We start from the raw sequence: 144,179 nt of genomic DNA, 5'->3' as shown, positions 1-144,179 counted from the left end.
TAAATAGCTTTTATTATTTTGTGATATGTTCCATCAATACCTAGTTTATTGAGAGTTTTTAGCATAAAGGGCTGTTGAATTTTGTCGAAGGCCTTCTCTGCATCAATTGAGATAATCATGTGGTTTTTGTCTTTGGTTCTGTTTATGTGATGGATTACATTTATAGACTTAAGTATGTTGAACCAGCCTTACATCTTCTGGTTGAAGCCTACTTGATCATGATGAATAAGCTTTTTGGTATGCTGTTGCATTTGGTTTGTCAGTATTTTATCGAAGATTTTTGCATAAGTGTTCATCATGGATATGGGCATGAGCTTTTTAACATTAAATGTAAATGGCCTAAATGCCCCAATCAAAAGACACAGACTGACAAGCTAGATAAAAAGTCAAGACCTGTCAGTGTGCTGTATTCAGAAGACTCATTTTACATGCAAAGACACACATAGATTCAAATAAATGGATGGAAGAAGATTTACCAAGCAAATGGAGAGAAAAAAAAATCAGGGGTTGCAATCCTGGTCTCTGATAAAATAGACTTTAATCCAATAAAGCTCAAAAGAGACAAACAAGGGTATTACATAATGGTAAAGGGGTCAATGCAACAAGAAGAGCTAACTATCCTAAATATATATGCACCCAAAACAGAAGCACCCAGATACATAAAGCAAGTTCTTAATGACCTACAAAGAGACTTAGACTTCCATTCAATAATAGTGGGATGCTTTAGCATTCCACTGTAATGCTACACAGATCAATGAGACAGAAAATTAATAAAGATATCTAGGACTTGAACTCAGACCTGGACCAAGCGGACCTAATGGATATCATCTACAGAACTCTCCACCCCAAATCCACAGAATATACATTCTTCTCAGCACCACATTGCACTTACTCTAAAATTGATCACATAATCGGAAGTAAATCACTCCTCAACAAATGCAAAGGAACGGAATTAATAACAAACAGTCTCTCAGACCACAGTGAAATCATATTAGAACTCAGGATTAAGAAAATAACTAAAAACCACACAACTTAATGGAAATTGAACAACTGTTTTCTGAATGTTGACTGAATAAACAATGAAATGAAGGCAGAAATAAAGATGTTCTTCAAAACCAATGATACAACGTACCAGAATCACTGGGACACATTTAAAGTAGTGTCTAGAGGGAAATTTATAGCAATAAATGCCCACATGAAAGAAAGAAAATATCTAAAATCAACACCCTATTGTCAAAATTGAAAGACCTAGAGGAGCAAGATAAAAATATTCAAAAGCTAGCAGAAGACAAGAAATAACTAAGATCAGAACAGAACTGAAGGAGATAGAGACACAAAAAGCCCTCCAAAAAATCAATAAATCCAGGAGCTGTTTTTTTTTTTAAAGATCAACAAAATAGACAGACTGCTAGCCAGACTAATAAAAAAGAAACTTGAGAAGAATCAAATAGATGCAATAAAAAATGATAAAGGGGATAGCACTACTGACTCCAAAGAAATACAAACTACAACCAGAGATTACTACAAACAACTCTATGCAGGTAAACCAGTAAATCTGGGTGAAATGGATAAATTTCTGGACATTTGCTCCTTCCCAGGAAGAAGTTGAAACTCTGAATAGACCAATAACAAGGGCTGAAATTGAGGCACAATTAATAGCCTACCAACCAAAAAAAGTCCAGGTCTAGATGGGTTCACAGCCAAATTCTGCCGGATTTACAAAGAGGAGCTGCTACCGTTCCTTCTGAAACTATTCCAAACAATACAAAAAGAGGGAATCCTCCCTAACTCATTTTATGAGACCAACATCATCCTGATACCAAAACCCAGCAGGGAATTACTTTTAATCCCATATCATTATAAGTTAAAAATCAATTACAATGAAAATGATTACCTTGGCATAATTAAGAAAAGTGACAATACATATTGGAGTATGTGTGTGAGTGCTAGACTTCTCATATAATTCTTGGGAATGATAAACTAACAGCTGTTTTGAGGATCGCTTTGGTTAAATGTATAAAATATATTCAAAATGCAGAATTTTTGTCATAATATTGATATCTACTGAGAATTTATTCATAACAAATAATCACATGGGCAAACAGCAGTGATCTTATGTTTACAGCAATGTTAATTATACTGCCATAAAATAGAAATTATATTAATGCTCAATAATTTTTGTTTCTTTGTTTTAATAAATTCAGGTACACTTTATTTCTAATTTTAAAAGTTTTTTGAAGAGTTGGGGTCTCACCATGTTTCCCAGGCTAGTATCCAACTCCTGGCCTGAAACAATTCTGCCTTGGAGGCCCAAAGGGTTGGGATTATAGGCATGAGCCACCACACCCAGTCCAGGTACATTCTTAATGCAATACTATTAAATGAGATAGAATTGTTAAAATGAAAACATATTTATGAAATTTTATATTTTTATAATTTCATATACAAGTCACATGCTAACATATAAATAGGAGGAACATGGATCCCAGTTGGCCCTGGACAGTCCTGGTTTATGCTTGTTTTACTAGCATAATTAAAAGCACTCTCAAGTTACTCAATTTTACAATATAAATTTGATGGTAAATGTATGTTTACACTAAAAAATTCATAACACTTATGTCCAAATGGTGTCATTATTCATGATTACTTCCCTTTCAACCTTTTTTTTGCATTTTATCTTTATCCACAGTAAAACTTATTACCAGTATGAGAAGAATAATACATTTGTTTTGCCATATAAACTCTTCCCACTGTTAAATGTTAGTTCTCTGGGGTGAGTGCTCTCCTTTTTTTATTCTCTGTGAGGCATAGCCTAGTTTCACCCTTGTTAGATCAGCCTCCGAAGTAGAGAGGTTTCATGCAATTCAAAGTAAGACACTGGAGGGAAACAGGAAAACAAAGAAACCCTAAGTTCATAAATCTTTTTCCCCTACTTGTTGGGCATTTTTTATCTTAATTATAAGTTAAAAGAACGGGTGTAGGTGATTTAACATTATAAGTTTAACTTCTCTTTTGGAAAGTGTGCTGAGCAGCACGTATTCTCATGTAGGAAAAATAAAATAAAATTCTCCTCATCTTTGGATGTTTTTGTTTGTTTGATTTATGCTTATTCTTAATCTAAAGATTGCCTTTCAGATATACCCAATTTCCTCAGTTTCTATTCTGTTTATTATGAGGCTGGGTTTTATAGATTCATATGTAATATTACATGAGAAAACATTTACATGAATTGAGGAAACACCAAATAAAAAGCGGGTGGTGAAAATAAACAAGAAAAATACTTTATGAATGTACAAATTCCTTCTTTCATTCAAATACATATTTATAAATGCCTCAATGTGGATATTTGTGTTTTTTTTTTTTAATTCTCTAGGGTTCAAAAGATGCATGCAATAGAAGCTGTGCCTTCGAATGGCTCAAAATCCAGTACAGTACTTTGGGTCTCTATTATGGCATACATTATGTTCATGCAGGATTGCCTGGAGTACATTATGTATATGCAGGATTTAGAAACTGTACAACTTTGCTGAACATATTTATAGTAGATGAAATACTAGAAATAAGATAAGCTAGCTAACATCTCATATCCTCTAAGAAATTTAATCCAATAGAAATCTAAATTTCACCAAAGAAAAAAAAGAAAGGGCTTATGTGAGGCCCAAAAAGAAAATGTTCCCTTCACAGCCCAACCTACATAATTCGGCAAATGTTAATGACATCTAGTAATAAACACAATTTTGTGAGGGGTTGCTATGTACTTTCACCACTCCATATATTATTGTATTGACTTTCTAGACAATTCCAAATCCCCTTGTTAATTTCAGTGTTGAGATTGAATTAAACAACTCAAGTTAAATTTCTTGTGAAGTCACTAGAGAAAATTATTGTGAATCATTTTTCAAATGTTAAATAAAAATATAACTGAGTTGAATGAAAAATTACTAACATATAACTAATCTCTCTCCTATTGGCTAGCCTACAGTAACTGTGTTCCATGTTTTCTCATTATCTTGATATGGTTCTTATTATTTTACAAAATATGTGATTTTTAAAAATGAAACACCAGCTACTCATCAGGTTCTGATGATATACACAATAACATAGTTTCCAGCTGAAAATCATCCAACAATTCCTGATAGCTGCAGCATATTCTGCACTTTCCTGCTGAATACAATAATATATTTAATAGTAATACCATGTCTTGCAATTTTATAACATAAAAGAAGAAATTTAAAAGAAACTTTACATAGGATGTAGGCTATTTCTCTTTCACTTTGCTTTTGTTTTCAGCATCAATATAAGAAAACATTTAAAATTTTCAATTAAACATTATCAGTGAGGCTCTTAATTGAATGTAAAATTTGTTGGTTTAAATTTGTTGAAAGGAAAAACTACTAAAATTGTAACTCTAGAATTTTATATCAATTCAGTATAGTGACAATACTAACTTCTTTCACCACTGATCTGATTACCATTGTATAACAAAAACAACCAAAACCTTCTGTCACTTTTGTTTCTTCTTTGTTATGTCTAGAGCTTTAGCTGGCATTATATGAAATCTGAAACCGTCTGAGCTGAAATAACTTAAAGATTCAATTCAGCTAAAATTCTCCATCAGAACCTTTATACAAAACTTTTCCTTGTGGCTTGGGACCCTCATAAGATGTCAGTCTTAAGAGTCAAACATCTTACAGCTCGGGCTACAGCATGAACCCACAGATGAGGCAGGAGCTATACGGCTTTTTACGACTTAGACTTGGAAGTCTTGTAACTTCTATTATTCTCTATTGCTTGAAACAACTGTAGTCCACCCACACACAAGGGCAGGAGACATAGACAATGCCTCTCAATGATAGGCCAGTGTATTTGCAGCTAATTGTTTAAAAAGCCATAATTTTAAAACAATTATTTTCTATAGATTTTGCAGCCACATACTGAGGAAAAATTGTCAGAATTGGTAGAATAGGTAAAACCGATACAGAATTTCAGAGATGGTAAAATTCAACCAACCATGTTTACACGTGAGAAAGTTAGAGGAAAGAAGAAACATTACTCATCTTTGGGCCTAGCTAGCTAGATGCATTCATATACAGATAAACAGTTAATTTTAGGAATCAATTTGACTGGATTAGAGGATACTCAGAGAACTGGTAAAGTATTATTTCTGGTTATGTCTGTGAGGGTGTTTCTGAGAGAGGTTGACGTTTGAATCAGTAGACTGAGGAAAGAAGATTCGCCCTACCCAATGTGGGTGGCCACCACCCAATTTGGGTCCAAGCAGAACAAAAAAGCAGAGTGAAGGCAAATTCGTCCTCTCATTTTCTGGAATTAAGACATCCTTTTTCTGCCCTTGGACATTAGAGGTTTCTCAGCCTTGGGACTCCAGGAATTGCACTAGTGACTCTCAGATTCTCAGGCCTTTAGGCTCAAACTAATGGTTATATCATTGGTTTTCCCAGGTCTGAGGCCTTTGGAAATGAATTGATTCATGTTACCAGCTTCCTTGGCTCTCCAGTTTTCATATGGCCTATCATGAAACTTCTCAGTCTCCACAAATGTATGAACCAATTTCTCTAATAAACCCCTCTCATATCAATCTACGTGTGTATATATGACTTATACTCTAGATATATGTATATATGATACTATATATGAATCACGATATATATGATTCATCATATATACCCATATTTACGTATATATGAGACTATACAGTTGACATTTGAACAAGTTAGGTTTAAAATACACAGGTCCACTCATATATAAATTTTCTTACCTCTGAGATAGCAAAATTAACCCCTCCTCTTTCACCTCCTCCTCAACCTACTCAACATGAAGATGATGAGGATGAAGACTTTTATGATAATACACTTCCACTTAGTAAATAGTAAATATTTTTGTTGAAATTTTTAAACAGCATTTTCCATTTTCATTTTCTTACTTCATTGTAGAATACAGTATGTAATACATATAACATACAAAATATATGCTAATCAACTGTTATGTTATAGATTATGCTTCTGGTAAACAGCAGGCTGTCAGTAAATTTTTTGAGGATTCAAAAGTCATGCATTGATTTTTGACTGTGTGGCGGTTCAGGATCCCTACCCCTCTGTTGCTCGAGGGTCAGTTGTATATCCTACTGCTGTTCTTTCTCCAGACAATCATGACTAATGCAGATGAATGGATGGGTGAATAGACAGATGGATGGATGCATAGATAGTTAGATGATAGATAAGTTGGTAGAGCAAAGACTATAAACTAAATCTAATATTTTGAGAGTTATATCATATTTGGATTTCATATATTACATCCTTAATAATGTTTTTTCAATATCAGAATTGTCTTGAGTGAGGAAGCTGATCACATAATTGGCAAATTAGTGATATCTTTCCTTGTACCAAGCTCATTTTATCAAATCACCTAGTCAGCATTCCCATAAATAGATGATAACAATGTACTTATTTATTATTCATAAGACCTTTGTGTTTCTTTTTTAACAATTAAAGATACTTTAGTTCTTTAACATCATCTGGGCATCCAGCCCAGCTGGAATAATAGGAACCAAATACACTGTCCCACATGAACAAACAAAGAGAAAAATTAAATTTATCCGTGATATTCACATTCTGTAAGGGGTTTCCACCCAAGTTTTCATCACACTGGTGTTCAGAACATGGGTAGTAAAGAGGAAACTACCCATGGCTTGGGAAGAAACCATCCAAAAGGATTAGATGAAAAGTACTTGGAATTTGCTCAGGGCCAGGAATAGTGTCTGTTCTCGCCAATCACATTGGAAACCTAATAATTCAAGGGGCATTGAGAGGAATACACAGAAGAGTCTTATTTCCTAGTGGTGAATAATTAACCCTAGATTAATCATTGTTATCCTCTATAACAAATCTTAAAAACAAGACTAAGAATAATCAAAGGTTTGCAAGTAACTTTACTACATATCAAAACAAAGCTTCAGAGTATAGAAATCCAAAATTGTCTGACACATACCACACACAAAAGTCAAAACATGAAATCAGTACCCTATTGGCAATTACCAGGCATTTAAAGGTGCAGTAAAATTGACGTATAAGAAAAAAACTCAACTAATTAATCTCATCTCCTAACTGACACAGATGTACAGATGTTAGAATTAGCAGGCAAGAATATTAAAATGTGTTACATTGCATTTCATGTATTCAAAAGTTAAGTAGAGGTATATACAATAGTAAAAAAGATTCAGATTGGAATTTTCAACACAGTAGCTATAGTATCTGAGGTGAAAAATACACTGGATGGGGGTAAAAACAGATTCAATATTGTAGAAGAAAACATTAGTGAACTTGAAAAAAAAGCAATGGATGGTTATTACTGAGTATTAATTACATTTTTCTCTATTGTGAAATTAAAAATAAAAATATTAGACGGCTATAGCACCACAGAAGAAATGAGTCTAGCTCTGAAACATGAAGTAGAAGAAAGTTGTAACGTTCACACATACAATATAAATATATATTGTTTTAAACCACTAAAATATTAAAGTTCTTATTTCCAAAAGTTATAAGGATCCAAACTAACATAAGAACAATATTCATAATACTCTTTCCAATTTTTGGCCTTATTTTATAAAATTCAAACGAATTTAGGCAATTTACTTTGCAGATTTTACAGAGAAATATTAAATTATGCAATGCATTTTGTTTTAAATTTATGATTTTGGAAAGCTTCAATTAAAACACAAGAACTACCAAAACCTGTGTCAGATCATGCATATTGGTGAAAGACAAAATTATATATTCTAATTCTCTATAGTTTTAAAATTCTGAGTAAGAATACAAACAGATATATAGAAGCATACTGAAAATGTATTGAAATAGAGCACACAATTCTAGCGCCAAACTGTGATCTTACATAAATTTTCTAATGTCTCTAACCCAATGTTTTTCATCTCTACAATGATGAGATTGTATATACACATGTATAAATAAAACAATAAAGGTAGTTCATGCTAATAGCCATGTGATTTAAATGGAACCAAAATCTTAAATAATTCAGAGGTTGGAAACCAGTAGTAATGTTCATTTGTTCATTCAGTTTGTTTGATTGATTTTTTTTAACAAAAGAAAATTATATACTAAGAAATGTGATGTTTGTTAGAAAACAATAAAGAAGAAAATAGTTTCTATATCTACATAGTAAGTGACAAAGTAGAGCTAATTACAACACAACGTACACAGGCATAGAATGCTAGAATACCACCATGGGTAAGTATGTATCATGATCTAAGATTAGTCAATCTTAGAGACTAAAACGTAGAACTACAGAAACAAAAATTGTTTCCATCCATATAAATACCATCTACGGTAGGTTGAGCATAAGTCAACAGAATTTGAGTATCTCAAGCCATCTTTTAGAAATGCAATCAGAGTAGAGTTGGGAGAAAAGACAACTAGCTTGAAGAAGTAGGTAATGAGGATTTGTGAAACACTAAGCACAGACAACTTATACAAAAGACCTGAAATGTGATTATGTTGTGTTGAGACATAGAAAATTGTTTAGTGTAGTTAAGGCTTATAGGTAAAATGTCAGTGGAAGCTAAATAGACCTCATAATAGGCCTTTGTGTTAATCCCTGGTCTAGGGAAAAATGTAGACCTTTTCTTGTTAATCTTGTTGTGACACCATTACTTTGAGAAAATTTGGCTGTTTATATTTTGTGATCCACTAAAATCCATAAGTCATGTTGAGCACAGACAATGATTATTTATTTTCCCAAAGTTTCAGACTCCCAGTGAATGAAGGAATCTTCAAAACAGTTTCTGTTTCCCACTTCACTAAAATACAATTAACATGGATAATTTTATAACAATACTAAGAAACAAAAATTTCAACAAAAGAAGTGACTACACATTAGTACTGGAGACGCCATATACATATTACTCTCTAAATAACATTGTGACCAATCTACTTTTTAAATTCCAAAATAATACAAAAAGTAAACAACAAAAATTAATATAAGATTTTAAATTTACTTCTCATCTTTATTTCATACCAAGATATCCTAAGTAGGCAGAAATATATCTGTTAAATCTGTGTGTAAAATTACATTTAACTCTGATTTCATCTTTGAATTAGTCTTCATCTGTTATCAGCACTTTGAAATTTCAATGTTGCTTCTCTCTAGACTTTGGATAAAGATTGTATTATAAGAGCTACAAAATATGCTGTGAATAAAATAATTATGCTGCAAAATAATTATGCTGTCAACATATATGTTGATATAGGAAAATTATCTTATAGAAGGATAATGATGGCAGTGACTGGCCATTGCCCTGCATCCCCAAGGCAGCCAACTGCATCATCCCCACCATCACATGGCCGGATGGGATGGGAGACCTGCCCTAACCCCAAACCATCCTTGGTCTTGCCTGTCACAGCTGTGGGGAGGGCGTGGGGAGGAGGAAGAGCTGTGCTGATGGGCTCTATGGAGTCACTGGGAGCCAAAGACAAGCAAGAGCCCCTCTTAGAGTCCACTGCCCTGGTGGTCACCATGATGAGGCCAAGGGGAGCAGCACAGTTGGTCAGGGTAGGACGGGCAGAGAGGTGCCCAGCGAGGACCTGGAGTCCTCATCCCAGTCTGCCAGGAGGCATGGCCAGGGCCGCCTGCATGCTCCATGAAGCAGGCAGAAGTCTCACCCTCTCAGGCACAGGACCCTCCTAGGCCCAGGACCTCTCTGCTCTCTTTGCCCTGGGGGCCTGGGAAGGCCTCCCTGCCCCTGCAGGCTTGGGGATATCTGCTCCCACTACCTGGCCTCTCCCCACTCCTAATACTTGCTCTGAACTTGGAGCCAGGTTGGAGCCAAGCCCAGGGACTGTCACAGTCTGGCTAGGTTTGTGCATGACTGGGGCAGTGCTGACATGCCAGACATCTACCACCTCAGCTCCCTCTGGATGTTGAGCAACAATGAGCATGGGGAAGGGGAGAATCCAAAAGCTGGCTGAGGGCAGTTTAGTGCTGTTCTGCAGGTGTCCTTTGTCACAAGCAGCTTGTGTACGATGGATTGTGACAAGAGACAGATGGGCTCCGGGGAGGAAAGCGCAGGTCCCTGATGCGGCCCCACCTTCAGGCCACAGAGGGATTGAAGGCTGGGCCTGAGCTGACCATCCCGCTGACTGGAGTGGGAACTTATTGTGCCTTTTTTGGGCCTGCTTAGGGTTGTTCATGTACCAATGGACATGTGCATCCTCCTCTCTGAGACCCATAAAAGCCCAGGGCTCAGCCAGAGCAGAGCAAACAATGGGATGACTAACAGCAGAGAGGAGCTACTGTCTCGGCAAGTCCCCTCTGATCAGTTCTATCACTCAATAAAGCTCCTCTTCCTCTTGTTCATCCTCCACTTGTCTGTGTACCTCATTCTTCCTGGTCACAGGACAAGAACTCAAGACCCTGAAAATGGCAAAGCTAAAAGAGCTGTAACATAAACAGGGCTGTGACTCACCCCTTGCTCATCACACTGTTGGCAAAAAGGAGAGAAGAGCTGTGGCTCTTCAGGGATCCCAGACCTGGGAGCTCCCAGAGACAGAGCTGTGACTCCTTCATTGGGTCCCTGTGTCTCTTGGTGTCTCCAAGTTTCTGGGTACCACTGTGTTTCCCAGTGCTAGCTGTGGAAGCTGCTTGTAGTGCACCTCATCCAAGCAAGTCTCACAAACAGCTGGCACACATGTTGGCATCTGGAGCTATCCACCCCACTGCAGCTGTTGCATAGAGATTTCTAGCCAGAAAAGCAAGACCTCAAACATCTCATAACAACAATATCTAATTTAACCCAATAGAGTACATTAACGTATTGGAAAGTAACGTATCATGCACAAAGATTAGTCGGTCTAGGAGACAGAAATGTGAGCTTTATAAACAAAACTGTTACCATCTACACAAATATCATCTAGGTAAGTGGAGCCCATGTCAACAGAATTCTAGTTTATCAGTCCATCCTTGATGAATATATATCAGTCTTCACTAAAATGTTGATACATTTAGCTTCTCTTGTCTAATTCCAAAAATTAGAAGCAAACAATCTTCTAATTTTAAATTAATTATTATAAGGATCTGCCTACACAGAGAGAGATCTCATTAAGATATGCCTACAGAGGTAGAATGATTCGATTGTAAAGAAAAGGATATTTATTTCTCAGTTTGGTTGATCTGACTACATTCTTGTTACCATCTCTAGCCTTTATAAGCAAGGGAATATAATGATGCATTAAAAAACTTGAAGGAGAGATCATAGGACATTCTACATAGAAATTTAGCTGTGCAAATATAAAAATTTTCTGTGCTAGTAAATGCCATACTGTTACCAATATTCTTTAATTATTATTTTGGCCTACACAAACTGTTGTATAGACATTTACAAACAAGTATATAAAGTAATTTATAATACTGCTTACGATAGCAAAAGAAAGTTGTAAGTCTAAATGTCTATTTAAAAGAAATTTTCATATCATCACGCTATGTCAGGCATAGTGGCATGCAACTGTCATCCCAGCTACTTGGGAGACTGAGGCAGGAGAATGGATTGAGGCTACAGTGCACTATCAAGTCTGTCAATACGCACTGCACTCTAGCTAGGAAACATAGTGAGTCTCCGTCCCAAAAATAAATACAAAAATAAAAGTATAAAAAGAAAAAGAAAAAAAATTACACTCTAGGAAATAAGATATTTTAAAAACTAAGGTATGCCTAAAGGGAAAGATACGGGCATAGAAAAGATGCATGTATCAGTAAAAAATCATATTGTTAAGTAATATATTTATGATTTGTAAAAGAAAAATATTGGTCTATATATATAGGCATATATATGCATATGTCTTAGTAGAAACATATGGTGAAAAATAATACGATCATAATTATTCACTATTTTTTGTATTCATCTATACAGTAATGCCATTGCTAATAAAAATCCCTTATATTTGTTGTAAAATTTAATTCAAAATGTCCTTCACTTGCCATGAGAACTTTCCTCAAACTTATATTATAATTTTAAAATCCTAATCAAGCCTAAAAAATGTTCTGTTTGAAAAGAACAGTAGAAGAAAAGCAATAATATATATATCTTTTTACAATTTTTCTCAATGACAATTTCTTTTTGCCAGTCACCTGTATTCCAGTCAACTTACTATTAATGCAAGTTGATATGTAAAATTTGAGGTATTTAGAAGATTAAAACTCTATCAAACTATCGGTGTAGGCTATAAAGTGAAACTAATCAACTTTCAAAAAGTTGAAGTTTTTTGTCTAATAACTAAAGTCAACATAAAATAATGCCCTCATTCTTAGTGTTCAATGTCAAATAGCAACTGTCCTGAAATTTCATGTCTTCTATATTGTTTTTTAGGTTGCTACAAAAGTAATTGTGATTTTTGCTATTACTTTTAATGGGAAAAACCACAATTACTTTTGTACCAACCTAATAAAAGCCTTAATCTCCCAATATAAACTCTGTCTTTCTTCTAATTACTTTTCTTCAATATTCCATAGAGTTACAAAGAGAATACACTGATATCAATTATTAAACTTCCTATAATTGTGCTGAATATTTCACTATAATGATAATAAACTCAACATTTTCTAAATGTTAAAGCTATTTTGGAAAGTTTAATTACCATATTTAAAATTGGAAACATTGCTTCTTCATCTCCCAACATGATTATTAAATTTATTAGAGTATTTATCTAATAACATGTTTATTTGTTTAAACCCATAACATTTTATATAAAGTACTAAATAATAACATCTTGCATTTCAAATAGTCATTCAAGTGTTATTGAACCTAGAAACAAATTCAAAATATTTTTAATAGATTTGTTATCAATTTAAATGATAGTTTTTTTCTGGACAATTTCATAGGTGTTCAAACATGCCTGTTCTTGAGTATCTTCATAACCTGATATTTACGTAATTAAGAGTAGTCCCTGTACTCTTCAGAGTGTAAACAGAAATTTTCTAAATTAATAAACCTTACTAAGAGCCAATTTTGCATTTTTGGAAAGATTTGAATATTACGAAGAACTTGAAAGTAGTAAAAGTAATGCCATTATATTTAATATATTAATGATATAACAATAAATTCATAACTTTTATGATGACTAGATGTTGTTCCATTTCAGGTTTGTTCTGATATTTTTGAGAGGTCAACAAAAATTCATGGTGACACCAGAAAGTACAAGAAGTTAGGACATATATTAATACTTTTTTGATGGTACATCATCCTACTATCTAGATACATGTGCTTTCTTCTCTTACAAGCATTCTATGTCTTGGCTTATTTTCTCCCACTCTGTGGTTTGTGATTTGAAAAACTTACATTTTCTCAATCATTATGAAAAAAAATTATTCTATAAATACTCTACAGGTTGTACTAGTTAATTAACAAAGAACTTAATCATATACTTTTCATAACTCTTCAGCAGACTTGAAGGTATTTAATGGAAATATCTAAGTTTATTAAAGCTATAGTCCCTTCCTCTACTATACATTACATTGCACTCTGTTGAAACAATAATGAGTCAATAAATATACATGTATATTTAATTATGTAAATCTTCATTTTCTCAAGGTACATAATAGGAAAAAAAGTCTAAAGAGACAAAGCCAACTTCCCAACTTGCAGGATCATGGAAAACAATGTTTAAATAAAAGAATTAAAAATTTAAGGATACTATGATTGGCTATATTAAAATAACAAAAATAAAATAATTATTGTTTTTATTTACTGTTTATTAGAATGAATGTGTTAGGATATCTTTTAAAATTTGTTAATTTTATTTTTTTAGCAACTATATATAGACATTAGCTTTCTTGTTTTAGAAATGAGACACTAAAGAGTTAGATGACAATACCCAAGTTTTAAATTCCAGTAAGAGGTGCAACTGAGATTCTAATCCTGATAATTTTCTCTAAAGACTGAATAGCTTAAATGGAAATACATTTATTTTGCTGGGCCGAAGATGATAACTCTTTCCTGTGATCCTGGCTACTCGAGAGGCTGAGGCAGGAAAATTGCTTGAACCTCAGGGACTGGAGGTGGCAGTGAGCCAAGATCGCACCACTGCAGTCCAGCCTAGACAGCAGAATGAGTGAAACTCTGTCTCAAAAACAAATATGTACATACATATACATATATATAAATATATATATACACACAATGTTATGTATATGTCTATGTGTGTGTATATATATATATTTGCTTAACATTGTATTTATTCTTTTTGTATTCATTTTACATTTAGATGATTTGAAAATGTATATATATATATATAATTTTCTAATATTTAGGTGATTCAAAAACATATTCTGAAAAAAATATCTTTATTGTTAAGTGTTTTGATGCAATAAAATAGTATTTTTAAATAACAAATTATTTTAGAATTATTACTGTGCTTTGAATTGCCTACAAATTATCTTTCTTTTTTTTTGTTTTTTTTTGTTTGTTGTTGTTGTTGTTTGTTTGTTTGTTTTAGACAAGGTCTTACTCTGTTGCCCAGGCTGGAGAGCAGTGGCACGATCTTGGCTCACTGCAACCTCCATCTCCCGGGTTCAGGTGATTCTCCTGCCTCTGCTTCCCTAGTAGCTGGGATTACAGGTACCCGCCACCGCACCTACTACTGTGCCCTACTAAGTTTTATATTTTTAGTAGGTGCAGGGTTTCATCATTTTTGGCAGGGTGGTCTTGAACTCCGGACCTCAGGTGATCCACCTGCCTCAGCCTCCCAAAGTGCTAGAATTACAGGCTTCAGCCACTGTGCTCGGTCTATGCCTACAAATTTTAAAAGGTAGTTTATTTTGGTTTTAGAAAACATTTTTCAAAAACAAATTTACAAATTTATTGAGGTATGATAGGCATATTACACACTGCACACATTGCTTTTTGGTCTTTTGGCTAAAATAAAGTACAATAAACTGTACATATTTTATATGTATAATATTTTTACATAGCCTCACAATCAAAATAATAGATATTTTATTTACTTCCTAAAGATTACTCCTGCCTCATTGTAATTTCTCCACACTGGTCCTGACCTATCTCACAGTTCTCAGGTAAACACTAGTTTACTGTCTCTTTTGGTTTTTATAGAATGTTTGCATTTTCTAGAATTTTATATGAATGGAATCATTTAGTATGCACTCTGTTATTTTCCGGCTTCTTTCACTAAGATTATTGATTTGGGGATTCATTTATAATGTATGTGTATCAATACTTTATTATTGTTATTTCTGGATAGGGCTTCATTACATGGCGTGTACACTCAATCTCACGTTGAAATTTATTTGCCATTGTAATGGCAATCAGAAGTGTTTTATTTTTAATATTTTGAAACTTGCATAATATTTTTCAAAATATATTTTATATTTTTGACATAAATGTATGGGTTTCAGCACTGCAACACTTTTGCCAACATATGTTATGGTTAGTCTTTCTAATATTAGCTATTATAACAGGTGGACAGTGGTGTGTCACTGTAGCTTGATTTTCATTTCTGTTATGATTAGAAGGCTGAGCATTTTTCCTGTGCTTATTTTCCATTTTACGAGCTCTTGGCCCTAATAGAATCAAACATTCCTAATAAAAGAATTGACCTTAAAATTTAATATTACTGTTCTCAGGTATCCCCAGATACCATGAGATTAAGAAGGAGCTAAATGGAAGCTTGGAATCTTTCTTGTCCTTAAGACTGTGAAGATCAATGATATCTGAAGGCCAGGGCAATTCCTTCCTTCATGTGTCACAGCTGCAGAATGGCAATGTGCCTAAATTTCATTACCAAGTAATTATACCGACTGCTGAAGAGGTGAGATACACAAATACTTGTAGTGATATATTATTTTTATATAGCAAAAGTAAAAAAAAATTAAGCCCTTATTAACATGCATAAGTGAATATAGTATAATAGTAAGAATAGCAGTAATATTACACATATGTTATATAACTATAAAGTGAGCTTAAATAAATTATATAATTCTAAATATTGGCTTGTCAATATGGAATATCTTGAGAGATATAATATTAGGGGAAAAATTGCTGAACTTAAAAATATTTATCTCATTATACAAAATTATGTGTATATATAATTATATACAAAATTATATGTGCACACATTTATAGGGGCCAAGAGAAACTTCTGCTTTGCCCTCTGAAGGTTTGCTGAAAATCAACTGATAAACATCAAATTAATAAGAGAAAAAGCATGTAAATGTATTAGCGTGCATGAGGTAAGAATCACAGAGTGATTACAGCAACCCTCCAATGGGCTATTGAAGGTTACATACCATCTTGATATTACAGAAAGAATGGGGACTCAGAGCATGACCAAAAACAGACTATGTTGGTAAATTAGGCAAGACAGATTAGAAAGAAGAGGAGGATTAGCTAGAACAGGAGGTTTTGTAATGTACATAAAACTTCCAAGGCAGCAGTCCTCAGAAAAAACAGGTGGTGTTTTTTTTTAAGATCTTTAAAGATGTCAGACTCTTAAGTTAATAGTCCCCACATCTGTACGAGGGAGGGCCTCTGGGAAAGCCTGGCTGCATCAATGCAGATTTACTCTGCGCCTGCAAATATCCCACACAAACAAAGGTTTTACAGTTATTCTTGTACCTTCTGCCCTTTTTAATAGCAATCTCAAAATATCCCAAAAAATTATATTTTGGAGTGACATGTCTTGGTTTCCTGCACATTCATAAATAAATTTCAAAGTAGAGTAAACAAACAATGACTATCTCAATTAATCCGAAGCCAGAGAGTGCTAGAAACCCATTATCTACCCTCCTGATAGGATTGCTGAGCACTGAAGTATGGAGGTAGGTATCATACGAGCAGAAATATTCTATTAAATTAACTAAAATCAGCTTTCTTCAATTCATTTTGAGATCAATAGTTTTTTCTTGTATCTCTGAAAATCAATGCAAAATTATTTTTTTTAAATAACAAAGCGTGTTACCTTTTTTGCACTTTCAAAAGGTTACTTGTTCTTAATTATATCTAAACATGTTTATATTTCTCTTGAAATAACCACTTATTGGAGCTATTAAATTAACATGCAAATATTGTTTCTTCTAATAAGAAAAATTACTTAAATGTGTTTTATCAACATGTATCCAACATTAAACTAGCAAATGGAGTTTGATGATGGGACTTCATTATGTATGTTACTAATAATTTTTTGAAAAGATCACTTTCATACTTGTAACAATATTTTAATAATCTCAAGTTTAGCTCAAATATACTTTTAAATTTACAAGTTTTTAAAGACATGTCTTTTCTACTTTAATTCTATACATTTGGATTAACTAATCTAGTATGCATTAGCCTAATGAAAGACAAGTACTGAATCAAACCACCTTAATTTCAGTTCACTTATGTTCAGGCTCACTCATTTGTAAAATCTAATGAAACTCTGCAAGAATAAAAAATAAAAAAGACAGAGAGAATATAAAAATTACTAGGAAATATGAATTAATTTTTGAGACAATAACAAAAGATTTTAAGAAAGCACATGCTTTCTGTCAGAAAACTTTATATCAAGTAATTCTGCTAAATTCAATGCTTATTATTTCATAAAATTGAGTTCCATACTCAATCAATTTGATTGAATATGTTAAGGAAACAATGTTTCATTGTTATTAAAATTTGGAAGTACTTACCTTCATCTCTGCTTATGCTTAGAAAGTGGAAGTCTGTAGATTACCGTTCCTTTATGGAAACTCAGAGCTACAGAAGTTCTGCCACACGATGACTTTGTCCAAACATCTACACTAAGAGATTAGTAAACAAAGCGTGGCTTCTAGCAGCGTACATCTGTGTCTCTAGGATGAACCTTGTCTCCCCTTTAAAATATCTGTCTGAGAAAGCTCAATGGTGTGGGAGAACTCACTGATTGTTCTACCCAACACCTCACAAAGGCCCTTTACCTCACTTTCTTAGAGCATTTACTAAGAGTTTACAATTGCGAATTCTTCTTTCACCTCTTTGCGATATATGTGCATCTCCTACAACTCAGGAGTGTCTTTCTCAGGGACCTGAAAGCAATACTTTGAAATATAATCATGAGGAAGGTCAGGGCTTCTGCCTCCCAGTTTGTCTCTGTGGAAGGATAGAATCCTAACTTCCATAATTGCCAGACACCAGACACAGGTGGCCTAATCACACTCACACTGAACAATTCATCATTTCCCATTTCTCTGATTTTACTGAGCCTCTGCTCACACACTTCCCTCACTCTGTCTTACATTATACAATGATCTGGGCATAAATTAGAATGGAGCTCAGTTATTTTCCCTATGGTCAGTAGTTACTTGACTAAAATCTATTTTCACTACTTAGTATCTATCTGTGTCTTTCTTTGACAAAACAGATTTTAGTTCATCATTCACCTGGAAACCCATGAACAATTCTAGATCACTTAGTTAACCTCAAATATTACTGTAATTTACCCTTTTAAAAATATTCAATTACTTAAAAATATGAATGTGAAAAGGGGAAAAATAACATTTAATTATATGATAATTTCACAAAATTTGGTCACTGTAACTGGTTATAACTGGTTAATTGAGATTTTGAGTCTAATTCAGTCTTATTCCACTAGGACAAAAAGTAATGTATATAAACATACACGTTTATATATAAAATTCTCTCTCTCTCTCTCCCCCCACACAAACACACACACATACATATATATGCACCTTTGAAATAAATATACGTGTATATATATGTGCATGTATATATATATGTGTGTGTGTTTATATATGTGTGTGTGTGTGTATATATATATACATATATACACAGAGAGAGAGATCTTTCAGTTCTGGAAAATACTGATGAAATATATTTAGCAAATTCCAAATGTATAGATACAAATTTTGAAAGATATGCATTTAACAAACCAAGAACAAATCTATAAATAAGAGCTTGTTTGAAAATTTAGTAACATAAATACATCTAGTAATTCTCTAATTCTTTCTCCTTTTGCTATCGGTGTTAAATTTGTGAAAGCATGTGGCAAAATAATGTTTTATAAAATTTGATAATTATGTGAGCCAGAAAACCATTCCAGAATCACTTTTCTTACAAAACTCAATTGCCTATATAACAAAACACATATACAAACTTGTTTTGCATATTTAGAGTCCTGTTTATTCTTAAAAACAGAAGATCATACACATGCTTTTCTCTGACACTCGATTTATGTACATAAAAATGTGCATCTGGTACATATCTCCAAGTAAATAAAAATGTATATGATTTAATCCTTTTAAAGTTGCATATGAATTCAAAATATGGAAATTTAACAATAATTTTAGCCATTTTCTTTTTTATGGACATCTAGATTATTGCAAGGTTTTATTTATTCCTACAAACATGATGAAAAGAAACATGCTCATTTTGGTATTTTACTATGTGAGCTCTTACTTCTGTAAAATGCCCAGCCAAAAACTAAAAGTCTTGGCTCTAAAATTATTAGCATTTTAAGTATAATTGGTTTTGCTAGATAGCCTGCCAACAATATCAGGCAATTCATTTTTACAACAGTAATGAGAGTCTTCTCCACAATCCCTTTAATGCTGAAGGCTATTGTCATTTTAATATTTATTACTCTTAATGATTAAAAGTGGCAACTTTTTGTTGCTAATATTTATCTCCACCAAACATTCTACTTGCCTATGCTCTTTTGACCCATGCTTTTTCCCACTTTTTACAGTGGATCTTTAGAAAGTCTTTATTTCCCTAATTCAATCCCCTAATTCAAATCTGAAATTTTGTTGCATTAATAATCCTATTTCAGGTCATTATTATCTTGTCACTTATAGCATACATTTATAACATGACATATTTATTTAAATGGTAAATAATACTTTTATTAATATCTATTAAGGTATATAGGTTTCTGCAAAAATTAATTGGTCATAATAATGTTCTCTCTCCCTTTTCCATACCTTGATATTTCTGTCTTAGTTTAGTCATCAGTTGGCCAAATTCATTTTTCAACCATTTTCATCTGATAAAATATGCCAGGGATATACTCTCTAAAATAACTTCCTTTTCTTAAATATTTGTCTTCTACCCTAAAAAATATGTTTTCTATAAAGGACGGCAGCACAAGATAGAGTAGATCTCTGCAGCAATTGTATCCCTACAGAAACAATTTTTACAACCATCCATGAACAAAAACTACTCCACAAGAGCTAAGAAAATGAAGTAAGAAACCACAGTGTCTAGTTGTATCACAATAGTAAGAAAAGATACATTGAACAAGGTAGAAAGAACAGTTTTACATTGTCTATGTAAACCCACACTAAACCCCAGGCAGCACAGCACAAAGAAAAATACCATCTGCTTAGGTTAAAGAGAGGGAAGTCAGTACAAGACTTTGCCTTGGACCCCAACAGTGGGCCTAGTCCAGTAAAATCCAGCATCAGGCAGGCCATTGTGGACCCAGACTTCACACTACTACTCATTAACTGAGCCACCAGATATACATTGGCACCAGGCAGGATCATGTAGCCACAGGCTCCAGATTTTTGTGACAAAGTACAGAGAAGCAATTAAACTAAATGAGAAAAACAATAAGTAATTAGGAAAAGAAATTAAATAGACAGGTTGAAATAATAATTTAAAAATCAGACAGAAATACTGGAGCAGATTGTACTGCTGCTAGGTTGATGTCAGTGGCCCTGGACTTTGGACAGCCCTCAGCAACAGGCATGCCTTGGTGAATCTAGGCTTGACATACTCCAGCAGTGCATGCACACTGGTATATCCCAGCACCATGCAGACTGCAGTAGACTCTAGCTTAGGGATCATGTAGACAGCCTCCTCTGAACTGTCTGACTGTTGAAGGGGTTTCCAAGACAAAGGCAGTCTGGACAAACTAGAATAAAGACCTGCTTTATTTATTCAAAAGTTCAGACATAAATGTATGGTTGTAACAATCAAGAACAATAGGAGAAACATAACATTTCCAAAGGGACCAGTAACGTGACAGATATCAACCCTAAATAAATGGAGATGTACAAGTTGCTTGATAAATATTTAAAAATAACTATTGTAGGGAACTCGGCAAACTTCAAGAATTACGGAGAAGCAATTCAACTAAATGAGAAAAACAGTAATCAGGAAAAGAAATTAAATAGACGAGTTGAAATAATAATTAAAAAATCAGACAGAAATACTGAAGCTGAAAAACAAAGTGAATGGAATTAAGAATGCAATAGAGGACATCGACAGCAGAATTGATCAAGCAGGGAAAAATAATCTGTGACCTTGAAGACTGGATATTTGAAAATATATAGTCAGAGGCAACAAGAAAAAAATAAATAAAATGGAATGATGAAAGCTTAGGGAATTTATGAAGCAACATCAAAAGGGCAAATATTTGAGTCAAGAGCATTAAAGAAAGAGAATAGAAAGATAAATAAGTAGAAAGTTTATTTAAACAAATCATAGCAAAAACACTCTCCAAACCTTAAGAAAGATGCAAATATTCAGGTAAAGGAATGTCAAAGTTCATCAATTAAGATGGTATGGATTTGTTTTTCTGCCCAAATCTCATGCCCCAGTGTTGGAGAAATGGCTTGGTGGGAGGTGACTGGATCATGGGGTTGGACTTCCCCTTTGCTGTTCTCATGATAGTGAGTGAGATCATGAGATTTGGTTATGAAAAATGTGTATTGAACGTCCTTCTTTTGTCTCTTCCTCCTATTTCAGCCGTGTAAAATATGCCTCCTTCCTCTTCACCTTCCACCATAATTATACATTCCTTGAGGCTTCCTCAGCCATGCTTCCTGTACACCCTGTGGAAATGTGAGTCAAGTAAACCTCTTTTCTTTATAAATCACCCAGTTTCAGGTAGTTCTTTATATGAATATGAGAATGGACTAATTCAAATATTAGTACTGGGAGTGGGGCATTGCTATAAATATACCTGAAAAATGTGGAAGCAGCTTTGCAACTGGGTAAGAGGTAGAGGTTGGAACAGTTTGGAGAAATTAGAAGATAGGAAGATGTGGGAAAGTTTGGAACTTCCTAAAGACTTGCTAAATTGTTGTGACCAAAATGCTGATACTGATAATGCTGACAGCAAAGTCCTGTGAGGAGCTGTGAGAAGAGGGCCACAATCCTCCAGACTCCAGGCTGAGGTTGTCTCTAATGGCAAAGAGAAACCTATTGGGAACTGGGGCAAATAGCATTTTGTTACACATAAGCAAAGAGATGATCTAAAAGTGGAACCTATTTTTAAAAGCAAAGCAGAGTGTAAAAGCTTGAAAATTTGTAGCCTGGCCATGTGGTAAAAAAGAAAAAAAAAAAAAACAGCCTATTTTCTAGGAAGGAATTCAAGCCAATGGCAGAAATTTGCATCAGTAAAGAGGAGCCAAATGTTGATAGCCAAGATAATAGAGAAAATGCCACAAAAGCATTACAGAGGTTTTGTGGCAGCCCCACCCATGACAGGCCTGGAGGCCTAAAAGGAAAGAATGATGTCACGGCCCAGGCCCAGGGCCTCAGTTCTTTGTGCAGCCTCTGGACATGGCAACCTTCACTTTCACCACTTCAGGTCCAGCCATGACTAAATGTGCCCATGTACAGCTTGGCCTATTGCATCAGAAAGTGTAAGCTGTAAGCCTTGGTGGCTTCCACATGGTGTTAAGCCTGTGCGAGTGCAGAGTGTGACAGCTGACACTAGGAAGCCTCCACCTAGATTTCAGACAATGTAGGAAAACACTTGGAAGTCTGTTTTAGGCAGAAGTCTGCCACAGAGGCAGAGGTCTCATGGAGAAACTTTACTAGGGCAATGTGAAAGGGAAATGAGGGGTTGGAACCCCCAATGGGGTACTTCCTAGTGGAGCTGAGAGAAGAGCTCCACTATCCTCCAGACTCCAGAATGGTATATCCACCAACAGCTTGCACTATGCACCTGGAAAAGCTGCAGACACTTAACACCAATCTAACAGCCCCTGAAAGCAGCCACAGAGGCAGAGCTGCCCAGGGCCATGAAAGTCCACTCCTCGCATCAGTGTTGCCTGGATATGACACATGGAGTCAAAGATTATTTCTTTAAAATTTAATGACTGCCTTGCTGGGTTTCAGATTTGCATAAGGCCTGTTGTCCCTTTGTTTTGGCCAGTTTCTCTCTTTGGATTGGGTATATTTAGCCAATGCCTCTACCCTCACTATATCTTGGAAATAACTAAATTGTTTTTGAATTTATAGACTCATAGGTAAAAGGGACCTGCTTTGTCTCAAATGAGAATTTAGATTGTGGACTTGAGTTAATTCTGAAATGAGTTAAGACTGGGGACTGATGAGAAGAGATGACTGTATTTTACAACATGAGAAAAAGATATTTTGGGGTCCAGGGCAGAATGATACGGTTTGGATTTGTGTCCCCAAGCAAATCTCATGTCAAATTGTAATCCCCAATTTTGGAGGAGGGGTCTGGTGGGAGGTGATTGGATCATGGAGGCAGAAATCCCCCTGCTGTTCTTGTAATCGTGAGTGAGTTCTGATGAGATCTGGTTGTTTAAAAGTGTATAGCACCTCCCTCTTCTCTCTCTTCTTCCTGCTCTGATCATGTAAGACATGATTCCTTTCTCTTTGTTTTCCTCCTTGATTGTAAGTTTTCTGAAGCTTTCCCAGCCATGCTTTCTGTTCAGCCTGTGAAACTGAGAGTTAACTAAGCCTCTATCCTTTATAGATTACCCAGTCTCTAGTAGTTCTTTATAATAATGAGAGAATGAACTAATACACCAATCATATTTAATCTAAGTCTTCCTCAAGACAATTATAATAAAGTTGTTAAAAATGAAAGACAACAAAAGGATACTAAATTCAGCAAGAGAAAAGAAACAAGTCATATGTAAAAGAGTTTTGATATACCTAGCACCACACTTTTCATCAAAAACCACCAAAAGAGACTGGGATGAGCACCAAAGGGCTAAGGGAGAAAAAAAAATGTTAACCAAGAATACTGTATCATGGAAAACTGTTTGTGAAAAATGAAGGAGAGATAATAACTTTCCCAGACCAACAAAAGCTAAGGAGTCCATCATCATCATACCTGATTTGAAAGAAATACTAAACGAAGTTCTTCAAGCTAAAAGAAAAGAAAGCTAATAATTAAAATAAAAATATATGAAAGTATAAAACTTACTAGTAAATGTAAGTACATGTTCAAATTCAGAATACTCTAATATTGTAATTGTGGTATGTAAATCACTTATATATTTAGCATACAGGTTAAAATATATACTATTAAAAATAATAGTGGCCACAATAATTTGTTAAGATATATGAAATATAAAAAGATAAAAATTGAAATATAAAAAATTCAGAATGTGTAGGAGGCTGGAGTAAAAGTATAAACTTTTTATTTTTTTAAATCAAAGCTAAGTTATCAGCTTAAAATCACCTCTTATAACAATACAGTGTTTTTATAAGCTTCGTGGTAATCACAAAACCTATGGTACATACACAAAACTTAAAAGCGAGGATTTGTAACATACTATTATTGAAAAATCACTTAAACACAAGGTAATACAGCAACAGAGAAGGAAAGTGTTGGGACTCAGAAACTAATGCCCCAAAATATGGTATTTTGACATGTTGAACTGAAGAGGCTTCAAGGTCTCTCTGACCTTCCCCCTTCACCATGTCTCCTGAAGAAGCTAAAGTTTCTTTATCTGCCTAAGATCCAGATTCACCAGGGAGAACAGTTTTGTTTTTCTTCCTCTCCCCTTTATCTTATTATCTATCTCAGAAAAGGAGACCAAGATGTGACCACAAATGAGCATACCTTTTTGTGAGAATAATGACTCTCCAAGGATGATTTCAATTCTAAAGAAAACTATTTACAAGTTGTTCTTTGTTCCTTAATCCAATCATTGCCCCCAGCAATAATTGTCTCTCAATAGAATTCCTCCTCTACTCTCTCCATAACCTGTTTTACAAGAATCTAAGCCCCCACTCTTTTTGTAACCTCAAACCAGTATACGAGTTTCTATAATTCACTGGAAAATTAGGTCATCATTCTGAAGGCTCCTATGTATACATGCTAAATGAATTTGTATGTATTTTTTTTTCCTTTATTCAATCTGCCGTATGCTGTTAGAGTAGGTAGCCAGACAGACATGAGCAGTGCAGGAGAGTACCTTCCCTGAATAGGTTGTTATATATTGGTAAAGTAGTCAACTCAGCATGAGGACGTGACAATTGTAAATATATGTGCACCCAACATTGGAACACCTAAATATTTAAACCAAATATTTAATGATCTGAGAAATAACTGCAATAGAAAAAATGGTGGAGAAATTTAAAACCCCACTTTCAGCAGTGGATAGATCATACGAAGAGAAATCAATGAGAAAACATCAAATTTAAAGTACACTCTAAACCAAATGTATCTATTAGACATATACTGAACATTCCATCTAAAAACATTCCATCTAAAAAGTACAGATTTTGGTAGTAGATAAACATTATTCTTAAGAGCATATGAAACATTTTCCAGGATAGACGATATATTAGTCCACAAAATAAGTCTTAGAACAAATTTAAGAATATTGAAATTTTATCAAGCATCTTTTCTGACCATAAGGGTATAAAATTAGAAATCAACAATAGCAGAAACTTCAAAAAATGTACGAACATATAGAAATTAAACAACACGCTCCTAAAAAATCAATGGGTCAATGAAGGGTAATGAAAAGGAAAATCAAATAAAAAATTATTGTGATGATTAATACCGAGTATCAACTTAGTTAGATTAAAGGAGGCAAAATACTGATCCTGGGTGTGTCTGTGAGGATGTTGCCAAAGAAGATTAATATTTGAGTCAGTGGGCTGGGGAAGGTAGACTTGCCCTTAATCTGGTGGGCACCACCTAATCATCTGCCAGTGAATACAAACCAGTCAGAAAAATGTGAAAAGGCAAGACTGTGACATCTTTCCCCCATGCTGGATGCTTCCTGTCCTTGAACATCAGACTCCAAGTTCTTCAGTTTTGAGACTTGGACTGGCTCTCCTTCCTCCTCAAGCTTGCAGACAGACTATTGTGGGACATTGTGATTGTGTAAGTTAATACTTAATAATATATATTAAGTCAATACTAATAGGATATGTAATATCCTATGCTATATAAATATCCTATACTAATATGTATATCCTATTAGTTCTGTTCCTCTAGAGAACACTGACTAATACAATTATTAATACAAATGAAAGTAGAAACACAACATACCAAAATCCATGCATTACAGCAAAGCTGTTATGAGAAAGAAGTTTATAGCAATAAATGCCTACTTCAATAAAAACAGAGAGAGAAAGAAAAAGATCTCAAATAAGCAATGTAATGTTATACCTCATGGGATTAGAAGAACAAAAATAAAATAAGCCCAAAGTTAGTTAAGGGAGGATAACAAAAAACAGAGTAGAAACAAATAAAATAGAGGCCAGAAAAACAACAGAAAACGTGAGCAAAACTGAGTTAGTTTTTCAAAAGATAAAATGGATAGACCCTTAGCTAGAGTAAATAAAAGAAGATTCAAATTTTAAGAATCAAAAATGAAAAAGATAGCATTATAGTAATGCAACAGAAATACATAGGATAATATAATAGGATTATCAACAATTATACACAAACATATTGGATAACGTAAAACAAATGGACAAATTTCTTGACATATAAAAGAATTTTATATAAAGATTAACTTATGAAGAGATAGAAAACCTCAGCACACCATAAACAAGTGAGGAGACCGAATCACCAATTAAAAGTTTACCATCAAAGGAAAGCCTGAGTCTAAAGTTTTGTTACTTAATTCTGTCAAACAACTAAAGAACAACTTTTACCAATTCTTAAACTCTTCAAAAAATTTAGTCTGATTTTATAAGGTGAGCATACCCCTGATAGCAAAACTGCACAAAGACACTACAAAAAAAACAAAAAGAACAAAAAAAAAACTATAGGCGAATATTATTAATGAATATATATGAAAAAAGCTTTAACAAAATACAAGCAAACCAAATTCAATTCAGCAGCACATTGACAGCAGCAGAGGTAAACAAATTCCTAGGCATTAAGGGTGGGTCTCCAGTGAAACCTGACCTTCAAGCCAAAAGACAGCCTAAAGCCTGAAAAACAGTCAGCCAGTTCCAGATGAAGCCCCTGACCAGATTGAGAACTATTTCGGTTTGCATGCTCTTTCCCTATTGGTTTTTTCTGCATAATGCTTTTGTAAGCAATTGAATGTTGTTGCTTCTTCCAAGGCTACCCACAGCCTGCACCTCCTTCATTCTGAGCCTATAAAAAAAAGTAAAAGGTGCTTAATTGAAAAGGAGGTAATAAAATCATCTCTGTTTAAAGATGACATTATTTTATATATAGAGAAACCTAAAGACTCCACAAAAAAAACTTGTTAGACCTAATACATTCAGTAAAGTTGCAAGATATAAAATCAATATGTGAGAATCAGTAGTGTTTCACACACTTGGAGAAAACTTTCTGTAAAAGAAATCTTTTAAAAGTACATTACAATAGCTATAAGGGAACCAAATACTCAGAAATAAATTTAACCAAGGGCATGAAATATCTCTACATTGAATACCATAAGACATTAATGAAATAAATTGAAGCAACAAAAATAAATGGAAAAATATCTCAGGTTCATTGTTGAAAAAATTATAGTGTTTAAATGTCCATATTGGTCAAAGATTCAGTGTAGTCTGTATCAAATGCCACTGACTTTCTTCACAGAAATCAAAAAAATATACTAAAATTCATATAAAACAAAGGACCCTGAATAACCAAAGTAATCCTGAACAAAAAGAATAAAGCAGGAGAGAGTACACTACATGACTTCAGAATATACCACAAAGCTGTAATAAGCAAAACAGCATAATACTGACATAAAATCAGAAACATAGACGAATGAGAAAGATTAGAGAGCCCAGAAATGATGCCATACATTTAGAGCCAACTTGTTTTTCACAGATTTGCCAAGAATATGCAATCAGGAAAGAAGAGTCTTTTTCAATAAATTGTGCTTAAAAAAAAAACTGGACATACAATACACATATAGCGGAATGAAATTGAACACATACTATGTCACACACAAAAATCAACTCAAACTGCATTGAAGGCATGAATGTAACATCTGAACTATGAAAGCATAATAAGAAGACATAGGGAGAGGCTTGGTATGGTGTCTCCTGCTTGTAATCCTAGCACTTTGGGAGGCTAAAGTGGGAGAATTGCTTGAGGGCAAGTGTTCAAGACCTACCTGGGCAACATAGTGAGACTCCATCTCTGTTAAAAAAAAAGAATAGGAAAAAATAAAAGATGGAGGAAACTTTCATATCATTGCTCTGGGCCATGTTATTTTTAATATGTTTCCAAAAGCACATGCAACAAAAGTAAAAAATAGACAAATGGGATTACATGAAAATAAAGAGCTTCTGTATAACAAAGGAAATAATGCACACAGTAAAGAAACTACTTCCAAAATAGAGGAAGATATTTTATTCAATGTATATTAATCCCTACAAATTTAAGGAACTAATATACAAAATATATAAAGAACACAAACAACTCAATATCAATAAAACAAATAACCCAATTATAAAATGGACAAATGATCTGGATAGACATTTCTCACAAGATATACAGATAGCTAACATGTGTATAAAAAATGCTCATTACTAATAGCCATCAGAAAAAATGCAAATTAAAACTATAATAAGATACATCACACCTCTTAGAATGGCTATTGTATAAGACCAAAGATAGTAAGAGTTGGCAAGAATGTAAAGAGAATCCTAGCATAATCTTGTTGGGAACATAGATGAATACGGCTATTATGAAAAACAATAAGGAGGATTCTCAAAAAATTAAAAATCAAACACCTTATTATCCATCAGTCCTACTGCTGGTATATATCCAAAGGAACGGAAATTAGTATATTAAACAGATATTTGCACTTTTATGCCTATTGCAGTATTACAATAGCCAAGATAATGATATCAACTTCTCTATTCATCAGTGGATTAATGGATCTTTTAAAATGTAGTATACATACACAGTGAAATCTATTCATCCATAAAAGTGATGTAAATTCTGTCATTTGAAACAACATGGATAAAACTGGAAGGCATTATGTCAAATGAAATAAAGCAGTCACATAAAGAAAAATGCTTCATGATTTCCGTCATATGTGCAATCTTAAACTATTGATCTCATAGAAGTAGAAAGTAGAATGGTGATTACCAGGGGCAGAAGTGGCTCCAGGATGATTGGAAAGGTGTTGGCCAAAGGACACAAAGTATCAGTTTCATAGGAGGAATACCTTAAAGAGATCTATTGGACAATATGGTGACTATAGTTAACAATATAGCATATTCTTGAAAATAAAAAAAGAATTATATCTTTGATGTATATTATTCTTGAATTAAGCACTTTACTTCAGGTCTCATGACCTTGTACCGTGTATTGTTACTAATGAGAAGCCATTGCTAGTATGTTTCTTTTTATTATATAATAAATTTGTTGTTATTGACAGAAAACTGTGGATTATTGTCTTTGTCCTCAGAATTCAAGATTTTGTAATAATGGTAAAGGCATTTTTAATTACTCTTGCCTGGGACTTCATGAGAAGCAAACGTTTCTATGGATCAGATGTTTTGCTTCCCTTGATTCAATTAATTATTTCTTCTATATAATCTATTATTTTTATTTTTCTAAAAACATACTATTTTATATTATATCTTTGACAACTTATCCTTAAGAAATATCTCATTGCTTCCACTACATGTCATCTTTTTTTTTTTTTCCCCACCTGTGGTGTCTGAGCTATCGATTTCAAAAGATCTTTCAGTCCATTAACTTGGTGCCAAATAGTGATATCTCAGTCTTCCAAATGTTTCAATTAGTTTTTGCAATGGTAATATCATGATTTTAATAACTTAACTGGTGCTCCTCTAGGGCTCATATTATCATTTTGTTAAGATTATTGTTTGCCTACTTCAATGACTATTTTAATATGAGCAACATTACCTCTGGGTTCTTTGTTAGTTCTTCCTGTGGTTTCTTGTGCTTTTAAGAATGTCACATTTTTTTTTCTTTTTACATCTTCAGATTAACTTACTGGGACAAACAGATAAAAGGAGAGTCACAAGAAAGCACAGCTCTTTCTATGCCTGTGACCAGACAGGAGATAATTTCTTAACTGCCAGCTGCCTGCTAAGGACAGAGATAAATCCTCTTTGCTCCCAGCAGTATTGATGGCAGCAGTGGGCCATCTGGAGCAGCTGCTGCCAAGACACTAGCTGCAGCAGCGAGCTGTGGCTGGAGCTACTTGCTGAATGTTGCCAGCAGGAGCTGGGGACAAGTAAGAACCCCACCCTTTCTGAGTTGGTGGGGCAGGAGCTTCCTGGGCACAACCGCAGCCACCCAGGTTGCTGCTGCAGACGCATGTCTTCCTGTGTTCTTGGGTGCCAGGAAGTGGTAGGAGCCCTACTCTAATGGGTGCAGTTGCAGCCGCCCAAGCCACAACTGTGGAACCAGGCATCTCTGCACCCTTGATGGCCTGGGGAAGCCTTCCCTGCCCCCACAGATTCAGAGATGTCTGTTCCCATTACCTGGCCTCTCCCTGCTCCTGGCACCCACTTCAATCCTGAGTACTTTGAAGCCCAGCCAGATGTGCACATGCTCAGGACGGTGCTGAAACACCAGCTGCCTGGTGCCTTAGCCCCCTCCAGACTTTGGGCATCTACAAGCATGGTAAGGAGTCCAAGGAGAGTCTAAGGGAAGCTTGGTGCTGGCCTGGCCTGCAGGTGACCCTCAGCACAAAAAATCTGGGCACCATAGAAAATCGTAGGAGGCAGACAGGCTTTAGGGCAGAAAAACGAGGGTTCCCAGTGAAACCACACCTTCAGGCTGGGGAAGGCCTGAAGCCTGGGGGCCAGCTGCCATTCCAACAGACTGGAGGGGAAACTGGTGGTGCTTTGTCCTGAGCCCAACTGTGGCCACCCATGAACGAATCAGCATGTGTTTTCTCCTCTCCGAGGTCCATACAAACCCCAGACTCAGCCAGACTCAGGCTGATGATGGAATGATGTGCCTGCAGAGAGAAGCTATCCACCCATTGCCATCCTCTCTGCTGACAGGTGAACACTTGATGGGAAGACCTGTCTGTGCAGACGAGCTACCCACTCCAGGGTCTCCTCTGAGCTATTCAGTCACTCAACAAAGCTCCTCTTCACCTTGCTCACCCTCCACTTGTCCATGTACCTCATTCTTCCTGGGTCAGGACAAGAACTCAGGACCTGCTGAATGATGGGGCTGAAAGAGCTGTAACACAAACAGGGCTGAAACATGCCCCTTGCTGCCATGTTGCAGGCAAAGAGAAGGAAAAGAGAGCTGCACCCCTTTGGGGAGCCCAGACACTGGAGCTCACTGAGCCAGTGCTGTGACTCCCTCTTTGGAGCCCTGTAGTTCCTGGAGTCTAAAGCAAAACTCAGTTTTGCTGTAGGTTTCTGGGCACCACCACATTCCTTGGTGCCAGCCAAGGAAATTGCTTGTGGCATCTCTGGTCCAACCACAGCTTCGCAGTGAGCCAGCACCTGTGCCAGGAACTGGAGCTGCCCTCCCCACTGCAGCAGCCAGTGTGCCTACCTGTGTGCAGTGGCCAGACTCGAAGCTTACTCTCTCACACACACTTCACTGCTCCATACCTGGCTTGCCCTTGGTAGACATGAGATCCAGGCCGGTTGTGTGAGCTGAGCATAACTTGCCAAGCCAAGTAGGCAGGATGAGCCCAAGAGGCCAAGCAAAACTTGGGCAAAGGTGTCACCAGCCACAGAGGTGTCTGGCCAGAAAAGCAACACCCAACACAAGTAACCTGTGACAGGATTTCACCAAAAGCATTTGTCAGACCTCCTTCAGCCTTCAAACCTGAAAGTCACTCAGCTCATTTTGGCAGCTCCTTTCTAGATCCAGAAAGACCAAAAAGGCCTCCTCCAGAATCTTTGTAGGCAGGCAGATACAGATTATCCTAAGCATCTCAGTGCTGACACATTGGTCATTAGGGTACCCAGTTATTGTTCTTTACCTAGCACCAGTAAGTCCAATGCTTTAGTGGATCCAGGTAGAGCCCTCTGCCTCAATATCCTCTCCAGTTTTAATATTAAGGATGCTATTGTCCTATTCCAGATAAGAAAACAACAGATAGAAGGTTGGGGTCATGGTTTTATGGGTTTATTACCAGAATCTTTTTCCCAGTAAGATTGAGTTTTCAAATAAAATAATGAAATAGAATTTTTTACAAACACTCTAATTCTTAGATATTATAATGAATAAAATTTTAGTCAGTTTTTATAATGAACAATACTTCAGTAAGTTTAAAAAAATCTATGTGCAAACTCCTATAACAAACTATGAGATTTTATGTTTGGCCTATTCATTATGTTTTCAACTAAATGGAGCAGGTAGCATCGGAAAAGGACAGCCTGTTTGCAATATAAGTCATTTATTACATTTTTTTTCTCTGAGAGAAAAGTTATAGGTCAATCTAGTTTTTTGTGGAAAGAAAATAATACTGAAAATAAATGCTTTATTTGGGGAATATCTAAATCTTTTTTTAAAATTATTCTTTAATAGTAGCACTTCTCTTTGACTCTGCTTAGACAAGTCTGCCATTGCAAATTTGCCATTTCACATAGTTCTAATTGCAACAGTATTTCCTGACCTGCTCCAATGCTATGACCCAACCGAAAGTCTAGCACATGCACAAATCATGCTAGTCACACTCTATTCCTTGGTATCACAATCATACACAGAATTACACAGGAAAGAATGTCACAGAAAACTAACTCTGGTTAATTACGACGTAAATGCCTTGAGTAAGAAACTTTGAGTGCTGCTGCTACTAAGATTGATAAGCTGACCTTATTCTTTTTCCTAACAGTAGTTTAGTTTTTCATCTTTAAATAAAAATTGGTGAATGTTATCACTCCAATTCCATGTCCATTCTTTCTTTGTAAACTGAGTTTTGCTTAAGTTAGATTCAGGATCTTTTGTTCCTATCAAAGGAAATCTAATTCAAACATCATCTGAAATCTCCCTGGCTAGAATAATCCATAAATATTTTAAAATTTTAGCAGTTGTGATCAAGTAGTCTTCTTTTGCAAATAATTACTAAATAAATTACTAAAACAAATTGTGGAGATACACATTTTTAATGGTACTAGTTGTCATCCAGGCAGGCCAAAGCATATTAGGACTCATTAGGAAGAAAAACTGTTCATCTCTTTAAAGGAATTTGCCACGATTCTCAATGATATGCAGCATTGCTCCTATATGACTCTCAGATGTCCAGTCCACTAAGATTTACAAGAATCCAAAATCATATTTTGGGATATCAGAAGCTTACCAGGTTCATGGCTTCTGCTTCTACTCAGAAGGATAAATCAATAAGTGCTGTTGACTACCTGTCTGCTTATGCTAGAGAGACGCTTGTTTTAGACCTTCAGGGCATATTATAAAACCTAACTTTTCAGGCCAAGAGATCCACTGGTAATTAAAATTCTTATGCTGCAGCTATTTATATTTTTATGGTTTAAAAATAGTTAATTGGCATGTGCCCTAAGGTTTTTTGCAGTGGGTTTACCTTTACAAATAATTAGTAATCAGCATTGAAATTAGTGTTTTAATTTTCTAACCAATTTAACTATTCAACGTTTTTGTCTGCTATGGTTATATGTTTGTCAGACAACTAAGAAAAAACAGATTTAACAGATGAATACAATTAGCATTAACATAAAAGAGCCTAAGAAGGATAAATCAGATTGATTAACCCAGCAATTTAAAAATTATCATTGTAAAAGAAAAAGTGAATATTATGATTTTATTTTATAATTAGCCTATCAGGTATTCATTCTGAATATACATTTATAGCAAAAGCTTAAGGCTATCATATACATATGTCAATCTCAGGTATGACAATGTTAATATCTTACACTCATCAGGACCATCTATATAACACACATGACAATGATACTACCATAAATCTTGACTCCACAGTCAACAACTCTTAGTACTCAAGGAAAAGTAAGATTTTGGGGTTTTTGACAGAATCATGAAAGTGGGAGCTTTATATACGGCATACTCATTCAAATTTGATAGTTACCATTTCCATTATGAAGACGATGATCGTGCTAAATCAACGACTCTTCTCTTTTTCTCTCATCTGTAAAATCAGTCTAGAAAATTCAGTGCTTACTTTTAAAAATCTGTGATTCTAACACTTGGAATTTTATTAATGGCTGTTATAATGTACATTCTTCTTAATTAGTAATGCATATCTATTGGTATTATATCAGTATGTCAATATTGATGTATTTACACTCTTTAATAACATCAGAAAACAAGAAAACACCCAAAGAATTTTCTATCACTATTTTATATTTGGTATATTTGATATGCTAAATTGGTGTGCTCACATCTTAATTTAGTTCCATAAAAGTTAGCTCAATGAAAATTTATTCAATGAAGAGCTAAAAAGTGGGAAGCACATATCAACTTGAGTATTCCTTCTTTAACCCCTGTGCTATTATCTGAATGTCCCCTTCAAAAGGCATGTTGAAATTTAATTGCCATTGTGACAGTATTGAGAGGTTGGCCTGTTAAAAGGTAATTAGGCCATAAAGACTTTACTCTCATGAATATATTAATGTCATTATCATAGAAGTGGGTTAGTTATCACAAGAGTGGCTTTATTATAAAAGTGTGTTTAGCATCTTCTTGCTCACTCATTCTAACCCTCACTCACCCTTCCACATTTCTGGCATGGGATTATGCAACACAAAGGCCCACACCAGATGCTGACACCTTTATGTTTGACTTTGAAGCCTCCAGAACTGTGACAAATACATTTATTTTAATTATAAATTACTCAGTTTGTGGTATTGTATACCACACAAAACAGACTAGGTCTACTTGCACTGAAAATACATCATGATAATCTTTATTATAGTGAAGAATCCACTAGTCTCTAACCAGGGAGTAAGTTCAGATTAACTCATCCTTCACACTTAAACCTCTGTTTTAGAGAGAAATACCAGAAAGTAAACAGTTATATTAATGAGCAGGGGGATGAACAGAACCCCAAGATCCTGGTATCAGAAACACTCAGGCCAAACAAAGATGGAATGATTATGACTCAGTAAGACCTTTGGCTTGGGTTATTAGCTAGCAAAGTTCAAATAAATACTACAATCATGAAGAAGTTGATTGAGGAAATCCAAGATGTTGAAATCTCAAAACTTTATATTAGGAAAAAGAAGTGTCAACTTTTAGAATTCTCTCTAGAATTGTGCTCAGGACTTCATAACAAATCAGGGTGGAGTAGCTACAAAAAAATGTTCTCTCACTGATAAGAATTTTTTTTATAATGACATCATTGTGTTATTGTGCCAACGTATCTCATTCCCACTGTGAAGAGAGTGAGAACAGAAAAGCATTTTGATTATATGTGTTTCCATTAGAAAGTTTCTTTAATTTTCTTAAATAGTTTTAAAGTCAAAAGTACTACTCCATAGCACTTTTAGTGCTTAGGATGATAACAACTTTCTATGACTGAGAGTCCCAGGGAAATTCATAATTCCTTCGATATCTCTTCAATTTTTCCATAGCTTTGCAAATTGCCTTTTGATTGTTCCTTTTTGTCCACACTTTTGAGCCTTCCATCTGTTTCCTGTGTGGACTCAAACTGATCCAGTTATTATTTTCTCTTTTTCTTTAAATCCCACACTGAAATGATCAGTAAATGCAGACAGCTCTATCTTCAAATAATATCTGAAATTTACACTTATCATTTCATATTCACTGCTATCTACTTCCCTATGCTTTTCCTTTTACATCATTCACAGAGAGATTGATACTATTAATATTAATGCTGGGGTGAAACGACAAGGCTGCTCACAGCTAAAGTGTTAGGCAGTTTGGGACAACTGACACCTACCTCCACAAACTGCTCTTGATATGTGAGAGGACCACTGCCTCTGCACATAACTTGGGAAACTCTACACTGGTCTAAGCCACCATTATCAATACCTAAACAACAGTCAGAGCCTTCTATCAAACCCCCACACCCCCTTGGTCAGAGAAGTTTGAGTTATCTTTTGGATCATACTTCAGATCATATCATTCTCAGGTCTAATATTTTAGAGTGGCTTTCCATTATAGGTAGAATAAATCACATCTATAAGAACCTATAAGAACTATCTTCTGGGCCAAGCACAGTGGCTCACACATGTAATCCCAACACTGTGGGAGGCTGAGGTAGGCAGATCAATTAAGGTCAGGAGTTTGAGACCAGCCTGGCCAACATGCTGAAACCTTGTCTCTACTAAAACTACAAAAATTAGCCAGCTGGGGTGGTGCTCTCTTATAATCTCAGCTACTCCAGAGGCTGAGGCAGGAAAATCGCTTGAACCCAGGAGATGCAGGTTGCAATGAGCCGAGATTACACCAATGCACTTCAGCCTGGGCAACAGAGTGAGGACTTCATCTCAATTATAAACAACAACAACAACACAGCAACAACAAACTACCTTCTGTCAACTCTCCCCAACTCTTTCCTTTTTCCTTTCCTGGTGTATTTTCTACATCCTTCATTATTCTTCAGAAATCCCTTGCTTAAACCACTTTTAGCATATTTGTAATTGTTTCTTTCCCTTAGAATACTCCCCCAAAGTTTTGCTACTTTGTGTAGTTATCACGTACGATTTATTTCAAGAAAACTCCTCTACAGTCCAACTTAAAATAGCTTCTTGTACCAGTCACTCTCTACCATATCATCAATCCTATTTTCCTCATTTCTCCTATCAACCACTGAATTTATCCTGTGTATTGACTTACTGATTTTTCTGCTTTTTACTAGTGGAATATAGGTTCTTTGAGGGTAGAGACATCGTCATGAATCTACACCAAGAAAAACAGCAAGCTGATTCATAGTAAGTGTTCAATATGATATATTGATAGCTACTGTCTGACTTGAGCAACCTGTCTCCTTAGCTGTTTCTTATTTCTTTCCTATGAATTAGAACTAATTGCAATGTTCCTTTATCATTGTGTGGTTTTGAGGATAAACTGACTGTTTAGTGCAGCACATAGGGTTAGACACACAACATTACTGGCAGTGTGGTGTGCTGGATGGAGCCAGCTCCAAATTTGCAACACCTGACTATTAAATTTCCAGGGTTTTTGTGAGCTGGTTGATTCATATTGTAGCTTGAAAATAGCCATAGTGAGAAGTAAATATATTGTGAAAATCAGAAAGTACTTCAAGTCAGAGCTTGCTTGTCTTCAAAGAGTTGCTTGTTGGATATGTACCAGCACATCACTGAATTTCAATCAACATTAATAAATACAATCTTTACAAAGGACAGGAACAGACACCTCCCAAAGGAAGACATTTAGGCGACCAACGAACATGAAAAAATGCTCAACATCATTGATCATTACAGAAATGCAAATCACAACCACAATGAGATAATATCTCACACAAGTCCAAATGGCCATTATTAAATGGTCAAGAGGCAACAGATGCTGGCGAGGCTGTGGAGAAATAGGAACACTTTTACACTGTGGGATTGTAATTTAGTAAAACCATTGTAGAGGACAGTGTGGCAACTCCTCAGAGAGCTAGAACCAGAATACCATTTTGTCCAGCAATCCCATTACTGGGTATATACCCAAAGGGATATAAATCATTCTGTTATACATATACATGCATTCATATGTTTATTGCAGCACTATTAACAATAGCAAAGATATGGAATCAACCCAAATATCCATCTATGATAGACTGGACAAAGAAAAATGTGGTATGTATACACCAAGGAATAATATGCAGTCATAAATAGAAATGGGATCATGTTCTTTTAGGGACATGGATGGAGCTGGAAGTCATTATCCTCAGCAGACTGATGCAGGAACAGAAAACTAAACACCACATGTTCTCACTTATAAGTGGGAGCTGAACAGTGAAAATACATGGACACAGGGAAGGGCACAACAGACATTGGGACCTGTTGGTGACGAGGGTGGAGGAATGGAGGGAGAGAGAACATCAGGAAAAATAGCTACTACATGCTGCGCTTAATATCTAGGTGATGGATTGATAGGTGCAGCAAACCACCATGGCACCCATTTACCTATGTATAGCAAGCCCACAGATCCTGCACATGTACCCTGAAACCTACAAAAACAAATTCAAAACATCGATACTGCAATCATTGTATTATGAAGTAGAAAACTTGAAAGCAACAGCCTCATGGGCTAGGCACCAAAATAATATAGAAACTAGTTTTAAATTATATTTTATCTAAATATTGGATTTATAATAATTGAAAAACTCTTCTTTTAAAATCTAAAATCTCCTATTTTAAAACATAAAATCTAAAATATCTTATTTTAAAACATATCCAAAGAATACAGTAATAAGTGTTTAGAAACCATTATTCCAATGGAAACTTTATAATATCTAACATGCTATCTTTTTCCTTCAAGCCTTCTTAAAATTCTCAGTTCTACAATTTCTTTGGCTATTGGGATCACTTGGAAAGCTTTTAAAAATTGCAGTGCCCATGAACCAATACCCATGACCGATTAAATCTAATTTTCTGGGGATGGGACACAGATATCAGTATGTTTTCAAGCTTCCCAATTGATTCCAATATGCAGAGTTGAGTTCCACTACCCTAAGGGCAAGAATCTTTGCAAATGGGCAGTTTGCCTAATAGATATGGATGTGGATGGATAGAGATATGAATGTAGATGGAGACGGAATATTTCTACTTAAACCTTATGCCAGTCAAGTTAAAGATTTGCAGTTACATTTTGTCATTATCTCTGAAATGTGTTTGGTTGAAATCCAAGGAAGATAAATGAGCACTCTTCTTAGAAATGGTTTAATTTGGCAGACATCACCACTTCCATAAACAAACTGTTCAACAAAATTAATTCTTGGAATCATTATAACTTTAAGAATAGAAGTTAAAGAAATATGTGACAGGTGTTATATGTAGCTGCAGTAAACATAATGGAAACACTTGTACTCATTTCATTATAAACAATATTATTTCTCAAGGTGCCTGTTCATAATTTTAACCATATACCACAGCTGACTGGCTTATCCATTTTCCTCTACCATTACTGAAACATGTTCTCCTAGGATAAGAAAGCAATGTCATTATCTACACAAGGCAATCTCTAATTGTGTCAGTTAAAATGTATAGCATATCAATCTTTATATTAAATAAAAGTAATGGCATGCAAGAATGGTCATGCGCAGCTACTTTAAAATGTGTTTATTTAATAAGATACACCAATATCTACATTTTTAGCAATCTAGCTAGCTCTCATCTTCCTCTTATCTAGATCTATTCTGTCTGTCTTATCATCTACTATCTATCTACCTACCACCTTTCTGTATATTTACTTAATACCTGAATTGTCTCAGGACCAACTGTATTTCAAGAATATAAACTGAGTCACCGTAGGTTAACAGTTTTAGCCTCCTTCCTTACTCCTTGTTGATCTTACAGAAAAGTTAAATAGACAGTACTTTTTTCCTACTTTTTGTCTTTCTCTTTTTTTCTAAACAATGTTACATTTATGTGTGTGATAAAGATTTAGAAAAACACTGCAAATTTGTGTACCTTGAGAAGGCCCAGACATATAAAATTTAACTTGCCTTCAATTAGTTTCTTATGCTTGATTATAATTTTGTTTAAAAAAAATTTAGTTTGTTTGAATTATTATTTAGAAATTCTTGTTAAGGACTAAACATATTTATAGTTTTATATAAAGTAGATTTATATATTTTCTCTATTTTAAAACGATCTTTTACATTATTTGAAGTATATTCCTATAGAAATGTATTGTCTCCTCCCAAGGTGCAAATAGAGACAGTATAAACTTTTACAATGGTAAGAAATATCTTTAGATGTTAAGAGGACCAAAACTGATAAATTGTCAATAATTTTCAACTTATTCTGGAATACAAAACTACTGAAAACTTTGAGATTTTTAAAAAGATAGTTATAAAACAGTACATAACAGGGACAGAAAAAAAAAACTGTGCGGTTATTTGACTTTGTAAATCTACTTGCCAGATCATTTGAGACATAGTTCAAATATTTTCTAATTATGTATTGAATTTCTATTGGACAGCAAAATCTGAATACTTCACAAACACTTCAAATAACAGTCCAAATCTAAACACATGTTTCTATTCAAATATACTTATCAATTTGTTTGCAAATTTATTCAGAGTAGGACTAACAACACAAAATTGATCCTTTACATTAGCATATTCAATTCACCATGAATCCTTAATTTAAAATATTTAATTATATAAAAATATGTTATTAAATAAAATTATCATTTTCAAAATCCAAGCACAAATTTCAGGCATATCTAAGTAACTTTAATTTAAATTTTGAAAGTCATTAATTATTATGTTTATTTTTTAATTGTAATAAACAAGCTTTGACTATTTGAAATAATAACATTTTAGAAAACATTGGGGATTATAATTTAATGCTTATATTTACTTTACATATTTTATTAAACTCTTTTCAGATTTTGTAACCTGAGTATATGTTTACCTTTTATTTATAGTCTTTCACATCTTAACATTTTAAAGATATTTTTAGCATTTCAAAAGTTTATTCTGATAGTTATTGCCAATAGAACAAATATTAAGGTGTTGTTTATGATAGTATAGTGATCTTGTCAAGATGAAAATAAAAAAATGAATTGAATGAAAAAAAAATTCATAATAATATGTAACTTCAACGATAAGATTTGAATGAAATGTTCTTTCACTCATTCAAACATTACCTCACATCAACAGAACAATGGAGCTTGTACAATAATAATTGTATTCAGTTGACTATAATACGTTGCTAATTTTTGTTATTTAAAAAAGATAGTTTTCCACATACCTGTTTCCTGAGGCTGCTGTTAAAAACAATGCCACAAACTTGGTGGCTTAAAATAATGGAAATTTATTCTCTCACAATTCTGGAGGCTAGAAGTCTGGAACCCAAATATCATCAGGGCCATGATCCCTCCAAAACCTCCAGGGGAAGGTTGCTTGGCTCTTCTGGCTTCCAGTAGCTGCAGGGATCCTTGGTTTGTGACAGCATAAGTCCTTACACTTAAATCTTTAATTCATCATGGGTTAATTTTTGTATATGATGAAAGGTAGGAATCTAGTTTCTTCTGCATACAACTCACCAGGTATCTCAGCACCATTTATTGAAAAAGAAGTTCTTTCTCCAGTGCTTACTTTATTTTAATTTTTTTTTTTTTTTTTTTTTTTTAGAAACAAGATCTTATTTTGTCACCCAGCTGGCGTGTAATGGCACAATTATGGCTCCCTGTAACCTTGAAATCCTGGCCTCCAGCAATCCTCCCACTTCAGCCTCCCAAAGTGTTGGGATTACATGTGTGAACCACCATGCACAGCTTCTTACTGCTTATTTTTGTTGATTTTGTCAAAGATCAGATAGCTGTATAAGTGCAACTTTATTTCTGTATTCTGTATTCTTTCCCATTGGTCAATGTGTTGGGTTTTGTACCTGTTTTGATTACTATTAGCCTTATAATACAGTTTGAAGTCGTCCAGTATTGTGATGCCTCAGGCTTTGATCTTTTTGCTTAGAATTGCTTGGACTTTTATTATTTATTTTATTTATTTATTATTATTATTATTATTTGAGATATGTTCAATCGATATCTAGTTTATTGAGAGTTTTTAGCATAAAGGGCTGTTGAATTTTGTCAAAGGCCTTCTCTGCATCTATTGAGATAATCATGTGGTTTTTGTCTTTGGTTATGTTTATGTGAACTATGTTTATAGACTTGTGTATGTTGAACCAGCCTTGCATCCCTGGGATAAAGCCTACTTGATTGTGATTGATAAGCTTTTTGATGTGCTGTTGCATTCGGTTTGCCAATATGTTACTGAAGATTTTTGTATTGATATTTATCATGGATATTTGCCTGAACTTTTCTTTTTGTTGTATCTCTGCAGGTTTTGGTATCAGGATGATGTTGGTTTCATAAAATGAGTTAGGGAGGATTCCCTCTTTTTGTTTTGTTTGAAATAATTTCAGGAGTGGTACCAGCCCCTCTTTGTACGTGTGGTAAAATTCAGCTGTGAACTTGCCTAGACCTGGACTTTTTTTGGTTGGTAGGCTATTAATTGCTGTCTCAAATTCAGACCTTTTATTGATCTATTCAGGGATTCAACTGCTTCAAGTCTTGGGATGGTATAAGTGTCCAGGAATTTATCCATTTCTTCCTGGTTTACTGGTTTATGTGCATAGAGTTGCTTGTAGTAATCTCTGGTGGTAGTTTGTATTTCTGTGGAATCCATAGTGATATCCTCTTTATCTTTTTTTTTAATTGCATATTCAATTTTTCTCTCTTTTCTTTTTTATTAGTCTGCCTAGCAGTCTATTTTGTTGATCTTTTAAAAAACCCAGCTCCTGGATTTACTGATTTTTTAAAAGCTATTTACAACAAACCCACAGCTAATATCATACTGAATGGACAAAAACTGGAAGCATTACCTTTGAAAACTGGCACTAGACAAGGGTGCCCTCTCTCACCATTCCTATTCAACATATTATTGGAAGTTCTAGCCAGAGCAATCAGGCAAGAAAAAAAATATAAAGGGTATTCCCTTAGGAAAAGAGGAAGTCAAATTGTCTCTATTTGCAGATGACAGGATTGTATATTTAGAACACCCCATCATCTCAGCCCCAAATCTCCTTAAGATGATAAGCAACTTCAGCAAAGTCTCAAGATAGAAAATCAACATGTAAAAATCAAAAGCATTCCTATACACCGATAACAGACAGAGAGCCAAATCAAAAGGGAATTCTCATTTACAATTGCCACAAAGATAATAAAATACCTAGGAATACAACTAACAAAGGATGTAAAGACTTCTTCAAGGAGAACTATAAACCACTGCTAAAGGAAATAAGAGTGGACACAAACAGATGAAAAAACACTCCATGGTCATGGTTAGGAGGAATCAATATCATGAAAATGGCCATATTGGCCAAAGTAATTTATAGATTCAATGCTATCCCCATCAAACTACCATTGACCTTCTTCACAGAACTGGAAAAAACTTAATATGGAACCAAAAAAGATCCCATAGCCAAGACAATCCTAAGCAAAAAGAACAGAGCTGGAGGCATCATGCTACCTGACTTCAAAGCATATTACAAGGCTACAATAATCAACACAGCATGGTACTGGTACCAAAACAGAGATATAGACCCACAGAACAGAACGGAGGCCTCGGAGGCAACACCACACATCTACAACCATCTCATGTTTGACAAACCTCACAAAAAACAAGCAATGGGGAAAGGATTCCCTGTTTAATAAATGGTGTTGGGAAAACTGGCTAGCCATATGCAGAAAGCAGAAACTGGACCCCTTCCTGACATCTTACACTAAAATTAACTCCAGATGGATTAAAGACTTAAACACAAGACCTAACACCATAAAAACCCTAGAGGAAATCCTAGGCAAAACCATTTAAGACATAGGCATAGGCAAGGACTTCATGACTAAAACACTAAAAGCATTGATAACAAAAGCCAAAATAGACAAATGGGACCTAATTAAACTCCAGAGCTTCTGTACAGCAAAATAAACAATCATTAGAGTGAACTAGCAATCAACAGAATTATGAGAAAAAAAATTTTCAATCTGCCCATCTGACAAAGGGCTTATATCCAGAATCTACAAATAACTAAAACAGATTTACAAGAAGAAAACAAACAACCCTATCAAAAGGTGGGCAAAGGATATGAACAGACACTTTTCAAAAGAAGACATTTATGCTTCCAACAAACATACAAAAAAATGTTCATTATCACTGGTCATTAGAGAAATGCAAATCAAAACAACATTGAGATACCATCTCAGGCCAGTTAGAATGGCAGTCATTAAAAAATCTGGAGAAAACAGATGCTGGAGAGGAGGTGGAGAAATAGGAATGCTTTTACATTGTTAGTGGTAGTATAAATTAGTTCAACCATTGTGGAAGACAGTGTGGTGATTCCTCAAGGATCTAGAAATAGAAATACCATTTGATCCAGCAATCCCATTGCTGGGTATATACCCAAAGAATTATAAATTGTTCTATTATAAAGATACATGCACACATATGTTCATTGCAGCACTATTTACAATAGGAAAGACTTGGATCCAACCCAAATGCCCATCAGTGATAGACTGGATAAAAAAAATGTGGCACATATATACCATGAAATACTATGCAGCCATTAAAAAGGATGAGTTCATGTCCTTTGCAGGGACATGGGTGAATCTGGAAACCATCATTCTCAGCAAACTGACACAGGAACAGAAAACCAAACACTTCATGTCCTCACTCATAAGTGGGTGTTGAACAATGAGAACACATGGACACAGGGAGGGGAACATCACACACAGGGGTCTGTTGGGGGGTGGTGGCCTAGGGGAGGGATAGCAGGAGGTGGGGAGATTGGGGAGGGATGACATTAGGAGAAATATCTAATGTAGGTGATTGAGGGATGGAGGCAGCAAATCACCATGGCATGTGTATACCTATGTAACAATCCTGCAAGATCTGCACATGTACCCCAGAACTTAAATTGTAATTTAAAAAAATATTTCATTGGTGATTTGGGCTCTTTTTTAGATCCATATGAATTTTAGAATAGTTTGTTGTCAGTGAACAAAAATAAAATTTTCCAATTTCAGTTGAACTTAAATTGATTCCAACTTCAAATTTTAGACATATGATGTGAGATTTTGCCTTCTTTTCCTTGGCCCCTAAAATATTTAGGATGGACTTTATAGCTAATAAAATGAATTACACTTTTAAATCTGCAATCAAATAGTTTTGATTAGTTTGTAAAATTTTTGATGTAGAAATGTGTATATCAAGCTTTTATTCTTACTGATACATAATGGATGTAAATATTTTTAAGGTACTTGGGATAATTTAATACATGCAAGTATTTGGTAAAGATCAAATAGTGTAACTGGTATATCCATCACATTAAATACTTGTTTTTCTTTATGTTAGAAAGATTTGAATTATTCTCTTCCCATTGTTTTGACATATACAATAGATTATTGTAAACTATAATCACCTTACTGATCTATCAAACACTAGCTTTTATTTCTTCTATCAAACTGTATATTGATACCCATTAATCAACCTCTTTTTATCTTCCCTCCTCAATACCCTTCTAAGCCTCTGGTAACCACCAGTCTATTCTCTTATCTTCATAAGACCCGCTGTTTTAGCTCCCACATATGAGTGGGAACATGTGATGTTTGTGTTTCTGTGTTTGGTTTATTTCACTTCCCATAATGACCTTGAGTTCTATGCATGTTACTGAAAATGATAAGATTTCATTCTTTTTTAAGGATTAATAATATTTCATTGTGTCTATTATACACCCTATTTTTTTATCCATTTACTCATTGATGAGCACTTAGGTTGGTTTCATGATTTGACCATTTATGAATAGTGCTGCAATAAACATGGCAGTGGCCGGGCGCGGTGGCTCACGCCTGTAATCCCAGCACTTTGGGAGGACGAGGCGGGTGGATCACGAGGTCAAGAGATCGAGACCATCCTGGTCAACATGGTGAAACCCCGTCTCTACTAAAAATACAAAAAATTAGCCGGGCATGGTGGCGCGTGCCTGTAATCCCAGCTACTCGGGAGGCTGAGGCAGGAGAATTGCCTGAAGCCAGGAGGTGGAGGTTGCGGTGAGCCGAGATCGCGCCATTGCACTCCAGCCTGGGTAACAAGAGCGAAACTCCGTCTCAAAATAAATAAATAAATAAATAAACATGGCAGTGTAGATATCTCTTTGATACATGGATTTCAAAATTGCTTCATCGTATGGTGGTTTTATATTTAATTTTCTGAGAAACCTCCATACATTTTTCCACAGTGGTTACACTAATTTACATTCCCATTAAGAGTATATAACGGTTCCCCTTTCTTCACATCCTCACCAGCATCCATTATTTCCTATCTTTTTGATTAAAGTCATTTATACTGGGGTCAGATGGTATATCATTGTGGTTTTCATTTACATTTCTCTGATGATTAGCAATGTTCAAAAATTTTGCATACACCTATTGGCCATTTGTATTTCTTCTTTTAAGAAATAGTTATTCAGATCATTTGTCCATTTTTAAAATTAATTATTTGGTGTTGTCTAGCTGTTGACTTGTTTGAGTTCTTTACATACACTGGTTATTCATCTCTTGTCCAGAGAACAGAAGAAAGTACTTGCAAGATATCACTCTGACAATGAAGAAAGTAAAAAGACAACTTTTATTTACTACAATGAAGAAAGAAAAAGACAACAGTCTGGAAGAGAATGGAAGAAAGTTGTTTTTTTACTTTCTTCGTTGTTTATTTTTCTCTACAGTTGATTTTCAATTTAATGTAATTCCTTTTGTCTGTTTTTACTTGTGTTTCCTGTGCTTTTGAGGTATTATACAAAAAATCTTTGCCTTGACTAATGTTATGGAGTGTTTAACGTTTTCTTCTAATAGTTTTTTAGTTTCAAGTCTTAGGTTTAAGTCTTTAATCCATTTTGACTTTTTTTTTTGAGACGGAGTTTCACTCTCGTTACCCAGGCTGGAGTGCAATGGTGTGATCTCGGCTCACCGCAACCTCCGCCTCCTGGGTTCAGGCAATTCTCCTGCCTCAGCCTCCCGAGTAGCTGGGATTACAGGCACGCGCCACCATGCCCGGCTAACTTTTTGTATCTTTAGTAGAGACGAGGTTTCACCATGTTGACCAGGATGGTCTCGATCTCTTGGCCTCGTGATCCACCCACCTTGGCCTCCTGAAGTGCTGGGATTACAGGCGTGAGCCACCGCGCCCGGCCCCATTTTGACTTTTTAAATGGTAAAGATAAGTTTCTAGCTTCTTTTTTTTTTTTTTTTCTTTGCATGTGATGATTCAGTTTTTCCAGCATCATTAATTGTAGAACTGTCCTTTCCCATTGTGTGTTCTTGATGCCTTTGTCAAAAGAGTTGACTGCAAATACATGGATTTTTATCTCAGTTCTCTATACTGTTTTGTGGTCTATGTGTCTGGTTTTAACACCAGTGCCATGCTGATTTGGTTACTACAGCTTTGTATGGTCCTTAGAAGCCAGAAAGTGTGATGCCTTTAGTGTTGGTCATTTTGCTCAAGATTGTTTTGGCTTTTCAGTGTCTTCTGTAATTCCATATGTAGTTAGAATTGCTTTTTTCTGTTTCTTTGAAGAATGTCATTGGTATTTTGATAAGGATTGTATTGAATCTATAAAATACTTTGGGTAGTATTGTGATTTTAAAAATATTAATTCTTCTGATGAATGAGCATGAGATATCTTTCCATTTTTTGTGTCCTCTTCAATTTCTTTCATCTGTGTTTTATTGTTTTTCCTGTATAGAGTTTTCACTTTTTTGGTTAAATTGATTCCTAGATATGTTATATTCTTTTTAGGCATTATAAATAGGATTGCTTTCTTGATTTCTTTTTCAGATTGTTCCCTGTTGGTATACATAAATGCTGCTATTTTTTACGTGTTGATTTTGTATCTGCAACTTTACTGAATTTGTTTATCAGTTCTAACAGCTTTTTGGTGCCGTCACTCAGTTTGTCATTTATGTTTGTCCTTTAACCACTGCCTCTCGTGAGGCGAATGGGCTATGGTCACAGCATAGCTGAAAAACAGCGCACATCTCATTCTTTTCTTCTTTTCTTTCCTATTGTTTTCTTTTTATTTCTTTTCTTTCATTTTCTTTTCTACTTCTCAATCCTATCTAACGGTTTTGCAGATATAAGAAAAAGAATCTTACATATGAGCTCCAAACTTAATGAAATGAATTTGTTAATGAATGAGCTTCTCATAAAAGCTTCTTTCCTTGAAGGGAAATGAATTTAGCACTGAGGAAGAGCTGGCTTAATCTGTAATAGTAATTAGGTCAACTGGCAACATTTTAGGTCTGTAATAAAAAGAAGTAAAGAAATTGAAGAAAAGGTCACATATTATTTTAAATTTTAATTGAACCATATTTCAAGGAAAGTATCAAATATTTACCTGCACACACTATTTCATTGTTAATATGCTTTGAGCAAAGATAGCAGACTAGATTTTTAATAACCCTCGTGTTTTAAAATGGTTTTAGATTTACAGAAAAAAATTCAAAGATATTACCAAGTTCCCATATACCCTAAATTTAATTTTCTCTATTAACATCTTGTGTTATATGGCACATATTTTATAATTAATGAACCAGTATTGATAGCCGGAGTCCAGAGTTTATTTAGATTTTCTTATATTTTGCCTAATATCTTTTTGCAATTTTAAGATTTTAATAGGATTGCTGTATGACATTTAGTCATTGTGTCTCTCTAAGCTTTTCTTGGCTGTAATAGTTTCTCAGATTTTCCTCGTTATTAATGACCTTGACAGTTTTAAGAGTACTGAGCTATTATGTGTTTAATGTCCTTCAATCGGGATTTTTCTAGTCCTTTTATTTTATCATGATTAAATATGGGTGTTTTAGTGATAGACCACAGAGAAAAAGTGCCATTTTATAAAAGTATTATTACATTATGTCAACAGTACAGTGCGTACTACCAACATTAATTATTACAATTGATGTTTACACTGATCACCTGGCTAAGGTAGCATTTGTCAGATTATAGCACTACAAGGTTATTCTGTTTTTCCTCTTCTATACCTTACTCTTTGGGAGAAGTTCATTCTGTGCAGCCCACACTTCAGGAGTAAAACCTCTGCTTTACCTAGCAAATGTCAAAGTATCCATACAAATAATTTAAAATTATTCTGCATCAGAAATTTGTCTATTTTCCTTTATTTGTTCAAAAATTCACATATGTCACTACAAGCATCTGAACATTTATTTTATACTTTGGGTTGCAATATAATTATACTTAAATTTCTGGCTCACCTTTTTCTAGTTTTGGTAACTGAGAGCTTTTGCAGTGGATTCCTGTTTCCCTTTGACATAAACTCATCATTGTGGCGTTTGAAGGGGTGTGTGTGTGTGTGTGTGTGTGTGTGTGTGTGTGTGTGTGTGTGTATTTTAAGTATTCTCTTACTTTATGGCACTACAAGATGATGCAGGTTTATTTTATATTCTTTCTATTTAAGTCCCAGAACCAGCCATATCGCTGAGGAGCCCTGTTTCCTGATATTAGAAAGTGGTATAGAAACCTGGATTTGGGGCCGGGCAAGGTAGTTCATGCCTGTAATCCCAGCACTTTGGGAGGCCAAGGTGGACGGATCATGAGGTCAGACATTTGAGACCAGACTGGCGGACATGGTAAAACCCCATATCTACTAAAAATACAAAAGTTAGCCAGGCATGGTGGTGGGCACCTGTAGTCCCAGCTGCTTGAAAGACTGAGGCAGGAGAATAGCTTGACCTGGGAGGCGAGGGTGGCAGTGAGCCGAGATTGCACCACTGCACTCCAGCCTGGGCAACTGAACAAGGCTCTGTCTCAAAAAAAAAAAAAAAAAGAAAAGAAAAGAAAAAAGAAAGAAGTAGTGCTTGTCACTACTGAAGTGCTGTTGTTTCTATGTCCTCTCTGCTGACAGAGTAAGAATCCACTAACCCATATATGCACATACATGTGTAAATATTCCTTTGTCTATCTATCTGTAACTACATTAACCAAACAGGAGTTCTTTTTACTATCCCCAAATCTGGTTAATTACTACATGGATCATTCTAGCTCTTTCTCCTTGCTTGTTTGTAAACTTCCCCTCCAATAGTGAGAAACCTGACTCATCACATCCACCCTCCATTTATTTAATTGTTCAATTCCGTTATAGTATACAGGTAAAGTAGTATCAGTATTGTTGACCTGCAACCCAAAGGGATTAAACTTTGACAACTAGAGTATAGTGGTGTGTGCATTTCCTTTAGCCTTTAGTCATACAGCACCATTCACTTACAAAGCCCCTTATCTCCCATCTCCTCAATGAGGTTGTTTTATAAAGTTAAATTGCATTGTCACATTCTGCATTCTAACCCCGGATCGCCCAAACTCTCAAATGACTTTTAAAAACTTCACCAACATTAAGGTTCACTCTTTGTGCTGTTAAGTGCTATGGGTTTTGAGAAATTTGTCATGGTACATATCTAAGGCAGCAGTATCATACAGATTAGCTCCACTGCCCTAAACAAATCTGTGCTTCCCCTATTCAACACCTGCAGAGAGCAAACTCATGGTAATTACTGATCTATTTACTGTCACTCTAATTTTGCTTTCTTCAGAATATCTTATAATTGAAATCATACAGTATTTAGTCTCTTTAGATTGGATTCTTTCACTTACGAAAATGTATTTGAGGTTCCCCCATGTCTTTTTCTGGCTTGATTGGGCATTTGTTTTTATAATTGAAGAATATTTTATTGCATGGATACATAATTTCTTTATCCATTCACCTATCAAAGAACATGCTGGTTGTAATTATTGTCAAACTATTATAGTGAAAATAGAAATAATATAATAAAATGAACAATCATATACAATGACAGAGTTTTATTTTTCTTTACACATAGTAATCTTCTCCCCATCTCCCTGACACATACTGGTAAGAGGTGATTCAGAATTTTTGAATCAACCAGAGTTAAACTCATATTTAAATACATATCAATAAAATGCTTGTTTTAATGTGGTGCCTTTGAAATATGTGACTTTAGTAATACTGCTTTAATGGTTCACGCTATAAAACTATTATTCACAGGGACAGGGAATATTCCAAATTAGATTTTTTCGAAAGAAAAATTATTTTCACATAATTACGTATGTAATCAAAATTAACTGAAGTACCTTTCATGTGTCCAAAGATCATCTCATAAATAAGTTTCACTCTCATCTATGCACATATAAATGAACTCAAAAAACCATTGTAGGTACTTTAAGACCTAGCAGACAAGATTTTATAAGTCAAATACTTTTTTGCCTATAAATAAATGTATACATGATTTATATAACTAAAATGGTTTTTAAGATTTATGTATTAATATTTTGTGTCATATATAAACCATGGAATACTATGCAGCCACAAAAAATGATGAGTTTGTGTCCTTTGTAGGGACATGCTTGAACCTGGAAACCGTCATTCTCAGCAAACTGACACAAGAACAGAAAATCAAACACTGCATGTTCTCACTCATAGGTGGGTGTTGAACAATGAGAGCACATGGGCACAGGGAGGGGAGCATCACACACTGGGGTCTGTTGGTGGGGGACTATGGGAGGGATAGTGGGAGAGAGGGTGGAGGAGGGATGACATGGGGAGAAATGTCAGGTGTAGGTGATGGGGGGATGGTGGCAACAAACCACCTTGCCATGTATGTATCTATGCAACAATCTTGCATGATCTGCACATGTACCCCAGAATCTAAAGTACAATTTAAAAAAAGTATATATAATATATATTGTGTCCTTCATTTAATTTGAAAGCAACTTTCTATTAAGAAGTTTATTTTTATTTTCATGATTTTGCTCTCATCATTGAAGGACTGTAACACCAGTTTCTATGGTTTGAATAATTATCCTCTTCAAAACTCATGTTGAAATTTAACCTCCCATGTCACAGTATTGAGAGGTGGGGCCTTTAAGAGTTGGTTAAGTCATCAGGGATATACCCATTCACAGATTAATGGATTCATGGATTAATAGGTTATTATGGGAGTGAGACTGGTGGCTTTGTAAGAGGAAGAGAGCATGGGGCTAGCACACTCAGTCCCCTCACAAAACGAAACCCTGCACTACCTCAGGATTCCACCAAGTGTCCCCCCCTGCAGGACCCTCACCAGAGGGAGCCCCCCAGTGTTAGGCATTTCAGCCTCCATAACTGTAAGAAATATATTTCTTTTATTTATAAATAACCCAGATTTGGATATTCTGTTATGAGCAACAGAAAAGGAACTAAGATACTAGTCTGTTATTCACGTTGTCCCTCTAACACAGAGCTGTAGAAGAACCTGGTAGATTAAATAGTATAATAGCAATGATCCAAAACAAATATAATATTTTATCATATTGGTATGTGCGATGATTCACCTCCTTTTGGTTTTACAGAATAAAGCTGATTTTAAAAGCACCATACTAGAAATAAGATCAATGGGCGGATGTGTCACATTTGCACATTGGATGTATAATTCTTTATAATCTGATAAATGTCATTGTATAAAATTTTGTTCCTAAGAGTAACAATTTAAATTTGAGGTTCTAAAACATAATTTCATGTTATAGAAATATTTGGTTTTAAAAAATTGACTCAAGGAATAAGCCAAAGATCTACACATGTTCTTTAGTATTGCTACTTGTACTTAGAATCTACATTAAAATATTTAAACAGCTAAAAAATATTTTGTTACTTAAGTATAAATCAAAATACCAGGCTTGCATTTTTTCTTTTTAACTACCTATATGTTTATGTCATGTGGACATAGCCTGGAGTTTTTCTACTAAGGCATTTTACATTCCTTTACAGCATAAAAATCATTCTCACATTGAGGCAAGTCCTTGATGTTGATAGTGTTCTTTGTGCAAATGCGACACGTCAGCCCATTGATTTTATTCCCAATGTGATGTTTTTAAATTCAGCTTTATTCTCTAAAACCAAAAGAAGGTGAATCATTTTTACTAGAACGTCAAAAGCACAATTTAGCATCTATCTGAAGATATTCAGTTTAAAATTCTAATCAAAGCATATTTAGCACAGTGATGAGAAAATACAAATGCATTGATTATAAAATGGGAACACGTGCACATTTAATATAAACACAAATAATAACAATGGGACAAATATATGTTTTCTTTTCATTGCATAAACTTTTTAGCCACAATTAGAAGAAGAAATTTTTACAGGCTCAATAAAAAATAAAAAAGTTTAATAATAAAAGCTTTATGATAGTTCTCTCAACACATGTATTAAAAAAAAAATAAGGCTCTTGCAGTTAAAAAAATACATATATCCAGATTTACACAACAATAAAAGCCAAACACAGGTTTTAACAAAAAGCTATATAACTCTGAAATCTATGCTCTTTGATTACACTATACTTTCTTCTGTCAGTTTAATTTTAACAGTAGGAAAAAGATACAACATTACATACAATAATAGCAAAACCTGGAGAAGTATACATGTCCCGTGTAGGAAAAAAACAAGCATGTATTAAGTTGAAGCAGTTGGCAGTGGATGAAGACAGCTTAAACAAGCAACGGAACAGTTTTTAAGCCTATTTGGCATTGTTTTCAACTAAACTATAGTCATAAATAAAAATAATCTTATGACACATCAATATATTCCCATTTCTTCCATTTTAACAATATATAGTGCTTCTGTGAATTCTCGGACCACTATACAAGATAAAGAAATTTACCCCAATATGTAAAATTTCCATCTTTATGCCTAGCATTTACTTTGGATCAATAAAAACATATGGAGTTTGAAGACTTTGAAAAAAACGGAATGCAAATCTATCCAAGCCAGAGAGGCAGGGAGGCAAGCCACTCTGTGGTTTTTCAGTTTGTAAACTTTACGGGTTATGATAATTCATTTGAGGATGACCTAATTTTCAATGATTTCTTTAGCACATTTTACCCATTTCATTGCCATATGTTCCTAATAACTTATCTAACCTAGCTAGTACAAGTTTGCATTACTTCTGGAAACATTCTGAGAATGATAGCATTTCCAGTGAATTAGGCATGCCTTTTATTCTCGGGGGACTTCTGTGTTTAAATGAATACTCACACGCTTCATTACAGTATCTCTAAAATACATGCAAACCCCGAGGCATACCAAATTACTGAATTAAGGTGACATAATTCTTAGAAAAAGAGTTCAGTGCTTCACTCCTAAAATATACCTATGTCTCCAAGGTTCTGACTAATTTATATTGCTAGGGGAACTGCCCCAATTTACTTTGGCTTTCAATAAAATACCTACAGCTGCCTCTAGGTATAGCACTGATTTGGGACAGCAGTGCCAGCCGAATTAGTGTTATCATAGTATCATTATTTTTAATAGATCTTCATTTGATAAGAGTGAAAAGATTAGGACCCAATCTAACTTGTTACATTTGTTATTAGGAGAGCACACCAGGCTTTCAAATGGCAGATTAATACTGGTTTGTTTGCAGCTGCACTAAAGACAACATGCTCTTTTATGGATAAATAATAGCAACTCTAGAGTTGAGATAATATTTTTTGTTTCACTTAGTGGTCTGGGAATTCACAGAAGTGCTGAAAACAGTTAAAATAGAAACAAATGATGAAGTGTTAGTCTGGAGTAAAATCATTTTTTGTGTGTCCATTGAATAGCAAAACCGAATCCTTACTTGTTGAATAAATGATGTAACATGATATATATGTGTTACTAATGAAATAATAGATGCATAATTAAGCTATGTTATGGGATAATATTACTGCTGGCCTTCTCGATATAAAATGGGTAAGACTACAGGATAGGGGTTTAAATGCTAAAGAGAAAGATTTCTATCCAAAAAAACATAAGAGTCAGAAAGAGATTGAAAAGGATTAGCTCTTGATCTTCAGTTGATTCAAGCCAAGTGTTTCAAACTCTGATTTTAAATTTCAAATTGAGCTACGTGTTGAATCACATAACTTGAAAGCTATACCTCCAAAAATGGCACAGGGTCATTTATATCTGCCAGGCAACAGAAAATGTATGTATGACCTTCTGTGGTGTAGATAAAATTTAATCCATGAAGTATTTCTTCTTACTTTCATTATCTAAGCCCTCATGAAAAAGGAACTATACCAAACATGCAAACATTTATATTTTAACAGCTTTAACAATATTCTGAGCCTTTCTTTTTTTTTTCTTTAAAGAGATGGGGTCTTGCTGTATAGCCCAGACTGGTCTCAAACTCAACTTGGCCTCTCAGAGTGCTAGGATTACAGGCGTGAGCCACCGCTCCTGGACTGAGCCTTTCTTAAGTAGCAAAGGCATTCTACACGTAAAAAGAGATCTTAGCAACCATCTTGGTTAACTTTGGGAAATGGAGAAAATATTATGTATTCCAGAAGTGAAATTTACTTCCCCTTGTAATTTAAGAGTTAAACTTGTGATTGCCTCACTGCCCCATTCATATATTGTTTCTATGTTATCCATGAATTGAAAGTAGCTATTTCCTCCCTCCTCATATTCAAAGGTAAATTCCTTTTGTGATAGAATTTGTTATTTATACATTAAAAGATTTTTCTTTGAAATATTAAATTTCTATTGTGCTCATTATTCACAAATATTAAAAATTAAATTATTAACTTTCTACCACTAATATTTTAAGTAATACTGTTTATAATTTCTGGTTTATTCGCTCTAATTTTTATGTTAACATATCATGAAAGTTCAAAAAAGTAAAAAGGGGTAAACTTTTAAGTGTATCATTAAAAAAGATACTGAAAAATTACCTCAAGTCCCAGATGACTCACTCAAATGACGCTTTAATCTTTAAAGCAAAACTGTGAAAAATAAAATTGAAAACCATGTAAGGTATTTCCATCTTCACCAATTCACCCCTTTGATATACATACACAAAATTATGTATTTTTTTTAACAAAAGAAGGGAAGCCAATCAGACATATACTCTTTATAAAAGACACAGTAAAATCAAAATGTAGATCTCTCAAAAGCAAATGGGATAATAACAGACATTGGTATATACATAGCTGCTATAGTGTGAAATGCATAAAATAGAGCAAAGACAATTACATTACTTTCTTTTTCTTTATTTTATTTTGTGAGACAGGGTCTCACTCAATTGCCCAGGCTGGACTACACCCTTGACCTCCCAGGCTCAGGTGATCCTCCCACCTCAGCCTGGGACTATAGACACACACCTCTGCAGCCTGCTAATTTTTGGTATTTTTATAGAAACAGGATTTTGCCGTGTTACCTAGGCTGGTCTTGAACTCCTGGGCTCAAGCAATCCACTTTCCTCTACCTCCCAAAATGTTGGGATTACAGGAGTAAGCCAGCGCACACAGCCTGTATTATTTTCATTAATCACACATTTTACAATGGAGGTTTTGTAGTGATGAGCCATTGTATCTATCTTAAAAGTAGGAACACTGACAGAATCATATTTTACTGTGTGATTTTAATAGAGGCACAGTTTACATGTTCTTGTTTGAAAGGAAATTATATTTACAGTGGTTAAGAGCAAGGACCTTGGAACCAGATAGCCTGAGATTGCATCTAACCTTCAATTTACTAGAAGTGTGACTGCGTATGAATTGCTCCAGCTCTGTAATTCTTAATAACAATACCACAATAATATTATTGTGATGATTAAATAAAGTACACTAAATGTGCCTACTGCCTTGGCACTCTTTAAATGTTAAGGTTTATGTGACATATTGATTGCCAAAAATTAAAGGAATTAAAGGAATCCACAATTCTCAAATGTTGATTTGTATGAACATTACTTAGAAATGTGGCTATTGATGCTGATCCTGATATGTGATACTCACGTCCACAGATTTTGATTCATTAGGAATAAGAACGCTCAATTCTAACAACCACCTTAAGTCCATTAACCACCATTTTAGAAGCTTAGAAATGTCAAATAAAAAATACAATTTATTAAGACTGATTTTATTAATATATTGGAAAAAAATTGAACATTACAAAGAGAGGTATATCTTATTTTTATTAATCTATAAAATGTTTTAAAAACGATTTTTTTTTAAAGGTGACACACAAACACAAAACAGCTTATTTCTTAACATGAAGTTGTAAGAGAAATAGATTTCCTGGCTGAAAATAAAAACATATCATGATGAAAAATAAATAACAAAAATAAACTTTCTGAACTGTATGCTATAATATTACCAGAGTTGTATTCAGTTGTTTTAAATGCTTACATTTTAAGAGAAAAAATACAATGTAAGATTTAAATTCTGCAAGTTAGAAATTTTAAGCAAAAAGTTTACAAATATAGCATGAAATGTGTCCACACTTGTAGATAAAGGGCCATATAAATATACATGTAAATGACTCTGCCAGATGTACAGAAAGAAGGCGGGTAGGGAGGGAATGAGAGAGACAGGGAAGAAGAGAGAAGAGAAAGAGAAGAAAATCCTTACTTTCATAGAATCTTCATCTTAGCAACATACAAAGATGACAACAATTGATTTTAAAAATTTAGACGCAAAATATCAAGGTTCACCATCAAAATAGTCCACATTGTACACATATTATCTAACTTAATTATTTTAATAGCTATTTGTAATGAGGCCTGTCATCATTATTCAATTTTTCAGACGAGAGAATTGACACTCGTGGATAAATCAGTAGAACCTCAGTTTTGGTCCTTGAAAAACTGAATAAATTTTTTCCATGTGGGTTAAGATAAGGAGATATCAGACCTGTTCAAAAGTACGCCTGAACCACTCATGGAGATGTGCTGATACCAGCAGTTTTTCAGTTTTTCTTTCTAGAAACATTGCAACAAATCAGTTTTCTTAGTTGAGCATAAGAAACACAATATATGAATTGCTTTTAGGAGCCATTCTCTCTCTCTCTTTAGAGATATAAGCAAATTCATACACACACATATACATATTCATATAGGTGTGTGTTGACTTTGTAAGAGTTCAGTGGGTTGGGGTGTGGTGGCTCATGTCTGTAATTTCAGAACTTTGGGAGGTCAAGGCAGACAGATTGCTTGAACCCAGGAGTTAGACACCAGCCCCGGTAACATGGTGAAAGCCCATCTACTAAAAGTAAAAAAATTAACCGGGCCTGATGGTGCATGCCTGTAGTCCTAGCTACTCAGGAGGCGGAAGATTGCTTGACCCTGGGAGGTGAAGATTGCAGACCACCACTGCACTCCAACCTGGGCAACAGAGTGAGATCCTTTCACAAATTTAAGAAAAAAAAGTATTTAATTGGTTTGTATGTTCCATTTATACATACTCAATATTTTTAAAACTCTTACTTGCTCATGCTCCTTCCTTCATGTACATATTTTTGAAGTCAGTCAGTCAGAGGCTATGATACGTCCTGTTCATGAACTGTATAATATGTTCTAAAATAGTTATAAAGTGCTATACATGGTATATGGAATAATATTCAAAACTATAATTTTGTTATTTCCATTTTATAGATGAGAAAAATTGAGGAAATAATAATTTGGAAATAATGTATTATTTATTTATTAGACACTAGATATTTTATGCAGTCTACATGATTATTTCAAAGTCATCTTCTACACTACTATTGTAAATTACCACTGTGAAATAATTAAAATTGATAATTAATCCAAGACCAGATTTTGTTTTAAGAAATCAAGTCTAAAATAGGCAATTATACCTCTATCAATTATGGTCAATGAAATCATATGAAATACAAAGAAGTCTAATTTGCAGGAGCTGAAGTATTTTGGCATTTTCTGAACCAGGCAAAGGCAAATGGCTATGATCTTGATAGCCATGTAGATCAAGGATTCCAGAAGTCAAGACATAAAGAAAATGGAACGTGAAACTAAGCTACCAACATAACAGCAGAAGTCATAGTGATGTGTAGAAAGGAATGTGAATTCTACTCATCAGTTTAGCAAAGTACCAAGGAATCTTGTACTCCTTCAGGTGCTAGGCTAAAATAAATAAATAAATAAGAAGTTACCCTTGGGGAGTCAGAAATTTCAGGCAAATGTGGTTTTCAAATTCACACCTCTCTGTATTTTGTGAATAGTAAGTTGAGAAATTCACACTAAAAAAAAAAAAAATTGATTTCAAAAGCTGAGGGCCCTGGTGGTTCCATCATGGAAAAAATATAAAACTTTCCTTTATAGATCTTTCAAAAGCCAGGACTCATGGAGCTCGCATGAAAACTGCTCTCAAAATGAACTCACAGTCAATGTTTACAAACCATATGAGGAGACCTACAATGAGGAAAGTTAACAGATGGAAGAAATAGGAGAGTTTGTTCTCCAAGTCAAAAAGTCCATTGGCATTCTAATCGAAATCTCACCAGGAATTTTAGCATAGCTTGACAAGGTGATACTATAATCCTGATGGAACTGTAGAAGTCAAAAATAGCCGTGGAACTTTGTAAAAGTTCATTATCAAGCCAGTAGTTTAAACTGGCTAAATGGAATAGAACTCAAAGTTCATATTCCTCCAAGCACATATGATATATGACACATGGTGGAAATAACACTGCACATAAATGGGAAAAGAATTGAATTAGGGTTCTCCAGAGAAGGAAGAAAACAAACAATAGGGTGTAGGGTGTATAGACACACATGTCTATCTACCTATCTATCTGTCTGTCTGTCTGTCTGTCTGTCTGTCTGTCTGTCTGTCTATCTATCTATCATCTATCTATCTTCTATCTTCTATCTATTTTACAAAGAAAGAGACAGAAGAATGAGGATTAGTATTTATTTTAAGAAATTAGTGGCCGGGTGCAGTGGCTCACACCTGCAATCCTAGCACTTTGGGAGGCCAAGGCAGGCGGATCACTTGAGGTCAGAAAGTCAAGACCAGCCTGACCAACATGGTGAAACTCCATCTCTACTAAAACTACAAAAGTATCTGGGCATGGTGGCACATGCCTATAATTCCAGCCACCTGAGAGAATGAGGAAGGAGAATCGCTCGGGAGGCGGAGGCTACAGTGAGCCAAGATCACACCACTGCACTCCAGCCTGGGTGACAGAGCGAGACTCTTCTCTGTCTCAGAAAAAAAAAAAGAAAGAAATTAGCTCACTCAGTTGTGGAGGTCTACCATTCCAAAGTTTACAGGTAGGCTTGCAAACTGGAGACCCAAACAAAAGTTTATATTGCAGATCTAATTCAAAGGCAGTTGGCTGACAGAATTTTCTCTTGGGGAAAGCCTCTTGGGGAGGTCAGTCTTTTCCTTTTAAGACCTTCAACTGATTAGAGTCCTACCTACATTATAAATGGTAATCTGCTTTACTCAAAATGGTCACTGATTTAAATGTTAATCTCTTCTAAAACATACCTTCACAGAAACATTTAGAATGATGAAATCTCTAGATACCACAGCCTAGCTAAATTAACATATGAAATTAACCATTAAGAGTGCACCCTTTGTCAATTTAGCACCCATATACAGCTACTTAAACCATACTTCATTTTCAAATAAAGACAATAATAGCAAGGTTATACTTTCACCTAACGTAACTATTCTACTACAACCAAAAATGCACTGACTCTTTCCCCAGAAGAAGATATAAACCTCTTGGTCATGTTTACTTTTCTCGACATCCCATAAATTAAATATCATAATATAAAATTAACAATATTTAAATACTATGACATAAAGTCAATAGATCTTTTATGATAAAGGGATAAGTGAGGAAAGAAAAAAAGATATTTGATATATGTGCACACCCATATGCCTAACAAAATAAGGGTGAAATACTCATAAAAGCTACAGTCCTCACTTCCGTAATTGCTCATGTGGTCATAGCTGGTATTTATATTTACCTTCATCCACTGCCCATTCCATATTACCTTTCCCCTCAGGAAGTATCCTAACTGATTCTCATTTTTTACCTGATAGGGTAAATTAAATCCCCAAATCTTCATTTCTGAAGGGTCTGGGCCACTAGTAGCTCTGTCTACATTAAGGGGTTGTACTTTTCCATTGACTTTAATCACAGAACATGGCAATTTAGTACGAAGAGATTCCCTAATGGATATTTCCTATTTCACACATACTCTTTCTTAAATCCATTGTGCAGTAACAATCCACTTTGCCCTGGGTAATTGGGAAGAATCACCCAATCAATGCAGTAACTCCTTTCTTTACCTGTTCATCTAGCAGAGAGGCCCAAAATGATTGGGGGTCCGGGAGAGTCTTAATATCCAGTTCAATGTAATCATTGTGTTTCTTAGTGGAAGTATTCCTCTTTTAGGAGGAAGATCTGTATGCCAGCAGAGCATAAGGGTACAGGAACAAGAAACAAACATTTGTTGGCAGGTCACTGGTGGTAATATTGTGTATTGCCACAGCCATTTCCACTTCATTCGTAAATGGGTACATTCTGACTATAAGAGAGACAGCACCATATACTGCATGCTGATTCAGACTATACAGCCCCCGAGAGAACTTTATCCCAGCCCTGGAAGGAATTATCACATAGTTAGTGCCATCACTGAGTCTTCAAAAGGCCGTTCCATTGTTCTGTTAAGCCAGCTGCTTTAGAAGAGAAGGGAACATGGTAAGATCAGTGAATTCCAGAAGCATGAGCCTATTGTCACACTTCACTAGTTATGTAGTAAGTTCCTTGATCACAAGCAAGACTGGGTGGAATACAGTAACAATGGATAAGGCATTCTGTAAATTCACAGATGATAATTTTGACAGAAGCATTGCATGCAGGGAAGGCAAATTTGTATCCACTGTCTATTCCTGTAAGAACAAAACACTGCCCCTCCCATGATGGAAGCTGTTTAATGTAATCAGGAAATCCACCTGCCACTAGACAGGTGGCTGATCACCCTGGGGAACGATGTCATATCAAGACTCAACATTGATATCCGCTGCTGGCTGGTTGTCCAGAAGTGCATGTAGCCAGGCCAGCTTTGGAGAGGAGAACCATGGTGTTGCCCTCTCATCTCCTTATCTTGTAACATAAGATGTGTTCACCTTTTATGACAGTTTTTAAGTATTTGTTTCGCAGTGATCAGGTTTAAGCAAACATACCCTCAAAGACAAAGGCCAAAGAAAGAGACCGGCAAATCCAGTTTCTTAGAAATATTTAACAGGGACTTAGAAACAGAAGTCATAGTCAGAGAGTCATTAGATAAAATGGTAGATTCTGCACTGTTACTCCTTAAACCCAGGACTCACATAGCATATGGAAAGAGTATATGTGCTTCAGAAGGGACGTGCAGGACTACTGCTTAGGAGCAGGATTTACAGTAAGTACAATAACATCAAGATTGTTTTGACCTAAGAACAGAATTTACATAAACACACGCTCTTCCACAAAGAAGAGTAGATAAAATGGAAATCTTAGGGGCATTCCAGGAACTGAGCTCAATGAGAAGTCAACATGGTGGATTAGCATCTAAGATGAAGTTGTCTCAGCCTCTGCAGTATTGCTTTCTTTACATCATAGTATTTAAGTTATGAGATATCAAGAAGAGTAGGCATCGCCCAAAGAAATTTGCATTGGCTTATGGGGGAAAGGGAAAGGGTTTGCTTGGTTTGCTTGTTACGGTGGTATGCATGATAGTTTCATCATGTTAGGTGGAAGTAGAACTCTGTTATTGTCTTTATTTGATGATTAAATATGTTTAAGGAGATGCATATGGGTGCCAAGTTGTCACATAAAATTAGCTATACAAAAATAGTCAAGAAATGTTTCCTTGAAGATGCAGAATCCCTCTCCCAGCTTCCTGCTTGACATCTTTTCTGGAATGCCTCAAAGCACTTCATACTCTGCATGACCAAACTGAACACATGATTGATTCCATATTCCAAAATTTGTCCCTTTTCCATTTTTGTGCTTCTAAGTAAAGACAGCTCCATCCACCCAGCTATGTATGCCAGAGATAAAGGTATCATTTTATACAATAAAATGAGAGGAAAATGTTAATTACTAAAAGCCCTGTATTAATCCCACGCTATTCTACTTTCTTCAACAAGTTTATAATACTTAACTTGGGTTTCATAAAGTTAATTAAATTAAGTAACCTAATGATTTCTGGTACTTTACAATTTTGTAAACTCATCAATCCAAGCTTATTCCTAAATCATGCCCATTTAAAACACATTTTGTTTCATTAAAAAAGTGTTTAAACATTTCATTCAAAACATAAACCTATTTTCCACAGGTTTAGGGCATTAATATAAACTCTGTCTACAAAAGTTTTATTCTAGAAGGTTTAACATTTAAAATTAGTGGTAATTGTAGAAAATAATGTAATTTAAAATCTGACATCAAAAGTATTATTGAATATAAATCACTCTTAAGAATGGCTTTTGGTAACGTCTTGCATTTTAATTGAGAGATAATGGCCCTTTCAGGAATCCTGCTGGTTGTTCTCTTTGGTCATTTGCTTTTATTTTAATCTATTATCTTTAAAAATTTTAGTACATACTCATGCCTGCTGTGATGAAACTATAAGGCAAATTTGGGATACATATGGAATTTCCTCTACGCATAATACTTTGATCCTTTAATTCTAAACTGGTGTTTTATTCTTTAAGATGGTATAAATATGACCGTCTAAAAATTCTGTCTGAAGCAACAGAAACAAATGGACCATCTGGAGAATGGGTAGGAGGGATGGGTCTATAGAACACTTCAACTTGCCACGGATCTAAGAACCAGAGAAAGATGCAACAACAGAGGGTGCTGATAGAGCTGCTACTGTTACAGAACTGCTGCTAATTAATACTCTGTTGCAATTTTACAACACATATCATTCATTTATAATCAGATCCTCTATCTCTGTGTTTTAGGTGTTATTTTGTACGTGTCCCTCACTAACAAAGTTAGCTCTGAGTTCTTTGATGGAGGAGATTTGCTCATCTCTGTATCCTCAGTATGTATATAAAGACCTTAACCAAAGAAAAACTGCATATAATAAGGGCTTGTAATAGAGTGTTATAATTGTTTAAATACACAGAAATGTGAAAGTAAAGGGAATAAATAAGTGTGCTCTGAATTTTTGTGTTTCTTTTCAGACATACATTCAAATCTTAAGTCTTATTAATAACATGCTATTAGAAAGTAGACACTTTGAAATATATGGATATTATTTTAGTGCTTTTTTATGCAATAATTACTAAAGAACAAGAGCGTACCATGTTTAAATATATTTGATTACTTTTATATAAACATACCATGTGCTAAAATTAAACAAATATTATTTTATTTATGTATTATGTCATTCTTGCATTGCTATAAAGAAATACTCAAAACTGTGTAATTTATAAAGAAAAGTGGTTTAATTGACTCACAGTTTTGCAGGCTGTGTAGGAAGCATGGCACTAGTGTCTGGTCTGCTTAGCTTTTGGGGATGTCTTAGGGAGTATTTACTTATAATGGAAGGTGAAGAGAGAGCAGACATGTCACATGGCAAAAGCAAGAACAAGGGAGTGGGGAGGTGTCACACATCTTCAAACAACCAGATGGTGCATGAACACACTATCACAAGGACAGCACCAAACTGTGAGGGATACACCCCCATCACCCAAACACCTCCTACCATGCCTCGCCTCCAACAATGGGAATTTCATTTGTACATAAAATTTGGACAAATATCCAAATCATATCACTTTACATGTGTATTTATTAAGTAAAATGATCAAATGTAAACATTTCTATAGCTGTACTTACAAAATAACTTCCAAACAAAACTTTATCTTACTTGGAATTACATTTTCTTTTCTTTTTTTTTTTTTTAATTGCATTTTAGGTTTTGGGGTACATGTGAAAAACATGCAAGGTTGTTGCATAGGTGCATTCATGGCAGTGTGATTTGCTGCCTCCCTCCCCCTCACCCATATCTGGCATTTCTCCCCATGCTATCCCTCCCCAACTCCCCCCCCCGCTGTCCCCCCCACTCCCCCGCAACAGACCCCCGTGTATAGTGCTCCCCTCCCTGTGTCCATGTGTTCTCCTTGTTCAACACCTGCCTATGAGTGAGAACATGTGGTGTTTGATTTTGTGTTCTTGTGTCAGTTTGCTGAGAATGATGGTTTCCAGGTTCATCCATGTCCCTACAAAGGACGTGAACTCCTCGTTTTTAATGGCTGCATAATATTCCATGGTGTATATGTGCCACATTTTTCCTGTCCAGTCTATCATCAATGGGCATTTGGGTTGGTTCCAGGTCTTTGCTATTGTAAATTGTGCTGCAATGAACATTCGTGTGCATGTGTCCTTATAGTAGAACGATTTATAATCCTTTGGATATATACCCAGTAATGGGATTGCTGGGTCAAATGGAATTTCTATTTCTAGGTCCTTGAGGAATCGCCACACTGTTTTCCACAGTGGTTGAACTAATTTACACTTCTATTGTTATAAATAATTTTGTCCCACAAATATTAAGTTTAGATCAATATTTAGACTTCATGAAGGACAGCTATGACTCACTCAAGAGAGATAATTTATCAGAGTTCAATGAAGAAACATTTTATAGATATCTAAGGAAAACCAAGAGAGAATGATGCATGTCCCTGGTCTAGCAGTCATGGGTAGATGGATGGGGACTGTGCCAACACGGCAGACATGGGAAGTAGCAAGTGGCAGAACTTGTACGAGACACCACTTCCAAGAGGGCTGCACAGCATTGGTTATACCTGCACTACACAGTCAGGAGCCAGGGTTTAAACACTCTGGCTTTCCTCTCCTCATGCCTTTTGGAAGGAGATCTGCTGGTGCATCTCCCAGGCTCGGCGTAGCCCAGATGGTGTAGTCCCTTGAAGGACAGTGTTCCAGGTCACAAAGCAGGGTGAAGAAGAATGGAAAGACAATCTGGGGGGCAGGGGCAGGGTGGTAAGAAAATGTCCAGAACAGCATGCATATGTGACATTATCTTAATGTAATAATAATAAACTGTTTGCTTTTATTTTATTGCACAGAGAGGATAAAATTATATAAATTTATTTTGGAGTATAAACCATAGGTTGTAACTAATCAACATAATATTTATATAGAACTTTGAATGTCTCATTCTTCTCAATGAGTTTTTAAAGTTCAGATTTTACTTTCTATAATGATGACTAGTTCACAGAACATAAGCCAAGTATATGTATTTTTGAGGTTATAGCTGATAAAATTTGTAAACTAAAAAGTCATTGAATTAAAACATAATTTAGAACTGTTCTAGTTTAATTTATTAACAGCTACTCAGTGCTTGAAAACTTAACACATTAATTCACAACAAAACGTTCGTTCCTGTGTATACTGCAATATTTATTTATACTATGGAAGACATAAATTCCCCCTTGTATCTTTGTGTATAACCTCATTTTTGGCAGGGTGGGGGGCTATGATGCCTAGAATTTTGCTTTCATTTCCCAGCAGAAGACATCATTGTGAAGTCTTATCTTTATTTGGAAAATTTACATATGATTTCAATATATTGATTCAGTAGTATAGAGATTATTTTTAAAGCCCACCAGCAGCTTCTTTACACAAAAAAATTAATTTTACTTAACAGTAAAAAATAGGTTCCTATCAATTGGAAGCAGTTTGAACCACTTTTCTTCTAAACAAGTCTGGAAGTTGATCATAGTGTGGTGATAATGTACCACCAAGCCTGAATCAAACACAGAGAGATGGAGTTGACATTTTGCTTCTAGAGCAGTTTTCTTATAAGTACTTTAAAACATTAAATATGGACGAGCTAATGCGGTATTAACACATGAGCTGCAACATCACTCCATAGCTCAATCAAGCTAGGGATGACAAGTTAAGTATGCACTAAAGTCAATTTTCTAATAACATCCTAGGGCTGAGATTCTCCAGGGTGTAGGCAGGGAAGGGAAAGTAAGAAGAATACAAGAGGGTGTCTAGCATGGCAAGAACAGAGTAACTCTTCTGACTTCAGGGGCTGATGGTACATATAAGGGGCAGATCATTTGTGCTATGCTCTACAACAGGCACAGATTGAAGCATTGTCTGCACATGTGCTCACTCTGGAAAGGACTGTTAGTCATACATAGTTGATACATAGCTATTCAAACAAAAATTTAAGTCAATAGTATCATTTATGTATACCAAGAATAAACCAATGATAGATTGATAGACAATAGACAGACAGATGGACAGAAATATATATACAAATAATAGTGATATTTTTGAAGTCCCAGTTACCTTCTTAAGGAAAGTAAACATGGGAATCAAATTAAGCCAAAAAGGACATTTCATTTGTTAATCCAAGCAAATCCAGTTTATTTGGAACAGAAACTCATTTGTCCCTTGGGAACTGTGATTGTTTTCATACAAATACTTTCTGAAAAACTGAAGATGTCACCTGTAGGCTGTTATTAAAAAGAAAAATAAAATAATACTTATTTAATGAGCAACAGCATAGAAAACACATTTTAGGGCCTGCAAAAGAAAATGTTCACAAATAACCTGTTTTCCCTTTATATAAACAGTCATTAGATTGAGATCAACATTAGCTTCTTCATTCTAACGGGAAACTTACCTCTTAAAGATCTGCTCCTATAGTTCATATTTATTTTCAGAACAGCTTTATGATAAATGTCATAGTTGGCTAGTCCATAAGCCCATGTTATTTTACAATTGTATTCCACTACAGAGAATACTACACATGCATTTTATACCCTCAAATTAGGTACTTACTTTTTTGTGGTGATTATGTTTTATTTTGCCAAACAAGAGCTGTTTACAACATTGAAATATCATCAGTTTTATATTCATGTTGACACTTAAGAAACTGTCAGATTGAGCCTTGCGTTGTCTTCCAGTTTTCTTTAATTTTACAGATTTTTGTCAATAATTACATCCTCTGACTTGAAGTTTAGCATCACCTGCACAATGTCACAAGTAAATAGCTCAATAGTAAGAAACTGAAATTCTTATCTTTGATAATAGAATAAGAATTTGGTAGATATAGCCTAAAATGAAAAGATCAATACATGAATATTATTTAGGTAACATATGTTGCATACACACACACAAACACACACACACACACACACACACACACACGTATGTTCTGTAGTTAAATTTCAGAAGAAACAACTAATAGGGTTAAAAGTAGACTCCAGGGAGGGAAGAGGAGGAATAAGACAAGTGGTACTTATTATTGATCACAAATTTATGGTACTATCTGATTTTACAAATCAAACATTTGTACTGTTTTAATATAAATATATTAGATTAATAGAAATCTTAGACATATCAGATAAAAATAGAGATACAAGAGTAAGTTTATTACTTCTTTTTATTTAGAGCAGGAGTGAAAGTTTATTGAAAATCTTTAAAGCAGGAAGAAAGGAAGGAAAGAAAGTTTACTTGGAAAAGGGCCAAGTGGGCGACTTGAAAGACAAGTGCACTGTTCATTACATTCTTATATAGGTTGACAAAAACCAACAATGTGCTTCCTCATGCACAATACAATGATATCTGGACATTGACAATACTAAAACAAAGCTAAATGGCAAGAAAGGAGGGTGAGTCACTAAGACAATGGAAAAAGAAACGGTTTCATTTCATAGAATGGATGTATAATATGATACCAATCTTTGAAGATCATTTAGTCAGACTTTCTTATTTTACTGACAGAGAAGGCTGAGATTAGCAAAAGCAAGTTATTGAGGATGGTCACATATCATCAACAGCAAGACTAATGCTGGGTAAATCCCTCTTGTAGGCAGGTCAGGGACCTGTTATGATTCAGTTGTGTAAAATCGGATGTTGTCCTTCATTAGAGAGCTGCAAAGAGAGTACTGTTCTGAAGGGGGATGTGATACTAAATAACATTATACACAGTCCTTCCACATACCCAGAAGTGTGTACCTTACCACCTAGTTATGCACAAGAGGGGAAGTTGATCAATTTGGGGAAGGTTTTATAAATGTAAATTTTGTTTAAAAATCATTTTACAACATTTTGAATGCTTTGATAAATGAAAAGTACTCCACAGGCATGCAAGTGTACACACACACACACACATACACACACACACACGATGAATGGCTTGCTGTAAAACTGGAAATAAATATTTGGATATTTGCAATGTTTCTGTTCTTTTTACTTTAGTATTTTCTCTTTCTTGTTTCTATTTTTAATATTTCCAAGTCTAATATTTTTTACTGAAGGTTTGAAGTATTTAATGAACTTTGTTTTTCAATTGATGAAATCGTGTTATGATCTTTCTTGAAAAATATTCTGATATGACAAAAATGATTAGAAAAAGAAACAGTTTAATTGCTGGCATATAAACATAGAAGAGTAAAATGTAAATGTTCTACACTCTTATTTAAAACATATGCAGGTAAATGTATTACGCCATCAAAGTTAAATCTATCATTTTTAATTAACATATTTCTTTTCATTCAAAATGAAAAGTTTATTTGAGAGTTTGTCAATGCATTTCTGAAAATTTTCAGTAGCTGTATTTATGAAGTTCAGCCTTACTTGTTAGCATAATTGGAACTATAATTGAGAAGAATTAAGAACTTTATTAAAAAGGACTTTTTAAGGGTTATTTGGGGTTTTTAAATCTTACAAATTTACCAAAAGAGAACATGGGTAAATTAATTAGGTTAGTTAATGTAATTGAAGAAAACTTACACTAATTTAATCTAGAAATTAGTACAATTACATCATTTCTGCTTGATTAATATGAGTCTTAAAAAAGTGATTTTTTTTTCACAATTTCCAGGCAGCTGTTTGCTCCCCACTATTAGAAAACCCATCCATTGCCTTGAAAATTGGTGTAAAAATTTAGTGGAAAGCTAAATGAGACTAGCTGGTTATTGTTGACCCAGTGATGTTCTAAATACAGAAATTGTTGCCTTTTAATTGAAAATAAAACTCATAGAACTTGAAAAAAAACATATATTTAAGCCAATCAAGACTGTTTCCAGAAAAAAAACAAATCTCTTCTAGCAATGTTTATTTGTGACACAGTTTCATCCTTTGAAATATTTTATTTAAACAAATCTTTACTATCATATTGTTTAAATCTTTTAAAAAATTTTAAGTATCAAATTTGATCTTCAGTTCTAAGCCAATTTATCTCCATATTTACAAAATGCAAGTCACTTAGCAACTTAATAGGTATAATATATTATTTACTAAATGATATGACCAGTTCTGATTTCTTTATTAGAAGTCATTATTAACTAACAAGAAGCTTATAGCAAAAATAATGGAAGATGTCTCCAAGGTGGAGTTATAGTTTCACACCTTCTCTAGAAAGCTGAATGCCTTTTGTTAGTTATTAAAGACGATAAAATTGTTGCACATCTCCTTGCATTTTTAATATATTTAAACATTAACTATAATCATTACTTAACACTTTAATCTACTATTAATTTTTTAAAATTCCCATGTATCTCATGACAACGTAACTTTTCAATTTTAATAATTTCCAGAATGCCAAATTAGGAAAAAATATAAAACTTATATGCCTTTTGAGAGAGATCCAAGATGGCTGATCACTAGCAGCTCAGGATCGTAGCTCCCAGTGAAAGCGCAGAGAACGAGAGGACACCACACTTTCAGACGAATTTTTGTTGCTCATGGACCAAGAGATTCCCAGCGGAGGAGCCCCACGGGTCGCCAGGGCGACTCTTGTGGCCGGCGCGGCAGTTTTGCTGGTGCCTCAGCACGGCAGTTCTTGGTGCAGAGTCCGGAGATTTCTGGGTAGAAAAGCACCATCAATCTTAACACCGCTGTTTTGGTCGGCACAGTGGATTGCTCAGATTTCAGCGCTGGGAGTCAACAAGTTGGACGTCCGCTCAGAGACCTAGTTAGAAAGTCAGTAATTACAAAGACGACAGAGGGATAAATATATAATGAAGGGAAGAAACCAGTCTAAAAAGGCAGAGAATACTCAAAATCAGAATGCCTCTCCCTCCACAGGGGATCGCAGTTCCTCATCAGCAAAAGAACAAGGCTTAATGGAGAACGAGTGTGTTCCATTATCAGAAGCAGGTTTCAAAAGGTGAGTGATAAGAAACTTCTGTGAATTAAAAGAACTTGTTCTAACCCAATGCAAAGAAACTAAGAACCTTGAAAAAAGGTTTGACAAAATGCTAACGAGAATAGACAATTTAGCGAGGAATATAAGTGAATCGATGGAGCTGAAAAACACAACATGAGAACTTCACGAAGTATGCACAAGTTTAAACAGTCGAATTGATCAAGCAGAAGAAAGGATATCAGAAGTCGAGGACCAGCTCAGTGAAATGAAACAAGAAGACAAGATTGGAGATAAAAAGGATAAAAAGGAATGAGCAAAGTCTCCAGGAAATATGGGACTATGTGAAAGGACCTAATTTACGTTTGATAGGTGTACCTGAATGTGACAAAGAGAATGAATCCAAATTGGAAAATACTCTTCAGGATATCATTCAGGAAAACCTTCCCAACCTAACAAGGCAGGGTAATATTCAACTCCAGGTAATACAGAGAACACCACAAAGATATTCTTCAAGAAGACCAACCCCAAGGCACATAATCACCAGATTTAGTAGGGTTGAAATGAAGGAGAAAATACTAAGGGCAGCCAGAGAGAAAGGTCAGGTTACCCACAAAGGGAAACCTATCAGACTTACAGCAGATCTCTCAGCAAAAACCCTACAAGCCAGAAAAGAGTAGGGACCAATATTTAACATCCTTAAAGAAAAGAACTTTCAACCCAGAATTTCATATCCAGCCAAACTAAGCTTTACAAGCAAAGGAAAAATTAAATCTTTTGCGAACAAGCAAGTACTTAGAGATTTCACCACCACCAGGCCTGCTTTACAAGTGCTTCTGAAAGAAGCACTATACATATAAAGGAACAACCAATATCAGCCTTTCCAAAAATATATAAAAACGCAAAGAGCATCAACACAATGAAAAATTTACACCAACTAATGGGCAAAATAGCCAGCTAGCATCAAATGGCAGTATTAAACTGATATATATTCAAATTGGACAAAAAGCCAAAACCCATCGGTATGCTGCATCCAGACCCATCTCACATGCAATGATACACAAAGACTCAAAACAAAGGGATGGAGGAAGATTTACCAACCAAACAGAGAGTAAAAATAAACAAATAAATAAAAAGTAGGAGATGCAATTCTCGCCTCTGATAAAATAGACTTTAAAGCAACAAAGATCAAAAGAGGCAAAGAAGGACATTGCATAATGGCAAAAGGATCAATGTAACAAGAAGAGCTAACGATTCTATAGATCAACCAGACAGAAAATTAACAAGGACATCCAGGACTTGAACTCAGGCCTGAAACAAGTAAACTTAATAAACATTTATAGAACTCACCACTTTAAATACACAAAACACACATTACCACCTCACACCTATTCCAAAAGTGACTACATAATTGGAAGTAAATCACTCCTCAGTAATCGCATAGCATTTCATAGGTTTAAATGAAATATTGGTTGGCTGCTTACTTGTTATTTTCTTCCCTTATTCCTTCCTGTCTACATCATTAAGTATAATTATTGGTATAAAAGAGGTTTTCAATACCCATTACTAAATTGCATTCTAGCCTGGGCAAGAAAGCAATACTCCCATTCTCTCTCTCTTTTTCTCTTCCTTTTTCTTCCTCTTCTTCATTCTTTTTTTTTTCTTTCTTTCTTTCTTCCTTGGAAAAAAAAAAAAAAAAAGACTAATCCCTTAATACAGAGCCAGGGAAAGAGGTAGTTAAAAAAAAAAAAAAAAAAAAAAACTTATACGTCTTTTTAAAATTACAGGACAGTATCTCCCAATTTCATCATTCTGATTTTATGTCTCACCAGTACATTTCTTCAGTAACATGCTCCAAGTCATGTTTAGAAACATGTTAGCAAATCCAGTGGAAAATATTTTGTTGTAACTTGGTTATCACAAGAAATGAGAAAAGCTCAAATGATAGGCATTAAAAATATAGTAGCAATTAGAAAACATGTAATAAGACATTTGCATATAAACAGTTCCAAGTTTTTTATCTATTATAAATGTTTTTCAAAACCATTGAAAATTATGAAACAGGCAGCTTTCAATGCTTGTTACAGGAATGCAACTTTACAATTTGTTTCAATTGATATATTTATTTGATATTCTGTTACCTACATTTCCCTAACTCTATCCTGAATATATTTTCTATGCTAGCTGTTTCATTGTCTTGTTTGTTAGTACTCAGTTGAGAAGCAGCTACATAAAAAGAAACGCTTTGATCATGTCTATTATTTTCACTTTAAATGTGTAGCTTAAAAATATCTGTCATTTATTCCTTGTATATGTTGCAAAGGAAAAAGGAAAGTGAAGACAGCATCTTTGCCCTCTCTAGAGACTAGAAATTAAATTATCATTTTATATACAGCTACACAAAATCTTATTTTCAATCATAGCATACCTGTCCTCTATTGATTATAATGCTAGAGAAATAATTAATCTCTTCTGTATTCAACAGACTAAGATTCAGATTCATTTAGTACACATTTATAACTAAAGGTTTTTTTTTTTTTTTGGTTGTATCTACTTGAAGAATGTTCCAGTAATCCTGAAGCATAAATTGATTATATTATCTCTTTAATTATGGTGTAGCACTTTTATTGAGTGATAATACTACCAAAAGTATGAAACTTCTAACCAAGTTATCAATATTCATTTTAATTTCAGATAAACTAGAAATACAGATTCCTTTTTTTCGCTTGTGAAAGGAGATAAGTGTACCTCATACTCCTTAAAAGGCAATTCTGGGCTTTTTGCAGTTAGCTGATGTCCTGACCTTTAGAGCATTCTTCATGATTTCTGGGCACTGGCCCATACTTGGCCTAATTTGACAGATACTGGGCAAGTTGTTCTCACTGGCATTCTGCTTCTTGTGTTTAAGACCTGGCAGTGACATCTTTCAGCTTAAGGAAAAAACAGCATGAACAACTGTGCTCAAAATTCCTCACAGAGACATCCAGGAAAAGTTTACTTTTTCGAGAAAAATAACATAATTTACCATTGGTAATACTTTGAGGGTATCTCTAAATTATATGCATTTTTGAAACAGAGAAAGCTATTTAATTGGTGTTTTTAGATAAACGTAATATTCATGAAATACTTTGAGATCTCCAAATATATTCAAGACTTAGTCTATTTTTAAAAATTTTAAATACTCATTTCATCTCTGCATTCTTTTATAATTTTAATTTCAAAACTCTGGGAAAATACCTTTAGGATAAACTGTTTACCTATCGTATTTTTAAAAGGAAGATTAAAATAGGAATACAATTTTTGAGAATGTCTAGTTTAATGTGATTCAAAATTATTTTAATGCATTCAATTAGAGATATATCCTGTATTGACATACAAGAGAAGTATAACTTAAAATTTACCTGAATAAAGTATTAAAAAAAATAACTGAATATGTTTAAAACTAATTCAATGTGTTTTCCTATTACTTTTTATAGTGTTGGAGAGTAAGAATAAGATTAACTAAAATACAGGCTTTGTTTTCTTTAATGGTTTGAGAAAAGATAGGTTTTGCACTTATTCATGCCAAACCTAATTACAGGGTCTATTCAGAAGTCAAAATACATATGGCATCATTGTGTCCTGATTGCATGATGCTACCATCTGAGATGACAGACAAGAATGTGTTTTAAAGTGCTTGAATAAAAGATTGTTGGAGATGTAAGAGGCAGCTAGCATACATCATAGAGAGACAACCCCATTTTTCTGCTCCAACAATACGCATTAAAAAAAAATAGATTCCGTATACCTATATTCTTTATTAAAATGCTAGAAACAAAACCCACTCTTCTAGTTCTGAGCAAAAGGAAATTTACGCACAAATGATAATTTAGTCGGGCATCTATGCACGGAGATTAAGTAATTTATATTTGCTGAAACTGTTTCCATATGACAATGGTATTAGTAGAGTATGGCATAATACACAGTGACCAAGGACTAGAAGATTAATCCTAAGTATTTAATTAAGATAAAAAATTATTCTGTTAAGGGTTTTCATATTTTGATGCTGTCTTTATGATATGTGAAATACTGGATTAAATATTCTATTTGTTTAATTTTCTTTTTGTCAACCTTTTAAGGATCACTTATATCACTGATATTTATTATTTTACATTCTTCTACAGTTTCATGTTCAATAGAAGATGTATATTCTCTCACAAGTATTTTACATCTCTCCTGCCTGTCATTGCATTTTCATTACACTTCAACTTGAATGTATCTACAGGATTCATTTTGGGTGATGACATGTGAGCGGGAGTGCCTACTATCACTTCTGGGTTGAGCTTTTGGAAAAAGAACAAGGTGTGCTTCACCATAATCTCCTTCCCATACTGAAGTTGCAATGGAGTCAGGGCTCCTGCCTGTCTTCAATGGACATGTGGCAGGATTGAGTAACAAGCTTTGGTTGTTGAATCACTGCAACATAGCTTGGGAAACTCTAATAAACTTGCAATCTACAAAAAAAAAATAAATAAATAAATAATAAAAGAAAGATAGAGGGAAAAAAGGTTAAATGATGTGTGGATTGAAAAAATAAAATAAATGCTTTATTTTCCCAAGTGTGAATCTCCAAAGCTGACTTTCTTTATATGCTGCTCTATTTCTGATTTATACACTTTTAAAAATGAATGTAAAGACTGAAAATAAAGTGAATAAAGTTGTGCTAGACAAAACCCATGCAAGTACAATGTCACTTTTGATCTTCATTTCTTCTCCTTTATAATATAAGCTTCTAATTTTCAGAAAGTGTCAGGGTTTTCAATAAAAAATACTCTTTTCTTAATTTTTTATACATTTTTTTAAAGAATATGATACAACTGCATTAGTACAGGTTGTTCTCCCATAAAATAATTTGTGTGAATATATTTCCATTTATATGTCACACTGCAATTCTTTGAATACCTTATTTAAAATGAAAATCTTGGGAACAACGTAGCACATCAATTTTAAAGAATTATCAGAAGCTATGAAACTGATATGATCATAATTTGAAACAATTTTAATATCTTCCCGCTTAAATTGACTTTATTGAGCTTAGTAAAAATATATGAGAACAGAAGAATAGAAGGATACAAATAAATGCAACAAAATAAATAAAATATAAGGTCTTTAGTAGCATATTATGTATTTTTGTTAATGGCTTGTTGCACGTCAAGGATTTCTTCCCCGCAATAGGAACACTTAAAACTGTATTACTAAAAGAACACATACTGTTTGGTAATATTCCATCTGCTTGAATCTTTTGTAGCTAAATGGCTTTACTCCAGAAAAGCAGATAAAATTTAAACTGATTGGAGTCATAAATATGTCAAGATCATACTACAGTTTGAAATGCTCTACAAATATCAAGAGTATCATCTTTAAATATTTAAAGATTTAATCAAATATACTAATAGAGTAAACTACACTGCAAATCTTTAAAACAGTTAAAGGCATTAGAAATAAGAACTTAGCATTAAACAAATGTGTATAAGTCAGATAATTGCTTTATATTTGGGATCCCAGCACTTTGAGAGGCCGAGGTGGGTGGATCACCCGAGATTGGGAGGTTGAGATTAGCCTGACCAACATGGAGAAACCCCATCTCTACTGAAAATACAAAAAAAATTAGCTGGGCATGGTGTCATATACTTGTAATCCCAAGCACTCCAGAGGCTGGGGCAGGAGAACCCAGGAGGCGGAGGGTGCGGTGAGCCGAAATCACGCCAATGCACCCCAGCCTGGGCAATAAGAGCAAAACTCCACCTCACACACACAAAAAAAGAAAGAAAAACAAGAATATGTCACAATAGATTGCCTTTAAATTATAGGAGAAAAAGCAATTTGTGGCATTTAAAACAACATAATATTTTAAGTGTTCTACACTTTTTTTAAAAAATATCATTTATTAAGTAGTATTAAGAATGTTCCATCTAAATAGTAATTAGTTAATATGAGATATAATTTTTAGAGTTGTGCAAACAGAACTTTTATCTCTTACCATTCAAGTAGAAAATAAAAAAGAAGTCATCAGTTTCTTCTCAAGCCTATTTTCTCACTTTAGTGGTTAAATAGGTGTGTATTTCTGACCTTTGCAGGTACATGGCTGAAACTGGAAACCATCATTCTCAGCAAACTGACACAAGAACAGAAAACCAAACACCTCATGTTCTCACTCATAAGTGGGTGTTGAACAATGACAACACATGGACACAGGGAGGGGAACTCATACATCAGGACCTGGGGATGGGGGGCCAGGAGAGGAATAGCAGGGGGTGGGGGAATTGGGGAGGGCATTAGGAGAAATACCTAACGCAGATGACAGGGTGATAGATGCAGCAAACCACCACCATGGCACGTGTATACCTATGTAACAAACCTGCACAATCTGCCTATGTCCCCAGAACTTAAAGTATTATAAATAAATTTAAAAAAAAAGGTATGTATTTCAAACAATTAAATTGTCAAACCTATCCTTCAAAAGACCATCAGTAAAAAGTACATTTTCTGAAATAACTCTCTTAAGGTCATGCTCCCTCACTTATGTAATTAAATATTTATGTATAAATTGACTCATTCAATAAACATTTAACAAATGCATACATAGTGTGCTGAATTCTGAAGTAGGCACAAAGCAAGATTCCTATGAACTACAGGATGGTTTTCAATCACCTTGGTCAATTTGTTAAGACTTTAAATAAAACTTAGGGGAATGGTATTTTGGCTATAGTTACATAACAAACCAAGAACTTTGCATTTTATTAGATAGAAATTAAAAATCACTTATGGAATTGACCATTCCTTCCAAAGGATGGACGAATGCAACATGGCAGCCTCCTTATTTGAGATCTGCAGTTCTAAGAATCATTTCTATGAAGCTGTCTTCAGCGGGAACCACTCCCTCTCCCGACTTCAGAGACCATGGAGGTGGAGATGTGGTGTATTCTCCTAGTTCCAAACCACTGTTTTCCACTGTCTGGTAAAAATTCTAACAAGTAGATTGAACCACATAAAGTAGAAAATGTTCAACCATTTACCTCCTACACAAAAGGTAATTTCATAAGTGTCACCCATTATTTTGAATCTCATAGAACTTCCTTTTATACACACATATCATCATTTAACAACAGTCATACTTGACTCACAATCTATTAATCCACTGAAATACTATCATCAAACACAACAGCAGTATTACTATACAGGTATTGCTATCAACATCCTTATCTTATACTTCTTTGTTCTTAAATCCAGTCATCACCACTTCTATTCTTCTTCACCACCCTTTCATACACACATGTTCTAAACCTTGTTGACTTATATATATTTCATCTCTACAAATCTAAATTATGATAAGGTAATTGCAAAAAGAGCAGCCAGGGTTTTGCGTCATTTTCAAATCCAGTTCACTGGTTTATTCACTTATCATTTTCAGCTGTGTAACTTAGAGCAAATTACTCTAACTCTTTAGCCTGTTTCTTTATCTATAAACAGAGTTGCTCAACCTCAGCACTACTGGCACTTAGCCCATTTAAGTCTTTATTGTGGAGGGCTGCCCTGTGCATTACAGGATCCCTGGCCTCCACAATGAATGTCAGTAACACCCTCACCTTCAGTTGTAAAGACCTAAGATATATGCAGATTTGCCAGATGTCGCTTGGGAGACTTGGAAATTAAAAATCACACTCACCCACCATCCTGGAAAATAAGATGGTAGTTGTATTTATCTTACATATTTAAGAGGAATATGTCAGGAAAATAATAAAGCACATATTGTCATTATAAAATGAACTAGTCATCAGCATTATCTTCTTTGGCAATAAAAATACTGCCATAAAAGAGTGAATACTTGTCCAGATCCATAGCACTATGGAATGCATGGTCTTTAACCTCTTTTAAGTCCCCAAAATTGCTTGAGAATCACTCTTTGTGTCAGCATTTTCATTCCTCTCAGGATATATTTAAAACCTTTCCCAATTTTTTCAAGTAATTGATACCACTACCTCACTACCACTTCCACTGAATACAGATAATCTTACCTCCTACTGTGTATACAGTGTAAAGAACAAATACAAGCCTATCTCCAAGATAATGTGAATTTAGTTCCAGCCCACCACAATAAGGCAAATATTTCAATAAAATATGTGTCACAATTTTTTTGACTTCCCAGTGCATATAAAAGCTATGTTTACACTATAGTCTATTTTGTGTACAATATCATTTGTGTCAAAAAATGTACATAATTTAATTTAAAAATACTTTATTTATAAAAATGTTAATGATCATATGAGCCTTCAGGTGTCATAATCTTTTTGCTGGTAATGAGTCTTGCTTCCATGTGGATGGCTGTTGATTAATCAAGGTGGTGGTTGCTGAAGTTGGGGTGGCTGTGGCAGTTTCTGAAAGTAAAACAACAATATGGTTTGAAACATAAATGGACTCTTCCTTTTACAGAATAATTCTCTGTAGCATGCCATATTATTTTATAGCATTGTATGCACTGTAGAACTTCCTTCAAAATCAAAATTAATCCTCTCAAGCCCTGCCACTGCTTTATCAACTTAGTTTATGTAATTTTGTAAATCTTTTGTTGTCATTTCAACAAGGACAACAACATTTTCACCAGGACTCCTTTCCATCTCAAGAAACCACTATCTTTGTTTATTCAAAAGAAGCAACTCAAGTCTTCATTCAAGTTTTATCATGATATTGTGACAATTCTGTCACATCTTCAGACTCCACTTCTGGTTCTCTTGCTATTTCCACCATATCTACAATTTCTTCCTTCACTGAAGTCGTGTATGCCTCAAAATTATCCACAAGGGTTAGATTAAACTTCTTCCAAACGCCTGTTAATGTTGACATTTTGACTTCCTCCCATGAATCACAAATGTTCTTCTTACTGACAACTAGAATACTGAATCCTTTTCAGATTTTCAGTTCACTTTGCCCAGATCCATCAGAGGTATTATTATCTTAGAAAGCTATAGCCTTACAAAGTGTACTTCTTAAATAAGACTTTTCCTGTCATAGATAAAAAATAAGGGGTGGGGTGCCTTCCTGAGTCCTACCAAAGTCATATGGAAAAGCATATTTCTTTGTAGTAAGAGGTATTCTGGAATACAAAAGGCTAGGGAATTTCTTTCACTATTACTGTTGATCAGATCACAGGGCCCTTGCACATTTTAATACTGTTACCAAATTGCACAAGTATCACAGTTTTGTGTTCTATACCCATATAAACTTTAATATATGGTAGGGCAGCTTAGTCTTCTTTAATTTGTTTTCAAAATTGTCCTATTATCAATCCTTTAGCCAATTCAAGAATAACCTAAAATCAATACAGGCACACCTTGTTTTACTGTGCTCTACTTTACTGTGTTGTGCAGATATTATGTTTTTTACAAAATGAAGGTTGTGGCAACCCTGTGTCACAATATGTATAGACAATAACAACAAGTCTATTGTTGTTGCTTTTCCAAAAGCATGTACTCAATTTGTTAGCATTTTTAGCAATAAAGTATTTTTTAATTAATTAAGGCAATAGGCTACAGTTAGGATAAACATAACTTTTATATGCACTGGGAAACCAAAAAATTTGTGTGATGCATTTTGTTACAATATTCGCTTTATTACAGTGATCTGGAACCAAATCTGTGATATGTCCAAGGTATTCCTATAATTTTATAAAACACAAATTGCACTATATTTATGGATTGATATAAAAATAAGTGACATGTTAGTGCCATTTTATTTTCTTCCCCTTTTATTGGTATAGGTCTTTATATATTTAGATTTCTTCTTCAGTAAAAGGTTATGGGTTTTCCCGTGGTTTACTATTATTTATCTTAAATATATACGTAGGTACATTATAATGTTTATTAATCTTAAAAATGGAATACTCATATTAGTATTAATATATGTCTAAGTTTACAACTAATATAAAGGAAAATTATCAACATATATATATTTGTTTTAGGTCCAATAAACATGCTAATTCATTTGTTAGTTTACATTGTTTGTAAATTTTCCTTTATCTTTTGGGTATATGTTAATGTCTTCTGGAAATAAAAATATTCATGTTTTCATATCTCTATAGTTCTTAATTCTTCTTGCATTGGTTAGTACCTCTACTAAACAGCATTTAATATAAGCAGTTAGAAAGCTTCTTGTCTAATCCTTGAATTTTTGTGAATACTTTAAATTTTCACTAGTATCCATTGAACTTTCTAAGAAAAAAAAAAAAAAAAAAAAAAAAAAAACACTTTACCTTACTAAAACACAACACTGCTTACTCTCAGACTCAAATATATAAAATGGATTTTTACCAAAAGGAAAATATATAATCTGTACCTACATATGGTATTATTGATGTTTGCCAGGGATCACTTTTTATGTATGAAATGCATTTTAAACCTGCTGATATCAAAGTCAAGGCAATATGCTACCTATCTTGCAACTCCATAAGCATGAAAATCAGTTTGGAAGGACCATAGGTATAATCAAATATGTCACTCTTGAGTTCCTTTGACCTCACAATGCGGCCATAAGTATACTCCCTTGACGTTACAAAATAGCCATTCTCAATCAATCTAATGGCAGGAGTTAAAGAAAATTACTGATGTATTAGACAATCTGGAGAACTAAAAACTAAATATAAATAAATAAATAAATACTAACACAAAAATCAAGCCAAATTCTAAATAGACTCAGTAAAATCCTGATAGCCTCCAAATGATACCTAAACAAAAAACAAATCAAAAACCATATATGTGACACATATATAGCCATATATGCGCTATATTTATAATATTCTGAAAAATATATTTTAATGATATTGCCCCATGAAAGACAGAAAGTGTAAACATCTTTGTACCAGAAAGTGATTGAGAAAGGAGTTAGAGAACTCACCTAAGTGAACTGGGTTTGCTTTTCTCAGAAAGGCATTCTATTAAACCATCAAAGATCAGACAAACACAATGCTTCTTACACTATTCTTGAGCAATAAAAAATAAATTGCTATTTTTCTAAGATAGATATATTAATACTAAAATATAATCATGGGAAGGGTTATGCCATAATATCAATAATAATTAATTAATATAAAAATTACCTAATCAGTATCGTCAAATAATCTCCAAAAGGCAGACATTCACAACCAGAACAAAGTATCTGTGGTTATTTAGAAATCTCTGGGATTTGGCAGAGAATTATCTAATTGAATATGATAATTGGTTCAACTTATTTGGTTCAAGGACCACTGCTTCTATTTCCAAATTGTAAAAAGGGGATAATAGCATTTGAAAATTTCTTGTGTAGCACGTATGTTTTTTTGCAGTACTATTTACAATAGCAAAGACATGGAACCAACCCAAATGCCCATCAATAATAGACTGGATAGAGAAAATGTGGCACATGTACACCATGGAATACTATGCATTCATAAAAAAGAGTGAGATCATATCCTTTGCAGGGATATGGATGAAGCTGGAAGCCATTATCCTCAGCAAACTAACACAGGAACAGAAAACCAAATACTGCATGTTCTCACTTATAAGTGGGGGTTGAACAATGAGAATACATGGACACAGAGAGGGAAATGACACACAATGGGTCCTGTTTGTAGGGGTGATGTATGAGAGTAGGGAACTTAGAGAACAGGTCAATGGGTGCACCAAACCACCGTGGTACATGTATGCTTATGTAACAAAGCTGTATGTTCTGCACATGTATCCCATCTGTTTTAAGAAAAAGTAAAATTTTAAGAGAAAAAAAAGTTCTTAGGCAGATAAAATGGAAAGAGTCTAAAAGTGATTCAATTTTCATTCATATGTTCATTCATTGTTTTTCACTAAAAATGTTTTTTGAACACCTATCAAAATTTAAGTACTGAAACTGCAAAAGTGAACAATATCAATAAAAATTTCGGCTTCACAGAGCTTACATTCTAGTGTGTATGGGGTAGGAATGGAAATATGAAAAATACAAGAGTGATATATAGACAGTGTTTAGTGGTGGTAGTTCATGGGAAGAAAAAGCAGGGGATAGGTACAGAAAGTGATGGGAAAAGGCAGTCAAAATTTTAATGAGGGCTCCCACTGAGACCCTGTTGAGAAAGGACATGTGAGCAGAGGGCTGAAAAATACAAGGAAATGATCCAGTAGATATCTAAGAAGAGATTGTTTTAAGCAGAGAAACAGCAAGTACAGCTCGCCTGATGTAGAAATGTGCCTATGTTTGCAAGAAGTAGCAAGAATTCCAGTATTGCTATAGCATAGTGAGTCAGCAGGTAGGTCAAAATGATGTCAGAAAGTCCACAGAGGGCAGATAGAGTAGGGCCTTGTAAGCCATTGTGTAACATCAGATTTTTCACTGTTAAATGAACTGGAAAATCACTGGGAGATTTTCAGCAGAGGTGTGAATGTGAATTGACTTGCAGTTTAATAGAATGATTCCTTCTACAGGATTGAGGAAAGATTCACTGAGCAAAAACAAGTTCTAGGAAAATAGTTCAAAGCTATTTTGAGGTAAGACATTATTAAAAGGTAGACCCTACTCTTTCATGATGAATTATATGTGATGTGAAAGAGAAAGTGAGTAATCAAAATGACGCCCATGTGTTTTGGCCTATGTATCTGAAAAAATGGAGTTGACATTAATTAACTTAATTAATAATTAATGAATGTGGACTCATTTAATTTATTAGACTATGGATAATTAATAATTAAGACATGCAAGATATTAGGGGAAGATCTAGAATTAAGTTTTCATCAAGTTTGAATTACTTATTAGAAATTCAAAGGGAGATGTTAAATAAGCAGTTGCATATACAATTGAAGCTTTTACAAATTAGGAGAGGTTGAAGTAGAAGCTAGAGAGTGGAACATTTTCAGAGAATAGATGCCACTTACAGTTGTGCGACAATGTCCATCAAGGGAGGAAATGTAAATAAAACATGGAATCAGAACAAAAATGCAGGGGGCTAATGAAATTGGTATTTTAGTTGTCTAATAAATAGTAATAATTAATTATTTGCCTTTGTCTGAAAGGAAATATAGATGCTCCTTGATTTACATCCTGACATTGTAAATTTAAAATATCTAAAGTCAAAAATGCATTGAACACACCTAAGCTACTGAACATTATAGCTTAGCCTAGCCTTTCTTAAATGTGCTCAAAACATTTACATTAGCCTATGGGCAAAATCATGTCGTAACACAGTACATAAAGAAGAGCAACAGTGACTTACCCTTGTGTTCAGCTTGCTGACTGAGGGCTTGCTGCCACTGTTCACCACTGCAATAGACTATCATAAAGCACCTAGGTAGGCCTGAGACAAGAACAAAATCAAAATTCGAAGAATGGTTTTTACTAAATATATATAACTTATGCATCATCTGAAAGCAGAAAACTCAAGTCAAACCATTGTAAGTTGGGACCATTTGTATATCTATCTATTCTATTGCCTTCAAGATAAATAAAATATATTTGCATCCTATCTCCAACTGGTTAATATTGCAAAAGGTAATATATTTTTGGTTCATATGTGATATATATATATGTGTGTGTGTGTATATCCTGAGTGAATAAAAATATGTGTATATAAGTATTTATTATATAAAATATTTTGTACAACTACATGTATGGTATAATATATATATTAGCATAGTTATATATAACTAACATACAACATACTTACATGTAATATATATTATATATATTTAAGTGCATATCATATATATCAACCAACTATGTCACTTTATTTTATTAGGTAATATTCCCAGATAAGTTAATTAAAAGTTACCTTAAAAGTGCAGAACTATGCTTTGCCAAATTTTATTTTTCTTTCTGTACATTAGTTGGGAAAATGTATTAAATCTCTATCTTGGGCCAAACACGATGCCAACAAAAACCCGGCATGAATATTGTCCTCAAAACTTTGCAGTTTGAATGTGCAGACTGCAATTATAGTACTGTATGGCATGTGCAGTGATGGAGAATGCACCAATGATTATTTAAACATTGAAGAAAGTTTCTTTTCCTTCGGTTAAATTTCATTTGTAATGATAAATTCTTCCAAATGGTTAAAGATAGCTTTCTGGATTAGAGAGTTCCTTTCCGAATCTCTAAGTAAAAAGGATTAGAAAAGCAAGGGAGGACAGTGAAAAATCTGTGTGAACAAGAGGATGATGGATAAAAATAATAAGCTGTGCTCAGAGGAATAAAGCAGATCAGTGTTTCTGGTGCACGTATTTACTGGAACAAGATGGTAGTTACGTGTGTGTTGGGGGCAGTGGTAAGAAACAAAGCTGAACAGATTTCAATACATAAAGCAACTTGAAACAATAAAACTTTATATTGTAAACAACCTTAATCAATCCTGAATTTGTCTGTTGCATTACCCATCTTGCCTTCCTTCTGAAAAGTGAATTCGGTTTCCAGAAAATACAAAATAAACGGTCAATAATTAAATTTCCAATTACAACATGACTAAACAAATGACATGGACATATTTCTTTTTAAATACATTTCTATCCTGTTGCTGTGATAGCTGAACTTGAGGACCATACAACTGAAAGCACAAAAATGCAATTAAAATATTTGGCATTAATGCAAGTTATACTTGAGAATTTATTTCAGAGTTATATCCAGTAATATTAAGGAAGTGGAGAGTAATAGACAAATTAAGCCCAGTGGTTGGAAACAAGGTGGGAGGGAAGAAGGAGTCAAGGACAAACTCGAGTTTCTAACTTAAGTACTGAAAGTGAGAGAACTGACAGATTGGATACAGAAAGTAAATAAAATATTTAAACATGAACGTTAAACAATACAGTATACTAGAAAGTAATGTTGAAGTAGAGCTAATCTTGTTTGACAGTTTAACATAAATAACGATTAGGATAAGTATTAAGCAATAGGTTAATGTTGTTTGCTTTGACACCACTAAGTGACAAGTTTTACAGAGATTACCTTTATTACTGATACTTTGTTTTTCTCAGATAATGGTAGGTAGAAAAGACTAATTTTAAGCAATCATTACCATAGACACAATCCCTGGGAAATTTACTAAATATGCTCATTTCAAATAAAATATTCTTTAGTACTCTCTGTGTAAAATACAGTTTAAATATGCAGTGGTGAAAACAAAGTACAGCAGATACAAATGCCAATAAATTCAAACAGTTTTGAGTGAAATGAAATTAATATTCGACTTGGAGTTCTTGCCTGCAGTCTAAATTTACCTGCTCAGTGTATGTTTGCTCCCCATCTGCTTTTCTCACCTTATGGTTTCCCAGTAATCAATGGTTATGCAGCATTGCAAGAAGCAGTGCTTTAAGGAATCCTTAAGCATTTTTTCAATCTGATTACCTGGAGTTATCTACTTCAGTTTGCTGTAAGAAAATGTTCCTGTTCCCTGGGAACCTTCACAGAGACAGGCAAAAAAGGGCACAAGAGCTGTAGGTAAAAACACAGCCTCAGCTTGTTGACTGTTTCTCTCTAGCTGCACATAAAGCTGCTGTCTAGATTGGTGTGTAAAGGCTTTGAGGAGATAGTCCTCAACTGCTAACTCTAACAGAGGGCTTTTGGGTGAAGATAGAAAGCTTACTATGTTGAGAAATAATGTCAACTTTATTGTATTTTTTTCCTTATCTCAGAAGTTAAGTTTGGACTTTCCCTGATAGAGTTATCTGAGGATGAAACACTCTACTATCATTTTAAAATGAACATGAAAGTGACAACTATCAAACAAGAAACATAGAAAATAAATAAATCTGGGGACTAGTTCTAGCTGTTACCAATCATCCATATTTTTACATGATGAGAACATAAAATTGATATTCTTCACACATGAAAAACATGTTTTATTACTATCATAAAAGGATGTAAATCTTTTAAGATTTAAAATCAGGTTTATCTTCAAGTTATACTATTATAAAAATGGAGTCTGAATATTACTGATATATACTTGTGTAGTGTATCTCCAAAATAGTCTTCAAAGTCACTGGAACTAATTTGTTTATTTTTAAGAATTTGGAGACATATGGCTTGACCACAGAGCACGGGGACTGACAAGGCAATATGATAAGATGCTCTGAGAAGGCATGGTGACAAGGAGAGAATTATTAGTAGGAAAACGAGACCAGTAAATACTACATGTAAAAATGTATAACATATTATAATTTTTTCAATAATATACCACGTGTTGTGCTAATTTCAGATAATTCCATAGTAAGATATTTTAAAGAAATTTAATTGCCAAGAGATAGGTATTAATTATGCTTCTTAAACAACGCTAGTGAATAAAAAGAGAGTTTCCAGCTTAACTGAAAATAAAACACTAAAATAACTGTTTCAGTAATCTAGCAGTTAATCCTATATATTATAGGATTATAATAGTATTAATTTCAAAAATAAGTAAACTATTAGCAAATTTAATTTTTTTGTTCTCATTTCATTCTCAAAAAATAGATTTTTAAAAATAGCAGTCATTTTTCTTTTCTCTCTCTCTTATATCCAAGCAGATTTTTACATAAAAATACAAAGATGTCTCAGAGATATTGCTGGTTCAGTTCCAGGCCACCACAATAATGCAAATATCAATAAAAAAGTCGATTTGGTTTACCAGTGAATACAGAAATTATGTTCATGCTATAGTGTACTCTATTAAGTTTTCAATAGTATAATGTCTAAAAAATGTACCTTTCTTAATTAATACTTTATTTCTAAACAATCCTGATGATCATCTGAGCCTTCAGTGAGTCATTAACTTTTTGCTGGTAGAGGGTCTTACCTTTGCATTGATGGCTGTTAACTGATAAGTGTGGTGTTTGCTGAAGGCTGGGGTAGCTATGGCAGGTTTTAAAAATAAGACAACAATGAGATTACCACATTCATTGACTCTTCCTTTCATGGATGACTTCTCTGAAGCATGTGATACTCTTTGATAGCATTTATCCACAATAGAATTTCTTTCAAAATTGGAGTCAATCCTCTCAAAACTTGCAGCTGCCTTACCAACTAAGTTTATGTAGTATTTGAAATATTTTGTTGTCATTTAAACAACATTCTTAGCATCTTCACCAGGATTAGATTTCATTTCAAGAAATCACTTTCCTTGTTTATTCATAAGAAACAATTCCTCGTTCATCCAAAGTCTATCATGAGATTGCAGTAATTCAGTCACATCTTCAAGTTCACCTACTAATTCTAATTCTATTTCCAATTTTTCCATATCTGCAGTTACTTCTTCCACTGAAGTCTTGAACCTTTTAAAGTCATCCATGAGAGTTGGAATCAACTTCAGAACTCTTGTTAATGTTGATATTTCACTTCCTTTCATGAATCACAATTTTTTTAAATGGCATCTAGAATGATGAACCCTTTCTGGAAGGTTTTCAATTTACTTTGCCCAGATCCATCAGAGGAAACACTGTCTAAGGAAGCGATAGCCTAATAAAATATATTTCTTAAATAATACGAATTGAAAGTCAAAATGAATCCTGGATCCATGGGTTGCAGAATGGATGTTGTGTTAGCAGACATGAAAACATCATTAATCTCTTTGTACATCTCCATCAGAGCTGTTGAGTGACTAGTTGCATTGTTAATAAGAAATATTTTGAAAGAAATCTTTTCTTTTTTGAGCAGTAGGCCTCAACAGTGTCTTAAAATATCCAGTAAAGCATGCTGTGAACAGATGTGCTTTCATCCAGGTTTTATTGTTCTATTTATAGAGCACAAGCAGAGTAGATTTAGCATAATTCTTAAGGGCACTAAGATGTTCAGAATGGCAAATGACCATGGGTTTCACCTGAACGTTGTCAACTATATTATCCCTTAACAGGAGAGTCAGCCTGTCCTTTGAAGTTTTGAAGCTATACATTAACTTCTCTTCTCCAGTTATTCTCCATTAACTTCTTAATGGAGTTATTACTCCATTAATTTCTCTTCTCCAGAAATTCCAATGTGGCATCTTCTTCCAGTAGAAGGCTGTTTTGTCTACATTTAAAATGTTTCTTAGTGTAGCCGTCTTCCTGAATTATCCTAGATAGATCTTCTGGATATATTACTGTCACTTCTACATCACCACTTACTGCTTTACCTCGCATGCTTATGTTAGAGAGATGGCTTCTTTCTTTAAACCTCATGAACCAACCTGTTTTTTACTTTAAACCCTTCTTCTACACCTTTCTCACCTCTTTCATCCTTCATAGAGTTTAGGATAGGCAAGGCCTTGCTCTGGATTAGCCTTTGGATTAAGGAAATGTTGTGGGTAGTTTTTTAGGAAGCCTGTTCCACTTTCTTATCATTCATGTGTTCAGTGAAGTAACACTTTTAATCTCCCTCAAGAAGTTTGCCTTTGCATTTTTATAACTAGGCTACCTGGCAAAAGTGGCTTAGCTTTCGGCCTATATCTGCTTTAAATATCCCTTCCTCACTAACTCAATCTTTGCTAGCTTTTCATTTAAAGTGAGAGATGGGTGACTCTTTCTTTCACTTGAATACTTAAAAGCCATTCTAGGGTTATACCGTGGCCTAATTTCAATATTATATTGTCCTGGAAAATAGAAAGACTTGAGGAGAGGGAGAAGAGCAAGGGAACGGCCAGTGAGTGGAACAGCTGAAATACACAAACAGTTTTTCATTAAGGTCACTGTCTTATATTTGCAGGGTTCATGTCACCCCAGAATAATTACAACAGTCATGTAAAGATCACTGATTACAGATTGCCACAACGGATATAATACTAATGAAAAAGTTTGAAATATTGTGAGTATTATCAAAATGTGACATAGAGACAAGAAGTGAACACATGCTGTTGGAAAAATTGTTCTGATAGACTTTCTTGACACGGGGTTGCCACAAGCCTTCAATATGTAAAAACCACAATATGTTTGAAACACAATAAAGTGAATTGCAATAAAACAAGATATAGCTGTAACCGCTGTATTGAAGAAAATAAGAAGTGAAGAACTTAGGGGTTGAAGTAATATTATTTCCCATTAGTGTAGACTATCCTAGTCTTACCTCCTAAAGAAATAATCTTAATTTTCTTTCTTTCTTTCCAAGAGATGATAATATTCTGTTTAGAAAGTTTTAGAAATTAAATGAAACTCTTTTTAACTGTATCTTTAATCTGGGTTTATAGTTATGTATTAAGTACATAAGAAAAGCAAATGTCTTTCTCAATATACATTTAATAATTCTTAGAGAGCTCAAACTTTATTACAGAAGATTTAACATAACAAGAGATGGACATCTAATTCTTCACTCAAAGTCTATAGAAACTCATCTTAGCTTCCTAGCAACTCCTGTTTCCTGCTTTAATTTTCAAACTAACTGTCTCTCCAGCTTTTTGCGAACTATATTCAGTTTCTAGGCTTTGCCTATTAATTTGCAATAAACCTAGTTTGTCTATACTATGTGTAAGGGTATGGATTGAAGCTTTTTCTGCAAATAGCACAGCGTGCTTTTCTCAATTTCTCACTCATTGCACCTGCCTCCCAAGTCTCTTGCTGCTGCTGTAAATGCCTTGTGCAGCTGTGACACATGGTTCCAACACTCCCTACGTCCTTAGTGTGTCAGTATTATATGATAAAAAAAGGAAACTTTATTTTGATCTATAGATAGTGGTTATTTCTGAAAGGCAGCATCTGAGTTTAATAAATAAGTTGTTTCTAACAGGAATGAAAAACTATATTATTTCTTCAAAGAAATAATATGTGTGTGATCTAAGGCATGTTTCAAATCCTAACAATTTACTAAATATACAAACTCTCTGCTACAAAGTTGAAGCCTCTTTTACAATGCTTATTTTGTATTGATTAAATTATGCAATGAAAATAGATAAATATAATTATAAATCTTTTGCCCTCTTTAAAGCTTAATTTTTCAACCCTCATTATTACTTTCATAGACTTTGGACATGGTACATTACTTACTGTTATTCAAAAACATCTGAAGATTTCTGCTTCTCTGCCAATCTATACATAAAGATCAAATATTAACATGCATTTATTCATATTCAAAATATTTACTGAGTCCCTAAGATATGCAAAAATATTTTGGCTGTTGGGAATGCAGAGATCAGTAAGACCATCTGTTCCCATGAAATTCAACAAGGTATCTAAGATTCTACTTGTCCTCTTTATTTATACTCAAATATATCTATCCATCTTTCAAGGGTAGTCACTGGTTTTAAGTATTCTAATATACTAATATTGCATGCTATTTTTAGGTTTAATACTGGTAGTTTTGATGTGACATTGCTATTTCGGACATCTATATATATAGTTTTTTTGGGTCAAGGTTTTGCTCTGTCTTCCAGACTGGAGTACAATAGCATGATCATGGCTCAAACTCCTGTGCTCAAGAAATCTTCCTACTTCAGTTCCCTGAGTAGCTAGAACTATAGGTGTGCATCATCATACTTAATTCATTTTTAATTTTTTTCTAGAGACAGGATCTCACTATGTTGCCCAGGTTGGTCTCAAACTCCTGGGCTCAAGCGATTTTTCCTCCTCAGCCTCCCAAAGCATACCCAGCCCCAAATTCTATTTGTCTGCTAGAGTAAATATAAATTCTCTCTGAGTTAAGATAATATCATCATAGGTCTATATTATTTCTACCTTTTTTTTCATATAGAATGTCTAGCAGTCAAAAACACAGGAAAAGATAGGCATACACAATTGTCCCAGACATCCTTTAGTAGCTTCGATTACTTTATTTTGGTTATTTTTCCCAAAGGCTCCAGGCCCATTCCTAATACCCTCACCCAAGTTATCTTCTTCTTTTTCTTTAACGGTGAAATTCTTTATTCCATTACTGTTTACTCTCCCAAAGAACATACAGAGCAAAGGTGTGCTGTATGTAGTCTTCTGAAGATCAACTTGTCATCTGGAGAAAATGAGTATATATAAATGCAGATAGAATCATCTATCTAATCTATCTAGAAAAATAACTAACCTAGTCAGAAATGAAGAGGTGCTTAGAAGCAAGATCCTGAAATCTTCACTTAATTGAGCTGAACACTGTAGAACAAATAAAGCTATAGTCTAGCTTCTAGAGGGCCACATTCTGGGATGAATCTTTTTTTGTGAAAAAGATTAGGATGGGATTGGAGATGGCACATAGAGAGTACTCGTTCACATAGTTGTTTTATAAAGGTAGAGGAATGTAATGCTAGCCAGATAATTCACTGAAGTCAAGAAAAATGTTCAGGTTTTCTTGGTTTGCTTTTTTTTAAATAGAGAAGACAATATATTTGCAAGCTCATGGAAATAATACAGTAGAGAAGAAAAATGACATGATGCAAAAGAGAAGAGAGTTCTCTGAGTAGTATCTTTATATGAGCATAAGACTATGACATTCATTGTACAACTGGATGCTTAGCAAAAGTCAAGAATATAGACAGTTCTTTTGTGGTGATGGGAGAAGTGAGAGTATTTGGGCACAGATGCCACATAGGTGGCATAATGTGGCAGTGAGGGCTTGATAAATTACTTTGTGATTGCTTTTATTTTATATGTATTATGGGAAGTAAAGTTATCAAGTGAAGGAAATAATTAGATAGGAGATGTTGGGGATTTGAATATAGAACAGATATTTTAAGAGCATAAGTAAATGAATGGGTTTGCTTTCAGCACGGTAAGCATCACTAAAGTTGGTCAATGTTTGGCCTGGCATGGTGGCTCACACCTGTTATCCCAGCACTTTGGGAAGCCGAGGCAAGTGGATCACCTGAAGTCAGGAGTTTGAGACCAGCCTGGACAACATGGTGAAACCCCGTCTCTACTAAAAATAAAAAAATTAGCTGGGTGCAGTGGCATCTGCCTGTAGACCCAGCTACTCAGGAGGCAGAGGCAGAAGAATTGCTTGAGCCTGGGAGACAGAGGTTGCAGTGAGCTGAGATCATGCTACTGTACTCCAGACTGGTGACAGAGCAAGACTCCATCTCAAAAAAAAAAAAAAAAAGTTGGCCAATGTTAATATTAAGTGACATGATCAGATACTTGCAGTTTCCAATAGCCACATTCAGGTCTTGGCCGAGAATAGGAGAGATGTGTTTCATCAAGGTTATGTTTTGGACAAGTAAGTGAGACAAAACATGAGGGGGAGGAAGTAAAAATTATGAGAAAAGTATGCTAATAATGAACCATGAAATTAAACCTGGAAATGACTTAATGGGAGTAAATATATGGAAAAATTAAAAATGAATAAAACATTTTAGGTTATGTATATTGTGATAGAGGAATTGTTGGAGTTAGGTTTCCAGAAGGAGTGAGCTAGAAAAATAAGAGGTGGTAATGGGAGAGTGGGATATTTGAAACTAAGATTTTGCAGGAGTTGTAGTTATGGTCAAGACCAGATCTGTGATGTGACCATGGAAATAAGTAGGATGGAAGTCAAGAATGAAATATGAAAGATTAAGAAGCTAATAAACCAGTTTTTGAGACAAATAATCTACTAGATTCTAGTATTTGGAATATTAAAATAATCCAGCATAATAATAGGAGTAGTGGCAGAGAGAGATAATAAAACTCTCTCAGCCAGATAATAAAACTCCTAAGTGTCAGCAACCAGCTGAAAAAGAATCAGTTATTGGTGTCTTATAACATCAGAATCAAAATTGGCCATTGATTTTCAATAAAAGAAAAATAATTTAGAAATTGAAATAAGAAGTAATGCTGCAAAATTACAAGAGGGTCTGCACATATGAGGTCAGCATAGGAAGAACTGGCATAAAGAAACTCAGATTTCAGTTTGAGCAAGTGAGAGGTTTCAGAAGTGACTAATGATGTAGCTTTGCCATTGATAGACAATGAGTTCCTCGGATTTATTTTGTTTTGTTTGATTATTTGTTTTAAGGAAATGAAGATTGATGAGAGATGTAACCCCAGAGGTGATCACAAGAGTGATCTTTAGAGCTCTGTGTGGATCAGAATCAGGGTATTATGGATAATAAGAGAATTCTGAGCTTCTTGTGTTACCACATAAACAGAAATAAAAGACGTGATGACATTGGTTTTAATGGTCCCACAGCAGATATTGATGCCAAGCTGTGAATGTTGTGGAGAGTGAGAATCAGGAATGTTGCCAGCAGCTCTTAATTCCTGCTGAGGGAAGGAAGAAATAAAAAGACAAAAATAAAGCAGAACATACATCCCCAATGAAAACTGAAAAAATTCAGGGGGATAAAAGGAGAAATTTTAAAACTATTCTTATTAGTATGCTTGGAGAATTTTAAAATGTTCTTTTAGCTATGTGAAAATATAATTGGCTGTAATAAAAAGGAAACAAATCACAAATTGAAAGAGTGCACTTAGCTACTAAAAATGATTGCCAAATTAAAATATGAGCTAAAAAGATATTGACAACTGAGAAGATTAAAATTAAAGCAAAGTACAGAATTTAGAGCAAAAAGGGAAAGATCAAAAAATTAAGAAAAAGCAAAATAGAAAACCAACTGAAAATTTAAATAGTAAAAAAAGAAAGCCTTAAAGGCCTAGGAAAGTTCACATGGAAGAGAAGAATTATGGTGCTGGGGTGGGGGGAACATAAGAAAGTGAGGACACTATCTTAGAGTAACAACTAACAATTTCCAAAGACTCAGCTGAAAGACTGAGAAGCTAAACTTCTGGGAGCTTCATTGGAGTCTGGGGACTATAACATAATGCACAGAGCCTGTTCAAGCAAACCAATAAAATTTGTATAAAAACCCAGCACTGTTTAAACATAATGCTTTGCACTGAAGTTCTAAGGATATCCTAGAATAAAAGGTGGATGAGAAATATTGCAATCCTTGCAGGGACCAGAACTCAACTTCTAATCACCTTACTCTTGAAAATGGACAAAAATAGCTCAGGATTACTGGTGTCTCTGTTTGCCTACTACAGCAAATATAAATCATCTCTAAGTTAAGATAATATTATCATAAGTCTATATTATTTGTACTTTTTTTCATACAGAATGTCTAGCAATCAATCAAAAACACCAGACAAATGGGTAAATATATATATATATTTGAAAAGAAAAAGAAACAATGAAAAATATAAATAGGAGATTCATGTGATGAGCTGATGGGGCATAGACTTTTAAATAATATAAAAGTTTACATTAATAACTTTGACAGAGAGATAGAAACTATTTCCTAAAAGCCAAATGGAATTTGTAGACATAATTTTTTTTAGGGATTAGGAACACAATTGATAGACTTAATGGCTGGTTATATAGAGGTAAACTGAAAGAGTAAGTTAACTGGCAGGAAAGTATAAAGAAAATGTCCAAAATGGAAATCATAAAGAGATTCAAAATTTAAAAAAAAAGAGCAAAGAAATGTAGATGTGAGAGTGTCACATTTTAATTTGATTCACAAAGAGAAAAGAGAGAGTTGGGGAGAGAGATTATGTAAACATATATTAGCAATTTTTTTTTGAGTGACAAAAGGGACTTAGTGAATTAAGCACTTTAGATCCAAAGAAGCTATGCCTAGGCATATCAGAGTAAGACTGTTGAAAATAAGGACAAAGTAAGTGTTAAAAGCAGCAATAGAAAGAAAGTCATGTTATCTTCAAAAAATCAACAGTAAGACTGCGAGATGATCCTTAATGAAATTAACAAGAGAAGAAGATGATGGAATTACATTATTAAAATGTTGGGAGAAAAATTTTGCCAATTTAGAATTCTATAACCAGAGGAAAAAGAAATTTAATATAGATGTTAAATCAAATCATTTTCTGAGAACAGAACTGAGAAGAAAATGTCAGTAGTAGTCCATAATGAAAGGCATAAAAAATAGTTTTCTTCAAGCCAAAAATAATTGTCCAGTTTGGAAACTGAATGTTAAGGATAATAAAAAGTGTAAATATATGGATAAATCTAGATAAACATGTACTAGATAACACCATAATTATAATATAGTATGGGGTTTTGCAAATATGCAATTAACATATGACAAAAATAGAAATTTTAAAGGAAGGTAAAGTATTTTAAAATTCATGCTTTTTTTTTGGAAGAGGTAAAACACTGATTTACATTAACAGTTGACAAATCCAGTATGAATTTGTAAATTCCAGGGTAACACTAAAGGAGTAGGAAAGAAGTGCATAGTTAACAAGCTAGAAGGGGAAAATGACTAAAACAATTCTTAATGTTTCTAGCGAAGATTCATTAAAAGCACACGGTCTGAGCTGTGAAAGCATCCGCTAGTCTGTAGTCTGGCACAATTACGTGCCTTGGGGTTGCTCTTGAGGAATATCTTTGTGGAGTTCTCTGTATTTCTTGAATTTGAATGTTGGACTGCCTTGCTTGGCTTGGGAAGTTCTCCTGGATAATATCATGGAGCATGTTTTCTAGCTTGGATTCATTCTCCCCATCATATTCAGGTACACCAATCAAGTGTGAATTAGGTCTTTTCACATAATCTCATATTTTTTGGAGGCTTTGTTCATTTCTTTTCACTCTTTTTTCTCTTGTCTTGCCATCTCTTTTTATTTCATTGAGTTGATCTTCAGTCTCTGGTATCCTTTCTTCTGCTTGATCGATTTGGCTATTAAAACTTGTGTTTGCTTCACGTAGTTCTTGTGCTGTGTTTTTCAACTCCATCAAGTCATTTCTGTTCTTCTCTAAGCTTGTTATTCTAGATAGCATTTCATCTAACCTTTTTTCAAGGTTTTTGGTTTCTTTGCATTGAGTTAGAATATTCCTTTAGCTCAGAAAAGTTTGTTATTATCCACCTTCTGAAGCCTGTTTCTGTTAATTCGTTGCACTCTTTCTTGGTCATGTTGTGTTCCTGTGTTGTTGAGGAGTTGTGATCCCTTGAAGGAGAAGAGGTGCTCTGGTCTTCGATGGATTCATTATTTTTGAGCTGATTTTTTCCTATCTTCATGGATTTACCTGGCTGTGTTCTCAGGGAGCTGCTTGATGAGGTCACTTGTCTGCCTGTTGAGGCACTACTAGGTTTCTAGGGACTCCTTCAGGTTACTAAGGAAGTTTCCTGTGTCTTTTCTGTTTACACTGGGAAATTAGGCCTACCTCTTCTGCTGACCTGTAGGTGCTGCTGGGTGGTCAAGAATGCTGTTCCGTTGTTACGTAGGCTTCCTGTGTTTTTTGTTAAAACATGTAGCCCAGTCCCTCCCCTCTAATGGTGGGTTGTGCCCTTCCTCCTCTGGGCTGGATCATTCAGGGTTCAGCTCAGACTGTGGCACTGGCTAGAGTCAGAGCTTCAGCCCTCTGGGGTTTGTGGGGGAGGGTAAGGACCTACCCATCCATACCCAGCCGTCTCCCCCTTTCAGCTTCCTCTCTCTCCAGTCATGGGGTAGGTGCCCACCTAGCTGTTCCATCCATCCTCCCACTTACAGCTCCCTCTCTCTCCAGGCGGGGGGAGGGGCGATGGCTCAGTCGGCAGGCTCTCCTGGCCGGCTTTTGGGCTTAGGTATCTGCTTAGGTCTGTGCACCAATCCGGGACACTATCCTGGATTATTATTCAACTTCATGCTTGTAATTCCAGGTGCTTGACTGGCAATGATCCCTTGTTCTGTGTATTGCTGAGGCTTTGGGGGAATCACTGTATCTGGACTGGAGTGCCAGACGGGGAGCCTCCGACTTGCCAGTCAGATGCACTTTCTGGGTGAAGCAGCACCCCTCCCTGCCTGGCTCTTCCTTGCCTGGGCTTTGCTCACGGTCGGAGCAGACCCATTGAAATGCACCTGGTACTGCTGTTGGAGCCAGGAGATATCTGGATTTCTGCATCTCTCTAGCTGGGTGTTGTGCGCTGGAGTTGTGTCTATTCGGCCATCTTGGAGAGTCCTGTAGCCTTTATTTCTAAGATTGATCTCTGAACGATGAAATTCGATTTCTTTTTTCTGTAAAATGCATCATACTTTTTTTTCAAACCAGCTAGATGGCTTAACTGACTCAAATTTCGACTGAATGTCTTGTTTTTTCTGAAAGCATTGACATAATCACTTCTCATTTCATAACATGAAAAATCATCAATGTAAAATGTTAAGCGAGTCTGATTCTTTGCTTTTAGGTAGTGTGCTTTCAGAGCTTTCCAAAGAATGGCAGTAGGACCTTTAATAAATCCTGCCTGATCCTTCATAAGCGTTCTTGCAATTAAGCCTTATAATCTATTTGCAAGATGGGAAATCTGCTAATTCACTACTTTGTTCTTTCTTTCTTTCTCTCAATACTATAAATCGTATATTGAACCTGAACAATCCTTGTTATATTTATTCCTAGGAGTTTGCTATTTTGATTCTATTTTTAGTTTCATATTTTATAAATATATGTCTACTTAATTTTTGTTAATACAAAAATATTTTAATTGCAAATTCAATTACTTTTCTAAACATAGGCATTTCAGTTTTTGTGTTACTTTTTGTTCTGCTTTGCTGATGGTAGTTTTTTTGTTTTTTGTTTGTTTGTTGTTTCCCAGGAATCTTTATTTAATCTAGGTTTTCTGCTTGTTCTTGGTACAAACTTTATTTTTCTTCTTGTTTTGTAAATTGTCTTTTGACTTTTAATATTGATAGATTCATAAAATATATCAATTCCATTTCTACCATTTCTGTGTATTTGTGCATCAGTGTTCTAAAGAATTAATATATTTCTTGGTCTTCAATTATAGTAGTTATTAGTTAAGACCCTGCTTTGACTTCGTTGATAATCTCTATCGTACTTCAGTTTTCTATTTCATTAATTTATGCTGACAACTTTTTAAACTGTAATTCCTTCCATTTTTTGAGTGAAACTTCTGTTCTTTTTTAAATTTCTTCAGATGAATGTTTAAATCCTTAATTTTCATCTTCTTTTCTAATATTTGCATTCAAATCTATACATTTCCTTGAAGTGTGCTTTAGCTGTGTCACAAAGATTTAATATATTTTCATTGTCATTTTATTCTATTTTTTTTTTTTTTTTTGAGATGGAGTTTCACTCTGGTTGCCCAAGCTGGAGTGCAATAATGTGATCACTGCTCACTGCAACCTCCACCTTGCAGGTTCAAGCAATTCTCCTGACTCAGCCTCCCAAGTAGCTGGTATTATAGGCATGCACCACCATACCAGGCCAATTTTTTGTATTTTTAGTAGAGATGGGGTTTCATCATGTTGACCAGGCAGGTTTTGAACTCCTGAACTCAGGTGATCCACCCACCTCAGCCTCTCAAAGTGCCGGGATGAGCTCACAGATGTGAGTCACTGCAATTGGCCAGCATTTTCTATTTTTAATTGTGATGTTTTCTTTGATCTACTGTTTTTTTAAATATATATATGTTCCTTAGTTTCTAAATATGTGGGAGTTTTCTTATTTTGTGATTATATTAAGGTCTGAGAAAATCCTTTATATAACTTTAACCCTTTATCATTGTGGAGACTTACTTTATGTCCTAGCATATACAAAAAATTTAGCAATTATCCTGTGAACATTTAAAAAGAATATGTGTTCTGTGGCTGTCTGTTGTGGTGATCTGCAACTTTAAGCTTTCTTAATTTATTGGTCAAATCTTCTAATCCTTCTAACTTTTTGTCAGATTTTCCCATTAGCTGCTGAGGGTAATGAGTTTTTCTTTTTTAATTTCCTCATAAAGCAGATAGCTTTTCTTATTTATTCTTTTTATATTTAATTTTCACTTTATATATTATGACTACTAGACATATTATATTAAGTTATAGTAAGTTTAGAATTATTGCATGCTCCCAGTTATCTGAATCTGGATTATTATATTAAGTTATAGTAAGTTTAGAATTATTGCATGTGCCCAGTTATCTGAATCTGGATTATTATATTAAGTTACAGTAAGTTTAGAATTATTGTATGCTCCCAGTTATCTGAATCTGGATTATTATATTAAGTTACAGTAAGTTTAGAATTATTGTATGCTCCCAGTCATCTGAATCTGGATTATTATATTAAGTTACAGTAAGTTTAGAATTATTGTATGCCCCCAGTTATCTGAATCTGGATTATTATATTAAGTTATAGTAAGTTTAGAATTATTGTACGCCCCCAGTTATCTGAATCTGGATTATTATATTAAGTTACAGTAAGTTTAGAATTATTGTATGCTCCCAGTCATCTGAATCTGGATTATTATATTAAGTTACAGTAAGTTTAGAATTATTGTATGCCCCCAGTTATCTGAATCTGGATTATTATATTAAGTTATAGTAAGTTTAGAATTATTGTACGCCCCCAGTTATCTGAATCTGGATTGTTATATTAAGTTATAGTAAGTTTAGAATTATTGTATGCCCCCAGTTATCTGAATCTGGATTGTTATATTAAGTTATAGTAAGTTTAGAATTATTGTATGCCCCCAGTTATCTGAATCTGGATTATTACATTAAGTTACAGTAAGTTTAGAATTATTGTACGCTCCCAGTTATCTGAATCTGGATTATTATATTAAGTTATAGTAAGTTTAGAATTATTATACGCTCCCATTTATTTGAATCTGGATTATTATAAATGATCTGGTTTGGCTCTGTGTCCCCATCCAAATCTTATCTCAAATTGTAATCCCCACGTGTCAAGGGAGGTTGTTGGTGGGAGGTAGTAAGATCATGGGGACAGTTTCCCCCATGCTGTTCTCACAATAATAAATGAGTTCTCCTGATATCTGATGGTTTAGAAGTGTGGCATGTCCCCCAACTCTCCCTCCTGCTGCCATGTAAGATGTGCCTTCCTTCCCCTTCCACTTTTGCCATGACCATAAATTTTCTGAGGCCTCTCCAACCCCATAATATCATGAGTCAGCTAACCCTTTTTTTCTTTATAAATTATCCAGTCTCAGGTATTATCTTTATGGCAATATGAAAATGGACTATTACAGAAAATTGGTACTGTGACATTGGGGTGCTGCTAAAATGATAACCTGAAAATATGGAAGTGACTTCGAAACTGGGTAATGGGCAGAGGCTGGAACAGTTTGGAGGTTTCAGAAGACAGGAAGATGTGGGAAAGCCGGGAACTTCCTAGAGACTTGTTAAATGGTTTTGATCAAGATGCTGATAATAATATGGACAATGAAACCCAGGCTGAGATGGTCTCAGATGGAGATGAGTAACTTGTTGGGAACTGGAGTAAAGGTGACACTTGCTGTGCTTTAGCAAAGAGACTGGTGGTATTTTGCCTCTGTACTACAGAACTGTGGAACTTTGAACTTGAGTTAGATGATTTAGGGTATTTGACAGAAGAAATTTCTAAGCAGCAAAGTGTTCAAGATGTCACCTGGCTTTTTCTAAAAGTGTATGCTCATATGTGTTCACAAAGAGATATTCTGAAATGGGAACTTATGTTTAAAACGGAAGCAGAGCATAAAAGTTTGGAAAATTTGCAGCCTGGCCATGTGGAAGAAAAAAAATTTCTGGAAAGAAATTCAAGTCACCAGCTGCAGAAGTTTGTATAAGTAAAGAGAACCTAATGTTAATTGCCAAGACAATGGGGAAATTATCTCTAGGGCATCTCAGAGATGTTCGTGCTAGCCCCTCCCATCATATGCTTAGAAGCCTAGGAGGGAAAAATGGTTTCATGAACCAGGCCCAGGACCCCACTGCTCTGTGCAGCTTTGGGACATGACACCCTGCATCCCAGTCACTCCAGCTTCAGTCATAGGAAAAACAGCCAAGATACAGCTAAGGCTGTTGTTTCAAAATGTGCATGCTCTAAGCCTTGGTGGCTTCAAAATGATGTTGGACTTGTGGGTATGCAGAAGCCAAGAGTTGAGCTTTGGGTGTCTCCTCCTAGATTTCAGAGAATGTATGAAAACACCTGGATGTCCAGGCAGAATGCTGCTGCAGGTGTGTAGCCCTCATAAATAACCTGTACTAGGGCAATGCAGAGAAGACATGTGGGGTTGGTGGCCCCACAGAGTGTCCCCACTGGAGCACTGCATAGTGGATCTGTGAGAAGTGGGCCTGCATCCTCCAGACTACAGACTAGTGGATGCTTTCACAGCTCGGACTGTGTGCTTTTAATGAGTCTTAGTTAGAAACATTAAGAATTGTTTTAGTCATTTTCCCCTTCTAGCTTGTTAACTATGCACTTCTTTTCTACTCATTTAGTGTTACCCTGGAATTTACAAGTTCATACTGGATTTGTCAACTGTTAATATAAATCAGTATTTTACCTCTTCCAAAAAAAGCATGTGTGTCTTTGTATGTGAGATGGGTTTCCTGAATATAGCACACTGATGGGGTCTTAACTTTTTATCCCCTTTGCCAATCTGTGTCTTTTGATTGGGGCATTTAGGTCCATTTACATTCAATGTTAGTATTGTTATGTACATGAATTTGATCCTGCCACTTGTTACTGGCTGGTTTTCTTTCCCGTTAGTTGACTCATTTTCTTCATTGCATTTTTGGTCTTTGCCAACTGGTTTGCTTTTGCAGTAGCTGGTACTGGTTCCTTTCTGTGCTTAGTGTTTCTTTCAGGAGCTCTTGTAGGGCAGGTCTGGTGGTGAAGTAATCTCTCAGTAATTGCTTGTCCATAAAGGATTTTATTTCTCCTTCATTTATGAAGTTTATTTTGGCTGGATATCAAATACTGAGTTGAAAGTTCTTTTCTTTAAGAATGTTGAATATTGGCCCCCACTCTCTTCTGGCTTGTAGGGTTGCTGCTGAGAGATCTTCTGAGTCTGATTGGCTACTCTCTTAGGGAATTCTAGGCTCAGTCTCTCAAATAAAAAGGAAAAGCCTTCTCCCTAACAATGAATGGTCTTGTCATATAGAATCAGGCAGGCTGCCAGTCCCATTCCCTAGCCAAGATACTTACAAGATCAAACACATTCATGAGACTGACTTTAAACTTTCTCACAGCAGTCCAGAGAGCTCTGCAGGTCACATTTTTTTCAGGAGCTATACGTTGTGGTCTTGAGAAGACTCTCTGATACAATGGGGTCTAGGCAGTGTGCCTCATCCATGACACAGAAACACCACATCCATTCTGGATCCACTCCCATACCAGTACCAGCAGAAGAATTAACTTATATTTTTCAACAGCTATTTGAATCTGGAGAGGCAAGGTGAATAGCCAAGGATGATGTGTAGTTTGAGAAGTCTGACTCTTGGCCAAAACCTATGCATGACTTTTCAGGCATGACCATAGGCAATTATAAAATGTTAAAATAGGTATACCCATGGAGAAAGCTGCTCTCCCCACACCAGATTTGGGGCACAGCCAGTACACCACAGTCTCTGAAGGGAGTTGCAGTCAAGCATCCAGGCCTCCTGACCATCCATGCTCTTACTCATATCTGCCTTCCTAATCCAGGGGCTTCCATTTGGAGGCCTCCTCATAGGTGAGGGGAAGTAGCTCAGCTGAGGACTTCTTCAGGCTCCTCTGCCAAGGCCACCCTGTAGAGTTGGGGCATGGAGACTTGAAGGTGCTTTTTTCCACTCTGACTCAGTATTTAGGACTAGTTCCTCCTATTCCTTCCTCCTGTTCTTCCTGTTCTCCGGCTCTTATTCCTTCCTCATCCCAGGGAGACGCAAAACCACCAAATAAACCAAAAACTCACAGAAGCCTTCTGTTCCAGTTTTGCTCGGCATGGAGACAGTCCTTGTTTTCACTGATTTTCCTGATCCTCACCTGGCACTGTTCCATTATGAAAAAGAGAACATTGAAGAAAGAGATGCTTTCCTCTTGTGTAGCTTTTTGCTTAAGTTATCTCAGTAAATTAATAAGGCTTGGCTTCTACGTTCATTTTGGCTTGTTTGTTGTAATAGACCACTCTGACACCTGGCAGCACCTGGTAGCTCAACTGTCTCCAGGTCAGTTCAGCTCGCTACATCATAGATGTTACAGTGCCACCCAGACACCGCTTCAGGACCTCGATTTTCCCCCCAGCTTCTGAGAGTGTTGGCTTCTGAGAATTCTCAGTTGAGTAGTTTCCCAGGAATTTCCTCCAGCCTAAGGAAGTTGCCGCAGCTCATGTTTACACCCTGTTCATGAAGTAGCAAACATTCAGCAGTCCAAACGAGTGAGTATAAAATGATCTGGGCCCCTGACCTTATCTCTGAGAGTCAACCCAGATCCAAATTTCCCTATAGGGCCAGTTCAGGCTTTTATTTCTATTGTAAGTGCTTGCCTGTTCAACTTTTCCCTTTACCCAATCCTATTGCCTTCCCTTCTCCACAGGTGACCTCAGAACATTCCCTTATAGGTGACATGTGCTCAACCCGAACCTCATAGTCTGCTTCCCACAGAACCTAAGGCAAGATTTGGGTATAGGCCTTCAACTCTCCTAAATCTACTGTTTATTTACCTTAAATTTTCTTTATCTTTTATAGCAAATTATAGGCAAAGAAGACAAAACTTTATTATGGTGAGCATAAATTTAAAGAACAGATGTTGGAAGACAAGAAGTTGGAAAAAGGGGAAAGAAATAAGGAGCGTTAATATTTTTGTCTTATATGATGGTTGTAAAGAAATAGCTAAAATTGATAGCAACTGAAAAAAATTAGATATGAACTAGATATTATATGATATATGAAATAATTTTCTTAAATGTGAAAATGCTATTATGATTATATCGGAAAATATCTTAGTTTTAAGAAGGACATACACAAATATACAGAGGTGAAATATCCTGATGTTTATAATTTAAAATAATTTAGTCCTAAAAGATATAGCATTATGAGAAAATATATTAGCTCATCCTATATGGTGCAAATAGACATGCATGGTTATGGTGGTTGTGCTCTGATTTTTGCTTTTTCAGTGTTTGAATTTTTTCATAAGAGTAAATAAAAGCAGGAAGTTAATAAGAAAGAAAAGCATTTTTGATTATATTTATATAAATTTTTGATTATATTATTATAAAAGAAACTATTACATATTTATCTGAATTTAAAGAGGAGAAGTTGACATGGGGTGAATTTTAAGTGTTCTAACTTGCATTTATCATATAAAATTTTTAAAATGCCCGTATTTCAAGTAATGCTAGTATAAACAATTACATACCATTGTGGAGAAAAATAAGCAAACTGAAAATACAAACATTTAGAAATCATTGCTTCAAAGGAGGGGTAGTGAAATTGTGATTTTAACAAGGATGTATACAATGATGATTTTGTGTGTTTTCTATACATTGATTTCCACCACCTGAAATTATTACATTAATAATAGAGATAACAGAATTGAATAAATAAAAGTAATCAATATTGACTAACATGAGTTAAATACTCTGCACTTTTAAAATTTTAATAATTTTCATGTAATGTATACAATGACTATCTCCTTATGAATTGTTTTTAATTTTATTAGGAGATGACAGTTATGCTTCCAAGAAATCTATTCTCCAAAGTCATGTGAAGAGAACAATTTCCCAGGTTAGGTTTAGCCTTTCACAGAGAAGGACCCATTGTTATTACCTGCCACTGCCACTTTGAGCAAGAATACTCCCTTTGGGTCAAGTAAATGATGAATTAACAAGAAATCATCATCCAATATATGTTTTTAAATCCTGTTCTAGCTATATATTTTTTCACAATAAACTTCAAATTTACCCAAGAATTTAAAGTTCTCTGACTTATTTTATGATTTGACTGCATGAAACACAACTTGTTTAGGTAGCCCTGCTATTCTAGCCCAGATGTTGTTACAAGCATAAATGACAGAAGTAGTGATCTACTTAATGATTTATGACTGTGGTTAGCATCGTTGTTAGTCATTACTGTCTTCATTCAGCTTCTCCTGGGCATAGGGCATGACAGTCCTGGATTGTGGCTCTAGTAGTGCTATTTTTTCATGTTGCTTATATGGGATTTAGATGTGGACGAGATATCTCCTGGCACACACCTATCAGTTGTTCCCTGCTTTTCCTGCACTAGTTAATTACTAGATCTAGCTAGCTCTTTTGTTTTATTCATTCCTGGGAATGACAAGGTCTGAGACATGATAGAATTTATAAGAATGAATGTAGAAAGCACTGATCTAAAATACCACTTGTCCCCTAAAGCATCTTGTTTGTGTAAAATCCTACTTTAAAGGGTTCATAAATGATTATACATATATATACACACACATACATATATATATATGTATGTATGTGTGTGTATATATATGTATATACACATTTGCATGCTGGCAGTTGAGATTCAGAATTGTATCGAAGGGGTCTAAATAATGTGCATTGTACAAAAGAACTTATTAAGTGTTCTATTTCAAACATTTTACATAGTGAAATTTCTTATCAATAATTACCATATTAAAATTTGAAGAAGGTATCAAGCTAAGAATGCTATGTACAAATGATCAAGTTTATGTTGTTCCAATAATAAAATATGTACTTTTGATTAATAACTACAGTATGACAATGGAGAGAACCAGACATGAAATCTGGAGAACTTTGTCTGAATTTATTAGCTGGATGACCTTGAACAATTCACATGCTCTCTAAAATTCACTTTTTCATCCATAGTATCCCACCGTACTGAGGATAGTAACAGCAACCTCTCATGGTTTCTGCAACTATCACGGGAGATAAATTATATGAAAGTTTTCTACAAATTCGCTCCAAAATGTTGACTAATTTAATTTAATTAGCTAGAGGTCATATTCTAATATACCTGATGGTTACATTCTTTTTTATTCCCACTTAGAATTAGGAAAGTTACAGTCACTAATCATAAGGTTATTATAAAAACTTGTTTATAATTCAAATGAAGTGAATGTTAATCAGTCAAAATTAAAATGCCACAAATTAGAATAACACTTTCTTTCTGGGTTAAGTATGTATGGCATAAGGGAATTTAGTGTTTGGTAGGTGATTGTAGTAATAATGACAGATAATTAAATTCATGTATTAAAGTGCCCTTATTCTATCTCGGGGTATGTGTGAGCACATGAAATTTATACATAAATTATATTTGTCAAAACAAAATAAAAATACAATATAAACCCAAAATGTGTTTCATTATTACATAGATTCAGATACACAAAGAGGAGTAACAAATCACCTCTTTCCTAAACAAATTATATTCATAAAGTTTCTTGTGAAATGTCTTTGTATGGGAATATGTTGACCTAAGAACATATTCTAAAACTTATTGCTCCATATATTTTTATTTAAGTAATCACAAATATGCCACTTTAAGTAAATATTACTTAAAGATAGATTCTTCCATTAGAGCTAGAAAAAAAAAAGCCATTTTCTAAAAGACTGTGTTTTGTGGAGTTTTTCACCATCAATAGTTTGTTTAAAATAGCATATTGGACCACAGTGAGGTAAATTTAGTCAATATTGTTTACAGTGCTTTTTAACTTCACCTAATTGTGAAAACTGTCCCATAAGTACTTGTGTAATGGTTTTCCTTGAGACTAGCATAAATCACTTCAAAATATTGTGCTAATACACTACTGTCCTATGAAAAATATTTAAGTTGTCTTTAATATAGGGTAATTTAGAAATTCCACTTTTTAAATTTTTAGCTTTTCTAGAAGACTTAATAAAAAGAATAAATTAGAAAATTCTCCAATGATAATACAAGAAAGCTACTTTTATGCTTTATAAATTTTGTGAGTGTTACATTAATGTCAAATTGTATCAAAAAAGGAGGCAATGTCTGCCAACTGTCTCTATTAAAAGAACATATTAATTTGTTTTAAAATAGAGACAGGAACAAATAAAGATCCATCAATTAGTGTCACCTAAAAATGGACGTTGCCGTAATTTTAAGCACATGTATTTTTACATTATTTAAAAAGAATTTATAAGAACCATCAGTGGGTCCTTTAACAATGAGCAGCAGATTGTAATAGGGACAAATTATTACAATGAAAGAGAACGACATGGCATAAATTATTTTTATGCAGTCTTTGTATTTTTGTAAGATAAATAATAATGTGAAATGAATTTTTGCAACATTCATTAAGTTAGATAGAAGCATATAAGTGAATGATTTAAAAAACTTTTTCTGAAAGAGTGCTGAGGGGAATCATGTCCTGCAAAAATACGATTTGAGAGCTGATTCTAAATGGGAACTTTGGAGCCATGCTGTGTGGGTTGATCTTTGGGCTCAGCCACTAATTATAACCTGATCAAGTCTTCTAAACTTTCTGACTCATTTTTCTCTTGTGTAAAATGAGAATCATAACAGTATTTGCCCCCAAAATTTCTGTGAGAATTGAAGTTACAGGCTTAAACCAATGCACATAATAAGGACCTTATAAGGTTAGCTATTGTTATTGACAGTTATTTTACTAGTAGAAGTTAAACTCTAAATTTAGCTAGTGTTACTGACAGTTACTTTATTAGTAGAATTTAAACTATCAACCATGTATATAATTTCTGTTCAATTTCCACAAAGGAGTAAGCAAAAGTAATACATGAATAAGTTAATAATCAAAGGAAACCATGTACTAGAAACATAAGAAGAACCATGTAGGAGAAATAAATAACATATTGAGAAAGAAAGGAAAAGAGATAGCTAGCTCATTCTCCAATCCCATCTCACAGAAATTTGTTTTAGAAGTGACCTTTATTTTGTCAAGATACCCCACCATCCTTGCCTAGGAGGACAAAGGCATGGCTCTGGCAGGCTAACGTTAGCAATGGTACCAGTTGTGGTAAGGGTGAAATTAGCCATAGATTGAAGTCCAACTGCCTAGTGCCTTGGGCTCCTCCTTAGTTTAGTTGAACTGCAATTTCTGTATAAAAATACCACTTAGATATTGAACATTTTTCATAAAAATATTATCTTTGTACTGCACAAATTATTTTATTTTGGACCTAGCGTCCTTTATTGCCTGTATTTTCTTTTGATGTAACACACTTATCTCTGATAACACCCTTGTTACTCTGACACTAGACGCTTCAGCTAATCTTCCATGTTTTCTCCTACAGCTATCGTTCCATAACTGCTCTTTTTAGTGGAGAAACTACTTGCAGTACTCATGATCTGAATGTCAGTTACCATTACTTCTTGGCCTTTGCAAGGAACAGAGTTAGTAAAAAATGTACTTTAGAAACAAAACAAAACAAATGTGTGAGATATGATGTATTTTCTTTCCTTTTTTTTTTTTTTTTTTTTTTTTTGAGACTGAGTCTCAATCTGTTGCCCTGGCTGGAGTGCAGTGGCATGATCTCAGCTCACTACAACCTCTGCCTTCCAGACTCAAGAGATTCTCCTGCCTCAGCCTCCCAAGTAGCTGGAACTACAGGTGTGCACCAGCACACCAGGTTAATTTTTCATATTTTTAGTAGAGACAGTGTTTGACCATATTGGCCAGGCTGGTGTTGAGCTCCTGACCTTGTGATGCACCCACCTCAGCCCCTGAAAGTGCTGGGATTACAGACATGAGCCACGGTGCCTGGCCTAATGATGTATTTTTAATTGCAATTTACTACCACAGGATATTTACTTACCCTGTTTCATTTTATTTCTATATTTATTTTTACTTACATAACTAAAAATTTTTTTCCAAAAAGTAAATTTTATTGCTTATTTGCTTTATCCAATTACAAACGAAGTACTTTCAATGTAATAACAGTGGTATTGCTTATAAAATTTAGAAGACTGAGTTTTATAAATTATTTTCAGTAAAACTTTTTCTTCAAAAATATCTAAATTTGAACAGAAAAATGTAATATGGTCTAAATTAACTTAGATAGAAAAATATATTTTCAATCAACCTGGACAGAGGATTTATTAGTTTCAATTTTAGGAGCTTTTTACTTCTTAATTTAATTTTATTTGTTTTTGATTGTATAAAACTATTAAAATATTGCAAATTAGAAACTATATAGCAAGGTATTTAGGTAGTCTTGTCTCCATTTCTGCTTCCTTTATTGTGACTTTCTCCCAATATGGATAAATGAAAAAAAAATCATATACACTATTCCATATTGTCTTTTTCACATATATCATAGAAATTGTATCATGTTACAGGATAAAGATGATAGTCATTTTTTGCATGGCTACATCATATCCCATTATATTACATAAAGAATTTAATCTTTCAATTATCTATTGAAGGACAGTAGGTTGTTTTCATTCATTTGCTGTTAAAAATTACCACAGCAAGTTATTTCATATTTTTGCTAGTATAGCTTGGTGCTAGATTCCTAGTGGGATCAAAGGGCTAATTCACCGTGTAATCTTGCTGATACTATCAACCTCTCAAAAACATCTCCATACCTGTAATACTTTTTTTCAACTTCCCCAGAAATGTGTGTATATACATTTACTCTCATAGATAAATCAACAAAACATTTCATCGTGCTTTTAGAATTTTGTCATTCTGATGAGATAAAAAGATCTATTTATCTTTCTCTTATTATAAATGAAGGTGAGCAAGTTTTCATACATTTAAGGTGTTTTTTCCTATGAATGTCTACTTTATATTTGCCAACTGTATTACAAGCTGATGAATTTTACTCTTTGATATTTAAGAACCTTTTGTTAATAAGGGTTTAAACTCTTTGTCATACAATTTGAAAATATTATTTCCCAGTTTCTTTAGTTTTTACTGAGCTCATGGTATTTTGTCTTCAATATTGACCTTTCTAGTTCATTTATAGTTTCATTTTCAAAAACATTTTGTCTGTAACTAATTTAGAAGTTACCCTTGAGTAGGGGAAAGAACCTAATTTATCTTTTATCAAATACCTAGCCAGTTGTCACAACATCATTTAAGATTTTTTTTAAAATAAATACCTCAGGTACAGGGTTCTGTTTATTTTTGGAATATACCACAGGGTTATGTTTTCCAATTATAGTGTTCTTAAGTGAGAGAACATAAACAGCAGAGAAATAATATTTTATTGCAGAATTCTTTTATTTATTTATTTATTTTTAAATAAATTAATTTACTTTTTTTTTTTTTTTTTTTTTTTTTTTGAGACAGAGTTTCATTCTATCTCTCAGGCAGGAATGCAGTGCCATGATCATGTCTTACTGAAGTCTTGACCTCTCAGGCCAGAGTGATCCTCCCACTTCAGCCTCCCGAGTAGCTGGGATTACATGTGCATGCCACCACACCCAGCTAATTTTTGTATATTTAGGAGAGATGGAGATTTGGCATGTTGCCTAGGCTGGTTTCAAACTCCTGAACTCAAGTGATCTGCCTGCCCTCCTGTGCCTTCCAAAATGCTTGGATTACAGGCAGAAGCCACTGCACCCAGCCCTAGAATTCTTTTAGCTATTATGATTTTTTAAAGATTTTACAGTCTTTAAAAAACCTAGAGAACAATCTTTAGTGATGCATTTTAACCACATCTTTATGATAATTTAGTGTCTCTTCTAATTATATTTTATCATATTACATAATTTCTATAAAAATTTATTGATCATAATATTGGCATAAAGCATTTTGAAAATAAACAACTGATTCATGGTATTAGAAATTAGACAATTTGTCACAAATGTTTACTATTATATGGATATGAATCAACATTTTTTACAGAAACAATAGAGAGTACCATCTAAACCAGGTAGTAGTTTAAGAAGAGATTATTTAAACTAACTTCTACTGTACATAGATTCTAGAGACCTCAAAAGTTGCAAATTTCCTTTTGAAATAAATGAGTTCCTGTGCCAATAATAAAACATAATAATATTAAATTATAATTATTATCTCATTCTGTCACCCAGGAAGGAATTCAGTGGCACAATCATGGGTCACTGAAGCCTTGACGTCCCAGGCCCAAGTGATCCTCCCACCTTGGTATCTGGACTATATATGCATGCCACCATGCCCAGCTAATTTTTGTACTTCCTGTAGAGATGGGGTTTTTCCATGTTGTCCAGGCTGGTTTAGAACTCCTGAACTCAAGCAATCCGCCCTCCCGGGCCTCCCAAAGTGCTAGAATTCTGGAAAATAGTAACATTCCTATGTTTTTCAACAAAAACATTTTTCATTTATCATCAATCAGTTAATTAATTGAGTACTGGGAATTCATTTTCCAGAACTAAATTTTAGAACCCGTTTGAGATTACAGAATACCTGCGATGAAAACATAAATAAAAAATAAATTTTATAAGCATTGAGAAAAGTTTTTCTCTGGGTTTATGTTAATGTGGTCTTTAAAGATTTGAAGGCATTGGAACTCTTATAGACCTCATTCCTAAAATAAGTTGAGCTTATTAGAGGAGTCAGATTTGAGTTAATTTTTATATCAAGTTAGTCTTTAGATATTTTTGCTCATTTTGATAGATGTAGTATTCAAATATATCACTGTTTCAAATTCTTATTTCAGGCCAAATTTAATGTGGTTAGCTCTTCCTGATTCTGCCTCATCTCACAATCACACCATTTTCTACTTTAGTCAGCCTTACTTTCCTACGCAATGTACTCAACTGCACTGATCACTTCTTCTCTAATCTACTTAGATTATTTCCTGATAGATGATACAGTTCACTCCTATTTTCACCATATTTACAGTTTATTTTGTTTAGTTTCCTGAGGATAGCCTTTTAAAGTAGAAACCACAACAAAACTTTCTGTAACCAACATACTAGTTTAAATTTAAAGTGTATAATGTTGGAGAGTATGAATATTTATGAATCATTTACTTGTTTCCTTAGTTTCAGTTTCATAATAACCAAAATTGTAAAACCAAGTGTAAAATCTATGAACTTCTTAGTATTAGTGTTTAGTGGTATATTAAGACAAACCATTAATATGGGGGCTAATCCTACACCTGTTGTATGTATAGTAACTGAAACAATTGTCTTCTTTTTTTAAAAAGTTGTACAATTATGCTTTATATAGAGTTTGAATAAAATAGTACATAGTTTGGTTGATATTTTATTATGAAAAATTGTGATTACTTGAATTACATTCTCTATTTTGAGTATTGAAATGGATGTTGTATTCTTTGCTAATTTTTGATGTATTTAATGATATTTAGGATTTTCTAAGAAAACATGACAACCATCGTAAAATGAAGATTGATATTTTCTGAGATTTCTTTCCATAGCTATAATATAAGCACAGAAATGGAAACAAGAGCTTTCATGTATTGCTATTTATAAACTGTTTATAATAGTTTTCATCCTAATGAAAGAGTCTCCTCTTATCTCCAGTCAAAATTTGTGATTAAAGCAACAGAAGCTACTATATGCAACACGTGATGTAGATAGAAATATACTTAACTAAATTACCAGCACATGTGAATATTAGCTATCATGTCTGAGTTTTCCTGTTGTTTTTCACTTGCCTATGCACAAAAAGATGTGGGAAAAGAGCTTTGGAAATATTTAGTATTCAAAGTGAATATCACATAGCAAAGGAAATGTGTTGGTATTCTATTAAATGAGCTTATGCAGATTAGTTTCTTATGCTTAGGATCCATTTTTTAAGTGTAACTACATATTTAGTTATTATAAGTCTAATAAATAAGAATATTTTCTTTAATTTTAGAGAATGAAATCATGTCCTTTGAAACAACATAGATGAAGCTGGAGGCCATAATCCTAAACATATTAACACAGGAACAGAAAATCAAATACCATATGTTCTCACTTATAAGTGGGAGCTGATCATTGAGCTAAGCATGGACATAAATGCAGGAATAATAGACACTATAGACTACTAGGGGTTGAAGCAAGTGGGAGTGAGTTAAAAAACTACCTATCTGGTACTATGCTCACTAACAGGGTGATGGAATCTGTACTCCAAACCTCAACATCAGGTAATATTTGCATGTAACAAATCTGTACATACACTCCCTGTCTCTATAAAAATTGAAATTTTAAAACATAATTTTTTTTAAAACTTTGACTTGAGTAAATACACATTTGCCACCTAGGCTAAATTACATCCCTGGTAGTAAATTACATAACCACTTATATTTTACATTCTTTAATAAACTAAACATTATTTTAAGTAGAATTTACATACATTATGCATAAAATGCACATATATTTATGAGGTCCAGGAAATAATATCACCGACATTTGTGGGCAACAGTGGGTGTTATTATGATAGCTTTGCATTTTCACACTGTTTAAAATAGTCCTTCATAATTTTGTACACCCATGAAACCAATAATCATGCTTTTAGACCACTGAGGTGATCAAATTCATTGAGAGGTATTTATTTATTTATTTATGTTTCTTTAACCCTGGTGGAATTTATGTGGCTTCCAGAAATGTGTAACTTACAACAATAGAACACTAGGAAAAACAACGGACCTACATGCAGGGATTAAAGATCACAGCACATGAGTTCATCATGAGCTCCATAGTCACTTTTCATTTTCCAGAGACAATATCAAATACAAATGCATTTAAAGTAAGCCTTAACTGGGAAAAGAAGTAGCAAAGTAACATTTTAAAATTGGAGCCTCTGTGCTCCAGAGGACTTTCAGTATAGCTCACAAGAAACATATTTGATTTTACTGGAGAACAATTAGGAAATGAATATGATTGTGAAGCTCCTACTTCATTTTTTCTCCGTTACTTCCCCTGGCTCTTACCCTAAATAGCACAACCTTGAGAGAACCAGTGCCAAATCCTCTGGAAGGGAGTAATGAGGTGGCAAAAGACAAGCGGGTTCAGGGCCAAGACAAGCTCTGATCACCAAAGGGCAGCATTGTCTCGGAGGATTTTGCTCAGTAGGTGATTAGGTGTGGCTTAATTTGCTATCTAAAATAATTACAAAATGCTCGTTAACATTGTCAGAACTTTTAAAATTTTTAAAGAAAATAAATGCATGCATTTTAATATAAAAATGTTAAATATGACTTTTAGTTATGAGAATTTATACCACTGCTGCACACTACTAAATAGCAACACTAAGTATTCACTTACATTGAGAGGTGATAATATATGAAGGTTAATCAATTTCAGTTTGAATCATAAAATATTAATGCACATTCAAAATAAAATTACATGTATAATGTGTTTTATTTATCAAATAAAAGCTTGTCAATATCTGCTTGTGAAGGAGGAAGGTGGCAAAAGAGATCAAGTACCCACTCTATTTTAAGTACTATTCTTGGTATTTTATTTGCTTACATTATCTCATTCTATAACACTGTTGTTAAGAGATTATTATTTTCTCTATGTGATTCAGATGAGAAATATTAACTCATGAAGTTAGAATTCTGAGCTTCACGGGTCTATTATGCCACTTCACATCTCTACTTTTTATATGTAATAGCTGAAGGCTATATACAAAAGCATAAAAATAGCAGATAAGATGTGGTGATAAGTTTAGCCTTGTTTTTAGTATGTTATTTGCTACATTTCAATCAGTAGCCATGATATTAAATAAATTCTTCCTTGAAAATCAAACATTTTTTCAAAATGCCATTTTACACTAAATAGACTATGTAAATCTAGAGGAAGTATAAAAATATTCATCCTGTTTTTGAAAAATTAAAGCAGTAAGTTTTCAGTCAAATGCAAGTGACATATTGAGGCTTCCTTGCACCCTGGTGGCAATGTGAGTTGCTAACATACAAATATTATCTATGTATACATTCAGTAGCCTCTCCATTACTACACATTATTTTAGATGAGGTGACATAGTAAGCTTGTGGAATTTAAATTTCATAGACAATAGAGCTAATCACCCATGCAGCTGTCATATTTAGGGCAGCATATGAAAGGCAGGAGAGATCTTCAAATATCAGGGAAAGAAAGTCCTTTTAAGTATCAAGATTTCTTCAACAGATGGTTTTGGTAGCTTATTATACATATATATATATAAGTTCTGATTTTTACCATAGTAAATGTATTCTAATAATGCCTTATTTGTTAATTTGTCAATCAAGTGATGGACAGTAGGTTTACAAACATTTAAATATAGAATGGAAAGTATTTTTCTTACATGTGAGTATATTTAAATATAAAATAAATATACATAAGTATTAAAGAAATATACATGAGTCCACACTGAAATAAATAGATGATTAAATGAATAAATAAATATACAGACCTCCCATAAAGAAGACTTGTAAATAATAGTGTGGATATTCCCCTCTACTTGAGGTGAATTTTAATTTCTACCACTCCCCTCCCTGTCTACGGTTTTCTAGGCTTGAGTGAAACTTGGTTTCAAAGATAGATTAGGGAAGGAAAAATAGTAAAGTTACGGTGAAGAAACCTGTCAAACACTACCTTAATGACATGGTGAATGTTAACATCATTAGCGAGATCACACGGCTATCACATGCCCCGTGATATGATGAGATGAGAAAGTAACTTCACCTCTGTGGTATCCTTTCCAAAAACCCATTACCGCTGGTTAATTTTTTAATAAATAAGTAAGACAACCTCAGACTGAGAGATATTCTGTAGTACTCCTTTAGCCTATAAAGATTAAAAAAAAAAAAGACTATAAAGATAATGAATAATCACAAAAGACTCAGCAACTGTCCTAGACCAGAGGATATCCAGAAACATGTCAAATAAATTAAATGTGTACCCTAGATCAGACTCTAAAACTGAAAGATGTGAATTGAAATATTGATAAAATTCACACAAGGTCTGAATTTTAGATAATCATAATGTACCAAAGTGACTTATTAGTTTTGAAAAATGTATCACGGTAATATCACAAGTTCAAAATAGTGGAGAAATTATAAGCAAAGTCTCTGAACTGTATTTACAACTTTTCTGAAGATATGAAATTATTTTTAAATAATTACTAAAAAAGGAAAGCTAGTCAGGATCTTCAAAAAGTTTACTGCCATGAATAATCAAAAATAGTTTTTTAAGTGAAGACATTTTAGGTTGATTCTTTTATGGTTAATTTTATGCATCAATTTGATTTGCCATTAGTTGTCCAGATATTTAATCAAACATTATTCTGGGTGTTTCTGTAAGGATATTGTTGGATGAGATTGTCATTTAACTTCGTAGATTATGTAACATTTAAATTAGTAGACAGCTCTTTCTAACGTGAGTGGATCTCATCCAATCAATTGAAGGCTCGAAGAGAATGAAAAGGCTAACTCTCTCCTGAAAAAGGAATATTCTTCCTGCCCAGTGACCTTCGAACTGGGACATCTGCTTTTGTCCTGCCTTCAGACTATAACTGAAATATTGATGCTTCCTAGATCTCAACCCTGTCAGCCTTCAGACTGAAACTAAACCATTGGCTTTCCTGAGTCTCCAATTTGTCCACTCACCCCACGGATCTAGGGACTTGCAGCTTCCATAATTGCATGAGCTAATTCCTTTTCACAAATATCTTTTTATATATAAATCTCATTTGTTTGGTTTCTCTGGAGAATCTTAACTAACACAGAATATAAAAGACTTGACAACTAAATGCAATGCATAATTATTCTTATCCTGGATTAACAAAACAAGCCAACTGAAAGCATTATTTGGACAATTTTGGAAATTTAACTATTATTTGTATATTATATAACATTTTTATCACTGTTGAATTTATTGAGTTTTACTGTGGTTATGAAGAGATTGCCTCTGTTCTTTGAAAATCTATGTAAATTATTTAGAGGTGAAATATTATCATAGGTTCAACTTACATTCAATTAGTTTGACAAATACCGTGAGTCTAGATGACTGAACAGAAAAAGAATGATAATGGTAATAAAGATACATACATAGAGTTTTATACATAGATACAGAGATAAAGCAAATAAGGCCAAATGTTAAATTTTTTAAATCTTGAATTATTTTTTGTCTTAAACTAATTTTTGTCTGTAAGTCATTCTTTTTTAATTGAAAGAGAAAGGAATGACATTGACTATTTTCAGAATCTTAAAATTTTATTGTGGAAGCAAGTGAACTAATAGGAAAACAAGAATAGTAAAAAACAGAATTCTAACAGGAATAAAACCAAGCATTGTAATTGAAGTTTTTAGTAAAAACACAGAAGTTAATCAGATTTTATTATACTAGATTTGACTATATTTTGTTTTGAATGGAAAGTTAAATTAAGTTACAATAATGAAAACCAACTGTAACTATTTGCTTAGATTCATTTCCTCATTATAAACTCAAAAGCCCTTTATAGAGGGCATAGTAATCATAGTGGTTACTCCACATATCCACCCATCAAAACTGAGACGCATATGCTAATAATTATTTTTCAATTAATCCTTGTGATAAATTATTCTGGGATGGGCTTTGTAGCAGACACTCATTTTGCCCTCTTCTATTTAGCACATCCCAAATGTCATCTACACTTTCAGTAGATACTTTCTGTATATACCCTCAACTTCCTACCTGAAGCAACCGCCTCCATCTGCCTACAAGTTCTCTTGACTGACATGAGTTTCTTGACTGACATGAGTTTCTTGACCATAAGCAAGGTCAACAGACGTGCCAGGGAGAAAGACAAGATTTGAAGGATAAACATATTAGCTTCCCTTGCCTGTTGGTGCAACCATTCTTATGTGTGTTCCACACAGTCCATGAAAGGATAACTGACAAGATTTAACCACCTCACTCAAAATTTAACTCATTTTTTGTTGTTGTTTGCCTATCCGCCCTGCATTCCTATGACATTCTCATGGTGCTTCCTAAAATTACTTCCCAGATAAATTATGCTACTTAAATTCTTGTCTCAGGGTCAGCTTTTGGAGAATCAAAATTAAGATACATATTACCTAATGATTGCAAATGAGTATCAAGGTAATAAAAGTAGAAACGGATGAATGGATAGGTTTCCTTCCACTACAAGTACAAGGAGCATGAAGTGACCATTTTTTTTCAGGATATTATCATATCTAAATATGAGCCTTAGGAATCCTGCAGTCTCCTTGACAGAGCTTGAGAATGAATCATATAGAGATTATGGTTGCATCAAAAAAAATCTAAAGAAATTAAGAGTCATGTTGCACCACTTACCCATCCTAGCTCTGGATATCTTACCATTTGAAATGATGGATTTCTGTATTCATAAACTAGTTTGAGTTGGGATTTTTAAAAATTACCATAAGCCAATATTAACTGATATTGAGAAGTTTGGGGTAAAAATTGGTTTGATTAGGATGTAGTTAGGCCATAAGGAATGTTTTTAAAGTAGTTACATAAGAATGAGGCAATATTAACTGTGGAAATGGAAAAAAAAGAACAGTCTGATAGTGATTGTTGAAAAAAGTGCCCCTTGGCACTGACACCAAGTATGCCTTCTACACTATATCCTCAGCAATTGGTTTAATCAGTAGCTTCAAAAACTCTATTACTGTTAGTTCTTTTATTTAGCAAACATTTATCCATCATCACCAATGTGTCCAATTTGGTGCTTGAACAAAGTGAGAGGAGACATTTTGGGAGCACCCAGAGGCAGCTGATGACTATCACAGACCCAAACAACAAGGCAAGCCATTCTACCTGAAAAGAAGTGGCAGAAAGAATAATGGTGAATGTGCCAGGTATGGGTCACATAGTCTCAACATTTTAGCTCTGTCTTCTAAAAAAGGTAATCCAATAAATATCAGGCTCTCACCAATCTCCCATACCATTTGATTAGAAAGTAGGAGGGTGGAGTGTAGAGTAAGCGAATTGCATCACCTTCCCATAATTAATACATGGATACTAAACACAGGTTACTGTTTAAATCTAGAAGGCACATGGTGGAGGGTCTGCAAGCTCAGAAAAACTGCCCATTAGCTCACATCGTATAGTTAGATGGGTCTTACTGCTGATCTAAGCCTTAACAGATGAGTGAGTAAACTACAAGAACATGAAAGGTTAGGAACAAATAAAGGTTCATAAGCACAGAGGGAAAAAAATTCCTGGAGAAAGGATTACTATGTGAAAAAGTACTGTCTTTGACATTAGCTGTGTGTCTTATTTGCTATGACTTCAAAAAAAAAAAAGTTGGGGTTATGGTAGTTGACTGTTAATTTTGTTCTGAAGACAATAGAGTGTTATGATTAGCTTTATATTCAGGAAGGATAATATTGGCAGTAGTGTGGACAATACACTAGGGAAATTATAATTGAAGGTAAAAAAGAAAATTCAAAATTTATATGCTAATCTAAGCAATTTTCCCTAAGAGCAGTGGTGACATAAAAGCGCTAAAGTATTATTTAAGAGACTTTAGAGAAGCCTAAGTGCATTAGAAAAGCAGAGTCAACTGGCCTTGCTTAGCACTGGATTAGGGGACAGAAAACACAAGAAGTTGCTAAGGCTAAGTCCTCTTTTTTCTGCTTGAGTGAACGGGTTTATGTTAAAACAATCTCTATGCTATAGAATACAGGAAGAGTAAATGGTGAGATAATGAGGAAAGCTTAGACATGAGGATTTTTAGATGCCTGGGGGACACCTGAGTGAGAGCATCTTATTTAAAATTCTCAGTCTTAAATTTTGGGAAAGTGACTTAGACTAGAAGTATACATTATTGATAGTGAACATGTAAGTATGTATTTATGTAGTGAGACTAGATAAGCTCTCAAATTAGGGAACTGATGCTTCATTCTTTCTGCTCACCAGTGTTTTAACTAAGGGAAAATAGAAGGACCCAAAGAAGAATAAAATTACCTATTTTATAAATGGACTAAAAAGCAAGGATCTAAACTCCTGGAAATAGATCTGTTTTGTATGGATAGACCTGAGAATGCAAATGGACCTGAAGTGAGAGTAGAAGCTTAAAGGACCACTCCACTGACCGGAGCTTATCCACTGAGTCCTAATCTGGGAGTCTGGAAATTAGTGAGAGGAGTTCTTGTTGGAGCATCCAGAGGTATCTATCTGACGATTGTTGTTTCTAATGGTGAAGTCATCCAGGAGAGGGCATAAGTGCAAGAGAAGAAAAATGAGAACAAATAGCTAGCAAACAGAAAAAAAAAAAAGTAAGGGGAATAGACATACAGAAAGAAACATATATAAGAAATGAAGGGCCAGGCGTGGTGGCTCATGCACATAATCCCAACACGTTGGGAGGCTGAGGCGGGCAGATGACTTGAGGTAGGGAGTTCAAGACCAGCCTGATCAATATTGAGAAACCTCGTCTCTACTAAAAATACAAAATTAGCCGGGTGTGGTGACACGTCTGTTATCCCGGCTACTCGGGAGGCTGTGTACATGCTTGAACCCGGGAGGCAGAAGTTTCACTGAGCCCAGATCATGTCATTGCACTTCAGCATGGACAAAAAGAGTGAAACTCCGTCTTAAAAAAAAAAAGAAGAAGTAATAATAAGGTGGGAAAACAAAGACATAGGGCTTAAAAAGTAAGGGAAGCTACACTAGAACTCAGATCTTGGTTTTTAAGAAGCCAGGTCTTCTTGAAGAAATGGTTGACACTTAACCTCAGGCAGAAAGGATACAAGATGAACCATGAGCATCTTTGTAGGGCCATGGAGCCAGAAAGTGCTAAAAAAAAAAAAAAAAAAAAGGAGGGAGGTGGAAATAAACACATGATGAGTGAGATATGTCAAAGGGACAAAAGAACCAACTGAAAGAGCTCCCAATGGCCAAAGCCAGAACAATTTAAGCAACAAAATAAAATTGTAAGGCCGGGCATGGTGGCTCATGCCTATAATCCCAGCACTTTGGGAGGCCAAGGTGGGCAGATCACTTGAGATTAGGAGTTCGAGACCACTCTAACAAAACCCTGCCTCTACTAAAAATACAAAAATTAGCTGGGAATAGTTGCATGGGCCTATAACCCCAGCTACTGGGCAGGCTGAGTCAGGAAAATCGCTTGAACCCAAGAGGTGGAGATTGTGGGTACTGAGATTGCACCACTGCACCCCAGCCTGGGTGACAGAGTGAGACTCCATCTCAAAAAAATAAATAAAACAAAATTATATTGAATTATAACCCAAAGTATAAAATACATATCCATGAGTCCATACTAACGCAAGTGAATGTGTAAGTGGATAGAGAGACAGATAATAAGTTTATACAACTTTGCTGTGTGGAAGAGTTACAAATAATTTATGTAGATACTCAAAGGAGGTAGAATATAAGTTCCCACTCCATAAGAGTGATCTGCACACAGAAACTATTTTTCCAAAGACTACAGTGTAGAAAGGGGGCAAAAAAGTAACTTTACTTAATTTTAAACTTCATCACAATACTATCAACAGTGATAAATCCTGCTGCTAATATGTATTATTGATAGAATGTAAGGAGAATGACACTTTGCTTGTATAGCCTTCCATCAAAAATCTGTAACCCATATCTAATAGTAATAAAAACACTAAATGAATATCAGTTAAAGGATATTATTCAAAATTCCAAAGCAGTACTCCTCAAAACCTTTCAGTCCATCAAAAGCAAGGAAAGTCTGAGAGACTGACATAACCAAGAGACCCCTAAGGAGATATGACAGCTAAATGTGAAGTGGTATCCTGAATGGGACCTTGAAAAAGAATTGGTCTTTATTTAATAATAATGCATCAATACTGTTTCACTAATTGACGAAAATGTACCATACTAATATGATAATAGGAGAAACTGAGCGTAGGGCACACAAGAACTCTCTGTACCATCTTCTCAACTTTTGTGTAAATCTAAAACTATTCTAAAATACATTTGTGATAAAAAAAAAGCAAGTATAAACAGTGTTTTCATTATAAAAGAGTTGGTTAAATAACATGCAACATTTGGAGTCAACAAAAAATAATTTTTGGAGAGTGTTTACTGGATTTGGTGAATAGGATTTTTTGAGAGATGCTAAGACGGCTAGGTAAATGCTAGAGAACAGAGAGAATATTGCTATGAACTAAAGTTTAAATGGTAATTTACACAATGAAGGCAGCATGAATTAAACATTTCCTAAAAATAAGTCATCTGTTAAAACAGGAGAGGAGAGAGAGATAAGAGGTTTATAAACTATAAAAAGGTAAGAAATTATACTATACAGAATTTGAAAAGACAAGGGAGTGAATACGTAACTGTAGATGTAAAGTTCCCAAGACAGTGGGGTGAATGATATTGGCAACACAGGGATAATGATTAGCCTTGAATAGGGAGATCGATTTCTCTTTCTGAGAGAAGAAGGAAGATAGTAACAAGGAGTGGATATGCAGGTCATCTAAGCCCTACTCAGAGGACTGGAAAAGAGGGGAAAAGATTGTCATGTTCTTTGGGTACCATGACTTTTCATTGTTGTCAATTAATAAGAGATATTCTTTTACTTTCATGCTCTGAGAGTTCTGTCCATCAGTTTATAGTTTTTAAATCCTTCTTTCCTTCAAGTCAAGATTTTTTTTTCCGATCTGGGCCTCCTTTCTGATATTGGTTACCCTCTTAGTACTGAAATTTCTAAATCTTATTTTATAGTATACGATTTTCTCTTTTGACTCAATGTTAAGTTTTGAAGAGTTACTCATACTGACACATACAGGTTTAGTTCATTTATTTTGATGCCCGTTTAATATTTAATAGTACAAATTAAGTAACATTTAATTTCCTTTTTTTTTTATACATGGACACTTGGGTCATTTAAATTTTTTTAAACTACAAACAGTGCTACAGTGCACATTTGTGTCAGTGTGTCCAGGTACACGAGTATAAAAATTTCCCTGACATATAGTTCAGAGGTCACAATTAGTATATCCTAAAGTAAGAATGACTGTCAGCATGTGTTCTTATTCTGTGGGCTAGGGGGCTGAAGATTTTGTTTCAGTTTGCTCTGTTTCAGCTACAGATTACTTTTATTTTTTCTTTCTTTTTTTTTTTTGAGATGGAGTCTTGCTCTGTCACCAGGCTGCAGCACAGTAGCACAATCTGCTCACTGCAACCTCCGCCTCCTGGGTTCAAGCGATTCTTCCGCCTCAGTCTCTTGAGTAGCTGGGACCACAGGCGTGTGCCACCATGCCCAGCTAATTTTTGTATTTTTAGTAGAGATGGGGTTTCACCATGTTGGCCAGGATGGTTTTAATCTCTGGACCTCATGATCCGCCCACCTCGGCCTCCCAAAGTGCTGGGATTACAGGCGTGAGCCACTGTGCCCGGCCACAGATTACTTTTCTTAATACTTGGGGTTTTGCTGTTTCCCAGGCTAGTCTCAACCTCCTGGCCTCAAGCAATCCTCCTGCCTCAGCCTCACGAAGTATTGAGGTTACAGACATGAGCCACCATGCCCAGCCAAGTTTGTACTTTTGTCTAATAAGTTTATTAGGTACATACTTTGCCAAGTAAAATTGGGTCTACAAAGATACAGAAGAAACTGCACAAAGGTTTCTAATACAAGAGAGATTGTGGCAGGTGCTAGAAGAAAATTCCCACATGACATAAATACTCCACATATGAAGAGTTTTTAAATTCCAACCGTAGAACTAGGACAACTTTACGAAGATTGTTATTTTTGAACTCAGTCTTGGATGATCATAAATGTTTCAATAGAAAAATAAGGTTTAAAGGTAGGAGAAGCTATTATAAGTAGAAAGGAAAATGCTGCCAAGCAAATTATAGAAAGATTCTAAAATATGTTCAAGAAGAGTGAATTAATGGGTTATTTGGGGTAGATTATTAAAGGTTTGAAGAATAGTTTTGGAAGATAAAGCTGGAAAAGTATGTCATGGTCAGTTAATGTAGGACCTTAAATACTATCCTAAGAGTGTTAGAATTTATTCTGTGAGGGAATAGACAACAATTAAAAGTAATAAAGTGAAGTGAGTTGAGTTGAAACAACTATGCTTTTGGCTGTAAATAACAGCCAAAAACAAATTAACTTAATCAACATTGAAAGGTTTGAATGCACGTAGTTTGTTATGAGTTAGTAATGACAGTATGGTTTCAGAATTGGCAGCATCAATTGATCATTCATTTCGTTAAAGTCCGGAGCTTTCAATCTGTCTGCTTTGCCATACCCACGTACTAGTGATGTCTTCCTTCATGCTTGAAAGATAGCTGCACCAGTTCTAAGCTTCATAAGCAGAAATCGAATGTCCTGTTAAAAACAGGGACATTTCCAATCTTGGATATCTTTTAACACGTAAGTAAAACTTTTCCCAGAAGCTAAGTACCTTTTGGTACAATTGACCAGGAATGGGTCACAGACCCTGTTAAAAGCAATCGCTGTCCAGGAAAATAAAATAAACGTGATTAAATTAGACACATGGTGATTAACCCCAAGGGACTACAGAGAGTCACTGTTTCTAGGGACAAGTGATGGTGAATGCCAAAGCAACACTGGGACTTCCTCGTTAGAGAGGAAAGTGATGATTGTGTGTACCCAAATGAGCATATCTGACATAGAAGTGACACTCATGAGAGGAAGAAATATTGGTGATAAGCTCGTCAATGAAAGGCCTATTTTAAGAGTTGGAAGGAGGGCCTAAATTAGAACAGTTAAATTTCAGAAAGAAAGGAGATCACTTTAAGGACACTGGAAGAATAAAGAGGGCTTGTCAAATGGCTGAGAGAGTCACTGGCTATTTAATGTATAAAAGGCTTATATTATGGTTCAAGAAGGATTGAGAAAATAGACGTAACTGTTGTAGAGATAAGGAATGCATAGAAGCAGCATATGGATATTGAAGATGCTGAGCGGTGTTTGGATATATTGATTCAAAGGGGCTACTAATGTACCTAATAAAATTTCCTTATAAATACCTGAAAATGTAGCTCAGGAAAATATGCGGGCTATAAATACAAGTATGATAATCAAGCACATAAATATAATTATTAAACTATGAAACTCGAAGAGATCTTCAAGGAAAGGAAATGATAAAAAAGGAGATTCAAGTAGAGAAATTGAAAAAGGTCTGTATTTAGGGAAAGACAAAGGAGATGACACTATTGAAGCTTATTTAGAAATCAGTGGACATACAGTTAGAGAGAAATCTAGAATAATTATGTGTTGTACGTGCTATAAGATGCAAATACATTTAGCAAAAAAGGTGAAAAATTGTAGTTAGTTAGGTATGACTTCATTCACTATTTCAGTAGAGTGCATGAAGTACTGGCCACATTATGGTGAGTTCAGAAAGGAGTGGAAAGTAAACAAGTGGGCAGGTGTGAGGAAGGACTGTAGGTTTCTTTATAGTCTTCAAGAAGTTTGATAATGAAAGAAAAAAACAATGCTTGGGTATAAGCTTAGATGAGTTTCCACTTTGTTTACTTTTATAATAATAAAGAATGCCTGATCGTGATTATATGATGTGAAAAAGATCTAAGAGAAAATGAAAAATAATAATAAACAATATAAAATTGTGAAAGTCAAATTATTCTCAGAGGCAGAAAAATGAGATGAACTCAAGAGTAAATGATGTACAGTGAAGTGATAACTTCATAATGGAAAGGTTTGACTTATTGCAAAGAGGAGGGAAGTAGCAGTTGATTATTTTCCAGAATGAATTAAATGGCAAACAGTTGGAAAATTAGAAGATAGAAAAAAAAACAAACTGCAAAGAATACCCACAAACACCACGTTTCCCCTCAAAAAGTATATTTTAGTTTCGCCTTTTTAAAAATGAAAATTTAAAAACATTTATAGTCATACTGTGTTTTATCATTTTGGTAAATATTCACAGATATATATGTGTGTGTGTGTGTAAATATATGTATATGTGCACACATAGAAAGCAGATAAATGAAGTCACCTCAATCCATCTAGTAAAGCTAAGGAAAGATTATATACTTTAAGAAAAGAAGAAATATACAAACAAGGGAAACGTGAAATTAACTAAAGTTTAGTATGAGTCCAGCAATGATGAGGGTTCTACCATCTACACAGGGTAGGTTTTTATTAGTAATTGTATTCTCTTTGCCTGTCAAGCGGTCAAGCAATTCCTAAGTAGCAGCCTTTTGGCAGCTTCTGGATTGGCTTGCTGCACTTACAGTCACGTCATAGGGAGACAGTGAGCCCAAATTTAGTTAAAAAGTTTAACACTTTCACAGATAAGAAAAGTACTAACAGTGATGTCAGATCTTGACAATCCAGTCCCACAGCACCACACAAATGGTGGAGACAGATGATAGACAACATGAACAATGGTTTGCTCTCTCTTTAGAAAGTCAACTCTAAACTACAGGTAAGCAGTTTTATACACTGCAGCTGTACCCAAAAGACAGAAAATCCTGCACCTCCTCACTGGAACCACAAGTCAGATGAGAAGCTGCCTTTCAGCAGCCTCTTGCAATTTACCAGGTGAACAAGAAATGACCTTGTGATAGCTCCTCACAAGATTGTCCTTCCACGTTCCAGAGACGATCACAGCCCATTTCACCAGAATTGTGGTTGAGTCTTACTCACATGGCCAATGCAGAGAAGAGCAAGATTACCTGGGTGCTATGGTAGACCATACTGCCTGCGAGAGTCTTTTTGTTTTACCCATAAATTTCTTTAAAATCTTCTTTTCTAGATTTTTTTCATTGTACCATTATCTTCAAAAAGACCTATCTCTTCACAAAGATAAAAATTACATGATTTGTTGCTTTTATTTAACAGAGGCACTGACAGACCTTCATTTTCCCATGTACAATTACTTATTAAATGCCTGTGGTATGACATTTCTTATTAAAGGAATAAATGAATGTATTTTCATATCTTTGTCAATGTAAAATGATCAAATCGCTGCATTAATAGCTCACATCAAAGACATTAGTCTAAATCACAAGTCATAAAATGAAAAGCCATATTAAAATAAAAAGTAAAACTGTAATAGTTGAAAATAAGAACAAAAAGATGTGTATCCAGAAAGAGCTACTAATCAAAATTATCCACTCAGAATTTCTTGCAGAGGGAAATGCAGAACAGTTTAAAATGAATGAACAGCTCAATGAGCAGGCAAATGAGAATGATTAGAAAAACACATTCTCTTACATAAAAATAGAAATATGTAAAATAAAGTATATGTGCATTTTATACACAATTGGATGGTTTTCTTTAATGGATTCTGGCTTTTTTGCTATTTTTTAAGTTAGTGCTTTAAAATTAAAATTCCTAGATTGGCTTATTGATCCTTCAATTTCCTTTTCTTATTTTCATTCCCACTACCATAAGGCAGCAAAATACAAATGTTTCTGCCTGTATCTATCTTCATCTCTAAAGGATAATAGAAGGAAATGAAGAAAATGTGGGCATCTACTTATATGCAGACAATCAATCTAAGTATTTTACATGTATGATCTCTTTTTACTACTAACAAATTATACATGCTTCTTTTTAAAGGTAAGAAAAGTGTGATTTGTAGTATAAGTATCTACCTCCACCTCTCTGCCCATCTTAAAGGTTTAAAAGCAGACTTTTACAGATTCTTCTTCCTATAGAATATAAAGAAGTTGGGTTTTGTTCCAAGGTATCTGAATTGCTCTCCTGGGAACAGCTCCTCCCTTCCTCCCAGTTGCATTCACTCCTACAAGGACTTACCTCATCTCTGTGCCATATGCGGGACCATGTAGCTGATTCTATACAGTGGCAGATTTTGAGTTTGAATTTAATCACAAAACTCAAGGGTGCAAAAAATGTAATTTTGAATTTTCTATATTGTAACTGATTTTCCAGCATAGGCAACCATTCTACAAGGTGAAGGAAAATTAATCTCAGTGTAAGTTTTCCCCCATTCCTGTAGGACCAGTTTTTCCTGAAAGCACTAGGAGTTGCCATCTGCTGTGAGAATCAATGATATACCTGGGTATTTGATGAAATGCTTTTGCTTTTGGTGGTAATCTGCAATCTGCCAAAAAAAAGCCACCCAGTTATTGCTTGCCTAACAATAGGGGATATTTGAGTTGACTCTCATTAACCGAAATGTGTTGTCATCGCTATTGTGTGTGATCATTATGCTGCTTCCCCTTTATGATAGAGCCATGAAAAACTCATGGACCATCTATGGTGTTTCACCACCTCCATGCTGTTCTGGGAGCCATCAGAAGAATTGTTCTGCTGCCCTCCGTCTTGAGGGGAATGGGTTTGCTTTTTGATGGCCCTCAAAACCTGTCTGATAAACACTTCCTGCAACCATTTCTATTTTACTCTCTGGGTACTTCCTTGAGATGTACCAAGAACAGGGTTTAAATGTGTCTCTGAATGCAGATTAACCCAAATCTACATGAATTTCTGTAGTCTTCTCTCTTGCCTTTGAAGATGTATGTGAAATCAGGGTTCAAGGCCCCAGCCAGTGCTCTCATCAGCATCTTAGTCCTTTTTCCTTCCTCTCTGATCTCTAATATGCCCTCATAGGGCAGGGTTAGGAGTAAGAAATCTTGCTGACAGCTCACTCGATTTCTCCTAAATCTATTATTTTCTATGTGGATTTGAGATATACATGTCTTATCCAGAAATTCCATACTATTAAAGTCTAAAATCCATAAAAAGACTTCTTGTTTTCCCCATTCTTTCAGAACATTCAACCTTTAAGGCAAAGAGCAAGGAAGCCTCTCATTACCAGTTGGAATAGGTTAAGAAATGAGAGAGGAGTCTGGAGACAGGGTGACAATTATCGTAAAAGGAAATATAGTATGACTCTGTTCAGATGTCATAATGCTATCACATGGCACAGTGACAGGTAACAGAACAAATTTAAAAAAAAATTATTTTTGTTGATTCCATCTCTAATTTTCAAAACCATACAGACATAGATGACTGTACCAGATTTATTAAAACTGTATATCTACTATGACATTCTATTAAAATTCTATTTATTAATACTGACTCTTAGAATAATATCTACTAAGGATTGTATCATCCTATTAATAGGATTTCATACTAATGGAACATCCAAAAATTTAAACACTTTGATGAAGCATCTTTTTCAGTGCTTTTTCACTTAGTTACTGTTGCATTACAAATAATTATCACATTTTTAGGGGTCCTGAACCTGTACAGGTGTATATCTGCCAAGGTCTACTTGTTAACTAAAAAGGATCAGTAATCTGGTTGATTAGTCCAGACTAATACAAGGGACAGGTAGTTTAAGGTGATGCAGCATAAAACAGTAATCTTTGTTCCTTTGTTTCTTTTTCCTTTTTTTTTTTTTTTTTTGATTGTACTTTAAGTTCTGGGGTACATGTGCAGACCTTGCAGGATTGTTTCATAGGTACACACATGCCATGGTGGTTTGCTGTCTCCATATCCCGCCTCCAGTCACCTACATCAGGCATTTTTCCCAGTGTTATCCCTCCCAACCTCCCCACCCCATGCTGTCTGGGGCTAGGGGAGAGTGTTCCTCTTTTTCTAGGATAGTCTTTGTCTCCATTTTTTGGGCAACCCTAGGAGGGTTCCCTGTGTGCCTGTTCATGGTTACTGCTGAAAAGGTTACAAGGATATTGGACCCAAGCTTCAAAATTATTAATTTATGGGCCCAAATATGTTGCTAGTTAAGGTGTGATTGCGGCAGTGGATAAACCAAGTGAGAAGGTGGGAAAGGAGAGGAAACTTGATAGTCTGCTTCCCCAATAGTGAGACTGAGATTAGTCTGTGTTCAGATTCAGGAAGAATAGAAATAAGAGAGGCTATAGTTACATTGTTGGAACTTGCAAAAATAACTTAGAAATGTGAATATTTAAATGTGGTATAATTCAAACAGGCCTGTACAGTTTAGAATTAGCCTAGCAACTAGGTAAAAGATAGTTGCTCTTTTTAACTACTTACCTGTATTTATTAATGCAACAAACAGGTATCAATTATATTCAGTGTTTAGGTAGTTTTCTCAGAGCTGGGATACAGTGGTAATCAAAACAGGCCATTGTCACCCTCAATCTTCAATCTTCCACATCTGCTAAGTCGCTTATTCCTATGATTAGTCCATTTGTATATTAAGTTTCATCATGTAACAAACCTGCATATGTACCCCTTGAATGTAAAATCAAAGTTGAAATTACTAAAAAAAATTATAAAGTTCCCTCAACATCAAATAGTGGCCCTCTTACTTTATGTTTGCATTTTACTTTCACTTTTACTTAAAATGCCTTCTCCTAAAACACAGACACACAACACACAGTCACACACAATGCCCAGTGTTCAATAAAATTTTGGTTCCATTAGGTTCTCATGCATTTTGTAAAAAAGACAATTCTAATTATAGCAAAAATTGTTGTTTTTCAAATTTTATTTTTTGGTGAATACCAAAGTCTACAATTCAAAATTAATGAAGATTTTTCTTAAGTTGGCTCATGGTGAAGATTCAAAGGATAATTAATAACTGAATGAAATCTAATATTAGTATATTATAATTAACACAAAACGAATGTCCGTAAACCTTACCTAAAGTCAAATTATGTGGAATTTTATGTTATCTAGGAAAACAATTGGACATAATTGGATATTTGAAAGGTTTGTGTTTGAACTTCAGCTTTGGCACTTTGGGGAAATTGAGAATCATTTAGTGAACATGGAGAGAGATATAATCGAGTAAGGCAAGGTAAGTTCAGATAAAAACTTCCCTGAGTTGGAGAATACCTTATAGATATGGCAGAATGTGTTCATTAGATTTAATACATTTTGACTCTGTGCTTTTTCAACATCACACATAAAAAATCAAATACTTGTTCTAATATTTTGTATTCTATTTGATTAGTTTCAGAGAAAATGAGGAGGGATGCCTGAAGGACATATCCTGCATATTTAATGATGTCATTACAGCCAAACTGAATAAAGAAATATTCCTGCACATATACTATGATCATAATTTTATTATAAACATTTATTATTGTTATTAAATTAAAATACCAGTTATTCTATTCTTTCTGAATCTGAATCTACTCTAAATAAAAGCAGTGAATTTTATGAAATCTCACATGTGACAGAGAGTGGTTTTTTCTCATGAGAATTCTATCTCTGCTTTTCAGTCTCTCAAGACTTGAATAATTAGTATAAATAGATAGCTTGCATATTGAGGAGCTTTGGAACCAAACATTTCTTGAAGTTTTTTGTTACTGTTGATAAGAGGAAGAAGCACAGTTCTTTAATGAGACATTTAAATTTCTCTTTTCATAAAGAAGGATACAACAATGTGTGCTTATGAAGGCAAAGGTATATTATTTTAGGAAATACAAAAAAAGATACTTTACATTTTATTTATTTTTATTTAAAAATTAAAAGAGCATTTTCATTTAAAAAAATGGCCAAATTGAAAGATGAAGTGTTAGAATTTATGTTGATTATTTTGCTAGTTAAGCAAGGCATTGTTTTCAAAATTCTTATGAAGACTTGACAATAGCATGAGCATACATGCTAAAATTTTTCTTTTCTGTTTCTTTACTCTTTTTTCTTTTTCTTTGTCTTTCTTCACCAATTCTCATACTTTCCTTCCTGTCCCATTCTATTGTTTTATTCTATCTCTGTTTTGTTTAATCGCCTTTCACCTCTATATTGTAAAACATTTTAAATAACAGTCAGCATAATTACATCTAAACTAGCCCTACTCTCAGTGTAAAGAGAACAATTTATAAACAATAAATCTAAATGAAACTATCAGTCTATGTTATGAACACATCTCCAGTATAGCACAACATAAGGTAAGTAATGGATAGGTATCAATTTTAGTAAGGAAGAACATACTCCTCCTTTGCAGATTCTGGTGGCAAAGCCTATAGTTGCAATACTTGCATCACATAATCCTGACTCTGCCAGAGCCTGAATAGGACATAGGACAGAAACCTTCATGGCTGAGTTCCTTTTCCATGGCCTCCTTTTCTACCTCCACTGGATTATATTTTAACTTGTTTATTTAGAAACAGAGTCTCACTCTGTTGCCCAGGCTGGAGGGCAGTGGCATTATCTTGGCTCACTGCAGCCTCAATCTCCAAGGTTCAAGTGATCCTCCCACCTCAGCCTCCAAAGTAGCTGGGACTATAGGTATGTATCACCACACCTGGCTCATTTTTGTATTTTTTGTAGAGATGGGTTTCACCATGTTGCCCAGGCTGGTCTCAAATTCCTGGGTTCTATTGATCCTTCCAACTTGTCCTCCCAAACTGCTATGATCACAGGCCTGAGCCACCTCACATGACCTTAGATTATTTTACTTTCCTCACAGTCCTCTTTTCCACACATACATCTTACTTACTTCTCAATAGGTAGCATTGAATTTACACCAATTTGGAAAAGAAATTAATTCTGATTGGCCATGAAGTCTAGGATCTCTCATCTGAGTGGGAGTATACAGCCACATTTCTCTAGTTCATTTTTAGTACGTTCTTTCTTATGATATAGTAAACTCCTTTAAAAAGCAATCTGACAATGACTAAAGGTCACTTAAGTAGGGTTAAGAATTTAAAAGTGAGTCAGATTATAGGAGGAAATAGATCAAACAATAAATATATATCACTATATTGTAGTATTTCAAGAGGCTCTTTGAATCTTATTTAAAGTTTCTCTATTTTAATGTGTCGGAGAAAATAAAAGCATAAAAAAAATCTCCTTTTTTATCCTTTGGCCTATTAGAAGCAAGGAGACTGAAAGAACAAAGATAAGAACAAAAGAAAATAATCTCGGCATAGTCATAGAGCAATGACAAATTCCTCTTAAATCACAGAAGACAAGAAAATTTAAAAGATTGATAACTCTCAATGCAGTATAAATCATATTTTCTATCTATCAACCGGGACCTATCTATCTGTATTGTTAGTGGAGGAAGTATTATTTTTTTGACAAGCTGTTGCTCTTAGCAACAAGTCATCCTGATATTTTCTTTGATTATAACTAAAGAGCAATATCCATTCTTGTTACATGGGTGTAAAGTATAATTTAAAGCTCATTAAAAGTGTAGCAGGTGTTCATGTATAAAGTGCAAAAAAAGTAGCGGAAAGAATTTCACTGTGGCTGAGCTGTCAGTGCTCTAAAAGCCTAATTTATTTTGCATAACCTTTTAGCAAATAGACATGATTATAATGGAGAGAAGAGAAATGGAAACAATACATGCAGGAAAGTAAAGGGACTTAGCCTTTTGATTTGACCTTGATTCCAACCCTTTGAAAATATTACAGTCTTTTAACAATTGCAGCTTTGACATAAAACACACTTTTCTTCCCAGGAGATAGAAGTTTTTCAGACATTTTCTTAGCATAAAAGCTGCTCTAAAGTAGAAAATGAGTAGGTGCATAAACTGAAACAGAGTCAGTTTATATTCATTGCAAAGCAGGGCAAGGAATGAATGTTCAATCATCCAGTCTTTTCATGGATTCGTTTTTCATGTGGAAAGCCCCTACTCTGCAGATAGGAAATTCAAACTTGAATTTAGAAGTGAGTATAAGTCTTGCAATTGGAACCGTTTCTGAGTACCTTCAATTGTGGGCCCAAATGAGACAAACGGTATGAAAAGCCCTAAGTCCATAAGATCTAGAGTCAGAACTGAGACTAGAAATTAAATTATAATTATTAACACAACGACACTATTGAGCTGTGAACTTGCATCACTCTTTCGATCAGTGACTATTATGAAAGCCAAGCAGTTTTTGGAGTTCACTTGATTTTGAGTAGTACAAGTTATTAGTATTTTCTACTTTTAAAAAATAGAAAGACCTTTTTTTTTTAAGATGAAAAGTCATATAAAGGGAAAGTTGTGGTATTTGAGAAAGAATGGTGAGAAATAAAATCCTTACCACTTAATTATTTCAAAGTCTGATGTCATTTCCCAAGATTTAATGCTATTATTAGAAATTAGTTTTTGAAACAAAAAAGGCACACATTCATAGCAATAAAAACAGAAATATTAAAGTAGAATTCTGTATAATCCAAACAAAACTCAAATTTGATTGAGGGAAGCATGGAGGTGGAAGTGTTCTAAAAGAACTCATTTAATACATGAGGGTAAAAATGATGACCAGGAACACTGTTTATTTTCATTTTATGGATGACAAATAGGCTTTTAAATATAATTGTTTACATTAAGAAAGAAACAATAACAGACAATTGCTTCCTTTTCCCTTTGATGTCATTGTGTGGAAACCGGCTTATTGAAGACTGTGAAGCAGCTATCTCATCTGCCTGCATCTAACAGATTCATGCAGAAATTCCAAATATACATAGTTTTTGTCTTGAATAGAGGTTTTCAATTTTTTTTAAATAACTAATAATTTACATAAAAATCAATATTTCCAAATACCATTCAACAATTAGATTGTGTAGCACTACAACTATAGACCTAATTTGGTTGTAGGCAAAAGTTAATCAGGATTGAGAAACAATTTTCCCTGTCCTTCCAATCCAGTAGTAATGACTGATACCTTTTCAGGTTGGCAGAGTTTCCTTTTTACAATGCTATGAATTACCTTCAGACAGCTTCATGTTTTTATTTTTCTTGCCTGTCCTTAGTGGATGTGTGAATTTGTCACTTCTAACAAAGCATAAATGGTTTTATTTATTAGTCATAAAATAACAGTCTGTGTCATGCATGCCTTCCAATTCTCTGCACATAGATGTTATGAAGTAAATATTTGTAGAACTGCATGGAACTTTTTAGTCATGATAACTTGAGATAGTACTCCAAAAAGGCTCCATCCTGGAGCATCTAGATGGGAAACTTTTAAAGATGATGTAGTTTCATAATCTATCAAGATGAAATTTAGGATTATTTGATTCTAGGTAATGTGCACTTCTGGAGTAATTCTTATATTTCATTCTAAGGGAATTTAAACCTTTCTTCCATTGTGGAATAAACACATCATTACTTAAAATTACACACCATAAAATTAACTTTCTGCAGCAGATAATTATTAGTCCATATTTACCAGAAGATAATCTAGCATGAAGATTTTGCTCTGTTTTGAAAACCTGATGTCAAGAATACCTACTTCTGTTGGTATTTGTATTAGAAATCATTCCTTTACTATGTTAAGAATACCTACTTCTGTTGGTATTTGTATTAGAAATCATTCCTTTACTTTCCACAGCATACTCTAGTATGATCACATGATTACCTTCCTTCCCCAGGGTTCTCTGTAAATATTAGTGGGGCTCCCTGGTGGTGCTGTTAAAAGTCTGCATTGTGACTATTCCAATGAATTAAAATGTGTCCTCTAAAAATAATCTGCAAAATGGTAGTGTGGATTTTGAGGTTGAATGCTCTCAGAGAGGATTTATAATTTCATTCTATAATGATGTCGAGAATCAGGCCTTCAAAAATGTCAAAAGTTTATTGAAAATCTTTATCATAATTGAATAGGGTAGTAATATTTCATTATGACATATTTTGGGCTATCAGAATTATATTGTATTTCTCTTGAGGACCATCTCTTTTATTTGCTTTAAGATAAAATAAAAAATATTTTATTATACAAAGTGCAAGTAAGTAGGCTAACTTACATAAAATACTGCAATGTGTCTCCAAACTATCATTATAAGTAAAGGATCTCCTTAGATTTTTATGGTGGAGGAATATTTAATTATTTGCCAGTAATGATTTGCATTGACTATATTACACCTTCTGTTGCCTAGTTTCTAAAAATACTTTTCCCTCAGTCTATAAGTAGTACATGCTCATTAAATGAATTTTCAGAATACAGGATGATAATGTCTATATCTCTAAAGATATAGTTTAGGGACCAGGATATTATAGCAATATACAAATTCCAGGGTTTTAGTAAATAAAATACTCTCAGAAGAAAACTACAAGTAATCTCTATTGATTCCAGAATTTATATATTTTACTAAAAAGAAATAAAAATAAAAAGAGATGAACAAAAGAACTCCAAATCTATATAAAAGGAAAATATACTTTGTTGATGTTATCAAAAATTTTATAACAAGAAAATAATGGATCCAGGTCATGACTTTCAACAGGGCTATAGTCTGAACATTTGTGTCCTCCCAAAATTCATATGTTGAAACTTAACACTCAAAGTGACAGTATTAAGAGGTGCTGTCTTTGGAGGGTGATTATATGATCAGGTATTCCTCCTCATGTATCGGATTAGTGCCCTTAAAAAGAAACTCCTGAGAACTGTGTTACCCCTTCCTCCATGTGGGCACACAGTGAGAAGGGACTGGCTAAGAGGAACAAACCATCATCAGACACCAAATCTACTGGAACCTTGATCTTGGACCTCCCAGCCTTCAGAACTGTGATAAATAAATTTATCTTATTTATGTTATTTATATGCTATACAGTTTATGTTATTTTGTTATAGAAGTCTGAACAGACGAATGCAAACAGGTCACAAAATCATTAGGCAAAATTTTGATTGTGAAATTTGTAATAAAGAATCAGACTGATATCACCAGAAACTGTGATTAATCCTAATATCACAAGAAAATATAAGTTTACCAGAGGGAAACCTGAAGAGAAGATGCCTACCTGTACCGCTAAAGTCAATGTAAGAACAACAGATGATAAAACCAAAAAGAAGTGTCTTTCTTCCCAGATGGTAGCTCAGGATTCTGCAAACTTTATGGGGAAGTCGAATGTTTAACATGAACATGAAACATGGATTAGCGATGGCCGAAGAACATATTATTTGATTGGCCAGAGTTCAGCCTTATGTGACCCCAGAATACAAAATGGTTGAAAGGTAAAGCCAAGACATCCTGAACTTGGTGCCTAGTCCAGAGAAGAGGTGAGGTTAGTTGCCCAAAAGTGTTTAGGGAGCCTGGGGTTCAGTTGAAACCAGTAAAATCCCCTCCCTCCCATCTTTTATACAATGAAAGTTCAATTCACACTTAATCTGTTTGTTGAAATTAATTATTGATTTCTTGAACAAGCCATTCACAATGATTTTAGCTAATGTTCGCATATTTGCCTAATTCACCTAAATGGGAAGAAAAAGCATTGTGCGAAGAAGGGAGGGAGGGCAGTCTTCTTTCCCAGATGAATCTTTTATTTATTGATGGGAAGAAAAATGCGTACAAGCTAGAAACAGAGACTTACAGTACAGAAGCAGCAGCCAGTTCATTGGCTTCTGGTATGTGTTTTTATATCATTGTCTTTTCAACTCTCTCTGCTTCTTAAAACATTATCTCCAATGCCTGCCATATCTTCCTGGGTTTGATTTCCAATTTATTCTCTATTACATTCAGCACATGAAATTACAATTTGCTTTTTCTCTTTTATATTCAAAACTAAAACTTTTTAAGTCATAATCTCCTTCTGATTAAAATTCTTCCTCTAAATTAGTTTCATTGGTGTTTGCTGCGGCATACTGACAGCAGTCACTCGGTATCATTTATCCTCAAGATAGAGAATCTTAACTGCAGGTTGAGGTTTTCCTCTGTGAGCAAGCTCTCACTCTCAGGAAAGACTTCAATTTGTGCTATAGGCCTTCGTGTCCTGATTTGTCCCACAGTTGTCTTTAATTCTTTATTCTGCCTTTCATCTTTCTTCATCCCAGATACTCTTGTAAAACAAAACATTCCTAATCTGGAGATTACCCAAACCTTTCTCCCTATGCCATAAGTGTATGGAGTAATTGCTTAACCCTCATCTACTGCCCCATGGAGTTTTAGGTATAACACTACCACCAGTGATGGAAATGCTAATAATATACTGTATGTGGATCATTCTGTAGAGAAGACCACTCTTAATTTAGCCTTGTAGCAACTTCATGAATCAAGCTCTAATAGTTAACCAAATTTTATCAATAAGAAAACTAGAATTTGGTGTAGTTTGGTAAATTGCTCAAGATTGCACAGTAAATAAATAGGGTAAATCAGGATTTGATCTCATGTCAAACTGGCCCTACTCTTCCATATACTGAGATTTCCCCTATCACCCGCCACACTCCTTACACAGGCTGTCTAGAACTGGTTGTTTATTCTAAACATTACAGATAGCTTTGTGTATTCTCAAACTAATTATTCTAAAAACTCTGGATGCAGGTAAACAGTGCTAGACCTGGAAACACACACAGAGTTCAGATTTCATTTCTATCTTAGGAAGCCACCTGGGCTTGACTGCTTTACATGCTCTCACACCCATTCTCAGGTTTCCAAGCCTGGTATGATATTCTCCATGGGAAGATATCACTCTGATACCCAGGGCCAATAGGTTAGGAGTACAATACATAAATGGGAATGCCCAGAAAGAATCAAGCTAAAGCAATCAGGGCAGGTTTACTCAGCTTTCTCTACAATCAGCAAAGAAAAGTGAACTTTAGCACTGATATTTGTAGTTAAATATTCTATTCATATCATTTCCAACCAATCTTCTTCTAACGTAAATAGCACTACCACACTCTCCCAGTTCCCTCTGGCCATCTTTACTAAATGACCTTTTATGGTATATCCTTGAAAATTAAGGCTTTAACCACCACATAAGCCAGAAAAACCACATTATTCTAATTGCAGGTAATTTCTTGAGCATGATAAACTGTATAACTATGCATTCTAACTTATGCTATGGCTCTGCCATTGCATTTTCTCAGTCTTTTTCTACTTGGCACAAGAAATACTTGAAAAAATAAAATAAAATAAAATTATGAGAGTATAAAAAGAGGGAAAAATTACTAAACATAATTTTAACATGACTTTATAGGCAAGTGCGTAGCCACATTTTTATTTTGAATATACTTCTATAAATGTTTATCTTGTCAATGAATATACAATATCCCAAGAAGAATTAACATTACAATTTACACCACTCTTTTCTTATTGTTTGATTTTTAGATACTATTAATTGTTCCTCTTATTGCTTTATATATATGTTATCAATAGGTCTTAGTTATAAGACTATTTTTGTGTTTAGGTCAGAATTAGATTTCTAATAAAAAATAACTAGGTCAATTATTATAAATATTTTTAAAGATATCATATACTCAAAAATTCTTGATACTAAAGATACGTTATTCTTCTGTAATTAAAAATATATACTCAATGATTCAGATTATTCAAAATGAGTCAAAAGTCCAGAAATTTTAATCGTATAAAAATGTAATATTATTTAAAATGGTGATTAAAATATCATATGTACATTTCTGTTGGACAAAAGTTTGGCAGACATGTTAAGCACACCAGGTTCTCAGAAAGAACTGCATTCACATTTGACATCCACATTTATTTTTAAATTTAGTTAAACAAATTATTTAGTGTCTGTACTTTTCTAATACCTGAAATTTGAAATAATAGTTCTACATTATAGTTGTATTTTAAGTAGCACATGGTATAATAATTGAAAGAGCATAGTTAAATGTTGGGGGCATAGTGAGCCATCATTGAATGTAAGCAATTTCTAATTTAGCAAAGTCCTTGTGGTGCAATGTTGAGGAATATGTGCTCTGGAGGGAGGCAGCCTGAGTTTGAACTGCAGTTGTTCGAATTCTCTCTACCTGTTTCTTCAGATGTAAAAATAAAATAAAACAAGTTTCCTTTTTTCTCTGGGACCAGATTAGGGAATTCTTCTTGTAAAAGCAAATACATGGAATAAGTAGACCATTTGCATTCCAACCATTCCAGTTTCAGTGTGTTGCTAGTCACACAGTCAAAAAGCTTCAGAGTAACTATATAGTCATTTTCTTAGAATTCTTTTTCATCTTCTTAAAAATGAAGATTGTAATGCTCATAAATTCCTTTGGGATCTTCAGATTATGGCATTATATAGCTGCTAAGCATTAATAATATCTATTAGCAGAGGATCATTTACATAGCATAGAATCATTTACATCAAACACCCTGAATTATTTTTAAAAAACTGAACTGCTCAAAATGAATATAAGGAGAAAAAATAGAAACCTTCAGTACGAACAGTAGTTTTCATAGTTTTGTGTTTGAATGCTGAATAGGTTGTCAAAAAAAAGAAATGTACCAACAATGCTTCTCTTCCAAGGTTTATTATGGAATGTGAGCTGCCTTAGAATTTATGAAAACTGTACTTTACTTTTTGGAGATATTATAAGTTATTTTTGTGTTTTCCTAACAATTGGTCAATGTCCAAATTGAATTCAAAATATCCTTAATAAATTCTTTCTTTCAATATTGTAGAATAAGATGTCCTGTTTTGCTCTGTAAATGGCACACTTTTTAAAAAACTGAAACAATAGTTTTAACTATCAATATTATTTCTTAATCCCAAAAAAATTACTAAATAAGTTTCTGCTGAATGCACTAATGGAGAAATTAGATTCAGATTAGTTTATTTCTTAGTCATCTTAGTGACTAGATGTATAATTCCTTAATTTTTCCACGGTAGTTTTGCCTCTGTTTTAAGTGAGAGGTCTGCCACTGTTCAGCAACATCAGCATTAAAAAACCCCTAAGAACCCAAGGCTCCAGCATTACAAGAAGTTGTGAGAAAATAAAAGATTTTTGGGTTATTAAATGAGGGATAATAACTTTCTGCCAACTGCGCTCAGCACACAAATAATAAGAGTAAGGTCAATTCTAAGAGTGAGGATAAGACTAATGAACATATATTAAATTATAAATCTTATAAATTATAACATCGTTTTGCCCAATCAAAAACTACATCAAAACAATCTCTAGAGTGAAATATCTAACAACCAGTAACTTTTGTGTATTTCACAGATCTATATTCAAGCTCCTTTCCTCCATGTGATCCTGCCTTTAAGATTTAGCGTAAGGTAGCTATATTTTTATTGATGAATTCAAGACAACAACTCATTCCCATTCCCAAAATGTTACCCTTGTTTTGAAAACTGGCTAGAATGTAAAATGGGCAAAAGCCTTAATAGCCACAGAACTCTGATATCCAGTCCCCAAGCACATTATTCTTGTTATAGAGACTCCTCCTCCATATCTCATCAGTGCATAGCCATCACAAACTTTCTTAGTCATGACTGCTCCATGGGCATATTGCTTTAAATTCACAAGCCCTCCTAGTTCTTGTACATAGGCCCTGTGTGTGGAGGCAACATCATTAACAAAACCGGAACAGACAACAGTAAGTTCAAACACAAATTAGCTCCATGTTCCTCGGTTCCTTACTTATGAAACAAGTAGGTTGCACAAAGATCAGTGGTTTTCAAGTTGGTAAGCTTCAGTATTACTTTAAAAGCTTCAAAAAAAAAAAAAAGAAAAAAAAAAAACATCCTTTTGGCCTTATTCATATTATCATAGTGGAAATCATAGTGGAAACCATCTGGCTACAGGGGACAGGAATGTGAATTTTCTAGAAGCTCCAAAGATGGCCTTTGGATCTACATTTAGAAAACACAAGACTAGATGCTATCTAAAGTTTATTTCATTTCAAAAACACTAAGGGATCTTAAATACCAAATAAATAAGATAATAGCTGTATTATCTTTAATTTATGCATCTTTATATAACTTCTCACTGGTTTTTGCCAGATGACATGCCATGCAAGATATTGGTTGATTTATATATTTTATTTAATTAATTCCATATAATTAATAATTATAGTATTTTATTTAGTTAATTTTATTTAATTAATTCCATTCTATAGGACAGCGTTATTTCATTTGACAAATCACGAAACCATGGTCTAATTATCTAGTTTCATATGGCAAAGGGTGGTATAGCCAATAATTAATCTCAAGTGTATCTGACTGTAAATATTTTGTTATTATTATTTTAATGCACTGTCTCTCTACTTAGTTTACTATAATACATAATGATAGCACTCATGCCATTGGAATTCCTGGGGTACCAAATGTTACTGTGTAGATTATCAAAATGTCTCCCTCAAAATGCCCCAAAAATGTCTTAGGGAAATAAAGGGAATGATGACAAAAGAAAAAAAGGAGTCAAGTTATTTATTAAGACCTATAAAAACGTGTTATGATCTGCCTTTCTGAAAATTCAATTTGACCCATCTATGTCAATGCCCTATAAAATATGATTTTATGGTCAATTCAGAAAATATTAAGGATATGAGATAAAAATCAATGAAGGACAATTTTAAGTAAGAAGTACAATAAAATTCTGATATACTGACCAATTCTTGTTTTAGTAAAAGGTAATTTGGCCTTTTTTCCAGTTGCAATCAGTACTAAAACCATTTAATATCCCCCCTTTCTTTCAAAGTTAATGGCCTTGATCATTTGCAGATAGATTGATAAATAGAACTTAGACAAAGTATTCATTAAGAAAATGGTTGTGTTTTTTAAAATACTCACACATATGCATGTATACACACACACATAATGCAGATATTTTCAAACAAGATCATACAATGTAGTAATTTTGCTGCACACTCTACTTCTGTAGAGTTACTTCTATTAAGTTTCCTTATTGTATATTAAAATATTGATCATATGGAACACTGTGGTAGGTCCTAAGATTACAAGGTAAACAAGGCAGAGATTCCTCTGTTACGGAGCCTAGAGTATATGAGAGCGAGGTGCAAATAAACGGGCAGATGGTGACAATATCGTTAGACAGGTGCTCTGTTATAGACTGAATACAGACTGAGCCTGGTCGCAGCACTTTGGAAGGCCCAATAGAGCAAATTATCATGTGCTTTATCTCAAATACTTTATGTGATGAGAACACTTGAAATATACTTATAATGGGAACAAATTCTGTAACATCATTGCAAGTTGGAGAATAGCTGAAAGCACCCATTTGGTACAGTGAGGAAAAGCAGATTTAGAAAATATGCTGGCCTGTTGTTTAGTATCTACATAAATCAACTTAAAAGGAAAAAGAGGAAAGATGTTTTCTCTCACACACTTCCATTCCCCTCCCAGGATCTCTACCATTGTGGATGAAGGGAAGTATAGCTTGCTCACTATTTTAAACTAACAAAACTGGAGTGGTGGGGGTGAGGGGGGTGGTTATGATTACGAGCATGGATAAAATATATAGACAATTAAGACTTAAATAAAAAACAAGTTATTAGCATTTTGAGAATATTGTCACAATTTATATGATAAAGAAAACCTGTACTATCTTATTCCAAATTTTACTGTGAACCTCATCCTGCAAACAGCTGAACATAAAGTTTAGCATATATCTTAAAATGTGCTTTTCATATGTGGCAATTTCTTTGTTGTTATTCCTTTAAAAATGATTACTAAGTTTTCAGTCTATAAAGACACCTATTAAGTTGATTAAACAGCTATCGTTGAATAAAATTAAAACACATTTACATATATAAATGCAAGAACAACAAAAAGTAACTGGACTAAACTGCTTTTTAGATGGACAATTTCTTAATTAAGAGCTTTTTCAGTGCTCATGTTGATTTGTTTATTATTGTTGAGAGTGCACTGCCCAAGAAATAACTTATATTTATTTCTACAATTTACATTTGCCCATATATTTGAAAAGTAGAAGAATTTACCTACTTATTAAAATCTTCATTTTTTGTCTCTATTGGGAAGTAAATAAAAGGGTATTAAGTCCTCAGAAGAGTGAAACCCGAGGATTTTAATATTGAAGCAAACTCTCATATATCCTTATATCAAATAAATAATTATATAGATTATAAAATTTATAAAATATAAAACTGGATCTCAAGAACCATTTTGTTCTGAATTGAATTGTGCTTATTAAAATGTCACTTATCATATTTTGCCTTTCAGATTCTCTGAATAAGCGAATAACTTCACTTTTATATAATTTGCTTTTCATTGGCTAACAGTGGGAGGCCAATAATCAAGAATGGAAATTTAGTTTTTAACCAAAAAGTGAAGCATCTCTT

The sequence above is a fragment of the Aotus nancymaae genome, unplaced genomic scaffold (assembly GCF_030222135.1).
Source record: "Aotus nancymaae isolate 86718 unplaced genomic scaffold, 86718_ANA_hifiasm-v0.15.2.pri h1tg000033l, whole genome shotgun sequence".
NCBI lineage: Eukaryota > Metazoa > Chordata > Mammalia > Primates > Aotidae > Aotus > Aotus nancymaae.
Note: the sequence above shows the minus strand (reverse complement) of the source record.